Consider the following 115,289-nt stretch of genomic DNA (forward strand, 5'->3'; position numbering starts at 1 on the left):
ATTGTACTATCAACAAGCGTGAGCTCTTAAACTAGTAACAGTAGCGTTAGTAGCAGCACAGTGCACTACACTGATGGCAGGAGGCGGGGCTTCAGCCACCATAGCTCCAGCCGTCAGTAGGTCAGTGGAAACAACTGGTACCGTACTGAGTAGAGTGAAACCAAGTGGTGCGGAGCCACGCCGCCTAAAATGAGCCAGTGAAGAAGGGACATTAGCAACCCGCGTTCAAGGACCCTGTATAGCTTCTTCTTCATTGTCGTTTTTTAAAATGCATGGCGCTGCTGACATCACATTCACAAGCCCTATATCTACATAGTAAATGAGAAAATACTTTGCAGTCCAGGCAAAGCGCTCTCTGGGTCCGGATTTGAACCATAGTCCAGGATTTGGGGACCCCTGGTCTATGAGATATACAAAACATGTTAATTACATTTTTCGTGCAAAATCATTCTCAGATAATGAGATTGGAGAACATGCAAACTCCATGCAGAAAGAACCAGGAGTCAAACCAAGGACCTTCTTGCCGCAAGGCAACAGTGCTGCCAACTGCGCCACCTAAGGTGAATAAGAGGATGACTATAATGATAGGGGATGTGTATACAAAAACTATGCAAAACACAAGTTGAACCACCTCATACCAACTGTCAAACACGGAGGTTGGAGGGTTTGTAATTTTGAGCATGTTTTCCAATCACAGCTAAGCATCTTGTAGTCATTGAGGTAACCATGAACCCCAATGTATACCAAAGTTTTCTAGAGAAAAGTGAAGCCGTTTGTCTGATGGCTCGGGGTTGGCGCAAACTCTCATAAAATATCAAAAAGATCCCAAAAACAGCAAAAAGTATACATCGGATGCCTTAAAAATATGCAATGACCCAGTCAAATTTCACACCTCAACCCATTTGAAAAGCTGCGGTAGAACATTAAAGGAGCTGTGCACTTAAATTATCCCACGCCTGTGTGAGTCCGTACACAGAAGATCTTGGTCTATAAATGCACAGTAGGTAATCCCTAATACTTTTCATTAGAAAAAAGCAAACAATTATAGAATAGGATTTTTTATCATGGTGGCTACTATTCAATAACATGAAGGCAATCATCTCAGCAACACTGCTATTGAAATCTACTAAGCACACTGAGCACAATAATTATATATATATTAAAAAAAACAATCCCACAAACTTTGAATCTAAGTGTTAATGGAATAATTAAATTTCCCTAGCCTCCTTTAGAAGCTAGCGGAGCAGCCGATGGTAACCCTGAAATGTACACCAACCGGACTTATTGGAGATTCAGTTTTAATTTTTCTTCCTCTCTTTAATTATATTACAACTGACATTTTTATCAAGCTTATATGATATTATTTCCCACCATTTTCTTAGCATTCCTGTTGGGCTAAGCTGCTGTATGTCCTTCAGTTACAACAAAGGAGATGGGGATGGCTGCAGCCACGGCTTCCCCTAACGTCCTTCAGTGATCGATCTACTAGAAGCAAGAGTGCTTGTAAGGATCCATAATAAACTGACAAGGCATAGGTTTCATGCTACGGACCTGAGCACAGGTTTGTGTTGTGTTTGTGCAGTTTTCTCTCTCTCACCTCTTCCTGCAGGGTGTGTCAGGCAGGCGTAACCACACAGCTGATAGTCATCTGGGTTAATCAGTAAACAGCTTTTAAGCTGCAGGAACCCTGAAGGAGGCATCAGATTGTTATCTCACCAGAACGGTAATCGGACCAGCAGATGATGCTCTGTTTCTTTTGTGTCTTTTGTGTTCCTCTCTCCCAGATACTCAATGGATACTCAACACAAAACCTGATCTGGATTTTCTCAGCCCATGGTCCTGGTACAAAACCGCATTCGGCTTAGAGCACTGAACAGTGCTTGCCTGACCGACAGCCTCCTTCAACTTCCTGAAACCTACAATAAGGAAAGTACTCACCTCATCTTCTATGATCCAACTTGATATTCCCCTACCTGTTCACCCTCCAACTCCATACACCACCCACTGGAAAATAACAGAGAGAGGGAGCCTCAATCACTGCACCACAGCCTCCCAATGTGGACAATGTGAAACATGCATTGTTCTCTGATGAGTCCACCTTTACTGTTTTCCCCACATCCGGGAGAGATACGGTGTGGAGAAGCCCCAAAGAAGCGTACCCCCCAGACTGTTGCATGACCAGAGTGAAGCATGGGGGTGGATCAGTGATGGTTTGGGCTGCCACATCATGGCATTCCCTTGGTCCAATACTTGTGCTAGATGGGCGCGTCACTGCCAAGGACTACCGAACCATTCTTGAGGACCATGTGCATCCAATGGTTCAAACATTGTATCCTGAAGGCGGTGCCGTGTATCAGGATGACAATGCACCAATACACACAGCAAGACTGGTGAAAGATTGGTTTGATGAACATGAAAGTGAAGTTGAACATCTTCCATGGCCTGCACAGTCACCAGATCTAAATATTATTGAGCCCCTTTGGGGTGTTTTGGAGGAGCGAGTCAGAAAACGTTTTCCTCCACCAGTATCACGTAGTGACCTGGCCACTATCCTGCAAGAAGAATGGCTTAAAATCCCTCTGACCACTGTGCAGGACTTGTATATGTCATTCCCAAGACGAATTGACGCTTTATTGACCACAAAAGGAGGCCCTACACCATACTAATAAATTATTGTGGTTTAAAACCAGGTGTTTCAGTTTCATTGTCCAACCCCTGTATCTTGGCCGAAATCTCCCATCAGATCCAGGTTCTCAGTTCCAGACTTCCTCCTGCAAATACTAACCCCCTTGTTCTCTCTCCTGCCAGTGCCATGCCAGCAGCCACGCCAGCCGCCTCTCGTGGGTTTACCTCCCCCACTCCGGAGCCTTTTTTCGGGAGATCTGGAGAAATGTCAGGGATTTCTCTCATAGTGTGCGTTGGTTTTCCAGCGCTCTCCTCATGCCTTCCTGCCAGTCGGATATCGTATGTCATTGGATTATTGCTAGGACAAACATTAAGTTGGGTGGAGACTATTGTGGATGAAACCATAATTCCATTCTTTTCTTTTGACAAATTTATTGAACAATTCAAAAACATCTTTAAGATGTAGTGATGAGGAATTAGCCAGAAATTGTAGGACCTTAAACAAGACCACAGATCTGTAGTGGAAATGGCCATCGAATTTTGCATTTTGTCCACTTAATCAGGTTGGAACCCACTAGCCTGTAAAGGGGCCTTCCGAAATTCCCTTTCTGAAAGAATAAAAGACGAATTGGCCTGTCGCAATGAACCAGAAACTTTGGATGACTTAATTAATTTGTCTATTCATATTGATAGCCGTCTAAAAGAATGATCTAGTGAAAAAAAAACAGGACGTCTACTTCTCTGTCAAACAAATCCCATGCAACTAGGCAGAGCCAGTCTCACACTGGAGAAAAGACACCAAAGCCTGAAGTCCAGGCGTTGTTTTTTATGTGGTGAACTCGGTCATTCGCGTCTACATTGTCCTGTATGGCTAAAAGAAGTACCCCATCAGCAGTCCATGGGGTAATGGTGGGCATAGTTCACCACCCCGACTACCCCCGCTTCTAGCTCCATTCCACTATTTGCGTCAATCACAAACAACATGCGGTGTTAGCTCTGGTGGCCTCAGGATCAGAATAAAACCTTATCGATCCTGATCTCATACAGAAACTTCAGATACCCGTTCAGAACCTTCCCGCTCCTGTCCATGTTTCTGCCCTGGATGGCAGTGCATTACAAACTGTTCATCAGTGTTGTAATTATGAAAATGAATATATTATTTAATATTAATATTTTAATATTTTATGAAATAATATTTCAGTCCGTTAAGAGTTGTCCTGTGAATACCAGCCCAGTAAGGCGGTGGAATTAGGACAAAATTGAAAGGGTGAGCCAAGCTCTGACATTGTTGAACAGTAAAACTGCACAAACATGGAATGAATTCACACAATTTCTTAAAATACAAGAATTTATTAACAAAAATAAGTCAACTCAAGTCAAACATACTTCAATCAACAAACTCTCTACTATGCTAAAACAATCCAACTAAACTACCAAGCAGAATGAAAGAATAAGGAAGACTAATGGGCTATGTACAATATAAACAAGTTGATCAAAGATGGTTGAAAACCAAGACCAAAAGAGTGATGCAACATTACCAGGCAATGTTTATGTTTGAGAACCAAGGATTATCTTGAAGAATCTGGAAGTGAAGTTAAATTAGTCTTGGAACCAACTTAGGCAATAATTGGCATACCTTTAAACAACCATTCACAATGCAAGATTAGATAAATATTATTTTAATAAAATAATGTTTTAAAGAATGATTTGCTGAATAAAACCAACCTTCTGGATGACCAATTCTCAATGGTGTTTAATTAGCTGCCTTTATTTATTAAAATAATATTTAAAGTACAAGCAAGGGTTTGCCTGTTGCCCCCCAGCCGTCTCGTGTTGGGGTTTACCCCAGTGGATAAGAGGGTTGCATCCCTGCACCTTCGGGTTGGGGACAGGTCTCTGACTGTCGTTTCAGCCTACGGGCTGAGCGGTAGTGCGGAGTACCCGGCCTTCTTGGCGTCCCTGTCAGGGGTGCTGGATAGTGCCCCTCCCGGGTACTCCATTATTCTGCTCGGGGACTTCAACGCCCACGTGGGAAACGACAGTGACACCTGGAGAGGCGTGACCGGGAGGAATGGCCTCCCCGATCTGAATTCGAGTGGTGTTTTGTTACTGGACTTCCGTGCTAGTCACGGATTGTCCATAATGAACACCATGTTCAAACATAAGGGTGTCCATCAGTGCACTTGGCACCAGGATACCCTAGGCAGGAGATCATGATCGACTTTGTTGTCGTATCATCAGATCTTCGGCCGCATGATTTGGACACTCGGGTGAAGAGAGGGGCTGAGCTGTCCACTGATCACCATCTGGTGGTGAGTTGGATCTGCTGGAAGAGAAAAAGCCAGACAGACTTGGCAGGCCCAAGCGCATAGTGAGGGTCTGCTGGGAACGTCTGGTGGAGCCCTCGGCCAGGGATGTATTCAACTCTCACCTCCGGGAGAGCTTTGACCAGATTCCGGGGGAGGTTGGAGACATAGAGTCCGAGTGGACCATGTTCTCTGTATCTATTGTCGATGCTGCTGGCCGTAAAGTCTGTGGTGCCTGTCACGGTGGCAATCCCCGAACCCGGTGGTCGACACTGGCAGTAAGGGATGCTGTCAATCTGAAGAAGGAGTCCTATTGGCTGTTGTTAGCTTGTGGGACTCCTGAGGCGGCTGACGGGTACCGTGAGGCCAAGCGGCCAGAGGCAAAAACTGGGCTTGGAACGAGTTCGGTGAGGCCATGGAGAAGGACTACCGGTTGGCCTCGAAGTGATTCTGGCAAACCGTCCGGCGTCTCAGGAGGGGGAAGCAATGCTTTGCCAACACTGTTTACAGTGGGGGTGGAGAGCTGCTGACCTCAACTGGGGACATTATCGGGCGGTGGAAGGAGTACTTCAAGGATCTCCTCAATCCTGCCGTCATGCATGCCCTGGTGGAAGCAGAGGCTGGGGACTCGGGGTTGGACTCCTTAATCATCCAGGCTGAAGTCACCAAGGTGATTAAAAAACTCCACGTTGGCAGGGCTTCGGGGTTGGATGAGATCCGCCCTGAGTACCTCAAGTCTCTGGATGTTGTGGGGCTGTCATGGTTGACACGCCTCATCAACATTGCGTGGCGGTCAGGGACAGTGCTTCTGGACTGGCAGACAGGGGTGGTGGTCCCCCTTCATAAGAAGGGTGACCAGAGGGTGTGTTCCAACTATAGGGGCATCACACTCCTCAGCCTCCCTGGTAAGGCCTACGCCAGTGTATTGGAGAGGAGAGACCGGCCAATAGTCGAACCTTGGCTTCAGAAGGAGCAGTGTGGTTTTCATTCTGGCCGTGGAACACTGGACCAGCTCAATACCCTCTGCAGGGTACTCGAGGGTTCATGGAAGTTTGCCCGATCGGTCTACATGTGTTTTGTGGACCTGGGGAAAGCATTTGGCTGTGTCCCTCGTGGTGCCCTGTGGGGTTGCTCCAGGAGTATAGAGTCAGGGGCCCTTTATTAGGGGCCATCCGGTCTCTGTACAAGTAGAGAAGGAGATTGGTTGGCATTGACGGCACTAAGTGGGACCTGTTCCCGGTGCATGTTGGACTCCGGCAGGGCTGCCCTTTGTCACTGGTCCTGTTCATAACTTTTATGGACAGGATTTCTAGGCCCAGTCAAGGGCCGGAGGGGGTCTGGTTTGGGGACCAGAAGATTTCGTCTCTTCTTTTTGCAGATGATGTGGTCCTGCTGGCCCCCTCTAGCCACGACCTACAGCATGCGGTGGGGCGGTTCGCAGCTGAGTGTGAAGCGGCTGGGATGGGGATCAGCTCCTCCACGTCCGAGGCCATGGTTCTCGACAGGAAAAGGGTGGCTTGTCCTCTTCAGGTTGGAGGGGAGTTCCTGCCTCAAGTGGAGGAGTTTAAGTATCTCGGGGTCTTGTTCACGAGTGAGGGAAGAATGGAGCGGGAGATCGACAGACGGATCGGTGCGGCTGCCACAGTAATGGGGGCACTGTGCCAGTCCGTTGTGGTGAAGAGAGAGCTGAGCCAAAAAGCGAAGCTCTCGATTTACTGGTCGGTCTACGTTCCTACTCTCACCTATGGCCATGAACTTTGGGTCATGACCGAAAGAACGAGATCCCGGATACAAGCGACTAAAATGAGCTTCCTCCGTAGGGTGGCCGGGCACTCCCTTAGAGATAGGATGAGGAGCTCGGTCATCCAGGAGGGGCTCGGAGTAGAGCCGCTGCTCCTCCACATCAAGAGGAGCCAGTGGAGGTGGCTCGGGCATCTATACTGGATGCCTCCTGGACGCCTTCCTTGGGAGGTGTTCCAGGCACGTCCCACCGGAAGGAGGCACAGGGGATGGCCCAGGACACGCTGGAGGGACTATGTCTCTCGGCTGGCCTGGGAACGCCTTGGGCTCCCCCCGGAGGAGCTGGAGGAGGTGTCTGGGGAGAGGGACGTCTGGGCGTCTCTGCTGAGTCTGCTGCCCCCACGACCCGGTCCCGGATAAGTGGAAGACGACGAATACGAGTATTTAAAGTAATATTATTAAGGAAATAGTAAAATAATATTTAAGGAAATATTATTTTGAATAAGGACCAAATCTTTCTGGAGAAATGGGGCTTAATTGTGTTTACTTAGTTTTAAAGTTTAGTAAAATAATATTTAGGGAAATATTATTTTCTATATTGAAATAAAGTTTGTCTTAACTTTAAAAAAAAAACACAGAACACACAAACTGAGCACATGTGCTGAGCAGATAATCTGCTAGCACTAAGATGGCTGAGTTTTCAACATAAACAAAACCAAACATCATAAAACAAAAAACGTTTAGATTATTTCATTCTAAACTACTTACTCTCCGCCCAAAACACAACCTCTTACGTGAACCGTGCTGAGGAAAAGTTGTCCAGGTGACGAAGTCGGCCAGCCAAACTGCACGTTACAGCTGTAGCCACGGTGATGTCCAGTTGTCCTTCCTTCAGGCCGGGAAATCTGCTCCACTCGGCGTCATAGAGACAGGGTCTCAGGCTGGGAACTCTCTGGAAAACAGTTTGCTTCTGTAGACCTCATAAAGAAAAGTCAAATCACGCTTGTACCTTAAATACCCCCTTTCATGAATGAATACCGGATACACAAACAGCAATTAATTCCTACTTAATTTAGTGCATATGATCGTGGGATCGTATGACACTCTTGGATCCAGTTTGAAGAGTTATGTCTGTTTGCCTGCAAAGAGACATTTGCGCGCTGTGTCCCTCTGTCCAGTTCCGCTGGGGACGTGCGTGGAAGAGGTCAGTTTGTTGCAAAAGCGGTGATTTTATTTGGACAGTGACATCACGGGAAGTCCGCTGTTATCCCTTTTCTTGCCATGCTGGAAGTAGGTTAATGCAATTTATTTTGAAAGTTCCAGAAAAGTTCTTATCATGTTGTCCCCATGGCTGGGGTTCCAACATCAGCAAACCTGTCCTCTTCGTCTTATCACATCGGGCGATCACCAATTTCTTTTTTTGTGTTCCCCAGCATGGAGGCCCATGTTTTTCTGGGAGCTCCCTGGCTTAAGACTCACAACCACACATAAACTGGGCAGATTCCCGCATAGAAGCATGGAGCTTGAACTGCCATAGTGCCTGTCTCTGCTCAGCTGTCCCTTATAGATACAAGAATAACAGTAATCCCCTACCATCTCCTGACCTGTCTTCGGTCCTTCCAGAATATCATGATCTGCAGAAGGTATTTAGAAAAGATCTTGCCCTCTCACTCCATCCTCATCGACCCAATACGACTGCTGTATTGACCTTCTCCCTGGACCTCCGTTACCCTCAAGCCGTCTTACAATGTCTCTGACTTAGAACAAGAAACCATGGAACAATATATTCACAACTCCCTCAGAGCAGCTATTATCCGTCTCTCTCCCTCTCCTGTCGGTGCAGGGTTCTTCTTTGTTGAGATGAAAGATAAAACCTTAAGACCCTGCATAGGCTAGAAACGACTAAACCAGATCACCACAAAAAATAAATACTCTCTTCCCCTTTTGGCCTCTGCCTTCAAGTCTGTTCAAGATGCTACCTTGTTCACCAATTTATATTTTCGCAATGCCTCTCACCAGGTTCAAAGGTAAAGAATGGAAGATGGCATATCACTTATCGGCTACTACGAGTACCTGGTCATGCCTTTTGGCCTTACTAACCCCCTTTGTCGTCTTTCAGGCCCTAATTAATGACATCCTCGGCAACTTCATTAACGTCTTTGTTTTTGTTTAGCTGGATGACATCCTTAGCTTTTCTAAAGATCTGCAAAATGACCTGAAAACATGTCAGAATGGTCTTCCAACACCTCTTAGAGAATCAGCTTTATGTGAAAGCTGAAAAGTGTGAATTTCACGTGAGCTCACTTTTCTTCTTCAACTTTTCTTGGCTTTATTTTCGAGGGTGGACAGGTGAAGGCAGACCCCGGCAAGATTCAATCAATCCTCGATTGGCATACTCCTACCACCAGGAAGCAGTTCCAACGATTTCTGGGTTTCACTAACTTTTATCGCTGCTTCATCCGGGACTATAGCAAGACCGCTTCTCCACTCACAGTTCTCACATCCACTAAAAGGGCTTTCATCTGGACACCAGAAGCCGAATTAGCCTTTCTAGAACTTAAGAAGAAGTTCTCCTCAGCTCCCATTCTCATTCACCCTGAATCCAAGAATCAGTTTGTCCTCGCGGTGGATGCGTTAGACTAGACACTGGGTTTTGTGCTGTTGAACCTAAATCCTGCCCTAGAATCACCTGGTTACCAGTCATGAAAATAGAAACCACAAATAATCTACAATAAGTCATTTTCTACCGCTTCTTCCATAGTGGGTCGCGGGGAAGCTGGTGCCTATCTACAGCAATCTACGGGCAAGAGGCAGGGTACACCCTGGATAGGTCACCAGTCCATCACAGGGCAACACACAAACATCCAAGCACACACTCATTCACATACCTAAGGGCAATTCAGAGAGACCAAATAACCTAACAAGCATCTCTTTGGACTGTGGAAGGAAGCCCGTGCACGGGGAGAACATGCAAATTCCATGCAGAAAGACCCCTGGCCGGGAGTTGAACCCAGGACCTTCTTGCTGTAAGGCAACAGCGCTACCAATTGCGCTTCAGTGAGTAAAAGTAACTCTAAATTTTACCCATCTGTGTCTGTTTCATCAGCTGATTTAAATTATTATGGTAGAGAAAAGCTAATCACTCTCATGGAGCTGAAATGAGGAAATAACTCATATTCTGGCCTGAGGGCCTCACCATGAGTCATAGAAAACCAAGTAGATTTGTTGAAGAGTGAATGAGCTTCTGAATAAGGTCTGCCTAAATGGCATATTGAACAAATGTCTGCAGCTGGACAAATAAAGTATTATTTGCAGTTCATTAGAGGATACATTTGAGTTTGTGACAATAGACAATAGAAAATAATAAAAGACAAGACTTAAATATATCTACAATTTCTTTTAAATGCATTCACCAACAGCCATAACATTATGACCACCTGCCCTAAAGTGTATTCATTTTCCATAGAGGCATTAAGGCATTTACTCCACCAGACCCCAGCAGATTTGTTATCTGACAGAAAGATCTTAGCAGCAAAACATTTAAGTCCGGAAGTTGCAGAGTGGGGCCTTCATGCATCGGACTTGTTTGGTCGGCAGGTCCTACATTTGCGTCACTGGATTGAGATCTGGAGAATTAAGAGGCCAAGTCAACAACTCAAACTAGTTGTTCCTCTCTTAAAACCTTTTGACCCATGTTTGGTTGTGTGGCAGGACCCACAGCGCCTTGCCTTCTTCACAGAGTGCTGGCATGTGTTCTCCAGTATTTACCAGTTTGTTAAGGAAACTGCTCAAACTGCATTTGGTCATCTCTGGTTCTTCACTGACCACACTAAACAGAGGTTCTTTGAAACACAGTTTTAAATGTATATAATCCTTATTCAGTTTGTGAAAACACCAAACATCTGTGTTATTAAGAATTGACATTTCGACATTAGGAAAACCTTTGATTGAGACCAGCATGAAACCTAGATGGATCAGGGTGGCCTCTATTCTTGCCCTCTATTAATGCAAGAACTGCCACTGGGGTCCAGTTCTGGGGTCCAGTGGTTCTGACACTCACATACCATTGTTGGTGCTATCAGCTGTGAACTAGGGTCAGTATGGGCTCCCTGACATATCGGAGGCTGTTTATCCCAATACAAACAAACTGCAACACCTTTCTATGTGAAACATTAACCTCTTCAACAATCTGATAACGTGGACCAGGTTTAATAGAGACTGAAAACTGCAGACAAGAAACACCTAACAAGCTTTGTGCAGTGTGCAGTGGAAATGTTCTAACCCTTATCCATGCATGTTTTTCTTGTTTCAGCTCATCTTTGAGAACAAGATCTTCCCTAGCTGCATAATTTACCACAATTCACTTTCCGGTGCTATGATGAAAAGATAACACATCTGTTTCATTTCACTTCTCTTCAACTGATGATATAAAAAAGATATATCCTAATTCTGTTAATACATAAACAATTACAATACAAATAAAGAAAACTCTAAATGTTCATGTTTTTGAGGATAAATAAGTCATAGCTTGGCCTCCGCCACAGACGGGTCAGAAGTTGGAATGTGTTACCCAATAAAAGGGGCAGAAAAATACCCAAAACCAAAGTATTCAAGATTGTTTTTTTCTTTTTCGTTTTTTGCTAGTATCGACGACCTGTAACAAGAGAGACACATTTTGGCAGTAGTGGCACTCAAAAAGAAGTAAAAGGGAAAGATGTTTTATATAGCTCTTTTGTGTATTACTTTCTTGTTGTTAAACTACACTTTAAAGAGAAGTTTATAAAGCAGTCAAAGTATTACCAGATGTTGTTGAAAGGCTGAAACAGCTGTTACTCAGGGAATTGGCTTCTTGTTGGTAGTTTTTGTTTTTTGGAATTAAAAGCTCTAATCTGAGAAAAAAAGAAACATGTCGTTTTAGTTTTCCAACATAAACCTAGAGTAATCTTCTAAGGTTAAAGGGTTTTCATTACCCTACACTCACTTCACCTGGCAGACAACAGGCTGACATTTCCTCCTGTGTTATGTTTCTCCTTGACAGAAAAATGGTGTTAAAAGCTTCAAAACACACCTGATGTTTCCAGTGGTTCCCGGACTCTTGCTGGTTGTTAGAAATTTCCATAGCACTCATCAAAAATATCTGGTGTGATGTTTGCTGCCTTCAAATGTTACAATGTTTCTTCAGAATCTGTAGGTTGTCACATTCCCATGGAACAGCAACATGCAGCAGTGCTCAAAATAATAGCTGTTTAACCAGACATAAAACCTGGTGTCAAACAGGTGGCCCTTATTTAAAGAGAAAGGTAGCACATTTTACATTTATATTATGAAATATTCCCCTCTGAAAATCTGTCTTTCCAGAAACTGTTCAGAATGCCAGCGTAGTTTGATTAAACAGTTGGTTGGAGAAGGGAAAACATTTAAAGAAGTGCAGAAAACGATAGGCACATCAGCTAAAATTATCTATTATGTTTCAAAATGGAAATCAAAAGAAATACCAAAAAGAAGTAACAAAAAAACATTAAAATATATTTAAAATCGATCAAAGAATAGTCAAGGTGGAAAAGGCTCAGCAAATGAACAGTCCCAGGTCTATAGTTACTTTTGAGTACTGTATCAATTGCAGGATGCCTATGTGAAGCCAAGCTATTGAACAGTCCCATTAATGAAAATAATTACACACAAAGTAGTTTATATTTTAGCAAGTAGAAAACTAACTGGCCTAAAGAGAAGCTGAGCAACATTTTATGAATGAATGCAAGCAAGATTCTTATTTTTTGGGTCTGTTTTTTGGGCACAGTACACTATGAACCATTGTGGCTCAGGCATTATAATTCAGCTTCAGACCTCTTTATCACATACAAGGGATCATGATTGTGTTTGGATGCATCAAAATACTTGAAGAGGTCATCTTGCTTTATGCTGATGGGAAAATGTCCTTTAAATGGACAAGGCAACAACCCCAAACACACCAGTGACCGGTGTGTTTGGGCTTCCTGCATAAATCCAATAGAAAGTTGTGGGGTGACATCAAATATGTTGTTTTGAGGCAAAACCAAGCAATGCAGAGGAAAATGTGGAATGCAGTCAATTTGTCTGGGGCTGGAATAACTCTTCAGATACACCAGACATTTGTTGAATCCTTCAACACAGATATGAAGCAGTTCTCAGAAATAGTGGGTAATACAAATAAAAACTGGGTTAGGGTTTTACAAAATACCCCAGTCTTCATGCATTTGTTTTAGTTGAAACAGTAAATGTTTCATTTTGCAAAGAAAAATGCAGACTGTATACTAATATTTTCTGAACAGCCTAAAATTCCTTTTCTGTCACTTCCTGTAGACTGATAATAAATGTAATATATTTTGTAATATACTTTTTGTTTTTTGACAAAATATAGTGTTCAAATTATTTTGTGTGCATGAAAATAAAGGAAGCTCTGACTCCTTTAAAAGCACACTTATGTTGTTTTGAAGACAACCATACAAAGCAACATGTGGGTTCACTCACCATTTGTACAATATTTAGCGAAGCTTAAATGCCCGTTTTGCATCCAGATGAAACAAGATGTCAAATCCCACTTTAGTTGGAAGCACAAAAATACCTTCTTTTCAGCCAGGCATTTTAAATAAAATAGCTTCAGTTTGAACTGATGGATCTCACATCATCAAAATCTCAGAGAAGTTGACTTTAGTTTAAAAAGCAGAACTTAGGAGTGGGTCTGAGTGATGTCATTTAAGCACTGATTTCTGTTTAGCCTGTGACACTGCTGATTGCTTTAATGACGACCTTTAGCCTTCCTGCACTGTTGGTTCGGGTGTCTCATCTTCCTTTTGACAAACAGACTGAATTTATATAGCATTTTTTCTAGTCTTACAGACCAGTTCAATTGATATATATCATAGCCCCATTCAAACTATCACAGACGATGGAAACTTCACACTGGACCTGAAATAACTTGGATTCTGTGCCTCTTCACTCTTCCTCCAGACTCTGACACCTTGGTTTACTTAAATCTGAAATGAGAATTTTCGGCCACTAAGGAACACCAGGGTGAAGTTGGCTTTAAACTTTCATTAATAAGTTTAAAACAAAAGGACAAATAGAAAGTTTTGCTGCACAAATCAGCACATAGCACAATTAAATTTCACTGTGTGTTGGGGGGGGGGGGGGGGGGGGTTGTTGGTGTGACCTTTGTTGACCTCCAGAAACTTTTATCATCATCTTTAAAATAAATTGGCACAAAATGACCTTTTTGATGCACAAATCAGAACAAACGTTTGACACCAATTTTGTTTGAGGTCTAAACAATAGTCTAGTTATTTTTCTTCTTGGCTAAGGAAGGACAGTACTAATGTCATTTCTATTATGTCGTTTCAACTTGTGTGTGTGGAGGCCCTTGAAGCAAACTCCAGCTATAATCCACACCTTGTTAATCTCTTTAAAGTTGTGAAAGGGCTTTGCTTTACAATCCTCAAGGCTGCGGTTACTTGAGCACCTTCTTCTACCATTTTTTCCTTCCACTTAATTTTCCATTCAAATGCTTGGATACAGCACTCAATAAACCACCACGTTCTTTAACAATAGAAATTTTGTCTGTTGGACAACTATGAAACGAGCACTGTTATCCATGATTGTGTGGGTGATAAAGTAACATTTGGTTTTATGTAATATTAGAAATCTTCTAAACAGAATTTTGGGTATTCATGTGCAGTGAGTCATAATCATCACAAATAAATTAAAATATTTTACACAGAGGATAACGAATCATTAAATGGTTTCCCTTTTATATTGACTTAGTGAAATAAATCATCTTTTTAATGAGTAATGTGTTGAGATGCCACTCGCTGCTTCATTGTTGCCTTCAATGATCCTCACTTGACTTTAATCCCTTTCACTAGTTTCATCTTCATTCAATTGTCCAAAAACATTTTTCTCTTTGAAAAACATCCATGTGTAGATGGTTTATCTGAGTGCTCGTCTTATGTGTCTGGTCATTTGTCTCGACTGCTTTTTAATCCAATATAAGCTAAGAAAGGCTGTGAACCTTGCAGGCAAAGCACTCTGAAGCAGATTGAATGCATGCCAGATATTCTGAAAACTGAAAGCCAAACTCTCCTCGGTCAGAGACCTGGAAGATGCACATTAAATGATCGTTTTGTAGATTTGGGGCAGCTACAATTCCTAACAAAGACAGTAGGGACCCAGAATTGCTATAATTTCCCACAGCAAATCAATATTTCCCAATGCTCCATTCCATTTCTTTTGTTAGGCTAAATAATTTTCTGAAATAGTTGCTCTCTGTGTCTGCTGAAAATCCACAATTTGAAAAGTCAGGATGTGGAATTTTGCAATGCCTCCTACGGTGACATTTGGAGCAGGAAGACCAAGGTCTGGTGGGAGGTGTGGGCAGCATGCAGATAAACCCATGCCCATATGATGCCCTCAGTTATTTCTGCTCTTTCCCTCTAAGGTGAGCCTCTCCCCAACCTTAGCGCATCAACTACACAGTCATTCAATGGAGGAGCGTGAAGGGCTTCTAGTTAAGCCCTTTAACTAGCTGACTCCATGCAACACGTAAATCCAATGATGCACCAAATCCCTGGTGTAAAACCCAGACTCAGGGTGAACTTGTTTATATGGGAATACAATAAACAACTTAAAATAAAAAATAACTAAATGTAAAAAGGCAGACTACTAATTACATAAAATGCACCACAGGAAATATCATATGATAAATACATTATTTTGTGTTTGATAAATCCCTCATTTTGCTCTTTTACTCAACTGAAAACATAAAAAAATGCAGTTCAGAAAGCCAGACAAAAATAAACCTGTAGGTCTCCGTGAACAACATGTGGTGTATCATGTTTGGCTAAATAGTGCCCCCTTATGAGGAAATGTTTCCTTGTGCTATTAAGAGGTCCAGAAAATAAAAAATTGAAATTGTCATCTCTTTAATCTTCACTTACAGTAAGTAATAAAAACTTAATCCAACAAAGAAACCATGTTTCTAACTACAAATGCAATAGTAACACTTAAGGCACACCTTTACTGTGGAAATGTCCCCCAGTGAGAACTAGTCACATCCCTAATTCCTCAGAGGTTGTGTGATTCCTTTTGAAATTTGTTTTCACACATTACAATCTATACTACAAAGATATGTTTATTTACATCATTAACTACAGAAAAGTTACATCCTGAACACTCCAAAGTGGGTCCTCTTTGTTGGAGCATTGAGAGCTGCGCTGAGGCTCAGTCCCAGAACCAGGCGAGTATCTGCAGGATCAATAATCCCATCGTCCCACAATCTGTAAAAAATAAAGAATTTTACATTATAAGATATTATATAACCAATATCTTGATAAGTACTAAAGCCTATAACTTGAGAAGTTTCCAAAGTTTCTAATATTATGAAAATTATTGTTGTTATTATTACTATAGAAACATATTTGATTTAACTTATTAATATTATTAAAAAAGTGGACTTCCCCCACTGGGTTGGGGTCATTGTCTGCATCAAGCGAAGGACTTTTTCTTGGCGTCTTGTTCACTAGTGATGGTAGTGTGGAGTTGGAGATGGACAGACGGATTGGGGCTTCATCTGCAGCAATGTTGGCGCTGCTCCGGTTGGTTGGGGTGAAGAAAGAGCTGAACTAAAAAGCAAAGCTCTCCATTTACTGTTCTATCTATGTTCCAACCCTCACCTATGGGAGATATGGATCAGAATGAGATCCTGGATACAAGTGGCCGAAATGAGCTTAATCCAGAGGGTGGCTGGACTCAGCCTTAGAGATCAGGTCTGGCCCGGGAATGCCTTAGGATCCTTCAGAATGAGCTGGAGGATGTTGCTGGGGAGAGAGAGGTCTGGGTTTCCCACCTGGACATCCTGTCCCAGCAACTCGATCTCATGAAAGTGGAAATGAATGACAATATGGACGGATGGATAATACATTTGAAAACATCAATAATATAATAGAATATACTTTAAATTCTATCAATTCTACATTTCTAAATACATTTTTTAAATGGTCATGAGAGATAAAGAAATAATTTTTATGGAATATTTGTATTCAAAAATCACACAGTGAAATCTTAATGTTTTCACATTTCAGTGTTATAAATACAAATCATATTTTAAAAAGCAAAAAGAGTTGATCAGACTATGATCCAAAGCCATCTTTCAGTTCAAATTTCTTTAGGATGTAAGAATCTGTTGATTTCTTTAAAGAAATTAACTTGTAAAAGAATCAGATAATAAATAACTGACTTCTTAAAGAGAAAAGAACAATAATAATTTAGTAAAATGTGTACTTCATGTAACCCTTTTATAATACATGAACAGTTTTACCATTAAGAAACTAAAATCAACATATACCTAGGTGAGATTGACTTTATCTGTAGTTTTAGTCAAAAAAATGACTAATACAAGGTAAAAACATGGCTTTCTTAATTTGTACCAATACAACACAAAACTGACAACAGCTCATAGCAGGCAGCAGCTGCTCACATCTCTCTGGCTCTGACACAGCTGAGGAGAAGACAAGCATTTTCAGGAATAGAGAAAAAAGGATTGGCCTGGTTATCAAAAGTAAAATTGAGCTGATGCAGATGCTCACATTTGAGAGTCATCTGGACACTCAAATGAAGATCTATTTTTATTACATAAATATGTATGCATGAATGCATTTTCTTTCTTTTCTGTGTAATATTTTTCAAGCTGATTGATGGTGCTGTAGTCTCCATGTTTTTAAAATGTCTTCTGTCAATCCAGTAACATGAGTTTTACAGTCATGTGCCTAATCTCAAAAATTTAAATATCAAGGATTCTTTCAATAATTTGATTTAAAAAGTGAAACTCATGTACAGCTTAATAACACAAATAGTGGTTGATCTGACAAAGAGTGACCTAATGAAACATTTACTTTCACCTGAAGAGACATCTTTGGACCACTGAGCAACAGTCCTTTTTCACCTTAGCCCTGATAAAGCACTTCTGACTTTGTCTCTTGTTCAGGAGTGGCTTAAAACAAGGAATGACATTTGAAGCCCATGTCCTAATTATGTTTGTGTTTGGTGGCTCTTGTAGAACTGACCCGAGTCTTGTGAATCCATGAGTCCACGTTTGTGAATCTTCCCCAAAATGTTGAATGGGCTTTGGCACACAATCCTCCAGACTCTGGTTATACTTGTGGCTTATGTACAGTTTTCTGCAACATTTTTTCCTTCCATACAACTTTCTATTAAAATTGGATACAGCACCCAGTAAGCACTCAAGCCTCTTTAACTATGACCTATTGTGGATTACCCTCCCAATGGAGGATGTTAACGTCTTGGCAACTGCCACAGCAGCAGTCTTTCCCATGATTGTGTAAATTTTACCATAACATTTCTGTCTTTTGTAATATTCTAATTGTCTGAGAAACTGAATATGCCTTTTTTCATTTGCTAAAACAATATACTCATGGAAATAACAGAAACAAACACCTGAAATAGATCACTCTGTGTATAAAGAATGAATCTCACTTTCTGAATTAAATTACTAAAGTAAAATAACTTTAATCATAATTGTATTTATTGTGTTGCGCCTGTATGTGTGTGGAGCAGCAGAGGCATGCCATCTAGCAATTGTAGCTGAATTCATTACAGTGCTAAGTAGGCCACTAACGTGTCAACATCAAATGCATCTCGGGAGCTTGATTTATCAGAAATGAAGTCAGTCGGACAATGAAATGAAGATTTAATACTTAATAATCAGAACATCTCCACATGGACCTAAACCTCACCAGTAAATATCCAGATGACTGAACTCTGTTATCTGCTAAAACAATATGCATTGGGGATGCATTCACTGACGTCAAGACAATGTATAAAACCGTCTCTGAATCCCATTGAGGAGCTGATGGCCTTAACAGCCTACTGAATGTGGCCATTTGTTTATACGCAGGTAGCGTTGATCTGATTATTCAGAGAGAATTTTAGTAGCAGGTAAAGACGGTCATACTAAAGGCCCGTCTACTTGCATCTGAATCAGCCAGAACCCATCTTAATTCCAAGTCTGAAAAGGTCCTTAGATTCTCTGACTGAACTCCAAACTCATCTAATGCTAAATTCTTTCCAGTTTAATATTTAGGTCCTTAAAATCCCTCTGACCACTGTGCAGGACTTGTATATGTCATTCCCAAGATGAATTGACGCTGTATTGACCAAATTATTGTGGTCTAAAACCAGGTGTTTCAGTTTCATTGTCCAACCCCTGTATATATGTATATAAATATATATATATATACGTATATATATATGTATATATATATATGTATATATATATATATATATATATACATATACATATATATATATATATATATATATGTGTATATATATGTGTATATATATGTATATAAATATATATATATATACGTATATATATATGTATATATATATGTATATATATATATATATATACATATACATATATATATATATATATATATATATGTATATATATGTGTATATATATGTATATATATACATATATATACATATATATATATATATATATATGTATATATATATATATATATATACATATATATATATATATATATATATATATATATATATATATATATATGTATATATACATAGTCTGGAACTGAGAACCTGGATCTGATGGGAGATTTCGGCCAAGATACAGGGGTTGGACAATGAAACTGAAACACCTGGTTTTAAACCACAATAATTTATTAGTATGGTGTAGGGCCTCCTTTTGTGGTCAATAAAGCGTCAATTCGTCTTGGGAATGACATATACAAGTCCTGCACAGTGGTCAGAGGGATTTTAAGCCATTCTTCTTGCAGGATAGTGGCCAGGTCACTACGTGATACTGGTGGAGGAAAACGTTTCCTGACTCTCCTCCAAAACACCCCAAAGTGGCTCAATAATATTTAGATCTGGTGACTGTGCAGGCCATGGGAGATGTTCAACTTCACTTTCATGTTCATCAAACCAATCTTTCACCAGTCTTGCTGTGTGTATTGGTGGATTGTCATCCTGATACACGGCACCGCCTTCAGGATACAATGTTTGAACCATTGGATGCACATGGTCCTCAAGAATGGTTCAGTAGTCCTTGGCAGTGACGCGCCCATCTAGCACAAGTATTGGGCCAAGGGAATGCCATGATATGGCAGCCCAAACCATCACTGATCCACCCCCATGCTTCACTCTGGGCATGCAACAGTCTGGGTGGTACGCTTCTTTGGGGCTTCTCCACACCGTAACTCTCCCGGATGTGGGGAAAACAGTAAAGGTGGACTCATCAGAGAACAATACATGTTTCACATTGTCCACAGCCCAAGATTTGTGCTCCTTGCACCATTGAAACCGACATTTGGCATTGGCATGAGTGACCAAAGGTTTGGCTATAGCAGCCCGGCCGTGTATATTGACCCTGTGGAGCTCCTGACAGACAGTTCTGGTGGAAATAAGAGAGTTGAGGTGCACATTTAATTCTGCCGTGATTTGGGCAGCCGTGGTTTTATGTTTTTTGGATACAATCCGGGTTAGCACCCGAACATCCCTTTCAGACAGCTTCCTCTTGCGTCCACAGTTAATCCTGTTGGATGTGGTTCGTCCTTCTTGGTGGTATGCTGACATTACCCTGGATACCGTGGCTCTTGATACATCACAAAGACTTGCTGTCTTGGTCACAGATGCGCCAGCAAGACGTGCACCAACAATTTGTCCTCTTTTGAACTCTGGTATATCAACCATAATGTTGTGTGCATTTCAATATTTTGAACAAAACTGTGCTCTTACCCTGCTAATTGAACCTTCACACTCTGCTCTTACTGGTGCAATGTGCAAGCTCTGTCTAATATTGTCACAGCTAAAAAAACACTTGTCTCACCAACAATATTTGAAGGCTTTGATTTCCACACAGAAATAAATAAACTGAGCCAATGCAGAGCATATGGTCCGTTTCCAAAAGTGATGCGTCCTGACCAAATCTCACCTGGCACTGGAGTAATATGGACTGCCTTCCTCTTCAAACCGGCGGACAATTGGTTCCTTCATGGCAGCCTCTTGTTCAGCGGTGAACTGTGAATAAATTGTAAAAAACAGAACAGGGCGATGAGGGCCTTGGCCAGAGGCTTTTTAAAGGTTGTCTGAATTATTGAAGGTGAAGATGAAATGTAGAGCTGAAAAGGCACACAGCCTTTTCATTTGTCATGAGCGCCTGTTGCATCCGCTTGAAAATACTGGGCCAATTCTTTTGGAGAGAAAAAAATAAAATAATGAACAACCCCGAGCAAACGCAACAGCTTCCCACTGCTTTTAGTTTAGCTTCAAGGATGAAAGGGGCAAGTTGTGAATCAGAAACACTTCTCTAATGTAACACTCCCTTTAAAAAGTCAAACATTTTAAAGAAAATTCTGTGTTCTGCTGCACCGTGAGCTTTTACGGTTGCCGTAACCTCAAATAACTCTTGAGGTTTCAATCAAAGGTGAACTTCACAAGCTTCAATGTGTGCTGATAATTAGGAGTTAGCCTTAGCTCTGACAACCATCTACAATGGGGGCTGACAACATCAAACCAATATCAAAATCTTGTCACTTGCCACTAATAAATAATTACAAATATGAATACAGTATTTAGAAACCTGCAAAACCATCTAGAACAGGGCTCTCCAACTCCAGTCCTTAAGAGCCACAGTGGAAATTAATAATGAAGACTGAATATGTTCACTTCAAGACAGGGTTTGGCCTTACAGTACAGTCTCTTGCAACGTTAATCATAACGCTTGGATTTTTTCACACTTTACTGGGATTTTTATGTGAAGGACCAACACAAAGTAATGCTTTGTTGTTAAGTTGACACATGGTTTAACATTATTTTAAAATTGCTTATCTAATCCGAACCCTTTATGCTGGTGCCCCCAAATAAAGGCCAGTGCAACCAACAGCCTTCAGAAGTCATTTAATCAGTAAACAGGGTTCAGCTTTGTATAATTTAATCTCATTATAAATGTTTGTTCGAGGACCTTAAGGTATATTTTCACAACAGGAACCGGGTAGCTTTTGGGACAAGTATTACCCCCCCTGTGTGTTGCAGCATTTACTAGAGAAAAATAAATTAATAATTGAAAAAGGCTTTACCGTCACTGAAAGAAATGAGCCTTTTATAATGTTTACTCTTTTGGCAGCAAATCAACCACAGCCATTTTATGGCTTCGCAGAGAATGGCAGATTTTTGTCAAATTATTACCTCCTTTCCCTCGCGTGCCCTCTGATCTTTACTGATGGTGGCCAAGACTGTTGCTGCCTGCTCACCTCCCATTACAGAGATTCTCGAATTTGGCCACATGTAAAGGAATCGGGGGCTGTGAGGTGAAAAAAAAAAGTTTTCAATTTATTTGGGCTCTTGCAGTCAAAATAACGCCTTGAATCGTTACCTAAAGAAAAATGAAAATTGTTTATTTAGAAATACCATCATCAGAGCACATTAGATGTCCTCAATTACAAACCAAAAGTTATTTGTTAATATTGTATTAAAAATACAAATGAAGACAGGTGCTATTACTCCTTGTTTCACTTACATTTTGTAAACGCTGTAGAACAGTGGATATAATTAGTTGTTAATCTGCAAGAACAGTCTGATGATTTTTCTTGAACTGAACACTTGAGATGCTCAGCAGACTCTGGTTGTGATTAGGGCTGCACAATATTAGCAAAACATGCAGTATATGCTAAATTTGCTGTATGCTGGGACAAAGATATGACTTCTGATACATACTTAATTAAAACGTTTATATTTTTCTGCTGTGGATTAATTGCAAACACAGACCCCAGATAGAAATTGGTCTATCCAGGAAACACAATTAAATAATTATTTAAATCTCAGCTAATGGTTTTATTGACAAAGCTGCCTTTTTGGCAAAGAAAGTTTCTTGATGACCTTACCAGAACATCTCAATGACCTTTTTAAACATTTTGTATGTATTAAACAACAAAACATCCACAAACATAATACTGGGTTATAGAGCCAAAATAAATAGAACTAAATACCTGGCTACCAATTATTGTAATCCCAGAACTCATTGTGAATATTATGTACTGTGACATTGTGACAACCATCCTGACCTCAACCAGACAAAACACCTTTGGGATGATTTAGGGCAGAAACTGGGAGCCAAGCCTTTTCGCCCAACATCAGTCTATGACCTTACAGGACTATCGGCTAAGATCTGTAGTGGCAGGACAAAGTTTTACAAAAAGCAAAAACTGGAAATCGGCCAATGTGATTGGTGCATCATTATAAAAGCAAAAATGTTATATTAAGCCCACTGTATATGCAGAATGTGTGTGATATCTGCTAAACTTATGATTTGTAGAGAAATCCATTAGTAAGATATGAAATTAATCAGATCAATACATTAAGTCCAGCTACTTCTTTATTAGCTTTTGCCTACTGTAAGAATGACAGCGCCACAGTAAGGAGCTGGCTCTCTAAGCTCAAGTAAGAAACAGCTGGGCACAACATTACTGAAATGTTTTATAAAACAAAGTCCTTGTTAAACACAGAATATAATCAAGCAGACCACAGCTGTGGCAATCACTTGACAACTGACTGAAAATGTCTTCAACCTTTTAGTGATTCAGAGTCTTTTTCAATGGCAAGAAAACAAAAGAACATTTCCAATTATATGAAATGACACATTATGCATATGAATCACCAATACCACGCAGGGAAGATTTTTTACTTTGTTTTTGGTACTACAATTAATCTTCAAACCTAACATCAAGAGGCTTCTTTATACCTGTACGCTCTTCCACACATGCCGTAGTTGCCTGCACCGTAGGAACCGCCGATGATAACTGTAATCTTCGGTACATTAGCACAGGCAACAGCAGTGACCATCTTAGCTCCATCTTTGGCAATACCTCCTGCTTCATACTCTCTTCCCACCATGAACCCTTTGAAAAAGGAAAACACAGGATTTCAAAGAAATTAAGACTGTTCTGCCTTTGGAAGTCAGCGTATCAATATTCGAAAAGAGGAGGACAAATTTTCACCGACCTGTTATGTTTTGAAGGAAAATCAGAGGAATGTTTCTTTGACAGCATAATTCGATGAAATGTGTTCCCTGAATAGAAAATCAATTTTTTAGTGCGTATAGATATTACTTACACTAGAGAACTGCCAAGAGGTAAAATCTCAGCCGTGTATCTTCATTACATCAAGATAACAGCCTTGGTGTCTCAAGGGACAAACAAAAATATAGGTTTCAAATAAGATGCTGCACCAAGTATAAGTGCACAAACAACAAACAAAGTCAAAGTATGTATGTGTACACAAATAATTATTTTAAGGTACTATCTGAACAATAGCCTACTAAAACTGACCCGTCTTGATCACATCCTACTAAATTCAGGATTAATACACATCTTTCTCTTATAGTTCTCTGCCCACAAAAAGACGGATGGATGGATGGATGGATCGGCAAGTGGTTGAATGGACGAACAGCCAAACCATACAGGTCCTTCTCACAATATTAGCATATTGTGATAAAGTTCATTATTTTCCATAATGTCATGATGAAAATTTAACATTCATATATTTTAGATTCATTGCACACTAACTGAAATATTTCAGGTCTTTTATTGTCTTAATACGGATGATTTTGGCATACCCAAAATTCCTATCTCACAAAATTAGCATATTTCATCCGACCAATAAAAGAAAAGTGATTTTAATACAAAAAACGTCAACCTTCAAATAATCATGTACAGTTATGCACTCAATACTTGGTCGGGAATCCTTTTGCAGAAATGACTGCTTCAATGCGGCGTGGCATGGAGGCAATCAGCCTGTGGCACTGCTGAGGTCTTATGGAGGCCCAGGATGCTTCGATAGCGGCCTTTAGCTCATCCAGAGTGTTGGGTCTTGAGTCTCTCAACGTTCTCTTCACAATATCCCACAGATTCTCTATGGGGTTCAGGTCAGGAGAGTTGGCAGGCCAATTGAGCACAGTGATACCATGGTCAGTAAACCATTTACCAGTGGTTTTGGCACTGTGAGCAGGTGCCAGGTCGTGCTGAAAAATGAAATCTTCATCTCCATAAAGCTTTTCAGCAGATGGAAGCATGAAGTGCTCCAAAATCTCCTGATAGCTAGCTGCATTGACCCTGCCCTTGATAAAACACAGTGGACCAACACCAGCAGCTGACACGGCACCCCAGACCATCACTGACTGTGGGTACTTGACACTGGACTTCTGGCATTTTGGCATTTCCTTCTCCCCAGTCTTCCTCCAGACTCTGGCACCTTGATTTCCGAATGACATGCAGAATTTGCTTTCATCTGAAAAAAGTACTTTGGACCACTGAGCAACAGTCCAGTGCTGCTTCTCTGTAGCCCAGGTCAGGCGCTTCTGCCGCTGTTTCTGGTTCAAAAGTGGCTTGACCTGGGGAATGCGGCACCTGTAGCCCATTTCCTGCACACGCCTGTGCACGGTGGCTCTGGATGTTTCTACTCCAGACTCAGTCCACTGCTTCCGCAGGTCCCCCAAGGTCTGGAATCGGCCCTTCTCCACAATCTTCCTCAGGGTCCGGTCACCTCTTCTCGTTGTGCAGCGTTTTCTGCCACACTTTTTCCTTCCCACAGACTTCCCACTGAGGTGCCTTGATACAACACTCTGGGAACAGCCTATTCGTTCAGAAATTTCTTTCTGTGTCTTACCTTCTTGCTTGAGGGTGTCAATAGTGGCCTTCTGGACAGCAGTCAGGTCGGCAGTCTTACCCATGATTGGGGTTTTGAGTGATGAACCAGGCTGGGAGTTTTAAAGGCCTCAGGAATCTTTTGCAGGTGTTTAGAGTTAACTCGTTGATTCAGATGATTAGGTTCATAGCTCGTTTAGAGACCCTTTTAATGATATGCTAATTTTGTGAGATAGGAATTTTGGGTTTTCATGAGCTGTATGCCAAAATCATCCGTATTAAGACAATAAAAGACCTGAAATATTTCAGTTAGTGTGCAATGAATCTAAAATATATGAATGTTAAATTTTCATCATGACATTATGGAAAATAATGAACTTTATCACAATATGCTAATTTTTTGAGAAGGCCCTGTATATGGGTGGTAGGACGAACAAATTGATGGATGGGTGATTGTACGGACAGGAGGCAGGGAAGGAGGATGGCTGGATGGATGGTTTGATGTGTACAAAACGCTGTGCATGTTGCTTGGACAGAGCAGTTTGCTTGAATTCATTCAAAATAGCCCAAGTGGAAAACTCATCACTTCTAATTGTCTACTACTTATGACATAAAAACCGTCTAAAATGGAAGCATTTAGGTTTGGTGTTAACTAGTATTCAGTCAATTCAATCAAGAGGAAACAGCTACTGCACAACACAAAGGAGTCAGAAGCTCCTGAAGAGCTAAATCTAAAAGACTGTGTTCATATATATTTAAATGCTAATGCTGCTTTATTTTGGGTATTAATTTTGTGGGCTTCCATTTAGCCCGGAAGCTTTACTTGCATTAAAAAGTTTAAATACAATGGGGGGGGGACGACAAATCAGACAATTAGAAGCTGTTATTTGGTGTGGTCTTTCTGTCTGGTTAACTTTTCATTTTTTGCACAAATACTTGACAGATATGCTTTTAAGCCTCCCAACACCATGTATAATTGGAGCCCCGGCCTGTTTTAAAGCGATGACAGAATGTCTCATAAATGCATCTTGAAATCCAGGTACTGTATTGATTTTTGTTGAATATACCGTCCATGCATGTTTTCTCCACATGAAACACTTTCAGTCCTCTGACAGTAATTACACTGATGAGATAGCCTGTCATGAGGAGACCCGACAGAAAAAAAATAGAATCAAAGAAATCTTTTTCCCAAGTCAAGCCTGTAATCTAATTCAAAACGTGTTTGGAAAAACATATTGGTGTATTAAAACAGATTTGACTCATCATCTCTTTTTAATCCTGCCGTAAAGTGCAGCTCTGCTCAATGCAAATCGACTTTCAAGTTTAGTGAATCATGCAGAATGACAATTATGACTGTCTTGTAGTTTTAAAATCAAATGCTATTGTAATTACATCTTTTTAGACGACTTACTGGAAGAGTGGAATTTGAGAGGTTATTTTATGTGAGAAACTCTGCAGTGCAAAACACTTTTGAACACCAAAGCCTCCGAAAACAAATCATACTGGTATTGACTGTCGGCAGCAAATCTCTGAGGTTACCCCAAACCACTTCAGGATTGTGCTTCAAGACCTTTACCTTTCAGGGGTGCAGAAACATTATATTGCCATCTCTTCAAGAAGGTACCCGTATAAATCTTTAGTTCCAAAGGACAAATACCTTTTTTGCAGACTCTGAAAACAGAACTCCATTGTTGCCAATAATTCCAACAGGGTATCCGAATATTCTTGAGAAACCTGCAGACGCACCAATCAGAAATCAAAAGGTGAAGCAGGTAGAGTGGAGCAAAACAAATAAAAAAAAAATCCTGCAAAAAAATAAATAAATCTCTGTGCTGTAGACATGGAAAACAATATCAGACCATATACCTGTAACAAGCGTGTCTCCATAAAATGCCTTGAACTCATCAAATTTACTGCCATCCACAATCCTGGCAATAACCTGCAAATGAATGAATGTGTCAGCTCATAGAGATGTGTAATGAAATGTCAGAAAACAAGGTCCTGAGGCAGAAAACCAAGCTCAACTGGGCAATAATGTCACATATTTTACGTAACCTCCCTTATTAAAGTGATTTAGCTGCATGCTGTGTTGAGCTGTCTGTTCCAGATAAGAAACAAAACCTTCATAAAGAAAAGGTGCAGCTGGTTGTTCCCGATACCTGAACAGACTGTCAATGCCGCTCTACACCTCAAACGCTGTGGCATTCCTTGAGTTAAGAGTAATTTCTGCTCCTGAGTCTACATCAAGTATCAGAGGCTCAGGAGCAGCCAGAGAAGATAAATAGCTCGATTGATGCCAAGCAGCCTTAATCGACCGAAAGCCTGAACATGACATCTGAACACTGTTCTAAGTTAACTCTGAACCTTTAAAAGCCATATACGTGTGCCTTTATGAAAGTTAAGTTTAAAAATGACTAGATATGAGTGTGTTGGTTAATTTATTTAATTACTCTTCCTTTTGGACTTTTAAATCTATTCAGTATCTAGTAATATCAGATAAGCAGTCTGAGTGGAGCTCAGGAATGATTTCTACTTCATGTATTCCCATGTAGCTCAAAAAAAAAAAAAAAACACACTCAAACGTCTTTAAGAAAAATCATCAGATCAAACATCTTTTCAGGAGTGCAGTCTGAAACATTAAGCTCTCTCTCCTTGATCAGGTTTACAAGTAGACAGACAATTACCTCTCTGACATCAAAGTTGCGTTTCAAGTTATCTCCAACTATTCCATAAAGCTCATCTGTGGGGTAAAGGGGGGCTTCGGTGGGTTCTACAGTAACCTGAAATAATAAAGTAGACACAGAGGTAACAGAGAGTTCAGACACAATTAGATGAATGTAATTTGCAATTAGACTAATCACTGGTTTGACCTCAATATTCTTCCTGTAGTTGAGACTCCGCACTGTCTTCCGTGCTAAATGGAGCGCATGGTTATCATCTAAAGCGTAGTGGTCTGTCACACCAGATTTTCTGTGAAACAGGAAACGTAATCAATCCCAGTACAGATATTACAGCCCATAAACCAGTGGCTAAGAAATGATCACAGAGATGAGAGCATGTGAAATATACAGCTACTGCAGTCGATGTTCTCTGATTAAAATGATGTGATGTGAGTTTTGTTATTTGAAAGCAAGAATTTATCTGGATTGCATCGACTGCAGGCCATTGAACATTTCTGGGATACATGCGATGGCCTTATAGCACCAACACAGCTCATAAAAATGGTGCTATAGTAACTGTAAATGCTGCGTTCATACTTGCAGTGTAGATCAGCACCGCCAAGATCTTCTGCAGACACTTCTTCCCCGGTGGCAGCTTTCACCTGTTAGAGACACAAAGAGCTTTCATAAAGTTAACCTGTGTAGGTGTAAAGTGCTTGAATCCCCTCCTTCACCTACTGCCCAACAACACAGCCGCGTTGGGCTGGGATTAACAGGACACCTGACAAACCAGAAGTTTTTTGGCTAATGATTTCTGATCAGTGGGTGTCCTGATTTGTTGGTCTGACTGGAAAATCTTAAATCCTATGTTTATTAATAATTATAATTATCAGTCGTTCCTAATAGCCAAACAATCATTATTTCAACAGCTCCAATGGCATGGACTTCTTTGATGCAATATTTTGTAGAACATTACATTTCAAATGTCACGCAGTCACAATCACTATAATATTGATGCATTTGTTCAAGCCACACCTATACTGTTGGTGCCTGCATGCTAACGTTCATGAAGAATGGTGAAGTACAATGGGTAAAAATGAAAACGTCAAGAAAATATGGGTTAATTGTGATCAAAAAATGTCTTTGCAACAGTATCACAATAATATATATTATGATTTTTCACCTATCATTGTTTTTTTTATTGGTACAAAATGAAAGAATAAAAATACAACTTGTATGGTAGGTATGACATGTTGATCAAGAGATGATTTTAAGCATTATTTTGACTATTTTAAGCTAAAACATGAAATCTTTTACAACAGTGGCCGGCACATATCAAAAGACAGGATATCTTTTTTTTTCCAGGTGTCCTGCAGACGCGTTAAATTTGAATGGAACATTTCTGCCTTCCTCCTTTTTGTAACGCTGACTGTGCAGCCCCTTGTTTTTGCCCTGGTTCTTCTCTAGGTCTCACTTAACATCAGCTTTTTAGAAGATGGTAAATATTTCACAATAACTGAGTGCATAAAGCACCTCATGTCAATAAAAATTGTGTAATTTATGAATTTGTCATTGTGGGGATCTTTATTCTAAATATGTTTAAAACATCTCACTAGAGGTCCAACAGCAGACATTTCTTGCTTGGCAGCACAGTTTCCGGTACTAATCTATCTTTTCCCAGTGAGTTAAACCGATGAGCTGCTCGATCATGCTGACCAGCTCGACCGGGAATCAGAAATTCAAATGTAATACCACCACGAGAGGATGCAACAATTCACATGATTCATCCCATGGCTGGAAAATAGAAACAAAATGAAAAATGTGCAAACCAGAGGAGGTCCCCCGAGAAAGATGGTTCCTTGCTTTCGCACAATGATGCTCTCATCTGCCATGGCTGGTACGTATGCTCCTCCCGCAGTGCAAGAGCCCATCACAACTGCAATCTAAAAAGAAATACAAGCAGAATCTTCACACAAGCATTTTTAATATAGAATCAGCCCCCAGCTTGTTTAAAGAAAAAAAAAAATGTACCTGCGCTGAAACATAGTTTGAGTCTGGCATAATTTTTCTTCATAAATGTTTCACTGACTAGTTTAAAACGTGATAGATCACCAAAATGATTTACAAAACACACTACCGGCATTAAACTGTCATTGGAGAAGTAATGACTTCCGAATAAGTTCTGATTGCACAGCTTTGACTAAACTTTTTGGGGTCTTAGATCAAACTTTGTATTTTTTTTTTAGCAAAAAATGTATTTTTCAAAGCATAACAACAACAAACTATTAATGTGAAGCTGAGATTAAACATATTCTTTATTTACACTTTTTTTGGCAAACACACTCATAAACCAGTGGAAAAAACAAAATCATTGTTTATTATACAAATCTAAAATACAGAAAAATGGTCTTGAAAATATTATTAGAGACTGAAACTAAAGTCTTAAGAATTAGAGTAAAATTGGAAATAACTGTAGATGGTGTCGATGAGTGACCGTTCAGTATGTTAAAACAAACATTCACTGTTTCTCTTCAATGGATTTAGTGAAAAGAGCTGAATTGTGATTAGTTGAAAAACATACAGCATTGTTTCTTTTTCCCTTTGTAATATAAAAATATTTCTTCACTTCAGATTTGTACTGCAGGTAGAATTCGGTTTCTCTCAGGGCAATAAACAGATGTGTCCAAAACAGAACAATGTATCTATATGATCTGTGCACTAGAGACCACTACAAAGAGCTACAGCAGACTGTAAACCATTGCAAATGCCAACATAATAAGTAGGTTACCAACAAGCTATGCAAAGAAGATAAACAAGGAGAGAATATGAGTTGCGCATTTTACCCCTGCGCCACCGCAGCGCCTGGCTTCAGCGTGTTTAATGTTCAGCGTCTCAATTGCAATATTTAAAGCCTCACCTGTGCGATTCCTTCTGAAGACAGCCTGGCTTGATTATAGAAAATACGCCCAAAGTGATCTCGGTCTGGAAAGACATCGGCCTGTCTGGGAAGATTGGCTCCTCCGGAATCCACTGAAGATCAATTCAAAGAAAGAAATTTAGATCATTTATGATGATCTCAAGTCTGTAAAATTTTGTAAAACACCGCAAATATGTGCAGCTTTTCTCAAAGTATTGACAGAATATTCTCTTGTTAGCAGTGGTATTATTTTCAGAATACAGCATGTATTTTTAAGCAAATTGTGAAAATCAATGTGTCTTTTTGACCCTTTTGTATTTAAAGATTACTTGTTTAAACACATTTTCACAAATAAAGAAAAACGTACCCAAGTAAATGCACGGCAAGTGGTTCTGCTGGGCAATTTCTTGTGCACGGAGGTGTTTTTTCACTGTAATTGGGTAGTAAGTTCCCCCTTTAACAGTAGCATCATTTGCAACAACAACACATTCCACCCTTAGAAGAAAAGAACAGCTGGATAAATTAGGTGTATTTCATTTGGAAATTGCACAATGTCTTGGAATTTTATTACATTAATCTGTCAACAATTTAATATGTTCACCATTTTTATTAAAAAGAATATCTTGGTAAACGTCAGAAATATTCACAGCACTCACCCTGAAACCCGTCCTATCCCAGTAATCATCCCCCCAGCAGGGACCTCCTCATTTCCGTACAAGTCAGATCCTGCAAACTGAGAAAATTCCAAAAAAGGAGTCCTGCAAATACAGAAAACAGGAAAAGAAATCACTTAATACAGTTGATTTTAAAACATACACGAGACAATTAAGCCCTTCCCTATCCTGCTAGGCCACATAACAAAATGAAACTGTTGAAATGTGTGAGCCATAAGTTTTAAATTGAACTGATAAAGGTAGCTGATAATACCCTGGATCCAGTAGTCTGTCTATGCGCTCTCTTGGCAACAGCTTCCCTCGAGATATATGAAGTTTTCTTGCTTTTTCTCCTCCACCTTCAGTAAGAAAAATATCATATTAATAAACACTAGGGCTGAAACAATTGAGCGGATTAATCGTGATTAATGGATTTTTTTTAAATAATCGTCAACTACTTTAGTCGTTATTTGTTAACTGGAGTATACAGACTCTAAAACATGCCATTTGCTGAAATAAGAGCAGTATTTAAGCCAAAACTGTACAAAAAAAATATACATTTTGCATTGAAGATGAAAAATGTTCTATGTCTGTAAATATGCTCTATCCAAAACTCCTTAGCTTCACCTGGTTAAAATCCTGTAACCAATCTCCTATTAAGCACCTTTTCCTCTGTTTTGCAGTAAAAACAAGAGTGTAACTTGGCAGTTAAATACAATACAAGGGTTCTATTTTATCTTTATAACATTATGCTTTTTGATGTTAAAACAAAATCTCTCTAAAAATCTAGAATGCAATATGCAAGTGACACTTTATGTACAGTTTTTTACTAGAGAGGCAGCTAGCACTATATTGATCAACCAGAAAGGGCTGAGCTTTGCACATGTTCATGTTAGAACTTTTTATTTTAGCTGCAGATGCATCCTGTGCTACAAATGTTCAAGTGTACACTGAAGACATGCAGTGTTATTGCATTTAGGCAACACAACATTGATTTTTGTTTATAAAAAGAAATGTTATTTGTTTACTTGCATTTCCTCTTTCTTGTGTTTCTATTACTCATAAAATAAGCTTAAGTAGTTAAATGAAAACTGCAGTGGGCGCCAATTTTTTATCCGATTACTTGATTAATCATCGGAATAATCGATAGAAAACTCGATAACTAAAATAATCGTTAGCTGCAACCCTTATAAACACTTGGTGACTTTTGTTTTTAAACATTGTGGTCATCAACACATGTAAAATTGGCTTGATTAGACTGGTTTTTGCTTTAAGGGGTATAGCACAATTTAGGCCTGTGAATGTACATCCATGTGGCCAAATATAATAAGAAAGCAGAGTTTTAATGCATGACACCTAAATTATTATAGCCTACCAAATTTTGCGTCCAAACAGTCCTTTTTAATAGCAATATCGCACACATTAATATTGCAATAATATACAGTATATTGTGGACCTCTACTTTATTTATAAACTGACTTAGATGACTCAGTTTGGGAAAAGCCAGGTGACAAAAACAAGGTTTTGAAAGGTATCAATAGGTTCATTTACAACATTGGAGGTAAATGGAGCTACACCAGGCGATGTATCCTAAGAAAACACTTCAAACAGACTCTTTCCTTGCGGGACATCATTTTCATAAAGTCCACCAGTGCCTCCTCTGCAGCCCTCTGCAGTTCCAAGTCGGGACGGTGCTAGCCATCACGTACTAGCCCGCATCTACACAATCCGTCAATTATATCTCGCTAATTATTCAAAAATACATTTGCGCCCCTAAGAAAAAAAATGTAATCTATAGTAAATCATCAATTATAATATAATCCAAAGTAGTTTTGTTAGAAGACTAAGCACAGTGCTGCACCAAAGGTTTGGGATCAAATGAAAAATTTCTTGTTTCCTAGGAAACATGTATTAAATTAGTATGAATAGAAAATATAGCAAGGGAACAGGTCATGCAAACACTGGCCGTGTTAAAAGTTAAGATTTTAATGAAGATGATGAAGGTGTTCTTCAAGCTTTGATTTTATAAAAAAGGGACGGGAGACCTCAAGCAATCTGGCTGTCAGACTGAGATTTAACTAACTGCTTCCTGGAGCAAGAAAAAGGTGGAGATAAATTAAATACAGCTAAAGATTGAAAGTGAAATCTTTCAATCTTTAGCTGGTATTTTGATCAGTTATTGAATAAAGCTTTTCTTTTTTTATTTTGTTGTGTTTAAAGTTACATTCATTAATTTGTTCAACTATTTACTGGCCCAGTAATTCAATAACTAAGCTCCGTTTTATTTCTGAATTTATTCTTAATCATGGCAGGATTTGTCCTGCATACTAAACACCTTTTTTCAATATTCAGGCGACCAATGTCAGTGCTGTTTTGACCATCTTAGCCTTCTCTTTTTACTGGCCAATCTGACATTTTCCTTTTTCTTGTCATTCTGTCATGAAGTCCAGCATCCTAAAGTCTCCTCTTCACTGGTGAAGTATGTGCTGGTGTTTAACATGTAGTATTTAGTGCAGCTGCCAGCCGAGAATTCATGAGGCGTCTTCGTATTAAATACACTCTCTCTTTATCATTTTGCATAGTTGGGCAGACGCCTCCCACACCATTCCCTACCATTGTTAGAGCATTCGTGCTGGTCCATAAAGGTAGACGTTAAATGTAATGTAAGAGAATAAAATGTTCTTGTGATTTCTTTGTTTCTTTATAAGCAAAACAACAAACTGGTGGTTCCCCAAATAAAATTCTTTCTTTCTGGTCATTTTGAGCTTCTTAAGAAACAAACAACTACTAATGTTTCAAATATCAAACTGAGCTAAAGAATGCCTTTTGCTCCTTTATTAGTAAGACAGCTCAGAGCTGAACAACACAATCACAAAGCTGTTTTCTAATAATCAATAAGTCCTACTAAACTCTTAACTTGCATAAGCAGCCAAAGCAGAATGAGCCAGAGGACTGACAGTTGCTGATAATAGGACTTTATGTGAAAATGTGTTGCTCTCATTAAAGTCATCTGATTGAGTTTAATGGTTTACAGAGGAGACATACTTGTGAATTCCATGGGGGGTTTTTTATACTTTGGGAAACAAAAAAATGTGCAGGTACACTGCAGTTTGTCCTAAACAAAGATCACGCACACATATAATGTGTTTGATCGAAGTAAAACACAGTACAAGTGAAGGTTTAACGTTCACCATAATGTGTAATGTTCCTGGTACTGGCACTTACCCAACTTGACCTTATCTGTCCGGCTCCTCAGTTCATCAACCAAAACTTTCATTCGCTCATAATTTTCCTGAGAAACAATAAGAATTGAATGACACTTTTCTGTTAAGCACACAAACTTTGATAGATTAAATTTTATTTAAACAAAATGCTTGGCCGGATGAACCAGATGAATTTTGAGACAAAATAACTATGAATATTTTTTATATGGGGCTGCATGGTGGTGCGGTTGGTAGCACTGTTGCCTTGCAGCAAGAAGGTCCTGGGTTCAATTCCCAGCTGGAGGTCTTTCTGCATGGAGTTTGCATGTTCTCCCTGTGCATGCGTGGGTTCTCACCGGGTACTCCAGCTTCCTCCCACAGTCCAAAGACATGCCTGTTAGGTTAATTGGTAACTCTAAAAATTGCCCTTAGGTGTATGAATGAGTGTGTGCATGGTTGTTTGTGTGTTGCCCTGTGATGGACTGGCAACCTGTCCAGCGTGTACCCCGCCTCTCACCCATAGACTGCTGGAGATAGGCACCAGCTTCCCCGCGACCCACTATGGAATAAGCGGTAGAAAATGACTTTATGAAAACGCATGTTTCGAACAATACTTCAGGAAAACGTATCTGCTAGTGACATCTAGTGGCCGTTTTAGGGTTGTAGTTCGACACCGGGTTCAATGTTATAATTAGAAATTAAATACAATTATTGTAAAATAAAGATCATACGTGTACACATTCAAACATGTCAAAGGTTCTAAAGATAGATTAAACTGATGCATTTTAAATGATTAAACAAGCTTATTATGTTCAATAACTTTCAGCAGAATATTAAATATTCAGGATTTCTTTTACTGTGAATCCTAAAGACTCTTTTTCAATGTTGGGATTTATATACGCAACAATAAAGTTCTAAGGAGGGTGCTTAAAAACGTAGCTTTTTGGGGTTTCAGACCTCTAACATTCAGTTTCTGCTAAATATTACTAAGAATATAAAATACAGTACTGGTAGTTAAGACATATCAGTAAACATTATTGCGATCAACCCGCGGTGTCCTCTGTGAGTTTCCCCCTCACCTGGTTGAACTCCAGCATTACATTATTACTAGGTTAGGCTAGGCTAGCAGGCTTAGCAACATGCTAACCTACCTGATATTCAGGGGACTGTTTATCAGGTTGGGAGCCGAGTCGAGCGACTCTGTCAGCATAGTAAGTCCGTGTACAAGACAGCGGTACTACCCAGCACCGAAGCAGCCACGGCCTAACGGACTGCAGGAGCATTTTAAAAACTCACGAAGGGGCTATACGCTAACTTTGCAGCTGCTAGCTCTAGTGGAGACAATCTTCTTCTGTGGTTGTTGTTGTAGGACGAAACATTCTAACGTCGCCATCTGCTGGTCATAAAAACAAAAAATGTCACGTTCATGTTTTCATTCGGTCTCTAACAATGAAGAAAATAAATAAAAACAGCAATAAATAATGTTTATTGGCTAAGTCTGAAGTATGTATTATTTTTTTGTAGAAACAAAGATGGAAATGGAAAAAGGTTGATTTTGTGTCTGGTGAACATTTCTGGCTTGATTTGCACACACGTTTGCAATTATTACTCTGGCTAAAGACCCAGTAATGGCACAATTTGAATTTTCTGGCAGATGCCGCCAGATTGTTTTTTTTTTTTCAAAATGTAATGTTATCTGAAAGAGTCTATGAGACCCTGTAGACACACCAGAAGCAAAAACCTGACTTTTCTTTCCGGCCTTGTAATTGATTCTGCTGGAACCTACAAATGACCTAATGTGATTCAAGTATGTTCAAGCAGGGGAACTTCTAAAACATGCAGAACACCAACTCCTGCAGATTAGAATTGCACTGATCATTGCTTATCCCACCTTTCCTAATGTCAGCTTCAGTGTCAAGGCGGGTTTTGCAGATCAGCTATGTTTGATTCCACAATAATTCTTCTACCTTAGCTTAACTCAGGGGAAAGTTGCAGTGCTGTGGATAATATCCTGCTTTGCTCCAATACCAAAGAAACCTCATCCTTCTGTCCTTAATGACTACAGACTAGTGGCCCTAACATCACACATCATGAAAGTCCTAGAGAGACTCCTGTTGGCCTACAAGAACAAGTGAGCAGGCACCTTCAGGACCCCCTGCAGTTTGCTTTTTGGTGTGAAGGTGGAGTTGAAGACACCATCTAGACCTGCTTCATCAAACCTGTCACCTGGACAAAACAGGCAAAACTACGAGGATCATGTTCTTCTGTTTCTCCAGCGCTATCAATGCAATCCAGTCTGATTAACAATGTCAGGAACTTTAGAAGACACAGGTGGATGACTCCACAACCCCATGGATCAATGATTACCTGACTAACAGACTCCAATTAGTGTGAATGAAGGATTAAGTTTCTGACCAGGTGTCCAGCAGCCCGCGAATTGGTGATACATATCTGTCACCAGTGAATATACTTGTATGACTATGCAACTGTTGGGTGTATCTAAGATGGACAAGATGGAGCTCGTGGAAACAGTCAACTTATCGTGAACGGAAACAAAACAAAGGAGATTATTGTGAATTTGAGAAGAAGCAGAAACATATCAACAAGTACCTACATTTGCTTAAAAATCCCACCAAGCTGATAAAGAAATTGTCTATATCCTGGGTTAGGGTATACCCTAACCCTATACTGCTGTGGAACCTCAAGAGATGACAGTGAAATGAAAAACACAACCCTGAGCATCCTCTTTCTGAAACTGCAATACAGCAACAGAGTCAGAGGCTTCTTCAGATTTATAGCAAAACAGACTGCTACAGTAGATTCTTTCAATCCCCAGCCTTACTCATCTACAGTGACTTTTTGAGGAAACTTAGATAATAAAAGTTGCTACAACATCCAATTTCCCTTTGGGATTAATAAAGTGTTGCTGAACTAAGAACTTTATAGCTTCATTTATTGGACTGTTCACTGCAGCGGAGTCCAACTCGAATGATTTTGGATTGCTATGGAGAATTAACACTCAGAGAATAACAGACCAAGGGTGACATCATGTGGATTAAAATATGCACTACAACTCAGCTGATTTTAAATATCCATCAAATCAGAGTTGCTGATGGCTATCTCCAGCAATCATTGGGCAAGAGGTGGGGTACACCCTGGACTGATCTCCATTTTATTACATTGCAACACAGGACAAACAAACATGTACTAACATGCACAAAGTGCAATTTAGATAGACCAATCAATCTAACAGCCATTTTGGGACTTTTTGAACTATTGGAGGAAGAATGAGAACCTGGAGAGAGCCCACACATGCACGGGGAGAACATTTAAACTCCACACTGAATGACCTTAATGCTGGAAATCAAACCCAGGACCTTCTTGCTGCAAGACAGCAGTTCTAACAATGGCCCCATCATGCAGCCCTAATGTGCGATAATTTACAATGTGATAACATAAATTTATTTTAGTATTTTACATACTAAAATTATAATACGAGAATGTGTATTAGTGTTGGGTAAGGGGTGGATTAAATGGTTAGGAGATGAAGTGAAGATGTAGAGGTTTTTTATGTTGTGAGGTTATTTTCTGTATATTCATCTAGTTCTATTTATGGCAGCACAATAGCTACAATAGCTATTTTATCTTAACCTGTGATTTTAGCCAGAATTTAATGCTTTGATATTGGCATGAGGAAGAATCTGGTTCTAAACGCTGAATGCATATTAAATTTTTTTAGGTTTACATGAAAACATTTTTTCTATAATATTTTGTGTGGTATGATAGATGTTTTTTGGCAGGTTTACATCATGCTTCCTTCCTAGTTGTTTAAATCATTGATCTCCTTTTTAGTCTCACCACAATGTTGGCCAACTGAATTTTCAAACATTTCACAAGTCTTTTTCACATCATGCTTTAGCAGCTCTCAGTCCTCACACAAAGGGCCATTTTCTTGTTTGGGAAATGGGAACTAAAGTTGGATTTAAGTGGGAATCTGAGTTATCCTAAAAGCTCAGAAAAAAAACACTCATCTCCTCTGACCCGACTGCTTCATTTGAGCTGAAGTACATTCAGCAGAGTGCGAGCTGAAGAGCATTCAAACCAAGAGCTTTTAGTTCATTTGGCTTTGAGAGGTCTCACTCCTCCAACACTCCCACCTATTCCACTGGCATGCATAGAAATGTCCATGACCTCCACTCAAATGGCTGCTCCTGTTTTCTTAGGGAATATCCAATCCTCCACTCTGTGTGCGAACTTAAACCCTCTTATTCATCCAGCTCTCTGTACTTTTTTATGACCTCTGAACCCTTCGCAGCAGCGGCCGTGAAGTGACTGAATAGATGGAGCCGTATAAAAAGCCTCTTTATTTAGGAAGAAATGGATATATTAAATACTTTAATAACTCAAAGGTGCAAGAACGTAAATGGACAGCATAGAAAAGATTTATTTTTAATCAGAAAATGTACATAAACTGTTTGGTGACAAGTGTCACATCCCTCTGCAGGGGTGTTGGTATTTCTTTTGTATGTTTAATTATTTATTTTTTAAATGTGCAGTTATTTTGTCATGTCTTAAAAATACCTCACATAGTGTTAGCTACAGACAAAAAAGAATAACATTAAGGATGGTAAATTTTTATGTTGGTTCTGAGAGAAAAGTATCCCTCCAGCAATCTAGTCAATATCAGTTTTATTTAGAGAACTCTATGTTAACATACTGAAGGTTAAGAGCTGTAAAACAAAACTTTGCATTAACAAAAACTGAAAAAAAAAAAAGCAATATGTACAGCATAACAGACTAGAAAGTAGTAAAACCATGAAAACAATTGAGTTTCTTTGATGATTCAGAATTTCTGACTCTTACTGAGTAATTATAGATTATTTCAACATTTCACAGATTTCCAACATAGCTAAAACATTCAAGTTAGATTTGAGTAGCAAGTGGTTCAACTATAGGTGTTTGGGCCTTCAATCAAATGATTGCTGAAGATCTTTCATTATGGAATCTGATCATTTTGGTGTCTCTTAGTCCTCTTCAAGAACCGCCTCATTGTGCTTTATTATTGCCAAATGTCTGTGAAATTCATGAAATATTCTCAAATACAGCTAAAACACTTTGCAGCAGCTGGGCAGGATCTAAGAAAATGCTTTTAAATAGAGGAATTTTATTTGAAATATTGAATGATAATGCAAAAAAGAAGAGGTTGTCTCTGTTTTTTTTTTTTTTAAAGCTGAAAGCTCTTATCCATCTCTTTTCCCAAAAAGATAACGATGCTTGTTCCTAGGCTCATTAATGTATGACACAGCCCTGAATGTAAGTTATCTAAGAGCTGTACAGAGTGCGCCCCCCACCCACTATCGACCACAAATGCATTAAAAAGCCATAGCAATGAATTAATCATCAGTTATCCTTAGAACAGAAAAGTGCCAGCAGCATCAGCCTTTGTGCGAACTGTCCCTTTAAATTCCACAACATTAGAAAGCTTCTCACAAAGCCTCCCTCACATTACAAGAACATCCTCAAATCAGATAAGCTGAAGGGCATGATGTCTTCTGTATACAGTGATCCCTCTCTTTTAAAAGATGGAGAGTAAAAAAAATGTAGCATAAGAAACATAATTAGTGGTGAGGCACCGAAAGCATTTTTACACATGTTTTGCGGAAGAGCCTAATGTTGTTATTATTCACAGGTTTTGGTTATTATTTGTGTTTATGTTTTCACCATTTTCTAGTTATCTATTTATATTCTTCAGGTTTTTTTGTCATATTCAGTGTTTTTTTTATTGTTAGGTAGGTGTTGTCCTATTAGGTCTTTGATTTGTGTTTAGTTTTATAGTTTATTCTTGTGTTCTATTCTTTGTACATCTGGAATTATTTGTGTTAGATCTCTATTAGATGTGTCCTCTCGGTTTGATAGTTTCATTGAATCTCTGTTCAGCTCCACGCGTGTTACTAAGCTTCTCTCCCTCAGCTTCCCTCCTTAGACTCTGCTGGAGCTGCTTCATCAACCTCTGATTAACACATCGGCTTCCCATGTCATGTCCCACACTTCCCCCAGTATTTAAGTTTACTGTTGGGTTTTGTTCCACTCTGAATCCTTTTGTGAATCTGCCTCATTTCCCTGTGGAGTCACCACACCTTTTACTTCACAGTTGTACTGCTTGTTCTCTGTCCATGTCCCTTGTCTTGCTATCCTTGCATCAAGCTGTAAGTTTTGCCATTTTGTTAATAGTAAATTGTTCAACTGGCTATGTTGCTTCTGCGTTCCAGTCTACACTTTGGTCCTTCACCTAACCCACAAAATGACAAATATTGTGAAAGAGGGGGGAAATAAATGCATCCTTTAACTGTTGTTTTTTTAGCTGCCCGTGAGTGCTACTGTTTATTTTATTTATTTATTTATTTATTTATTTATTTATTTATGTGTTCATTTATTTATTTATATATATATATATATATATATATATATATATATATATATATATATATATATATATATATATATATATATTTATTTATTTATTTATTTATTTATATTATTTATTTATTTATTTATTTATTTATTTATTTATTTATTTATTATTATTATTATTATTATTATTATTATTTCAGATTTTGCCACCTTTCATCGCCGCAGAAATTTCCCATTCACACCACACATTGTTTGCCACATGTCCCAGCAATGTCATAACATGAGATGGTGTTAAACCAAAACACAGGCAGTGTCATTTCAAGACACATAATAGCAGGACAGTTTTTGATTTAGGCAAGTTCGTCAGTTGCCTGGGGTAGAAAGTGGAATGCATTAGTGCCACAAAGAGGGCCTGTTTATCTAAGCTGTGCCTTAATTGAGGGGAGTTGACCCCTACCCAAGCCCATGTTGCATTGGCAAACCATCTATGCTGTGCAAGAGGAACCAATGTTACTCTAAATTTAACAGGAGAAGAACTCATCATGGTTCTACTGTCTCCTATGTCCTCCTTAACAAGAAAAACATGCAACACTTTCATTTGATTTTTCTGTCTTGGAACCCAATATTTTTGATTTCCTAGTACTGTATGTGAATACATTTTGTTGTGTAGGTACTCATTTGTGTTTTTACTTGTCAGTCCTCTTTATCTAAAATAAATACAGTACAGACCAAAAGTTTGGACACACCTTCTCATTCAAAAAGTTTTCTTTATTTTCATGACTATGAATAATGTAGCTTCACACTGAAGGAATCAAAACTATGAATTAACACATGTGGAATTATATACTGAATAAAAAAGTGTGAAACAACTGAAAATATGTCTTATATTCTAGGTTCTTCAAAGTAGCCACCTTTTGCTTTGATTACTGCTCCGCACACTCTTGGTATTCTGTTGATGAGCTTCAAGAGGTAGTCACCTGAAATGGTTTTCACTTCACAGGTGCGCCCTGTCAGGTTTAATAAGTGGGATTTCAAGCCTCATAAATGGGGTTGGGACCATCAGTTGTGTTGTGCAGGAGGTGGATACAGTACACAGCTGATAGTCCTACTGAATAGACTGTTATAATTTATATTATGGCAAGAAAAAAGCAGCTAAGTAAAGAAAAACGAGTGGCCATCATTACTTTAAGAAATGAAGGTCAGTCAGTCCGAACAATTGGGAAAACTTTGAAAGTGTCCCCAAGCGCAGTCGCAAGAACCATCAAGCGCTACAAAGAAACTGGTTCACATGAGGACCGCCCCAAGAAAGGAAGACCAAGAGTCACCTCTGCTGCGGACGATAAGTTCATCCGAGTCACCAGCCTCAGAAATCGCAGGTTAACAGCAGCTCAGATTAGAGAACAGGTCAATGCCACACAGAGTTCTAGCAGCAGACACATCTCTAGAACAACTGTTAAGAGGAGACTGTGTGAATCAGGCCTTCATGGTAAAATAGCTGCTAGGAAACCACTGCTGAGGACAGGCAACAAGCAGAAGAGACTTGTTTGGGCTAAAGAACACAAGGAATGGACATTAGACCAGTGGAAATCTGTGCTTTGGTCTGATGAGTCCAAGTTTGAGATCTTTGGTTCCAACCACCGTGTCTTTGTGCGGCGCAGAAGAGGTGAACGGATGGACTCTACATGCCTGGTTCCCATCATGAAGCATGGAGGAGGAGGTGTGATGGTGTGGGGATGCTTTGCTGGTGACACTGTTGGGGATTTATTCAAAATTGAAGGCATACTGAACCAGCATGGCTACCACAACATCTTGCAGCGGCATACTATTCCATCCGGTTTGCGTTTAGTTGGACCATCATTTATTTTTCAACAGGACAATGACCCCAAACACACCTCCAGGCTGTGTAAGGGCTATTTGACCAAGAAGGAGATTGATGGGGTGCTGCACCAGATGACCTGGCCTCCACAGTCACCGGACCTGAACCCAATCGAGATGGTTTGGGGTGAGCTGGACCGCAGAGTGAAGGCAAAAGGGCCAACAAGTGCTAAGCATCTCTGGGAACTCCTTCAAGACTGTTGGAAAACCATTTCAGGTGACTACCTCTTGAAGCTCATCAACAGAATGCCAAGAGTGTGCGGAGCAGTAATCAAAGCAAAAGGTGGCTACTTTGAAGAACCTAGAATATAAGACATATTTTCAGTTGTTTCACATTATTGTTCATTATATAATTCCACATGTGTTAATTCATAGTTTTGATGCCTTCAGTGTGAAGCTACAATATTCATAGTCATGAAAATAAAGAAAACTCTTTGAATGAGAAGGTGTGTCCAAACTTTTGGTTTGTACTGTAGCTTAGCTTGCACATGATGCAAGTAAAAGCAAAATTGTATATGTAAGTAACGTGTTTGATTGTATTGGCAACTCATCTTCAGATTTAGTTTTTGGGGTTAATTTTTATACTCTGGTGGGTTAAACTACTATAAAAGTGTTAAGCAACTTCACATTGTTGCCAAGTAGTTTTTTTTGCATATGGACTGAATACCTACAATGCCAAGGTTTATCACAATGCTGCTGTAGGGCTGCAGTCAGTTTTTGTTTATCGTAATGTGGGTTCAGAAGAATAACTTACCGCAAAAGTTTTGAACTATTGTGAGTATTCACCTGGCTGCTTCCTTAGTAGCATTTCTGTGGGTCTTCAAAGTGTGCTGTGAGTGTTTGAAAACTGTGAATTAATTAATGAGCTGCTTTAATAGCCCTCTGAGGTTATGAGAGAATTGAAATGGGTAAAGTGTCACTTTGCAAACATTATTCCATCAGGCTGTAAGGTCATGACTGCAGTTATGGGGGCTGCAAAAAGGCGAGACGGTTGACACTTTAAACACTGAATTGTACTCCCTTGTTAGGGAGAAAAATATCAGTTATATATCAGCCAAAATCGATAAGCAAATATGCAGCAATACATTAAAGCTTATGGAACATTGTGATCGTGTGTCCTGTTTGTTTAATCCAATGCGTGTTTGACAGGTAAGTGAGCAATTTGTATGCTGCAAGTGCTCTTACTATTTATTGTTGAAGTAGGGTTGCTTGTACCCACATCCCATCCCATCCTTTCCTCCTTCTCATCCACTTTTGGCTCTTTGAAGTCCTCGCTGGAGAACTGCAGCAGGAGTATCATTCACTGTAATGGCAGAGCGTCCTCCTCCACAGCCCTCACTTAGTCCACTTTACTAGTCCAGCGTTTAGTGCTGCATGAACACAGCTTGTTCGCAATAGGGAGTTAGACTGAGACTAGCAAATGACCTGTCAACTCAAACTAACATCACTGGTTCTCACAGCCCACAAACTATAATATATAAGATGATGTTTTGCGACATTCATGTGGGAAAATCAAGATTATAAAAAGCTAATAGCATCTCATACAGAAAATATGACTAAATTATTTCTATGTTTATTGCATTATTAAAGACTTCAAATCAGTTTTGTGTGATCTAAAACAAGCTCTCGTCAGATTCCACACAGTCTTTATTCATTAAACAAAACTGTGCACCCTTGCTCCTTTCATAGCATTAAAGGAAAAGTAGTAGCCAGGTGCTGATAATCAAACAAGTGACCACCTCTATAAAAACAGAAGGTTTGCCAGTATGGATCATACAGTTGTGTGTATTAACAAAAGCCCAGAGTGGACCTGAAGACCTCAGTAATGACCTTAGAAACAACATTCTTTCAATCTGAGACTGTTTAAAAGGCCATTCCTAAACAATTTAAAGTCCTCCTAAATATTATTCTCAAGTAGAAAATATTTACGATAATTGCCAATCCTCGCACATGGAAGTCAGACTGCGCAGTGCTCAGAGAAATTTTGAAAAACCTGAAAGCTTCATCTCATACTCTACAGGCGTCAGCTGGCATGTTATATGTTAAAGTTAATGTGAGAATAAAGCAATCAAGACTAAACAGAGAGAACTGTCATATTGTCTAAAGAGAATATGACAACTCAACTACAGTTTATGAAGTTTCTGAAAGACTGGAGTTTGACACACAGCGTAAACAATATGCTTTTCAGTTATCTAAAGCTAAGCTGTTGCTAAGCTATGACACCACAATGACACTAAATCTCTGGATGTGAGAAAACACAAACATTTTCTTAAGGTAATCACAGTTATTTACTTTCAACAAAAATCAAATCAAATATCTTTACAATGTAAAGTTTTAGCTGAATTGTTTCCTTTGAAATGCAGTTCCATTTGTCTTGGAGGAAGAGCTCTTTCTTTGTGCTACTCTAGTAGATTTCTGCAAAACATCTAATCATAGGTCTCATAAATGTTTATATTTTAAAAATGCATAAAATCCATCTTTGATGCAAAATAGTTTTTTTTCACCAGGGACTAGTAGGTGGCTACAAGAAGTGTTTTACTGAAATGGTTTCCATTAACGTGGACTAGCTACTAGTGGGTAGAGTGCTCAAATTTTAACAGTTAGAATATGCATTTGTTTGTTGTCCATTCTCAAAATTTCACTTTCTTTCCCAGAAATAAATAATTAATGATTAGACATTGATATGTGAAGTTGTTTTTTTTTCAAATAACTACATATGTAATGGTGTCTTCTAATTTTTTCATATTACTGTACTTTTAAATAGGTTTTTAGTAAAAAATATTGTAAAAATGTGAACATAGCTACAAACTTGTGGTGCTTTAAAAAAAATCCAGCAGTTTGACTGATTCAAGTTTGCACTTCAATTTATTTTCAGAAAACGCCATAGGGATTGAAGAAATTAATTCCTGCAACATCCCAAAGAAAATGTCAAAGAGACTCAGACAAAATACTTCACACAATAATTTAATAAAATCAACCACAGACTAGAAAAAAGAGAGCAAAGTCATTTTACACTGAAATAAAATAAGCTCAACTGGTGACAGGAGGATTCTTTTAGCTGTCTCAGTTTAAATAATTACATGTTTACAGTCAAGTTGTAACACCTTTATGAGATCAGTCAAACCAGGTGTTCTGTACATCATTAATCTATAGCATATGAGTGTTTGAGGTTGTGTAACTCATGTAGCATTAAAATGAGAAAGATGACATTCAGGAACTTCACATTAAGCACAACAGAAACATGTTTCAGGTTTTCAGGATAAAAGTGGTAGAGAATCCAGTTCAACAGACAATCACTAGATTTGATGAACAGCAGCACATTCAGTGAAAATTTAGATTTTAATTAAAAGGTTTTGCTGCTGCAAGTACTGAAAATAAACCGTGTAAACCTAACACAGTCACAAATGATATATATTGGTCCATATAGAAGACTGTCGACAGAAACGCTGCAAAATATTTGGTAATACCACTAACTTGTGAATCTTTTCAAGATTGATGCACAGTTCCTGCAGTTTGCATACTGTCATCATATATATATATATATATATATATGTATGCCTGTATGTTTAATTTTCAGATTGTGTGCATCAGAAATGATCCACAAGGAATTCCAAATTCACAGAAATTCTAGTTTTATAAATTTTAAATTGATAGTTGCTTGAACACTAGAAGAACTAGGAAAGACCATTAAAATGCCTGAAGTTAACATGATATCTATGCGAATGACCAGTGTATGTAGATGTCTGACTGGAACTGTGAAATAATTGTCTATGGAAAGCTTACAGGTAGTTCAGGTAGGCCTGTTTAGGAGATTAAACAAGACAGATGAATCACATAAAAGTTTTGGGTCGTATTTTTCAGTTTTATGTTTTGCCTCAGTGACATGCACATTAGTTACACCCCACTAATATAATTTCCAACATTTTGATGACTTAATCTGCTATTAGTCTACATGTTTTTGCACTGAATAGACTGAAAACTGGAAATTAAAAGCAAACTTTGCATGTTGCTTAAATCTATGATGAACATTTGAAATTTCTTAAAAATACTCAAATTAGACAAGATTTATCACAATTGGCTAAACAATGATGTCAGACTGCAGCATACAACTTTTACATCTATGTACTTCCTGACACTGGAACAACCATATTTAGTTAAATTAAAAATTATAATAACAAAAGTCTTAAAACAAGGTTACATTTCAGAATACTATCAAACAACCAGCAGAGGGAAAAACATCCAAGAAGCGTAGTATCATAAAGGCACTGTGTTGTTGTTTCTTGCTGTTTTTTTTTTTTTTTTTTTACAAAAGCCAACAGAAGTATATCCAAAATGAGTTTTATCAGCTGCTTTTGTTCGTTTTTTTAGATAAAAAAAGAGCAAAAAAGTCCAGGAACAGGAAACCAAGTTCAGAAATAAAAAGGCCGACCTCCAAAACACCAATAAATAAGTTTTACAGAAAAACTATCAGAGCAGAGCAAGAGAGCATTCACAGGAGTCCGAACCAGGAGTCATAACCGAGTGCAAAGGTCAGTCAGGAGTGAGGACACCGAGGGCCTTCCCTGTAGTTTGCTCAAAAAGCGTCCACAAGATCGAAACATAGACACAAGACACGCACACGTGTATGAACTCCCAACCTGAAGCTGAATTACAGGAAATGGCAGGAAAAATAAAAATAAATACTGGTAGAAAATACAGAAAATACTGAATGCAGTAAGCATAAGCTGCATCCAAAACCATAGCAAACAGTAAATAATAGGCCTCATCTGGTCAAATACAAAAAGAAATCTTTCAGCACGTTTAAAATTTATTTTTTACATATGTTTGTTTAAAGAGTGCAGATAATACAGTTTAAATACAGAACACACCACTGTACAGTAGACATCTTGTTTTTGGATTAGGCAGACCAGTCTTTACACTATAAGTCTTTATGCTATGATGATTTTTTTTTTCTCTGCATTAATGTGTTTCTTTAGCGTGCTCTATCAAACTATTTCTTCAAGGTCAGCTCGCCTTTTGTTCAACATTTCACCTCTCTTTGTCAAGTCCTTGAAGGAGCTCAGAGATATTAGGAAATCTTTCCAAGACGGCTACCACAAAAAGCAACCCTCTGCATGCAACTGTAATGAAATTAGCTGTTGGTATTTTTTACGTATGGAAGGTTTTTCTGATAATTATTTAAGAAATTAGTTTTAAAAGTGAAAAGTGAAGGGAAACCAAACACATCAACATCATAACTATGAATATATTGCCTTTGAAGCTCATGTTTTGAAAAGCATTTTAGCCTCTTATATAGAGACATATTTATTTGCTGGCACCAATGATAAAATGGGAAAAATGCTTTAAAATAATTTCATGTTTTATTGCGGTAGCATAATTTTACACTGAAAAGAAAGAAAATCCAAGCTTTAATCTGAGTATTTGTCTCTAACAAACTCACAAATATTGGTATCCTTGCTGTCAATACTTTATACAACCTCCTCTTGCCAATATGACAGACCCTAGTTTTCTCCTATAGCATTTCACAATGCGGGAGTAACAGTGAGGGAGAAAGATTTGACTCTTTGCACAAACTCTCTAGATCAATAAGTCATGGGTCCTTTTATCTGCTCTTAGTAGGCACAGGGTGCTTTTCCACATATTCATCCTATGTTTAATGCCCAACCCACCTGAAGTGCTTGCTGCCAAAAAGATCAATCATAGTCTCATCTGACAAAATCAACTGGTTCCAGTTAAAGTCTCAGCAGAGTTTAGCAAACCCCAGACATTTACATTTGTGATGGTAGGGCACATAAGGCATTTTAATGGCATCACTCCCACACATCTATTTAGCAGGCAGATATTGTCTAATGGTTGTTATGGAGACTTGATGACTCCATAATGTCATGATTGGCTGCAGCTTTCTAAAAGTAGAAGTTGGAGACTTTGTTTTACCTCATTTATCTTACTGCTTACTGTGTGTGATGGTAAGTTCACTATGGATCCTCGTCTAGCCTAGTGTCCAGTGGCTAACAGAAACTGGCCTATGTGTCACATCACATTTATACCCAGGGAAACAAAGTTATGGATTACCAATTAGAAGTTCCAATAAACTGAGTAAGTAGAATTTTTTAATGCTTAATTTACATTTATTTTAAAACTATTATGAGAGGAACCAATACTTGTGCCACCAGTGATTTTGATAACAATTACTTTTAACATCTCTTTTCCCCAATGAATAAATGCACTCATATCAAAGGTTGGATTTTTCTATTTTCTTATGGGATTTAATCATTTAAAGTATTTTCACACATCTTTACTTGGAAAGCCAAAAAACCTGGTCTGTGTCTGCAGTAGCTCACAAAACATCAAGTGTGCATAATTGCTTCCCCTCACCCCTCACAAACCCTTTGAAAGTATCTGTCAGTTGTCTGTGGCGCAATCAGGCAGAATAACTAAGCAGTAAATACTTGTTGTAAACAAAGTGCCATTCAGACCACCTACAGGTTAAAGCTAGATATGTCTAAATGCTGTAAACAATCAAATATTGACGCTTATATTAAATGTTACATAAAGGAATGTTATTTAGCCACTCCACACGTAGTGCACATGGACATTAAATTTATACTTACACAAACATAACGGCACTTAAAAATAAAAGAATAAAAAAATCTCTGTGCTTTGTTCATTTTGATCCGCAACCAACCAGAATCAGGAGGTCAAAGTGTCAAAGTTCCAGAAAGTGTTTGTTTTCATCTAAATTTTATACTGATGATGGAGACTTTAGACCCAGATGAAAGGATGACCTTTAAGTCCAGCTTTTTTAATAGATGACCTCGTAGACTGTTGCTTTTTTGTCTCCTGAGCCTGTTACGATGTATTTATCATCTATGGAAATGTCACAGCTCAGCACTGAGGATGACTCCTTTGACTGGGAGGGGAAGAGAAAAATTAGGTTAAATATAAGAAATGACAAATTCTACAAATATGAGAAAATACTTTCAGAAAATCTAAAAATCAAAATAAGACATGTATTTCTTCAGCTACATTTCTTATGCTACAATGTATTTCTCAATAAAGAAGGTTCCTGTAGATCCACTTGTGCTGTGTTTGGCTTCACAGATGCCACTAATGATTTTTTATCTTATTTTTGCACGCTCTGCCCCACTCACCTGGAAAATGCTGGCTCCATATGGTGTTCTCCATGCATTGAGTAGATTGTCTTTTCCAGTGCTCACAAACCACTTCCCTGTGGAAAACACAGTAAATGTTTACAAATAAAATCAGCTCTCTATCTGGGTGCATTTACATTTGAGAATTGTTTTTCCTCTCTACGCACCTACAGGCTTCTTTTATTTTCACTTTGAATTTGGATTACTTCCCCAGCCAAACAATGGCTGAGTTCTGAGCATAGGACAGGAAAATCTTTGAAGCTGTCTAACAACATATGCAAACCAGACTTAGATAGTAAATGGTGTCTAAGGACGTTTGTGAGACTGACTGATTTGTATTTTTTTTATTCCATGCTTGTTCTGCAGTGCCTTAAAAAGCATCAATTCCCCTTAAACCTTTCCACACTTTTTTACTAGCAGTTATTACCTTGCAACCACAAGGTCGATAAATTTTATTAGGATTTTAGGGTATACAATATGTGTGGCCAACTTCAGTTCTCAAGAGCCGGCATTTACTGCATGTTTCCCTTGTTCAAAAGAATCAATGAATCAAATTAATGGTTCATTAACAGGCTCATGCAGAATCTGTTGACATGTCCTTTACATCATCTTTGTTGGAGCAAGGCTACATCTAAAATATGCTGGACATCAGCTCTTGAGAATTGGAGGACTGCAGTTGGAAACCCCTGAGATAGACCAACACAAAGCAGTGCAAAGCAGGGCAACACAGCAGATGAGTCAGGGATAAACTTGTGGAGAAGTTTAAAGCAGGGTTAAGTTATGAAACAATATCCCAATTAGTGAACATCTCACAGAGCACTCTTTAATCTGCTACCTGCAATTGGAAAGTGTGTGGCACACGAGGCTTTTGTTAAGAAGTCGTAAGAAGAAAGTCATTGTTGAAAGACAGAATTAAAAAGACAGGACAGATTAAGGTTTCAGGGTAATTAAGCTTTAAGGCATAAAGTCCAGGGTAATCTTTGCTTATATCTTACTATCACAGTTAACAAAAATGTTGGATGGATTGATTATGTTTTTTATATTTACAACTTTTGAGTCACATTAATTAAAAATAGTTTTACTTATGCTAACTCAGATAAACAGATTATGGGCTTCTTTTTTCAATTCCCAGGAAGGGACAGAGTTTCACATGGAGATTTATTTTTCGCAGGTATGCAAAACTCCTTAGGCAAACAAATAAATGTTCAAGCTTCACCAATTCCAAAAACTGTAAATCCTGGACAACAGTTCAGTGTTTGCTCATTTTTACCTGTCATATCTAAAAAGAACCCAGTGCACAACTCAATCAAAAAAAAGTATGTTTCACCATTAAACAGACAGGGGAATTTCATGTGATGACAGTGACATACAGGATATGTCCCCCTGACCATGTTTCACTCTTACCACAGTGAGCAAATCTTAGCGAGAGCACGCAGCTTTCATGCAGATGGAGTTGGTATTTGTCAGGTTTGGAGACGTGCAGAACCTCTACATTACTGTTCTCCATCCCCACAGCCAGCCACTCGCCTGTCGGACAGTAACCCAGAGAGAAAATCTGCAACAAAGACAAAGTCCTCTTTTCAAGATAGTTACATACTATACTTTTGATGATAGATTTAGTTATATATACTATTTGAAACAAAATAAGAAACCTTTTTCAGCTTACTGTTGAAAATGTGCTCATGAATAGACTGTATAAATGTGGAAAAACCTGTTAAACACAGTGATATTAATGTTTTAATGTAAGAGGTAGTGTGTGATAAATTCACTGAAGATGTAGAACCATATCCCACTTGTCTGTCCTCTCTCTCTAATCTCTTTAATGCACACTCACACCCTCATGTGCACACTGGGATTGTAAAATGGGTCCTTTCAAGAAAATTGCAATAATGGTCTATTATTGCTGCTTTTCTTGTCGGAAAAAAAGTAAATTCTAACTGCAAGTATTATTAGCGTTAAAAGTATTTCAGGGCATGACAAAAACAGTCTGGCCTTTAGTGGGGGTTAAACGCTCTGAACTGAGCTTGTCAATTACTGCAATAAATCAAAAGCAGAGACAGTAATCACATGCTGCAATTGGCAAGGACTTTTCTAGTGATGTACAATTTTTACTAGTGAGTGACATTTTTACTTTACCTATACCACAAACTACTGGTACAACATGTATACTCAAAATCAAGCTTTCTTGACCAAGTGCTGCAGTTTCAAACAATAAGCTGATGGGGAACTGAGCTTGACTAATACCAAGCTTCTATATAGAATGATATGGTAATATAGCATAAAAAGGTTCACAAAAATGTAAAACTTTGCATATGAGTATTGCTCAGAGCTGTGGGGTTATTCTGGAATTTCCTGTGTACCTGGGAAGTAAAGTCGTGTTGTTGCAGCTGCCGGCCCTCTCTCAGATCCCAGGACCGAACAGTGTTATCCAAACCTCCAGTCCAAAGTTTGGTTCCATCATTAGAGATGTCTATACAACTGGCTCCGTCTGTATGGCCCTGAAACTGCCTACAGAGAAACACACACAAATAAACCCATACTATTTAACATTAGTTAGTCAGTCAGTCAGTCATTTTCAATACCACTTCTTCCATAGTGGGTCGCAGGGAGATGGTGCCAATCTCCAGCAGTCTATGGGCAAGATGTGAGGTACACCCTGGACAGGTCGCCAGTCCATCGCAGGGCAACACACAAACAACCAAGCACACACTCATTCACACACCTAAGGGCAATTCAGAGAGACCAAGTAACCTAACAGGCATGTCTTTGGACTGTGGGAGGAAACCGGAGTATCCGGAGAGAATCCATGCATGCACGGGGAGAACATGTAAACTCCATGCAGAAAGACCCCAGGCCAGGAAGCGAACCCAGAACCTTCTTGCTGCAAAGCAAAAATAATGTATGAAAATACTTATTAAATAACAAAATTGATAAAGAGATTTCAAAATTTTCAGTATGTTGGCCGCAGGTCAAAATAGCTGATACAGAAGTCAGCATTAAGGAGCAACTGTTTTAAACCTTAAGCATTGGTGCAGGAAGTGTGGTTTCTGGACTGCCGCACCACCTGGTGGTGGTCAAAACAATAACTAAATGAAATAATATTTCTGCAGGAATTATATGCATACAGTTTTGCCTTAATCAACTATTAGTTCACAGATGAAAATGAATCCCAGTTTTGGCACTGGTAACGTGCAAGCTAGCATTAGTACTACAATACAGCTAGCTGTAAGTTAGAAAAGAAGCAGTTTGAAACTCTCATCACTGAATCATTCTTTCAAGTTAAAGCAAAGTCTCATAGGGAATTATAATAACTTTTTTTTCAGTATTGTAGTGAATCAGGTAGAAAAAGTAGCTTGCAATACAGGTAACGAGCAATACCCTGATTTAAGGGTAATTGATTAAAAAAGTGAAAATTAACAGTGTCTGATGATGCCTTATATAGTATTTAATGACATTTATTAAGTTCTTTAAATATTTGCAAAGTCGGTATGGTAGACTGAAATGATGCCAGATATTCCACATATAGAATGATTACCCACAGACCTTGCTGTACATCTTATCATATGACTACTGGCCTTACCATTTATTGACTGGTTTATCCAAAACCACCCTGCTGATTGAAAACAAGCAGGTAAATTTTCATCCTCCAGAATTCCATCTGGTGAACCACATCCTTATTGAAACAATTTTTAAATAAGCAATGCCTGTTAGGTTAATTGGTCACTCTAAATTGCCCTTAGATGTATGAATGAGTGTGTGCGTGGTTGTTTGTGTGTTGCCCTGTGATGGACTGGCGACCTGTCCAGGTCGTACCCTGCCTCTCGCCCATAGACTGCTGGAGATAAGCACCAGCTCCCCCGCGACCCACTATGGAATAAGCAGTAGAAAATGACTGGCTGACAGACAATGCTTTTTTGTAGTTGTTTTCTTATTTATAGCACAGTCTATCATGTATTAAAATATACAATCAGACTTGCCCATTATATTGTCATTCAAACAATAAACAAGCAATGATTTCTATTGTAAACATTTAGCAGAAGAGCCATGTGCTAAGCTAAACAGATACAGCTGCTGTTGATTTCATATGGTAATGCAAGTTATAGGAATAAACTGGGAATTTGCACTGCTGACATTTTATATATCATCAAATCAGTGGGACACAACAGAGTACTACTCAGCATCTATCTGTGAGCAAGGTTTGCTTGAAAGCATGACATCCAGAGAAATTCAGTGTTTGTAATGCTCAAGATGTCACAATATTTTCTATCTTGCCATGGATGTTGGCATATTAAAAAAGACCTTGTGGTACTTGGGTCTAAAATTGTGGAAATTATGTGCATGTAGCGGAACATTAAATCTTGGCTTGTCTTGAATGTAGTGCAAGAATTTAGTGACATGAAGGGTTTAAAATTCAGTGTTCTGCTTTGTCAGGACGGGGAAGCTATACTTTTGCTGTGACATCACCATAGCGATTATTTCTTTTTTCAAGTTTATTGATCTGAAGATGGAGGTTCTATGTTCATACACCATCTATGATTGGTAAATAGTGATAACATAAATAGCTGAATTATAAGAGAGTAGTGTTGGAACCCCAGCCATGGGTTACAACATGGTTGAACATGGACTCTGAACTGTACAGCAAAGGCCAGTATAAACCATTCTACACCTTTCAGTGTCACACTAGTATTCCTAACCCAGCCCAGGAAGAGGAGGAGTCATAGCTGACTCCCTGTGATGTCACAGTTTGGACAAAAACACCTTGTTCCAACATGGCGGTCTCTACCACACAGATTTCCAGCAGGAGAACTGGGCAGAGGGACAAAACGTGCGAAAGTCTCATTCCGGCTGTGGACAGTTGCTAATGGAGGGACCAGACCACACGTCAGCTGAAGGCCTTCAAACTTGCAAGCGAGTAAGGCTTCTACTTTGAAGAATCCTTGAATTCAAAAGTGACTACGATCACGGCAATCATATGCAACAAAGTTAAGTAATGATTTGCTGTTCAAGTACCCAGCATTCATTCATAAAAAAGGGGTAATTGAGACAAGCTTGATATTCTCATCTGAGGCCTACAGGGGCGACTTGTGCCACAGAGAACTCGCCACAGCAGCTCTAATTGAAGTTGTTTTCCCCCGCAACCTGAAAGAGAGGTATCGGGACCAGAGTTCGGCTGGCTGAATACAGCCGCCCATCTTTGTCAGTGCAAACAGGTGATGCTGGAGCATTCTTCATAAACTACTGAAATGAAAGGCAATAGTGAGATGTGAGTATAATGGTTATTGGTATGGTTACTTAGCACAACATTTAGAAAATTACACGGATTTTAAGACATGCAACTAAGGATGTGTAATATATACTTTACTAATGAAAGTATTAACTCACCTCTCCAAATTATTGAATTTAGGTGTTCCAATCCCTTGGCAACAGGTGTATAAATTGCAGTACCTAGGTATGCAGACTATGTCTACAAACATTTCTGAATGAATGGACTGCTCTCAGACTCTCAGTGCTAAGATGCAACATGTCTGGTCAAGAAATGCCCTAACTACTAAATATCAAATGTCAAAGTATAAGCATGTGGAAACTAAAGCAGCTAAACAAAGTGATAGGTCACCTAAACCACAGAGTGGGTTTATAGAATACTCAAGTACATTGTACGCAGAATTTACCAACTTTTTGCAGAGTCAGGAGCTACAGACCTTTAGATTAGCTCAAGGGCATTTGCCTGACCGTACTGTGTCAAGTGTACAGTTTGGTGTAGAGGGCATTTAGGAGTTGAGCACGACTCCTTAGTTTTGGAGAAAGGAACTCTTAATGCTTCACCATCCCAATCCATTTTGGACAATTTCATGCTTCCAGCTTTGTGACAACAGTTTGTGGATGGATCCTCCCATTTTCATCATTACTACACACGAGTGGAGAAAGCCATATCCATTAATACAGGGATGAGCAAGTTTGGTGTGAAGGATAGAACACCGTTGGGATGAACGAGACTCTTGGCTGTAAGCCAGGCCTTCTCATCCCACATCAGGGTCTGACCTCACAAATGCACTTCTGGAAAAAGGTCGAAAATTCTCATAATCAGACCCTTAAACCTTGTGGAAAGCCTTTTCAGGAGAGTTGAAGATGTAATAGCTGCAAATGGCAGACTGACATCATGTTAAACCCTATGGATTAAAAACAATGTAGACACGCAGCTACTTTTGGCAATATAGAGTATAAGAATTGGCCAGAACCAATCTGTAGCCACCTACCTAACCAAAGTCTGGTTGTGAAGATCCCAGACAGCTATGTTTCCGTCAGAGCAACAGGAAAAGCAGACTTTGGAGTCAGGGCTGATGGCCAAAGCATAACACGCTGGCGCAGATGAAGTCAGCTCTGCTTTGATCCGAGGAGTTGGTGTAGCTAAATCCCAAATTGACAAAGTGCTCGCCTCGCCCCCAACAATTAGTGTTCGTCCATCCGGAAGCAGCCGACATGAGCGGATGTAGTTATCCCTGTTCTAAAGTAATAGAAAAACCCTGTATTACATGTTTTTACTGACACTGTCTGGAATATAAGGATCAAGCCACAGGTCTTACAAGGCAGTCCAGCTGGGAAACAGGGGTCTTGTTACCCGGATGACTGATGTCCCAAACCTTCACACAGCCTTTGCCCCCGGTGTAGACATGACGAGTCGGGTTACTGATGGTGACAGCACACACCACCTCTCCGTGGCTAAGAGTATTGATCTGTCGTGCATGGCGTGGGATGCCAGGGCCAATCAGAGCATCTGGAGGAAAAGGCACAGGCTGCATTTGTCCATCAGCGCTCACATGAAAGGAATAAGCTCTGAAGGGGACAAAGAGTGGTGAGAAAAGAGAAAGAAAGTGAAATGAAAGCAAAAAGAACTGGATAAAGACAAAATCATGTGTCTTTCTTGGTGTGCTTGTGGCATTAAAAATTGAGGTAAGGAAACCTACGGTTTTCCACCAGAAATTCCCGACAGGTTGGGAGGAAGGCCTGGGACCCGGATGTGATGGTGAGGATCGAAACCCACCTAAACAAGTTGAGAGGATGATAGTTAAATTACACACCACTGTGAAATGCTGCTGTAATAGAAGTAGTCCCTAATTAAAGCTAAGTTGCTTGAAAAATATAATAATGAAGCTTAAGAAAGAACAAAAGCACAATGTTATCAGTTTAGAAACAGCAATCCATTAAAAAAACATCCAAGTTGACGACCATAGATATACCTAAAATACATTATATAAATGCCTTTTTCAATGTAAAGCAGCTTCCACTATTAGTCAAATGGTATTTTGTGTTAAATGACAGTTAACATGTGATCACCATGAGGTGATCTAAACTGACATTGTATAAATTACATGACACTTAAAAAATACTTTTTTGAACATGCAGAAAAACAAACGCTTATTCTGTTACATCTTTTCATAAAGGTTTCTTATGCAACATTAAGAGGACCTTATATCTTTCTGTGGCCATCTACAAATGTCTCGCACCTTACTTTCCACCACTCTTTCTCTTTGCTGTCTTTACATCTTTGTTTGGTTTTTTTTTTTTACAAACAGAAGGTTTCAGCTCTCTTTAAAGGTTAAAACAGTTAACTTTTTTCTGCTTGTGTTGTTAGATGTGTAAGACCAGCTGCTGTCTTGTTGCCAGTGACCTTCACCTTATGGGCATGGGCACTCTGCAAGATTTGATACTAAATTTCTACATTGCAGAAAATTGTTGGAGGTTTCAGACAAAATGTGGAAATCTGTTGGGGAATGTATGAGGTCAAATTGATAGGCAGCAATCTGGGTAAAGGCTTTAAAGTCATCGCTAGTTGTGGGATGCGGGAAAGGCCACGATAAGGGAAAAATTTATTTCGATAGATTGAAGAAAGAAAGACAAAAAAATCAACAGGATTCGGAAACAGAAATTAAACTTTTAGAAACTGACCAAAAACAATACGTCAGGCAAGAAACACTTGATAAACTAAAAGAGACCACATCAAAGTTGGACGAGTTATTAATATATAAGGCAGAGGGTGCCCTAAGGTTTACAAACAGAAAGCATTATGAAACTGGAAATAAAGCCAGCAGGTTGTTAGCTTTTGAATTGATAAAGGCACAGGCTAGTCGTGTAGTTCCTAAGATTAAACATATAAATGCAAACAAAATTGAAACAAGTCCCAAGGCAATATCAGACATTTTTGTGGAATATTATGGACAACTGGGGTTAGGTATCAAAAGTAGATAACATGCAAGATTTCTTTAAAACTCTCCAAATGGACAAATTAACTGATAGTGAAGCAGCAAGTTTAATAGAACATATAAAAGAAGGTGAAATTAGAAAAATCATAAGAAAATTAAAAAAATAATAGGTCACCAGGAATAGACTGGTTCGCTGAGGAATATTATAAAAGTTTTGCATCTATGTTATGTAAACTTTATAACTATGTATTACATTCCGTAAATCCTCCAGATAGCTGGTCCGAAGCTATTATTACAGTGTTACATAAGGATGGGAAAGATCCGCTACACTGTTCTAGCTATCGACCAATAAGCCTTTTATGTGTCGACTATAAGATATAAACGTCTATTTTAGCAACAAGGGTTCAAAAATATCTAAAAACATTTATAAAACCGGATCAGACAGGGTTTATCTCAGGCCGCCAAGGCATTAACAATGTGAGGAGAGCTTTGAATTTGCAGTCTATAATGGCAAAAGACAAACAAACCTCTATGCTCCTTAGTTTAGACGCAGAGAAAGCATTCGATATTGTTGATATTGTTGATTGGATGTTTTTGGAATATATTTAATAAAAATGGGCTTTGTTAAATGGTTTAACTTTCTATAGAAGAACCCTATGTCAAAGGTAAGAGTTTGTCTGATCCTACGTCATCAATACCATGTTTGAAGGAAATGATTTCTGTATACGGGTACTTTTCTGGCTATAAAATAAATGTTGGGAAGACAGAGGCAATGGATGTCAATAGCAATATTCCACTGGGGGTAAAACAGCAAAGCGGCTTCGGGTGGGCTAGAGAGGGGATCAAATACCTAGGTATCAATGTTCCCCTTTCATTAAATGATTTATTCCACACTAACTGCAGTAAAACACTGGATATAATTACGAAGGACCTAGAACGGTGGTCAGCGTTGCCGCTGTCCCTCTCAGGTCGCTTTGCAACCGTTCGTATGAACCTCCTACCTAGATTATTGTATTTGTTCCAGATGTTACCAGTTGGGATACCAAAATCCATGTTCATTCATTTGGATAAAATGATATCGGAGTTCATATGGCAGAACAAGTGCCCTCACATAAAATATAAAACACTACAGAGAGGCAAGGCAGTAGGAGGTCTTAACCTTCCTGTTTTAAAATACTATTTCTGGGCAGCACAGTTAAAGCCTATAATTTCATGGGTCTAAGAAGATTCTCACTCGAGATGGTTGAGCATTGAACAAGTGAAGTGTTCTGAACCATTAAAGGTATTGCCATTTTTAGATATTCCAATAAAGGAACTGCCATTGTGGACTAGAGCTACACTTAGCATTTTTTACAAAGTAAGAGCTGCTTTTAAGTTGCCAAGAGGTTTATCAATATTAACAAGTAATGGACATATCAAATCCTTCACCCCTAATTTCTTGGACAAAAGATTTTCAAAATGGGCTGAACAGGGGTTCACGTTTCTACATCAGTTAATCAACAGGAATAACCTCATGTCATTTGAAGAATTACGTGGGCATTTTTGTCTCCAAACAAATGATTTTTTCCGATATTTACAGTTGCGTTCTTTTTTGTCTACCCACAGGGACTGGGAAAGAGTCCTAAACCCCACACCAATAGAGAACCTATTAATTCGATTCCAAAAAGGTGAAGGGGATAAGAAGCTGATAACAAAATTATCTAAGCTGTTTCTGTCCATGAACCTTAGTGGACCCACTTGGACACAACAAAGATGGGAGACAGAGATGGCCAAAAGTATTTCTGATTAAATATGGGAAGGAATCTGGACTGAGGCACATCGAGTTACAAGCTCAAATACGTAGCCCCCACGACCCCAGACCTAGTAGCTAAGATAAAGTACCAAGTTTGTGTTGGAGAAACTGTGGTTCAGCAATCCCCAATCATACACACATGTTTTGGTCATTTCCCAAATTACAAAACTTTTGGGATGATGTGTACAAGGCTATAAACTAGATCTTTCAGGAGGTTATTCCAAAGATGTAACGGTCGCATTACTCGGTATTACTCCAGTTGGGTTACAAGGACAAGCCAACTCATATCTTTTAAATGTTCTTCTTACAGCAGCCCTGAAATGCATTACAATTAAGTGGATGCAATTAGAGCCACTTCCTACAACTCATGGGTCCAAATAGTAAGGGAATTGTACCAAATGGAAAAGATAACATACTTGTTAAGACTTCAAAAAGCCACTATCAGCCAACGCTGGGGTCCAGTGGAAGATCTATTCAGGTAAACAAGTCTTACAACTTAGGCTTTTGGATTATGGTACTTAGACCTGCTGCCCAAGGTGGATTCTTGTGTTAGGTTTGTATGGTGATGCTGAGACTACAATTATGATGCTGAAATTGTAAAATGTCACGCCGAGACGTTTAATTTATGGTAAGATTTCACACTGTTAAAACTGTTAATTATTGCTGTTGTATGGCTGTGTAATTGCTCTGTTTTAAAATCAATAAAAATTTAAGTTCTAAAAAAACGTAAGAGTTAACTGGAACTGTTCTGATTTTTTTAAGGTAGAGAGAGGGGTGAGACAGGGGGACTCTTTGTCCCCTGTCCTCTTTGCGCTGAGCCTTTGGCTGAGGCTATACGTCAAAATATACAGAGTCAGGGAATAACTGTTGGGGTAGTAATAATTCACAAAATTGCTCTCTTTGCTGATGATATTTTTGATTTTTATTAAACATCCAAAAACATCAATCCCAGCGCTTATGTTATGTTTAGATACATATGCTGAGGATACAAAATAAACCAAAATAAATCAGAGGTGTTGATGATATCAGGGAATTGGTCAGAGGAGTTAAATAAAACAGTGTCTTTTCGTTGGTCGGATAAAGGCTTTAGGTACTTGGGGATTATTTTGATTGTTTAATGCTAATTATACAAAGCTAGTAAAACAATTAAAGAATGACTTAACTCGTTGGGAGTTTCTCCTGCTCTCTTTATTGGGTAGAGTTGAGACTGTAAAGATGAACTCGATTCCTCGTCTTCTCTTTTTGTTTCAAACTTTGCCCATAAGAGTCCCAGTTTCTACATTTATTATGCTAAATAAATTAATATCCCAGTTTATTTGGCAACAGAAGAGGCCCAGAATAAAATTTAAGACAGTTTATTTGCCTAAAGATAAAGGAGGATTGGCTTTACCTAATTTAAAACACCCCAATTAGTGGCTATAGTCTCATGGATTGGGGGAGGCAAGGAGGCAATTTGGAACCAAATAGAACAGAGCAAAATTAGGGGTATACCTTTGTCAACACTGCCTTTTGTTGAGTCAAAAATTATTACTAAACTCAATATTGGGAATGAATGGATTAAACATACTTTGAAGGTCTGGATAGAAGTTAAAATTGTTGATGGATACAGGTTCAATATCCCAAGCTATGCCAATAATGGGTAATATAGAGTTTCTCCCCTCCACATTGGGTCATGGATTTCGAAGATGGGCTATTAAAGATCTTACCACCCTTAATCAGTTGTTTGAAGGAACAGGCCTTAAGTTTTTTTCACAGATAAGGGAACAATTTGATCTTCCGGCAAATTATATGTATAGGTATCTCCAAATCAGACATTATATTATGAGCCATAAAGAGAAAAAGAGAATTTATAAAGATCCAAACCCGATGGAAAAATATTTTATTAGCATTCTAGAAAAGAAATTGCTCACAAAAATGCATGTTTCCAATTTGTACAAGAGGCTCTCGCTTGATATTGCCCAGAATACTTGGTATATTAAAGAGAAATGGGAATTAGAGTTAAATGTTATAATAGAAGATGAATTTTGGGATAACTTATGTAAAAACAGCCATAGAGGGATTAATAGTCAATTATGGAAAGAATTTGACTGGAAATGAAAAGTTTGTTTCTTCCATACTCCTCTTGTAATTTCAAATTTGGTTAAAACGCCTTCGGCTGCATTGTACTGGAGAAATTGTGCGACAATAGGTGACCACACACATATATTCTGGGACTGTCCTATAATCCGGGTGTACTACAAAAGTGTTAAGGAGGAGCTCGAGAAGGTTTTGTGGATGGAAGTACCATCAAGTCCTCTGTTTTATCTACTAGGTGCCATATCAAGTAAACTGTTTAGTGCACATCAAAAATACATTACACGTATTTTGTTACTGACTGCAAAAAAACATAATCACCGTGAATTGGAAAGATATAAAACCTCTGACTATAATTGAGAGGAAACAAAGAGTTAAACAAATATATATAATGGAACGCATGACTTTTATTTTACAAATGAATGTTGATCTCTTTAATCAAAGATGGCGTTGTGTAGACGTGTGTCTAGCAATTTGATAGAGGGTCGTTGTAACCAATGCTGAATGGAAACTATATTTGATATGCCCTGTCCTTGATCTATAAAGTTATGTGTGTATGTTTTTGTGTGAACACAGATATGTCTGGCTCTATGTCTTTTCTTTTATTTCTGTCTCGGATAAATGTCAGGATTTGCTCTGTAAAAATTTCCAAAATAAAAAATTCAAAAAAAAAAAATAAAGTAATTGCTAGTGATGTTTGAGAACACGTCAAAGAACCGACAAAATATCTAGCCTGATGTTTAGGCTGATTGATGTAGAGGCTGATTATACGGTAGCAATAACACTGGCAGTGTTACATAAAACAGTTAAGAGTTTGCTTAGACTCAAGAAACAGCTATGCAATAATATAATAAAGTGGAAAAACAGAAGCATTAACAAGAGAAAGAAAATGAGAGTGCTTTTCATCATTATGACAGCTCTAATTGCTCGAGTTATACATCAGTGAGGCAAGTGTTGTAAAAAGCTAGAAGTAGATGAGACAGGTGCTGTTTGTTTGATATTACACTATAGGAAAGCTGCTTTATTTACTGTTAACTAACAAATGTATCAAAACCTACAACTGATGAATTTCTTAATGATCCAGAAAGAAAAGTCATCAAAAAATAGAAAAGACTGTGTTGTTTTGCTTTTCTCCCCTGTAATGCTTGATTCTGTCAGAGGTTTTGGACATCTTAACAAAGAACGTATTGTACAGTATGTACAGTATGTTTCTGTGATTGTTCAAGCACCACTTGCGTGCGTCCATATGCCGCCACAGCAGCGGCTGCCACTGCGCTCATCTGTGGGGAGATGCTGTGCAGGCCGGGGTAGGCGGCGCCTGCTCCACTCAGCTCTCCGTTCATGCCAGGGTGAGGAACCATTCCGAACGGCCCAGGGTACGAGCAGGGCACTGCGAGCGGCGTGCGAAGACCAGAAGCTGGAAAACAAAAAAACAAAAACAAAAAAACAAAGGCAGAAGTTAAAAACTATTTTTTAGTAAGACACAAATACATTTTTCAATCTGCATAAAAAAATAATAAAATTGTAATTACAGCTTAGTTTTTTTTATATTAATTAAAATATAAATCTAAAAATTAAGAGAACATGGTCAATTTCTTCAGATACAGAAATATGTTAAATTGTTTTTTCATTTCTAAAATTTAACATTTAGAAGTGACATAATTCCGTAACATTATTTTTACTTCTTACTTCTTCCAAAGCGTGTTTTTAATCTGAAAAAATAGATCACAAATATATTGGAAACATTAAATTGCCAAACTGTATGTTGTACTGTAAGTAGTCAACATAGCAAATAGATTCTGAGGAAGGCTTGTTACGGTTAAAAAGTGGATAATGTCCAGCGTTACTTATACTTCAGGTTCTTAGTGATTTAAGCTTCCTGTTGTTGTAAAGATTCTTTATGATTAGCTACGATCAGGACTCACCCAGCAGCTCGGCTCCTGTGGGTTTGCTCAGTGCAGGCCTGAGACCAGGGGTGGAGGTGCTGCTAGGTGTGGGGGCCTCAGAACGGGATGTTGGGGTGCTGGACTTAGACACAGGTGTTGTAGATTTCTCATTCTAAATTAAAAATAGCAAATAAACAAGAGCAAATTATTATAAAAATGTAAATTTACATCTAGTAGCAATTTCAAATAATTCACAACCAAAGTAGAAACAACAAAATTATGGAGAAAATTTGTTTTTTTGTTTGTTGACATTATTTTCTTAATTACAAAACCTAAGCACATATTGTCATAATCTGCCTGTGTTAGGTTTTTGATTTGAGTTCTGTTTACCTTCTTTACACTGCGAGGTTCTTTTCTTGCTTTATTTCTGTTCATTCAGTTTTATTAGATTTATTCTGTTGTTTAAATTTTGTTACTTCCCTAGATTCCTATGTTAGATGCGTTAGTTTATATTTCCAGATAGATCTGGTTCCCCACTGTTAATGTTATTTAGTTAGTCTCATTGTTTACTTGCTTCAGTTCATTTAGATGTTTCTGTTACCTCCCTGCATTCTCTGCTCACTAGGGTTCTATTTCATCCCTACTGACCGCCAGAGGCGGTGCTTCAAGCACTGAATGATCATTCTTGCACAAAAGGTTGAGAATTTTAATAACAACATGGTCACATGTGACCTACCGGTGGCTCATGTGAGTCTATATAGTCACATGACACCGGGAGCCCAGTCCCCTTTCTCCTTCTTGCGCGCAGGTTGATGAATGCAGGTGTTGGCTTGTATTCATTGTTCCTCGTTCCTCTTGTTGCTAGAAGCCTCGTGATCAATTGTGGTCGGAGCTGCAGATGGCTCTGCCCTCCAGAGGCTGCGCAAGCTGCTTTTTCCTCCAGGTTTTCTGGTAAGTTTGTTCGGCTCGCTGGTGGCGTTTTCTGATCGTGCTGAGTCCGTTCTTTTTTTGGCAGTAGTTGCTGTCCGCATTGCTTTGATTGCTTGACTTGCCAGTGGCGTTTTCTGCTCATGCTGAGTCCTACGGCTTGTTGCTGTTGTAGCCGTAACAGGGTCTTGACGGCGTTTTTTTCTGCCCGTTCAACCCCATCTGTTCCCACCTGTCCCTAGGTCATGGACAATCTTTGTTGTGCAACCTGTTCGGCTCCTCTGCAGCCTCCCATCTCAGGGAGGCGCTTTCGGATCATGCCTGCTCTAACGGCAGCGTTCTGCCCCAAGCGGTGCGGTTGGCCCGGCTGTCCTCGGTAGGGTAGCCTGCTGACTGGGCAGTCTCTGTCCAGCAGGATCCGTTGCTGCCTGGACTGGCTGCGGCTTCGATAAAGCAGTCCGCTGCGGACGTGCCTTTGGCGTCTGGGAGGAGAGCCAAGTGGCGCGGGCCCCCGGGACTGTCCACTAGAGTGGATCAGCTTTCGACGGAGCTGGCCCAGATAAAGGCCCTCCTTCAGTCTCTCCGGGTGGATGGTTGCCGCGGCGAGACTTCCCCTCCTCAGCCAGGGGGCCCGCCGGTGATGTTTTGGAGCCGGCGGTTGGGTTTTTTACCTCCGGCCAGCTCAGTTATTGGGCTGTTCATGACCCGGACTCGTTGGTGTTGTCTACTCTGTTCTGGGGATACCGTCTTCAGTTCCGCCGCCGGCCTCCCGTCCCCAGCCAAGCCAAGAGGACGGTCATCTGCGACCCTATGAAGGCTCAGGCCCTGGACCGATAGATCTGCACCTTGCTGGCCAAGGGTGCTATTGTTCCGGTGGACCCCCTGCGGGATCCAGGGGGCTTTTATTCAATTTATTTTCTGGTTCCCAAGAAGACCGGCAGTCGTCGTCCAATATTGGACCTCCGGAGTCTGAACGCTTTCCTCAAGGTTATGCCTTTTCACATGTTGACCACTGGGGAGGTCCTGCAGGCGACTGGTTCACATCTATCGAGCTGAAGGATAGTTATTTTCACGGGAGGCACTTCCAGTTCAGGGTTCTTCCCTTTGGTCTTTCCCTCTCTCCTCGGGTGTTCACCCGGTGGCCCTTTCCCCCCTGCAGGCACGGGGACTTATTTGGATGACTGGCTCATTTGTGCTGCGACCTGCGATCAGGCGATCCAAGACACTTCGACAACATACGTCAGCTGGGTTTGAGAGTGAATCTGGAGAAGAGGAGCCTGATCCCCTCCCAGATGACTGTTTTCTTAGGCATGGTTCTAGACTCTGTTTCCATGACCACCTGTCCTTCTTCTCGGCGGGTCGCCAATATTCTGGCTGTGCTTCCGAGCTTCCGTCTTGGCAAGTTTGTGGAGTACCTGCATCTTCTAGGCATGCTCACTGCAGCTTCCAGCGTGGTGCCTCTGGGGCTTCTTTCATTGCGGCCCCTGCAGATGTGGCTGAACGGGGTTGGCCTGGACCCCTCCCGGCATACTCACAGGCTCCAACAGCTTCGGGTTGTGCCTCGGTACCTACAGTCTCTGTCCCAGTGGCGAAACGGATCCTACATTGTGGCGGGTATTCCGCTCGGCCCCCTTCCATGTCGGAGGGAAGTCGTCCATGTGGATGCTTCCTCCAAGGGTTGGGGAGCGACCTGGCAAGACCGTGCGGTTCAGGGGGTGTGGTCCCCGCGGCAGAGCGAGGTCCATATCAATGTTCTAGAGCTGATGGCTGTGTTCCTGGCACTCCGTGCTCCGTGCCCGATCCGGGCCGCCTGCAGCTTTGGCTTTGGCCTCTAAAAATGCAGGCTCTGCCTTCTCCCATTATGGGAGCAGGGTGGGACAGACCATGACTGGCGCATGGGCACCGTCCACTCGGGCCACCTATGGTGCTAAGTCTTTGCTGACTGGTGCCGTGGTAAGGGACTGGACCCTGTTCGCTGTCCTGTTTCCCATTTGCTGTCCTTCCTTCAAGAGTTGCTGGATGTGGGGTGATCCCCTTCCCCCAGATCCCCTTTGAAGGTGTATGTGGCAGCCATTTCCCATTTGCATGCCGCGTTTGGTGGTTGCTCTGTTGGCCAGCATGGGGATGTCACGCTGTTCCTGAAGGGTGCCAGGCGCTTGTGTCCACCCAGGCGTCCTGTGGCCCCTGCGTGGAATTTGTCTCTGGTGCTTGTGGCCCTTCAGTCTCCCCCTTTTGAGCCCGTTACAAGGATGGATCTCAAGTGGCTCTCCCTGAAAACTGCCTTCCTGTTGGCCACGGCTTCTGCTAAACAGGTGGGGGAATTGCATGCTCTGTCTGTGTCTGAACCATGTTGTCGGGGGAACCCGGATGGCTCCGGTGTTACGCTGTGGACTACTGCTTCCTTTGTTCCAAAGGTGCCTGCGGTGGCTGGCAGTGTTCTGTTGCTCCGGCTTTCCCATTTTAATCCTGGTACCCCCTCTGAGCCTCTTTGCCCTGTCCGAGCGCTCGAGGCGTATGTCTGACTGACTGTCTCTTCGTCTGTTATGCTGGCTCTTGGAAGGGTCAGACCTTTTCTAGACAGCGGTTGGCACATTGGATTGTGGAGATGATCCCTGTGGCTTACTCCTTGCAGGATCGGCCCCTGCCTGGCGGCGTGCGATGTCACTTCACTAGGAGCCTGTCCACCTCATGGGCTGCCATGACCGGGGTGCCTCTAGAAGCCATTTGTGAACCAGCTTCCTGGACAGCACCGAGCACCTTTGCCAGATTTTACAGAGTTAACGTTGCCATGCCGCATCCCCTGCAAGGCATACTGGAGCAACCGCCTTCTGCGTCCCGCTGAGGTTGGTGGTGTTGCTGTGTTCCTTGGGGTTTCTGTGGGATCCCTTGGGACCCTGTTGGTATGCGTCATCCAGTGCTTGAAGCACAGCCTCTGGCGGTCAGTAGGGATGAAATAGAAAGAAAGTTATGACTGTAACCACGGTTCTATGAATCCCGGATGACCGCCAGAGCGCTCGGTCCCTCTGTCTCTGTGTGCTCACGAGAAGTTTGTCGGGACTGGGCTCCCGGTGTCATGTGACTATATAGACAAACGTGAGCCACCGGTAGGTCACGTGGCCGTGTTGATATTAAATTCTCGACCTGCGCATGCGCAACAATGATCATTCAGTGCTTGAATCACTGCCTCTGGCGGTCATCCAGGATTCATAGAACCGTAGTTACAGTTGTAACTTTCATTAGGTTACCAGCCTCCTTCAGTTGCCTGCATTCCCTCTTCCACCAGCTGCACCCGATTCTCTCCTTGATTAGCTCTCAATTCATTGGTTCACTCTCCACTTCTCTCAGTATTTATGCTCTCTGTTTTTCATTGTTTGCAACTGGTTCCTCCTGATGTCTACCTTGTTACTACCCTGCATGCTACCCAGCTGTTTCTTAGGGTTTTTCCTGCCTGAATTTATGTTACCTGCCTGTTGCTCATCACCGTGCTCTTTGTAAGTTCTGGCTTTGAAGATTCATCATTAAAACCATTTTCAACTCACCATGACGTTCCTTAGCTCTGCACGTGGATCCTATACAACCTCAGCACACCCTGACCCATTTATGGTAAAGAGAAACTACACATTCTTTCAGTTTTAGGGATTTAAATTTCAGGACATAATAAAGCCCATCTGGTCCAGCTACAAACGCACACAACTGGTATTATAGTCATGATTTATTAAGCAAAGGATAATCTCAAATAGAAACATTGTAGTATATTAAATAAAAAATAGTTTATGGAGCAAACTTGACCTTATCTGTCTGACATTGTTACACATTGTCTTCCCTCATAAAGCATTGCTTAAGTTCAATGATGTTTGCAGATTTTTTTTTTTCTCTACACAGCTCTGTTAAGTACCCACCACATCACTTGAATTGCATTGAAGATTGGACTTCATTCATTTGAATCTAGATTTCTAATAGTTTTTGGTACACTCAATGAATGCACTCAGCCTGCAAAACAGGCCCAAATTATTACCCCTCCTCCACCATGCTCAACAGTAGGTATGAGATCTTTGTGCTGATTTCATGATTTGTTATCCACTGCGACAAATATTGTCACGCATCCTTACTTTGAGCTCATCTGAAAAAAGGACATTATATATACTGTTATATCCCATTTTTTTCTAACTGTTCTGTTATGCCCTTTGTCATTTAACTTAGGCCTGTGTTTTCAAGATTGAGCTCTTGGGTATTTTGCAGTTTTACTGAGTTATCTGAGGTCTGACATTAGGTTTCATTTTCTGGGATGTTCACTCCTGGGAATCTGGGTAAACATTTTTCATTTGTAAATAATCTGTCTCAGTGTAGAAGGATTCACTTCAGATTGTAGTGGAAATCTTCTTATTAACCTTTCAAGATTGATGGGCAGCAACAAATGCTTCTCGAAGGTCATTGTTATTGTCTTTCCTCTTTGGCACATATCTGTATGGCCCAAACATGGAAATGGTCAAAACTCTAGCTTGCTGATGACCAGTTAATCAAGTGGCAACTGGGTAACCTAACCTGCAGGGTTTTTTCTTGCTCTAGTCCCATGAAAGCGGCAAACGTGTATTTTGTTTGTCACACACAGCTTTTTTTATGTATTTTTTAAATTTTGGCTTTGTAAATAATGACCACCTGGAATCTGTTGTTTGTTTTTGAACTCTTGAGGTTAGATTAAAAGCATTTTAGAATCTAGTAAGGTCCGCAACATATTTATTATATTCAGATGCATAAGATGTTTGCCATCAAAAGTTAATATTTTCTTATATCTTACTTACAATGATTCTTTGTGATGTTTATAATTAAACAAGTAGCTAAAAATGAAAGGAAATTAACCTGAGAAATACTTTTAACAGATCAAAAGGCGATAATTCCCCAAATGACTCACCAAATTAATCTCTTTGGACTTGGATGAAGGTGTGCTGCTGGAGGAGGCGATGGAGGAAGGACTCAGGGGGACATCTTTCTTTAACAGGCGACTTTTGTCCAATCCGTTCTCCCGAGGAGAGTGGGCGGGACTTCCTCGAGGAGAAGTAGGATCCTAAGGTGGGTGAGAACAGATGTTTTCAAAATAACAAGGTTCAACTTTTTACAAGAAAGTAACAAAAAAGATAGCATTGAAATAAAAAAAAAGCTGCTTAGTACCTCGTTGGAGACATCAACTACCAAGTTGTCATCACTCTTTTCTCCATCACTTTCCTGGGATTCACACACAAATGTAACTCACATTTGCAAATAATTGAATAAAACAAAAAACAAAAAAAAATCCTTATAGTTTTACTTTATACAGTAAAAGGGTTTACCAATGTATTCTAATCACTCTGCTCATGCGTTTCGTCTTTGCCAATGTAATAAACATAAAGGATAAACTGAAAGCTAGTGGCTTCACAGGTAAACCTGTTTTTGATCTCCTAAATGTTTCTCTATTTCCTTTTCCCAGCTCTTCAGTGATAGCAGAATCAAGATCTGTGAGAAAAATGATTTGGCTCTCTCTTTTCCAATTTTCTCTTTCAGTAATAAAATGTTTAATCATACATCTCCTCCCCTGCTCGGAGAAGGAGGATTATAACCTCGTCACTTACATAGCGGGTGGAGGTCAGCTCCTTGTCATCTGTCTTCTGCTTCTTGCTGTCGGATGAAAAATCGCTGGAACTCGGATGTTTCTCTCCGGCCCGGAAACTGGCAGACGGAGACACAGATGAACTCTGAAACAGAAAACGAACATGTAAACAAACGGCAATTAGCAAACATTTCCGTTATTAAAGCAATTGCTTATAAACCCAATGTGGTATGTATATGATAACAGGATTTATCCATTCTTATTCTGATGCATTTTAAACAAACTTTTATGAGCTGCACAGCAAATATATTAAATTATAATTTTAAATGAAAATATTTTTAATGAAAATATTTTAAGAAAAGAGCACTGATAGATGCAACTTAAAACTACTTTAAGGTTTAACCAATAATAATACAAAACAAAGAACAAATGTGTTTACAAATGTTCCCAAAGAATTTCAAAAATTGTATTCTGTACAAACACAAGGTATTCTGACAGGAAAAACGATAACATATAAAATTATTCTTGATTGGCTTCTTCTTCCATTCAGTTTTCTTGCATTATGACTGGTATTGTTTCAGTCTGCTGCAGCCAGAGACAGGAACAACTTACAACACACTGTAAAACTGGGCTGCTTTATCTCCAAGGAGACATTTAAAGCTTTTATTATGGGTGGTGTTGGCTATCTTTGCATTTCTTTGCAGATTCAGACACAACCAACATGGCTCCAGCCATGGCACACTACTATGGTCTCTTTCTGTAGTACCTCAGACAGTTTCTGAACTTGATAAAACTGTTGAATGCTTGTTCCGTAAAATTAAAAGTGACTCTCTCCCACGTTTTACATCCATCACACTACTCTGCATATTAAAGGACATGTGGGCGAGTTGGGACTTCTCTACTTCATGGTGTTATCAGCGCAAATTTTACCAAATCGTCTAAAGATCAACTCAACTGTCTGTCTAAACATCCAGTTTTACATAACATAACTTAACAGATGTGCATCCTTAACAGACTCATTGCGCCACCCTGCCATTGGGTGCAGCAGCTAGACTAATGCTGCATATTCCTTTACATCTTTTAAATATCGTCAGTGAACGATTAATGTTCTTTGAGAAGCAGAGATCAAACTAAGGCCAGTCAGACAGTGCCCCTCGTCCTCAGGATGTCTTTGCTGACACCCCCCCCCCCCCCCCCTAACACACACACATTGGTGGGAGGCGCTGCTCACCCAGAATAAAATGGACAGAAAGGAAAAAAATTAAATAAAACAAGACCTTTAGCTCGACCTTTCCACTAACTCACGCTTGTAACCTTTCCACTGCCCTTTGCCGTGCTGCAAGTGTTGATGACAACGATTCTGAGCGGGGGGAAGGGTGAGGCTGTGTGTGTGTGCGGGGATGTACGTGTGTAAGTATGTGTGTGAAGCACTTGTTCCTGTTTACATTTTAGTCCTCTGGATGTGCAAATAGTCTGCAGATATCAGTGTGTGTATGGGCGTGTGTCCCTTCGTGAGTGATAGAGGAGCAAGTTGAGCTATCGCTCTCTGTCGCCTTCTTTTCAGGCTGATTAGATTAATTAGCCTGCAAATTAGCTCTTTTCAAAAACATCAAAGCAAATTAATTTTGCTGAGGAGACAAATGAAGGCTCTGTCGGCTGAACGAGCAATGTGACTGTGACAAAGTCTTTGGTGTGGGTGACTGAAAGTATTAATTTTCACTGACATTATAATTACATTTACCTCCCATATCCAACTGATTCAGCAAGTCTTGATAATGATATCTATGGCCTCTTCTTTCCTTTTTTATTCACTTTAACAATACTCTGTCTTGTTGTTACATCAGTGTTGACCCTGATTTATCCATTCTAACTTTAAACTACAGCTGCCACAATTTATCATAATTATTATTATGATAATCATAATAATCTTTATTTGTCATTGCAAATTGTACATCCCCGTGAAAATTGTTCTCTGCTTTTAACCCATCCGCTTAGAGTGCAGTGGTGCTGTGCAGCTCCCGGTGAGCATTTTGGGGCTAAGGGTCTTGCTCAGGGACCCAGAGTGACAGCCTGTTGGATTCGAACCAGGATGCAAGCGCCCTGCTCTAACCACTAAGCCACAACTTCCACAATTCATGCCCATCATTGACATAATCGATGATGTTAACAATAATAATCTGCAGAAATCAAGTTTAATGAATTGATCTGTTTCCTCTTTCTAAATTTTTGACAAAAGGTACAACACATTTCCTTCAAATTGCCATGTTTAAGTATGCAGCAGTAGATGGGCTGAATTTATAGAGCTTTTCTAGTCATCATGACCACTCAAAGCACTTTACATTACAGCCACATTCATCCATTCACATTCACAAACATGCACATATTCATACAGCGATACACAGATTGATAAGCAACCATGCCCAGCAGCACACCACATGTGATAGGAGGAAACTGGAATGGAACAAAAACTTTCCAATTGCAAGACAACTACCCGCTTCCCTGCGAATAGAGCTGTGTTGTAAAGATTCAATGTATTTCAGGGCCAAAGTGGTCCAAAGAGTGGAAATAGGTCCAGTTACATAATGATATGTAGAGGTATTGGATACTCTGTAAGATTTCTTTATAAATCAGAGCAAAACAAGTGGCATACATGAGCAGCTAAAGAGACAAACCAGGTACTGCTGAAGAGAGAGAAATAAAATAAGTACTATGCATTTCTTAAAGCTGTTGAATGCTCTCTAAGGTCCGTCTTTGAAGTTTTCCAGTTTTTAAGGAATGGTTGATGGATCATCTCTGTGCTTCTGCCTGCTTGTGTTACTGCAAAGACTTGTGTAGTTCTTCAAATAAATTTTACGTTATCTGAGTATAATTGTGTACATAATGTAATATAAATGAAGAAAAATTAAACAGGACAGATTCCCAAATAATACAAACAGTTGTTTTAAGGTTACAGTCTTGATTATAACATTTTGAAAGGTGTAGTAGAAACTCCTTCCTTTTCCTTGTGAGTTGCACAAACTGAAGTGAGCCACATTATGGTTTGGATCATTTTATTTATATTTGTCATGCTGGAGGTGGCACTGAATGACTGAAGTCCAAAACCTGTTTGGATTTTATTTTGTGTTATACAAAAATAAATAAAAAGAGATGTTTTGTAGGAAAAATAATTACCTAGAATTATCAATTTGTCCAAAACATTTGGCAAAAGATTGATTAAAAAAAACAAATAAAACAAATAAATATTCATTAGAAGCAGCTAAAACTCCGACTTGTCAGAATAGGCCAAATGCCTTTCATCTATCAGCAGTCCTTCCAACAACCTTGTGTCCCCAAAAATTGTCATGATGCAGGAATGTTCAATACATTTTAGAGGTTTAGTAACATTTGACACAGGCGTTAACACCCCTTTCCTCGGAATAAGAATCCTGCTATGCTCTGAACAATGTAACAAAAATGCCCATCACTTTCTTGTTTACTGCAGCGATAAACTAGAACATTGGCATTGCCATAGCCATAGGTGTAATAGATGCACAAGTATATGCAGGCCGCTGAATGCGATTAAAAAAAAGGATCCATCCTGCCTTCTCTGAGCAGTTTAGGCTGGTGGTAGTGGTAAAATGGTGTGGAGGATACTTTCTTGACGCACTCAGTGCCCCTTAAAACCATCTGGGCATCACTTGAACACCATAGCTTACCTGTGTATTGCAGCTGACAATATCCTTTATAACCACAGAGTACCCATCTTCTGATGGCTAAATCGAGCCAGACATGGCACAAATGTTTCAAAATGGTTTATTGAACATGACTGTGAGTTTATGTTACTCTAATGGCCTCAAAAACACCATATCTCAATCAAATAAAGAACCTTTAGGATGAGGTGAAATGAGAGATTTTCATTGTGGATGTGCTAGCCTTTAAATCTGCAGCAAAAGCTTTATCCAGTCATACCACTATGGAGTTAAATCTCTTTAAGTTACAGACACCTTGTTGAATCTATGCTACGAATCACTAAGGCAGTTTTGAAGACAAGGTGTATCTAATAAAGTGGCCAGTCAGTGTATGTAAAAAGCAGTCCTTCTGTTCCTAAACCCAAAAGAAAAGTATTTATGCATGATGCTTTATGCATAACGTATCATTATTATTTTGGCAGTTTAGTAAAGTAATATTACACTCCTGACTACAATGCAACTAGTCCGGTATATCTGACAAACTGGTAACAAATTCAGCAAACAAACAGGTGAGTTACTTTGCATTAGCTGTAGGTAGACTGATTGTAGATACCAAGTGGAGCAGATATCTGTGACTTTATCAATGCCTAAACCAAATATGTTTTAAGCGTATTTTAATTTTTAAACTGTAAAAGTCACCACACTAATAAATAAGTTATTTTTATTCATGTTTTTACATTTTTTCCCACACTATTTGACAAGACCTTTCTGCTTTAGAAATTGAGTGGAGGTGCCTCTGGGTCTCCGCAGCACATATGTACCAATCAGACTCACCTAGAACCATCCCTTTAACCACTGCACCACATTTATCCCAAAAGATGAGCAGGGATTGTGCGCTGCCACAGGTCCTATTTATCACCCCAATAGGCAAGATTCTAATGTAGATTTATTGCACTGCATAATAAACGTTGATGGAAGAGTGCTGCCCAGTGTATAAAAACGTGACACAAAGGGTTGCTGCCCAAGCTGCAATGTTTAAGTTGTGACCAGTGGTCCAATTTATTTCTTTCCTGTTGATTAACAGCTCAGATGGTTACTCACCCAATTAGGCTGCAAAACATCTGTTTTATTCGTCACAAAGTAATGCACAAACCCAGAATGTTTTGAAGTCTTGGTGGGAGTTATTTGGTGTAATAAATCTCTCTTGGTCTGTTCATTTGTTTCTTTCTCTGCAGCCAGCCCAGCATGGAAGGTCAGGCAACACACTGTCGTCAGAGCTTTATAAAAGAGTATCCCAGCACTGACGAAAAGAAATGGACTGCAGCTGTAAAGCTTGTTTGCACGCAAAAATAAAAATAATACAGAAAACAACAAAAACTGAAAAGTAAGACGCATTTTTTCATTTCCACACAAACAAAAAGCTCTAATGTGTTCCAGCAGAGATGCACCAAGAAATCAGCTGGTGACACAAATCAGACGATTTTCAGCTTATAGGGGTATGATCTTTTTCCGATCAGTGAATGCACCTTATCTAATCACTACCACATTTCACTGACAACATCACTCTTTAATGTGGACACTGTCAGATGGAAAAAGACTCATAGCTAGCTATTTTCAGTATCAGTGGAGTGCTCAGTGAGGGATTGTGGTTCATTCACACTGGGAGAGAGCTAGAGAGAGCAAGGCTTTCAGAAGATAAGTGTAAGACTATCCTATAAAAAGACAAAGTATATAAAAGTTTTTCTGTTTTATCCTTTTAGCTTTTAAAATTAGCTGGGTTTGGAAATGTTGGCAACCTTTTCAAAATCTCAGTATAAAAATCTACATTCTGTAGATTATACACACTAGGGCTGCTGTTTTAGTTATGCTCACCCTGTTAACTGCCCTAGACAGTAACATAAGATTATTAACTGCAATCATTTTACATTTGTTTTAAAACTAAATAAAATAAAACCATGTCTTACAGCGACTAATCACTCATAGTATGGGTTTGTGATGAATACAAAGTGAAGAACTCCCGAAGCTCGAGGTTTGCAGGTAAGACGAGTCTTTAATGTTCACGAAAGGAACAAACAGGGTAGCAAGCGTGCACATAACGCACACACAAACACAAGCAAAACGGGCTTAAATACAAAACTGAACAGCAGGGGGAACCAATGACAAACGTGACCAGACAATCAGGGGAAAACACAGAACAGGCATGGGCTTTGGGTGCAGGGAGACAGAAAACAAAGGACTAGACCAGGTAAAATTACAAAAACAAAAACTCAAAACACAAGCCAGTTTGACACAGCCCTTCGCTCCCCTCAGGGACGGGAACAGGAAGTGTACACAGCTCGTCCACAAACTCCTCCGGGACGGGAACCAGGGATGGAGGCAGTTCGTTCTCAGATCCCTCCAGGACAGGACCAGGACAGGACCAGAAACAGGAGCAGGAAGTGGAGGCTGTCCATCCACGAGCCCCTCATGGACAGGAACAAATTGTGAGGGCGGCCCAGCTTGGGACCCCTCCAGAACAGAACCAGGAACAGGATCGGGGTGTGGAGGCAGTTTGTTCATGAACCCCTCCGGAACAAGACCAGGAGTAAGGTCCCAGTAAGGGGCAGTGGCGAAGGCTTCTCAGGAGCAAAGCCATGAGCCGGAAAGTCACCTCAAACTACGGTGGAGAAGCGAAAGGAGGAGGGAGCGGTAGGTCTCCTCATAGAAGCGGTGATTTCACCCAGGGCCCTTTGACGTTCAGCCTTGATGGTGAGGTGGATCCGAGGATCTTGGAAAAAAAAAGTCCTTCCATGACTCCAGCCAGTCTTGAAGGCTCCCAGCTATTTCCAACCTCCTCCATGGTGAGCTGGGAGAGGTCACAAGGTGAGAAAACAAATTTACCAAAATCTCACCCCGTTTGAATTCCCTCTCCATTCTTCCTGCTTGATCTTGTTGGCTGGTTCCTTCTGTCATAATATGGGTTTGTGATGGACCAATATGCAGTGAAGAACTCCTGAAGCTCGAGGTTTGCAGGTAAGACGACTCTTTAATGTTCACGAAAGGAACAGACAGGGTAGCAAGCGTGCACATAACGCCAAACACACGCAAACACGCACAAGGAACCAGCGGGGAACAACGGAAACAAACGGGCTTAAATACAAAACTGAACAGCAGGGAGAACCAATGACAAATGTGACCAGACAATCAGGGGAAAACAAAGAACAAGTGTGGGCTTGGGGTGCAGGGAGACAGAAAAGAAAGGACTAGACCAGATATTACAAAAACAAAAACTCAAAACACAAGCCAGTATGACATTGCCTGACATCGCTTCTACTCCTAGTACGGCGAAAGACTAGGAAAATGAATGCGGTATTTATATTGTCTTATAATATAGTTCTTAAAGAGAAATCAGAGATATTGGCAGGTCAAACTAGAGATAGGTTTTTATATTGATAATGATAGCTGATATGAGTGAACTGTGATGGACTGCTGGAGATAAGCACCAACACCACCGATGGATTTGGATTTGGATCTTTTTTGTCATTTTGAGATGGTGTTGGGATTTTAAATATTTGATTTCTATCCTTGCATCCTGTAAGTCTGCTGTTTCTTTGCATTTTGTTTTTAGGGTGACTGTGACTGCTTGAGGACAACAGATGAAAAATAGCCTTTTGGCTAACTCTGGCACATTCACTGGTTTATTGATATGCACTGTCACCGTTAAATAGCCTGATGAACCAATTTAACTTAAACAAAAACTAGACTTCATAAATTAGAAACAAAATTGTGATTAGTGCATCTGTAGTTTTAATCAATAGAGATTTCATGGTCTTTTTAATCATTGTAATCAGATCTGTTACGCATGAAAGAAATTCCTCACATGATTGAGACTGAAGGTGAACGTTACAAATAACCCACAATCAATTCAATGGTGTGAAAAACAGATCCCTAAACCAACTATTGCCCTCATGCTAATTTCTACCAACAGTAACAAAAGCTCTCAGAAAGTGCTGTCCTTGAACACACCATGACTGCTTAATTGACTGCCTGTCTGCATTACAACAGGTCTGCAGATGCATGCTGGCACTCGCTTTATACCCGCACACCTTTATCGGAGTGTGAGGACCTAATTCCAAGGACATCAAGACACAGATGTTTATGCAATTCACACAAACTGTACTCTGTGGACTGTAGCCAAGGCAACCGGCAGATCACTGACAAATGGCTTATTAGGTTTATGGAGGGACTGTTGGACGCCGTGTGCGAGTGTGTGTGTGTGTGTGTGAGTGAGTGTGTGTGTGAGGGAGGGAGATTTCCAACTGAGCACTAATGAAAGGAATTCATCATTCTGGCCGTTCCATCTTAACGCTGATTTCTGATGACCTCAGATTCACACACGCACACACCTACTAATTGCTGATGTCATGAAGCATGTGTGTGTATGTGTGGTTGAGGATCTGCTACATGGGGGGTAGGAGATGACATATTAAAACATTCCTCCAGTTTCCACAGACTTTAAATTATAAAAAACACACACGCAAACACACACCCAGCATCTCTAAAATGTGTTCAAGCATGTGAGCTCACCCTGCCCATTTAAAGACAAGCTAATCTGCTCATTGAGTGTTCAACAAACCAAATGTTTTCCATGGGGGAAGAAAACATGCTGCTAAAGAGACTAATTACTAGACTCAATGGAGGTAACAATGATCTGTTCCTGAACCGTCTGCTCTGCTTCTATCCTAATATCCCTTATGTTTTTCTGCCTTTTTTGATTATCATCATTTTAATATTTCTTTTTTTTTTTATATTAATTTTGAGAAAGTATACAATTCATACAAAATAGAAACTCAAATGTGTCTTTTTATTCAATTAGAGCAATATGTAACCAGTACTGGATGGATTTAACATGTATTAGAATTTTTTTTTAAATCATAAATTTATTGTATCAATATATTCAATAATATTTGCGATCATGTTGTGTTAGCATTAAATCAATCAAGGTACAGATGGGGAGTGCAAGGAGCTGAGCCACTAAGGGAAGGTATTAGGTAACTAACCAAACATAGAAATGAAGGGCAGAATGAACCCAAGAATTTAAATTCAGAAGTTTACATACATGTCCCTAGTTTTTGAAATAATTAAGTTTTAAACTTTATGACTTTGGTCAAATATTCTGCACAAGCTTCTCACAATAGATTGCTGCAAGTTTGACCCATTCCTCCTTACAGAACTGGTGTAACTGAGTGAAATTGGTAGACTGCCTTCCACACACAACACATAACTTTCCAGCTCTGGCCACACATTTTCTTCTGTGGCCACTCCAAAACATTGACTTTGTTGTCATTTAAACAATTTGTATGTAATTTGGTGATATGCTTAGGATCATTGTCCATTTGGAAGACACTTTTGTACCCAAGCCTTAACTTCCTGACTGGTGTCATTAGATGTTGCTTCCATATTTCCAAATAATGTTCTATCCTTATCATGCCTTCTCTATACGAAGTGCCTCCGTTTCTCCTGCAGAAATAACATCTAAACAATATGATATTCCCACCCCTATACTTCACAGTTGGACTGGTCCACAATTCTCTTTCTGATATCTCAGCTGGTTACTTTTGATTTTTTCATGATGTCACATGAGTAATTTATGTGTTTGAGATACTGCATCAGAATATATTCACAGGTCAGCCTACATTAGCCTCAAGTGTTGTGAATTAACTCATCAGCAGCTTAGAAAGATAGGGCATCATCGTGCAGGCTTTCCCAAATTGTTTAAAGGCAAATACATTTTTTAGAATATAAAAATGCCAGATTTAGAAGAAAGGAATAACCCAAAATCTACAAAACAATCTCCCCTATTATTCTGACATTTAGCAAATAGAAATAATTTTGGTAATACTGACTGACCTAAAGCAGGAAAGGTTTAGTCAGATTTAATGTCTGAAAATGAGGGGGAAAGGTTTGTGCACCTTTTTATACAGTGAAGTAAATATGGACTAGTCTTTCTTTAGACATCCTGATGTGTCATCTCAAATGAAAAATACTCTAAGTTTAGGAATTTTCTTGTTATGAGGGTTATAGAGACTGAAAGGACTTACCTTAACTGAGTCTCTGTCTGAGGAAGTGAAAGGCAAGAGGGAGAGAAAAATATACTTAATTAAAGGTTGAATTGAAAGGATAAATATCCATATACGACAACCACACGAGCAATAAATAAAAGACAATCAATAAGACAAAGCAGCTTTGACTAGATAGAGCACCCTGCACAGCTCTCCCTGGTGAAGATGTGTAAATAGCCTCAAATAAATTCCTATTTTATTGCAGTTGCATAATTTTACACTGAAACTTTGTAACTGATCTCTAACAGTGAAGTTTAAAGAGTTTTTTTTTATTTTTTATCTCCCTTACCATCTCTTTACTGTGTGATCTGACAAGATAAATTCCAGTCCTCCTACAGCCTTTTTTGTCACAGTCGCAGCTTTTTATACATTTGTAATTACCTCTAGATATTGGCAATTTAGGTTAGTGGCTATTTTCTGTATCTATTAGTTATTACCTGACTTACTTGACAGTTAATGGTAATCTATTTTCTAAGGAATTGTTAAGGTTACCAATAAGTGTAGCACTGCTGTATTTGTTGAAAACATTTATTTTTTAATCTAGGATTGTTTTCTACACTGGACGTCAAAGTAAAAGGTAGACTTTCCAAAATTTTACAGGGTGAAGTTATGCTACTGCAGTAAAATGCGAATTTATTTCAAGGCTGTATGTGTTTAGTGATTTATATGTGGATACATTGTAAGAGCACTACAGTAATCTGTTGAAAGAACTCAAATATCATTGTTGCATTGTGTGCAGCTAGATATGGCCCAGCAGGTAACATCTGATTTCACAAACTCATCATGACTTAAAGGGAAACAATGGGATGTAAGACAAATCTTTGCAGATGCTAATAATAGAAACAGACACATAAAGAATGACCATGGTTGTATCTAATCTGATCAGAAACAGCACAAAAATTGTATATATATATATATATATATATACATCTTGTGTGCATATATATATCATATGCACACAAGATGTCTAGTATGCAAAGTGCACAGGATAAAAATATAATTACTTATTTAAAAAAAAGGCTTATATGAATTAATTAGAAGTATCACAATAATCAACCATGAAACATGAACTATTATAAATATCTGCTACAATACGATGGATAACTTAAAGTCAACTCCACAAAGGAAAAACTGTTAAAAAATCAGTCTAAAAAAAAAAGCTTTGAAACAAATAAAAGTATATGTTGATAATTGTTATTTTATGTGCAATTTATCTTTACAGCAATTATCCGTATGAAATATTATTTACTAAATGTAAGCATTAATGCTCATGTGCTAACTTTAAGTTTCAGGTCAAATCATCTGAAAATACACTGATACATGACTAATGACAGAGTTTGGTGTTTCTCCGACTTTGTGTCACAAATGTTAGAAAACAGCCATTTCTTAAAGATGACAGAAGTTGGATATTATAGTCTTGTTTTAATGAAAATGTCTCTAAACTCAGCAATTATTCTACAACAAAAGCAACTCTGCCTTTCATTATAGATATAGACACTGAAGTGTCCAAAACATCAGCCATGTAAATGAATGAGGGCCTCATGTGATCATGATCATTTACCAAATATGCAGCAGAATGAATTCTGGTAAGCAAGCATTTAAGAACTTTAAAGAAAATAATGAAAATATTTCTTATCAACATACACCAATCAGTTTGGCATTTATATTGATTCCCCTCCTAATGCATGTGAGGGCTAGCTTCATTTGCTCATGTAAGCTGTACTGCAGATAACGGCCAGGATTTACTGCTTGACTGCAGAATAGAAAACTCTCACAGCCTTGTTGCAACTGTGCATGGCATCGTAAGTGGTGGCACGCACAGCTTCTATCATATACACAGTCACATCTACTCGATGAACAGTAATTAAATATTTGAGCTCAAAGTCGTATCAGAGAAGAGTTAAAGTCAGTCTGGGTGTAGAGGACAAAAGAGGCAACGTGGTGCTTTAGTACTTCCTATCAGGACAATTAAAATGGCTTGATGAAAAAACAGTTAATAAGATTCCATTTTTTGGAAGACATATTGTTAAAACGAAGTATGCATTGTCTAAAAAGACACTCTCCTCTGTCCAACATTAAAATAAGACTACATTTTTCCAGGTATGAGCCAGTTAGTTGGTATTAGGAACACAGATTTTTGCCATACATTGTTCTTGATGGGAATAGGAGGATTGCAAAAGAAAGCGATTTTAATCTGATCTGAACTCAAGAAACTAACAAAACAGGCTGGTGACAACAACAGAGGATTTGACATTGCTGGATGTGTTTTTAAACAGTTTTACCTGTCGTTTATTAGGGGAACTAAATATGAAGACATGGAAAGTAGCCTGCATATATTGATGTAATTATTAGAACACGTGGAACTATGGTAGGATCATTTTTAAAACCTACTTTCAAGTTTCAAATTCTAGCAGTTTTTTTATTTTATGAAGTGTTATTTGCTGTGGTACAACGATGTAACCAATAACAATTCATTCTGCTGCATGGCTTTGTCTTAGTTCAATATTGTAATTTATTAGTTTGGATTTTAAGCCAGTAAGCCAGTATGATGGCTGGATAGTTCAATGCTGTTTATGCTAAAACAGCTGGATGCAGCACCTTCAGGCATCTGAAAAATTATGCCAGGTGTGAACAAAACAACCAAAATTATCTTTCTGATATCTTGCTGGATTTCTTTTGATGTTTCCATGATGTCACATTTGTGAATGTGGTGTTGCCAGGTGTATCTATAGCTGAATTAACTAAATAACATCTGAAGCTTCAAAAGCCACAACCAAATCATCTAAGCTTTCCCAAGTTGTTTGAAGGCAAAGTATTCAAAGTATATGGAAACATATGAATTCAAAGGACATTAAAAAAATCACAAAAAATCACACTTTCATCTTTCCAGCATTTAGATCAATTTAAATAGTTTTGCTAATCTTAACTGATGTAAAAGTCTGTTTTAATGTGAGACTGTGTGAAAGAAATTATTAGACACCATATGTATATATATATATATATATATATATATATATATATATATATATATATATATATATATATATATATATATATATACATCATAAAAAGTAGTTATCTTAAAGCTAGTTAAAACAGATGGTCTCTCAGACCTACTCAGTCTTACTCAACATTAGACCCACACAGAGCCAGACTTACCTCTTGTGTGTTCACTGTTGTTCTCGTGGTGTTTTCTCTCATCTTTGAGAGGCAGCTGGTGACTCAGCGCTGATGACAGAGCCAGCAGGCTGGCAGTACTGGCACTGGGGGGCAGAGGGGGCTGCAGACCTGCTGGATGAGGGGTGAGTGGGACTGGAATGGCATGGCCATGGGAGAGGTGCTGAGCCTGGAGCTGCTGCTGCTGGACACACGGATTACAGTTTGTATGTGGAGATAAAAATGCTTAAAAGTGACAGCACATATAGAAGCAATTATAGACTTTAGCTTGACTTGTGTTGCATAAAAGAACTCTTTTATTCCCTCAAAACGTGGGATAAATTTTAAGTGAATGCTAAAAATAAATCCCTTCAAACGCCGTATAGAGTGGATACATTTGGCCATTGAGCATTGCGCCACAGAAATCCCGTTAAAAAGTTCCATTTTGTGTTGCAATTTTGAAAATTCTTATAACTGAATCCCACACTGTGTCCTATTATCATTATATCTCGCTAAATTGTTCCATTTGGATGTTCTTCAGCCCTTTTAGCTACTTTAGCTCTTCATGTTCCTCTTTACATTATAACCATTCTGACCTTCTAATCAGCATTGAAGCACTCCTTGTGTGTGTGTGTGTGTATGTGTGTGTGTGTGTGTGTGTGTGTGTGTGTGTGTGTGTGTGTGTTAAACTCACTCCAATGATGGCGTTGAGTTCAGCCATGGTGACCTGCTTGGCTCTTTCCACTGCCTGCACCACCTGCTGTTGATGCTGATGGACAGAAAAGAAATATTAGAGAGAGATGCAGAGAGAAATATTCGCTGACATAGAGAGAGAGACATTTGTTAAAAACAGATATTTGAATTTAAAGAAAGATTGGGGAAAAAAAACTCAGCAAAAAAACTTTCATTTACTCTAAATTATAATGTTAACCTACTGTCCCTGCTACTCTAAATGAGATCACACAAATGAGATTTACAAACTGAGCATCAAGCTGTTTCAAAACACTTAAACTAACAAATGAAACCAATGAATCCAGGAAATAGTTTAATGGGGTAATAAATGTTATGAGAAACAAGGGTCATTTGCTAATAGAGTTCTAAGCAGTCTGCCTTTAGGAGATCAATTTGGTCTACAGAGAGGATTATCAAGGCTGACATTCCCTCCATCCAAGACTTGTACAGATCTAGAGTCAGGAAAAGGGCAACAAAAATCTCTGCAGACCCACATATCCTGGACACAAACTGTTTAAACGTTTACCTTCAGGTCAGCTCTACAGAGTGCTACTTGCAAAAATCAGCCACCACAGAGACAGTTTATTTCCACAGACTGTCTCTCTGGTGCACATATAACAGTCATAAGTGCCAAGATCAATACAATGCATATTTGCACCAATTCAACCTTGACATTCTATTTTGTCAAAACACTATATATACAAATACATATTAACAAATTTTTTTTTTACTTACCCTTTGCTCATAGAAAGCAAAGTGGAACCAAAGTCAAATTCCTTGTTTGTGTGCATAAACTTGGCAAATGAAGCTGATTCTGATTTTTTATCTTACAATTACATGAAAAGCTATGAAACGAAATGATGAACACTTGAAAGAATCCACGTTTATGTTTCTTTGGCACTGGCCTTGCTATATCTGCCACTGCTATACAATGTTTAGGAATAAATAACCAGAAAACTGCATTTAAAATAATAATTTTCCAGGAAACCTAAGAGAAAGCTGCTTAGTAAAGGAATACCTTTGGATTTTTGAAATGGGGTTTTATTAAACTGTTATAGGCAGTTAATATATCGTCATTACACACAGAGTGAGTGTCTAAAATAAAATTATATTTGTCAGTCAGTCAGTCATTTTCTACCGCTTATTCCATAGTGGGTCGCGGGGGAGCTGGTGCCTTTCTCCAGCAGTCTACGGGCGAGAGGCGGGGTACACCCTGGACAAGTCGCCAGTCCATCACAGGGCAACACACAAACAACCATACACACAGAGTGACCAATTAACCTAACAGGCATGTCTTTGGACTGTGGGACTGTGGGTTATATTTGTTTAAAAATCAATAAAATAGCATTCACTTGAAGCTTAATAAGATTTTTTGCCTTTTTAACACTAAACTGCTTTTATTTCAGTCACTTTGGCAGGTCCTATTTTCAGTAGGTGTTTCACACAGGAAGATTATTGGTGATGCAATGCCTTTTACCTCCACTTCCTATGTGATTAAATATTGGCTACCTAAACATTTTTTTCAAAGTGTCCAATGCAAACATGACGGCAGTTTAAACATTTTTGTAAAAAGTTGTTTGAATAAACCTCTTTGACAATTTGAGCTTGACATTGTTTGAAATAGTAGAAGTCCACTTTGGAACGGATGCTGCCGCTAACCTATAGGTTCGGCTACTGCAATTACCTGATCCCATTTATACTAAAAAAAGACATACAAACAATACATTTGATTAAAAAAATAAAATACAAATAGCTTTTCTTGAAATGAAAACTTTGGTGGTTTGCATGTAGCTGATTCACTCTGAGGTTTTATGAAAACATCAAAGCCTACCTTCGTCATGCCGACTTTTGCTTTGCCCATAGTTGCCCTATTTTGCCATGCTGGCACTGATGGCAATAAAAGAGCAGACATCGCCCTCAGTGTTGAACTCAAAACATGTCAAATCCCAGCCTCAGATCTCAAACCTGTGTTAATGCCGTATATTTATAAGAAATGGGTAAGTTTATTAAATACATTTGTAGTCTGAATCTTTCAATGAGACATTTTTAAGTTCTTGTCCTGCTTTGATGAGCACAAAGCAATGGTTTCATTGAGAGGTTAGTCTGAAAAATATTGTTTATAAGGTACTACCATATAATGTTCTTGGTTGTTATGTTTTTGTTTTTTTTTATCCCAGATGAATTTATCCAAATAAAATGTTTTACATTTTAATTTAGATTTTTGTTGTGGCTTCTTCATTTAATATAAATTCAGAACTGTCACAGCTACAATTGTTCTAAAAATGTTATGGCTTCAAAAATATTCTTCCATACTGTTCATACAGTTTAAAATATTCTCATTGAGATGCCAGACAAAGTGCTGTAGTGACTGGAGCTTTTTTTAACAAAGCGAAACACACTCATCAACTGCTCCTGCTCACAGCCAGTCAGCTGGCTGAAGAAAGGATACTTCAATTTTTCTCACTTACAGTAATGACAAATTGGGTAAACAGGTACTTTTGGTGATGTTATCAATAACAAAAACCCATAGTGAGTTAATTGTATAAAATACATTTCTTTTTTTGAGGTACGACTGTGATCTATAGTTAATAGACTATCAGTGTCATGTCTGTAAAGTAGCCAATTAGAGGCTCCTTTCAAGCAGACAGCTCAACTAATTAGCCAGTTAATATCATTTTGTTGTACTTATTTCTCCTTAAAGAGCGGAACGACAAAATGGTATAATATCGCGAGCAAAAAGCAGTTTGAGAAATGCTGTTAAATTTAGCAGTAGCGGTTTCTTAAGTCTATATATGAGAATTGAAATAAAACTACAGGTTACAGATAACATGACAAACTGTTCGGTAAAGATAAGTATTTCTTAATTGAATCATGAAGACAGTTTAACCAGATCTTTTGTGTCTCTTTGGGTTTAGGTTGTTGGTTTATGTTTTTGTTGCTAGTACACCTAAAACGTTTCAAAACAAAATAGCTTCCACATCTTCATCACACAGTAACAGACAATTTTGTGGAGAGAAAGAGACAAGCAGAGTGAGGGAGACAGCAAACAGTACAAAGTCATAGAAAGGGTACAGAGAGCACAAGACAGATACAGACAGTGAGAAAGAGCAGGAAGATTCATCCAGGAGTGCAGAACATCAAAGTAAGGCAGAGATGAAAGAGCTTATCAGGTGTGGAAATGAACCTGACCATAGAGTTCAGCTACACGTTGACTCACTGAGTCTAACCTACCAGAATGTGACACGCACAGAAGAGGAGATCCAAAACTCTGATAAATACTTTCAAATAGCTTTTTTGACGTTCTTATCTCTCTTTCTAATAACTACAAACTTGAAATGAACGTTATACTAAAATCTTAGAAAAAATAATAATAATCTTAGTGATCTCAGCCCATGCAAATCTTGGATATTGATAGAAAACTTTTTGATCTTAGGCAAACAGAACTCTTCATACAGCGTTCAGTATTCAAGTATTCACACCACTTTTTCTGCACATTTTGACATGTTGTAAGAATATCTCAAATGTCCTGTGTGAACCCTGATTTGAAGAAATAAATCGAGCTGCTAAGTTTGTTAGTTGATGAATTTACTTTATTAATTTTGTGTTAGGGCTGCACGGTGGCGCAGTTGGTAGCACTGTTGCCTTGCAGCAAGAAGGTCCTGGGTTTGATTCCTGACTGGGGGTCTTTCTGCTTCAAGTTTGCATGTTCTCCCCGTGCATGTGTGGGTTCTCACCGGGTACTCCGGCTTCCTCCCACAGTCCAAAGACATGCCTGTTAGGTTAATTGGTCTCTCTAAATTGCCCTTAGGTGTATGAATGAATGAGTGTGTGCGTAGTTGTTTGTGTGTTGCCCTGCGATGGACTGGCAACCTGTCCAGGGTGTACCCCGCCTCTTGCCCATAGAGTGCTGGAGATAGGCACCAGCTCCCCTGCGACCCACTGTGGAATAAGTGGTAGAAAATGACTGACTGACTGAATTGTGTTACTCAGATAATCCTAGAATTTCATTTGGGGGTTGTACTGACCCATGTTTAGGAAGAATGCCATTTGTAACAACACAGCTGAAAATCTTTAAGGATCCTGGGGAACAATATCCAAAAAGTGACAGCTACGAAAATAAAAACAGAGACTCAACATGGCTGATCTTATTTGCCTCATAATAACAATTATATGCAGCGGTATTGTGGTGCAATTCTTATGCACATAGTCAACAAGGCTGTGCACCAACAAAAAGCAGCTTCCTCCCCCTGCCTCCCCTCTCCGTGGGCCTCAGGGCTGTGTAGCAGCACCACCGTCTAATGCCATTATTCCTAATCCATCCTAAACCCTCCTAATCCATGGCTAATCTGGAGGAGAGCTCTCGGAGTCTAAACTCACTCATTCCTGCTGTTCCCACCCCTCAACACACACACACACACCCACACACACACACACACATACACACAGCTTGCTACTTCCTTAGAGGGAGGATTTATCACCGAAACACACACACGCACACATTAAGATTGGATAATCAACACACTGTATAAAGCACACATTTTACACAAATGAAATGTATTTTAACAAAAAAGTATTTCCCTTCACGCATACTTCACTGCTGGCTCCTGCATATGTTAGTGGGAGACATTTGATAAGTTCAGAGTATATCTGCCTATCCTGAGCAGGGAGGATTAGCCAAGGATAATCTGCGTGTTTGTTTGTTCATTTATGTGAGTGTATGTATATTTTTCTCTTTTTGCGTCAGAATCCTCCTCACAATTTTCCCCCGTCGTCTTTTCTCCCTCACATTCTTTCTCTCACCCACCAATCCTTAACTCCAAGTGACAGGCATTTTCAACTCTTACCTCTTGAGAGAGAAAAGGAATGACTTGAGCGCAGATTGCATTCAGCCTTTTGACAATCTCCGCCTGTAAAACAGAGGTGTGGGTGCAAAGAAGACAAACATCATCAAATTCACCAGCAGACAAGAAGGCATCCTCTTCATTTAAAGTTCAACTGATGAGATCCCTAAGGTTTATGATTAGGAACCCACATTATTGTCTTGTATACATCTGAATAGTCACATTGGAAGCCCCAGTCTAACACTACTAACTGTGAATAGTATTTAGAGAATGGGTTAATCTCTAAAGACATTAAGAACAAGATGAAACACTAATTTTACCATATTATGCATCATTGTATTGATTTGATTTTGCATAATTCACATGAGAAAAGGTGGAAAGATTGGGCCAATATTAAGCTGCAAGAAGCACCAAAGTCTCAGATGTCATTGGTTAGGGTCTGTCGTTTATATAGGCCTTTTCACTTTGCAAGATCGCACCCTAACAAAAAAAGATCAACTTGAAAATGGATGGTCTTCACAAGGTTGCATGAGAGGCTGCATCAGGAATGTAATACATTTCCCAAATTTCCATGGTGAGATATTGGTGTTTTATCATCATAGTGACTGCATATCTGGGTCCTGGGTATAGTATGGAAGAGCCTGGTAGAACCAGTGGTAGCTTTCCCGTGACATTTGGTCTGGGTACACCTGCGTGGATTGTGCCATTGGAGAATTTGAAGCAGGACTGGCCCCACTGGCCTCATTCTAGGACTGCAATCTTATCACAGCTACATCAGGCTAGAAGTAAATAATTTACTGTAAGTGTGTTACACCTGCTGGGAGAAGTGCACGCACTTCAATGTTGTACTTATAGGCTGGTTGCTGGGAGACCAGGAAAAAACAGTTTTCAGACCGCAGTTGAAAAGCAAAAGGTACATGTCATGCTGTCTTTGACAAGCTCTGACATTCAGTTTAGCAAAAAGGAGGCAGGAAGACATGGGCATCCTACAGTGATCCGTGACAAACATACACTCACTGGCCTCTTTATTAGGTACACCTTGCTAGTACTGGGTTGGACCCCCATTTGTTTTCAGAACTGCCTTAATCCTTTGTGGCATAGATTCAACAAGGTACTGGAAACATTCCTCAGAGAGTTTGGTCCATATTGACATGATAGCATCACACAGATGCTGCAGATTTGTCGGCTGTACATCCATGATGCGGATCTCCCGTTCCACCACATTCCAAACATGCTCTATTGGATTGAGATCTGGTGACTGTGGAGGCCATTTGAGTACAGTGAACTCATTGTCATGTTCAAGAAACCTGTCTGAGATGATTTGTGCTTTATGACATGTCACGTTATCCTGCTGGAAGTAACCATCAGAAGATGGGTACACTGTGGTCATAAAGGGATGGACATGGTCAGCAACAATACTCAGGGAGGCTGTGGCATTGACACGATGCTCAATTGGTACTAAGGGCCCAAAGTGTGCCAAGAAAATATCCCCTACACCATTACACCACCACCACCAGCAGCCTGAACCATTGATACATGGCAGGATGGATCCATGCTTTCATGTTGTTGAGGCCACATTCTGACCCTACCATCCGAATGTCGCAGCAGAAATCGAGACTCATCACACCAGGCAACGTTTTTCCAATCTTCTATTGTCCAATTTTGGTGAGCCTGTGTGAATTGTTGCCTCAGTTTCCTGTTCTTAGCTGACAGGAGTGGCATCCGGTGTGGTTTTCTGCTGCTGTAGCCCATCCACCTCAAGGTGCTTTTCTGCATGCCTTGGTTGTAACGAGGGGTTATTTGAGTTACTGTTGCCTTTCTATCAGCTTGAACCAGTCTGGCCATTCTCCTCTGACCTCTGGCATCAACAAGGCATTTGCGCCCACAGAACTCGGACCATTTTCAGTAAACCCTAGAGATGGCAGTTCGTGAAAATCCCAGTAGATCAGCAGTTTCTGAAATACTCAGACCAGCCCATCTGGCACCAACAACCATGCCACGTTCAAAGTCACTTAAATCACCTTTCTTCCCCATTCTGATGCTCGGTTTGAACTGCAGCAGATTGTCTTGACCATGTCTACATGCCTAAATGCACTGAGTTGCTACCATGTGATTGGCTGATTAGAAATTTGCGTTAACGAGTAGTTGGACAGGTGTAATAAAGTGGCTGGTAAGTGTATTTTTGTGGATACGATTTAATATTTTGGATGGATGGATTATAAGGATATTTAAATCAGGTAGATAACCCTCTATGCCAAATTAGATGTTTTAAGGAGGATTTAACAAAGTAGGTAGCAAGATGGTGTTATGCTCAAGGTCTCAAGTGAATTAGATATGCTGTTTTTCAAAGTTAATAGTAGTTTTATCAGAATTTCAGTACTGAATAAAATAATCATAATTAGAATGTTTACCAAATCAAGCAGCTGTTGGTTAATTATCATGGAGCATAGCATTTGTTTTATTTAGTATAACCCCCCCACACACCACCTTACAATTCTGCATCCTCTTCGGCTACTAATAAAATAAAAACACCAATAGCATATTTTCCTCTATAACAACACTGAAACTGATTCTGGAGGTGCAGAAACCTCCCATATTTATAGGTCAGTACTCTAATGGCCTGATATTCAAAAGATTTGCGTGTACAAAACCGCACGCAAACCTGTTTGCGTCAGCAAAGCTGATCTACAAATGAGGTGGTAATCGGATTGCCTTTGCAGGAAAACATAAGGTAAGGTAAGGTAAGGTAAGGTAAGGACACCCAAAGCGCTGTACATACAATTACAATACAATCACGAAGAAAATAAACACAGAAACAGACACAGAAAAACAAATCAAATGATACTACAATCCTTCAAAGAAATCTAAAAATCTATGAATCCTTCTGAGAAATCTAATAGTCTCATCATTCCACTGAATTCTAACTAGGGAAGCTGAGTCACTGGTACAAAACTAATGACCCAAACGCACAAATTCATGGAAGAAAGATATTCAAATGTCATCCCTTACCATCCACTATGCAATTTCAATGCCTGAAACGATTTGCGGGTTCTATTTTTGCGTGTGGATTTAGCATGTTTGAAATGCAGGTGCTAACTGGGACCCAAAAATGTCTGCTGTCACTTTGGCCAGAAGGAGGCATATATAGAATGACAGATGACAGGGAGAGGAATCTCCTGTACATGTGCCAACAGATTTAAATTGTCAAAAATAAAAATATTAAAAATAGACGATAATAGTGGATTCTATGTAGGATTAGCTAAGTTATGATTTGGAGCCAATCACAAAGAAAAGCCATGAGATTTCTCCCTTGGTAAAACTCCTTGCAACACTTCATTCAACATCATTCCAGCGTAACATCGCTGTCAGTGATCATCTGCTGAACGCGAACAAACCTGATCATGGCAAAAAGCGCACATAACTGATCAAGCGTGCACAACCTGTAATCGCACATCATGCAAAAGACCCACTGTGCTTTGATGTTGATAATATAATTAATAGGAAAGAACTAAATACATTATAAAGCAGATTAAATCCTTAATTTGCAAAATGCTAAAATCACTTCTTAGCAGGTGAAAAATCACCATTTTAAGGCAGCTTTTCCATGTTGGGACAAAGACTGTATGCTTTAACCTTGTCACTAAACAAAACACATTGCTTTATTGACAGTAACGTTATGTCATCGCTGAGCAATCGAAGCTGGATCAGTTTGATTACGTTGTTTAAATGTGAACATAAGCCAGGGGAGGGTTTAGTTTATGCACTGAAAAATTATTTTGTTGCCACAAAACAATTTAAACAATCAAACATGTTGTATATCTTTAAAATATTGGCAAAACAAAGAAAACGAATTTAGTAAAATCATTGGAAAATAATTTATTTTTACATACATAAATGTTCAATTTAACTTTTTTGCAGAACAGTTATGTGACGCTATGTTTTAATATTAGCAAAGCTATAACATACAGATTGCCAACTCCTACAACAATCTATTTTTATGTTGCTAATATTACATTCAGGCTTATTGTGGCTGTTTAGAATAAACTCCAAACTCTTCAAAAGTTTACTCTCATTTAAACAACAGAACCCACTGAGTGTCTGAAAAGAATTAAAAGATCAAGGGAGACAAATTATTTAACAGACATATTTGTCTTTCCTATTGTTAATATTGATTGGCAAATTTGTTGCGAGTTACGTCAAGCAAAATAAGAGAATTAATCTTGTCAGGGCAGATGACAAACCTGCTGTGAGTAGCACAACAAAAGTTAACTAACTGTAACAGTCCAGAAAAGCAAAGGCCGAACGGAACAGAAGGAAAAAATCAGCAACTGGATCATTTATAATGATGCAGTTTAACAATCCCTGCATATTTCTAGGAACACAGCAGAGGATCTATTTGCTTTTCCTCTTGTTCCAGTCAGTAGCACACGCAATTTCCCCATTTATATAGGGCGGTCTGCACCTGTTTTGCAACTGCTATCCATTGCATGTGCAATCTTTGAAAATCGCACGCAACACGCCCACTTATTGCAAGTGCAATTTATTTATAGTACACGTAAATTAGCACCCGCTATTTGGGATCTTTGAAGATCAGGCCCAAAGTGTGTAGGGTAATGATTGGCTCACGAAATGGTTTATCACAATCCTGGGATTTCCGACTGGTTGTGGAGGTCCAGGAAACCATAAAACAGTTTATCGTAAGTAAGAAGAGAAAAATATCTCCTCTAGGTTTAGAAGTTGAGATTGAGATCAGAAAGTAGAAAAAAAGCAAACACAGGAATCTGTGATTATAAAGGACCAGAAGTTAGATTCAAGGCCACCCATAGGATAAATATGACGTTTCCTGTGAAAACCCATCTGAATAAAATCATCCCTGCTAATAAAATGCCTTTACGTCAGCAAAAACATCTACATCAAGTTTCTTGGAAATACTATTTCAAACAAATCCAAAAAGGTTAAAAAACAAAACAACTGGACTTCAGTTCTTGTAGTTGAAGATGTTTCGCACTTTATTTGAAAGGATTTTTCAATTCCAAAGTTAGTGAAGGAGCTAGCTTTGAGAACTTCTCCTTCACTGATGATGTCTTACAAAATAAGGAGCCTTTTACAAAGGAAATAAAAAAAAATTAAAATAAAACTATCTTAGATGCTTCCAAAATCACTGCTATAATATTTACTATAAGAGGTCTTATTAAAAGAGGTGCTGAACTGGCCGCTCAAGAGGGCCATTCCTCTGTTACGGGAGCATCTGTTCAAAAGACATTGACACACTAGAAGTCATTTTCAGGCTTTGTGGAAATAAGCTCATCTTTTATGTATCATACAGTTGTGTGCTTTAAATTTCAACTTAATGGCTGTTGTCATGTGAAGGGCAAAACTAACAATTTATCTTGAGAAGACAAAAGAAATTAAATAAAATAGAAATGTAGCACCCACACAGTTTGGGTTAAAAATGCACCCTGGCAGAAGTCAATGACAGTTTCGAAAAAAAGATTTTCATGAATGTGATTAAAACAGAAATGCAAACTGAGACATTTCCATTGTATAAACCAAAACGTTTCACTTAAGATGCAGATTTGGTTTTGGTATCAAGATCACCCAAGCATGAATGGGAGTGTAAATGTTTACATCCCAAGCAAGTGTGTGCATTTAACTATGCAGAAAGAACTATGATTTGCCACAACCAAAATACACAACCACTCTGCAATTATCATCACATTCATAACACGCACAAATTATTGCAGTTGGCAGTACTACAAATACCATCATTAAGTTGTCTTTGAAACCGTAAAAAGCCTCAAGAGGAGAATCTGTGTGCACCAGAAATACTGTAGTGCACCCACATAAACAGACATCATGAATGATGAGGGATGAAGCTTTCATCGGCTCCATTTTTATGAAACACTGTTAACACTCCCTACATTTTCACCCTTTCAAAGTCAAGTGCATTTCGTCAGAGTACGTGAGTATCATTCTTGAGTTGGAGCAATCCATCGTTGGCCTTTAAATCCAGCTGTCAGCTTTTTGCAATCAAGGTATTCTGTGTTACCTTAGCAGGTTTGATTGCATTAAATATCAACACTTACTGAGTGCACACTGGTTATGACACCATTTAGACTGACAAAATATGTCAATCTGGGTCATTAACTGCACAAAAGTGGTAGATTAAAAGTAGCTGTACACAACATAACAGTGTCACCTACCTGTCAGGCATTTAAATGGTTGCAGCAGACACAGGCTGGTTTCATGTGAAAGAATTATAGCACCCTACAAAAGCCCGTGTGTAAGAAAAATGTGAAACTATCTGCAAACCTGTAATTTTCAAATGATCGTTTGAGCAGTGCTCAGTCAGATGTTTAAAGCTTGGGATATTGTTTTATGACCTAACACTGCTTGCACACAGGGGGACTCTGTTGTACTTGATTTAATTTAGGGGTGAAAGTAATAGTTTACAAGCTTACAAGGATATACAGAAAACTGGTAATTGCTGAGATTTCTTTTAAAACTGTTACATTGTATATAAAATGTGACCCCGAGCTCAGACACGGGTAACAGAATCTTTCGAACTACACACGGATCCGATATAAAAGTTGCCTCATTCTTGACACACTAGATAACAAACAACTAAACAACATCTGAGATCTATACTGTGTCAAAATTCAAAGGCACCTTGGGGCCCCTTGGAGGCCCACAGCAGAGGCTTTGTTTGCAAATGCTTTGGGCCGGCTTTGTCAGCCAACATGATCATAAAATAAAGTGAAAGTTTGCCAACCTATCTTTTAGTACTTTTTAATGAATTCATTGAAGAGTTGTCCTAGCTGTTAACAGGAGTTATTAGTTAACATGAAATCTAAAAGTCGACTTCCTTCTTAAAATGCTATAATTTTCAGGGGATTTTTTGAGCAGGTCTCTGAAAAAACTATTTTTATTTTGACCCATTAATCAGGTAACTAAAGTGCAAAATAACTAATGTAAATACATGTTTTTGAGTCTTGCAAAAGAGGCAACAGAAGCTACATATCTAACCTTGTTTCTTGTACATAACCTTTGAAGAGGTTACCTTTGGTATCAGTGGTACCAGACTTCCCCTGAGGCAACGACAGCAAACCCCCAACGCACACTTAAATAAATCCCTCAGCCAGAAGCACAAGCAAAGCTACAGAAGGCACATAAACACAACTTTACGAACACACAGACAGACATCTAGAGGCAAAGGCTACCCCAAACCTCCCCCACCCCAACCCCGTAGCCTTCTTTGTATTCATCAGATGTTTTTACTGAACCTGAGGCTTGGCTTTTAAAGATTATACAGCACTTACTTCCTCTGATCAGGTGGGATATTTTTTCAACAGGAAACTGCCTGATCCACCGTCCCAAAGGGAGTGCTACCAGTGCAACTCAAATCCAAACATAAACACAGACAAAAGACAAGACTCGAAAAGAAACACATACTAATGGGCACCTGAGGATGAACATCACATTATTTATTTGTAACACAAACAACGTAGGGCTCCATCTGGACTGTATTTCCTCCTATGATTAACTGGGATGAAGAATATTGTGTCAATACCTGCAGGAGGTGAAGTAATGTGGGAACTGCAGACAGAAATCAATCTGCAAACTGATATTGTAAGACAAAAAAAAAAGTCTGATATTATGGTAGAACAGCTAAATCTGTGAAGGTTAAAAATCTATCTTAATAATAAAACAGTTTTAATAAAAAAGTAATTGATTATTCAAGAATAAAACAGTGTTTTGGTTCCCTTTATGGTGACCAATGTGAACTGCATTCATACTTTTTATACAGTGCTTTTTTTTAATTAAATATTCAATTAATAAAACTTTACTGGGGAAATGTAATAATAAATATTTAAAACATTTTCTATTTATAGCTCAGTTCTCTTTTTTATTACTTTTTTTAAGGCTGTAATCTAGTGGAAAGACTTTATATGTGTCAGTTAGTCATTATGGCTAGTATCTCTTCCTCCATTCCTGATCTGTGGGGTCAAATAATGATTATAAGCATCTTTTAAGGAAAGGATATATTGAGTATTAATACATTAATTGGTGAAGGTTTGTTGAAACCAAATTTTTGTTTTCCCACAAATTTTGATCTTTGGCCAAACTGTGCACCAGCTGGAATATATCAGTTTTGCTGACCTATGTATCTAACCCATGGTCAACCAGTGTGATGATCTGGGGCTGCTTTAGGACTACTGCATAAAGCCTTAATGTCATGTAGTGTAGTGAAGTAATCTTTTTATAAAATATATTATTTTTAAAGCAATGATTGTGTTTGTGAGATTGTATGTTGCTAGTGCTATATCAAATTTAATAGCGATTGTTTTATCACATATGTTAATACCACAGTCCCACAAAATGTAATGGTAAAATCAAAAAAATGATCATGTCTGTCATTATTAGAGCAAGACAAAATGTGTAAACAAACAGGACCAGTAGTTCTGGTGGAAAAACACACGTATGATTAATTTTGATTACGAATTTTGAAAATGACAGGATGTTCTATCACAAAGTCTTATGGTGTCTGTTGGAGGGGGGCTAAGAGAAAAATTTATTTCTTACATGCCAACATAGAACTGCACCGGCACACTCTCTTTCAGAGAAAACCTAAAACACTGACATTTTCATTTTATATTTAATCTTTATACAGGCAAGATGTGCTGAGCACACATGCCCTTTTTCCGTTTGATTCCTCTTCACATTTCTTCACACCGGGGAACTCACAAGTACATATTAGCCCATGTCATTCTCCAGTGAAGTTGTTAGCTGGGGTTTAAGTGCCTTGCTCAAGAGAACATTGATGTTAAGTGTTGGCCATGTTCAATATTTATACAGCTGAAAAAAGGAGGAAGTGATGGTGCTTATGCTGAATGCAAAGCCTAATGGATGTTCAAGGAGGCGCTGAACCAATAGTTGACGGCTACTTGAAAGAAGGCAAATTTTTGCCTCCACAGCTATTGTTACTAACTTCCTAATAAGCGCTATTTAAAGATCTTAGATGTATTGACAAATGACATGATGCAAATGGCAACAAAACACCCGCTCACTAGAAACAATATAGGGTTTTTTGCCCATCCGGACACTAAGTAGTAATCTATGGAGTAATAAAATGTATTTTGCAATGCTAAAACAATGAAAGTAAAAGATTTATTATATTCACTGAGAGAGTCTTATAAGTCATTCCTAAGACATATTTCCCCAATGTAACATCTCCAGATATATGCATAGGTCACTAATGATATTAATTAAACTTATTCTGATGTATTCCATAGTAATATACAATTCAACTAAAAGTAAGGTTGTAAAGATATGGATCTCTACCAACTGTCGAGCATCTGAGTGATTCCTTTGGAAGAGCTGATCTTTAAATGTTGCTGTGAAAGTGGAAACAAACTGAATAAAAGGCAAACGATGATGCTTTTCCACTGTGCAACACAACCCATTTCAGCTGACATTTTACACCAGGTGCAAAGCATTGTGACAGTAGGCCAGAGTGCTGGGATGTCAGACAGTTTGGCCACATGCTTCTTTGCACTCCAAGGATACAAAAAAAGAAAAGGAAAAGAAAACCTAGGCTTATTTTTTCCTCTTTTTTTTTAACAATTAGGACTTCAATTTGACCTGGATTTTTCACTGGCTCAACAGAGAATGTATCATCAGAAATGACTGAACAGAGACTCCTAAAGGTTAGGACACAAAGCAGATCGATTTGTGGTCACATCAGGCTGCAACAACCTCTAAGGTTAGATCATGGGCACTGAATTTATCTTTAACCCTTTTGGGAGGCACTGGAGAATTCTTCCACACGTTGAAAAATTGTAGGATAATATTAAACATCAGGTGCAAGGATTTGTGGGTTAAATGTGAGCTGCTAAAACAAATGAAAAAAATCTTATATTAAAACTGCATTTTATTTACCTTCAACGAGTAATTTTATTTGTGTTATATTTTCCTGGATCACATAGTTTTCTTTATTTATAACAGGCTGGGAAGCCATCAATAAACACTTGTCAATAAAAATACAGTCAACAGGAATGATAATGTCAATAAATGAAGAGAACGTTCTGAAATAGTCCCACTTTACCCAGTGAAATTAGATCAGGCAGGAACCCAGGGGTCAGACCGGGTCATATACAAGATCAAATGTCTATCTCCCCTGTGGAGCTTTGTAAGCACCACATCAGCACCACTTTTCACCACCAGCTAATACACCTAATGGACCTCACCATATAAAGTCTACATTCCCTTGTGACTTTGTGTGTGTGTGTGTGTGTGTGTGTGTGTGTGTGTGTGTGTGTGTGCATGTGTGTGTGCGTGTGTGTGTGTGTGTGTGCATGTGTGTGTGCGTGTGTGTGTGTGTGTGTGTGAGTGAGTGTGTGAAAGTGGCAAGACCAGAGGGAATGGACAAAAAGGAAATATAACAGGCATTACTGTCTCTGAACAATTCTTGCTAAAACAACATACACTGCTTTGCAATAGTTTATCCACCCCTTGAACATTTTTACTTTTTGCAACATTACAACCACAAATTGCATTGTATTTTGAAAGTATTTTGTGTAATTGTCCGACACAAACTAGCGCGTAACCATGGAGGAGTGAAAATCAGAATTCCATAAGGAAGTCTACAAGTCCCATCTACAATTTGCCACGAGCCAAGAAGGTGCAAAGTAAACACGTAGAAGAAGGTGCTCAAGTCAATTCAAACCTAAATTTAATTTTTTTTGCCCATATGGAAATTGCTTCGTATAAACGACAAACTAAGACTACATATCACCCTAAACACACCAGTATAATGTTGTGGGGATGCTTCTCCTCAGCAGGGACTGCTAGGCTGGACAGTAGTGCAAGGTGGGTGGAGCTAAATAAAGGGCAGTCCTAAAAGAAAACCACATATTGGATCCACAAGACTTGAAAGTGGGGTGGATGTTCACCTTCCAGCACGACAACAACACCAAACTTACAGTTAGAGCTAAAATGGAACAGTTTAGATCAAAGCATATTCCCATGTTGGAATGGCACAGCCAAAGTCCAGACATATATATGCAATTGAGAATCTGTGGCAAGACTTTAAAACTGATCATCACAGATGTTCTCCATCTAATCTGGCTGAGCTTAAGGTATTTGCCAAAGAAGAATGGAAAAAGGTTCTTTATATGTGCAAAGCTGGTAGAGACATGTCCTGAAAGACTTACACCTCCAACTGCAAAACAAAGGTGATAAATAAATAAAATACATAGATTTTTGATTTCCTAACATGACAACATGTGAATAGGTTCAAGGGATTTAACACATTTTAAAGACACTGCATATGAACCAATATGAGCCAGTTGTATATTTGTCACCTAGTCCATTCCCTGTGTGACTGAACCTCAACTTCTGCAACTCAAAGAGAGTTGTATGACCTTGTGAGTCTTGTATGACCTTTGTATTCCTCGACTTTTTAATTAATACTCCTGATGATCTGCAGCAGTCACCAAAGTGTCACCAGGTCAACCCATTGTCAACCAGGAATTAGTGACGATTGATAAATGTTTTTTTTTTTTTTTGCTTTTAGGATCACCTTAGATTAAGACAAGTATGAAGTAATTATTAATATACAGACTGGTCAAATACGGACTGAATTATTCTACACTAAAAATATTCTTTGAAATTCTTGTAAAACTTTTAATCTCTTTGTAGCAAATTTTATTTTTCTCCAAAAATGTTGCTGAAATCTTAAAACTATAACTACTTAGTTTGTCTATATGTGCAGTGCTGAGAAGAAATATTGAAGACCCCTATATTTTTGTCTGATTTAGCTTTTTTTGTTATAATTAATGTTTCAGACAATTAAACAAACTCTAATTTTCTGGCTAGCCAGAGAAAATACAAAAAGCAGTTTTCCTTCAGGAAAAAAAGCAATCCAAGCTAACCTTGCCCTATGAAATTTCTCTAGCAATACCTAGACCTGAATACTGCCAGACCCATAAAATTAAAAAAGCACCTAAATAGAACCTGTCTGAATACATGAAAGAGGCTAAAAGATCTCAAAAGGCAACAAATCATCACTCGGGCTAGAAAAATTAAAGCAGATGAGAAACAAAGTCACAAAACAACCCACGACATCTCAGTTAAGGTCAGAGTTCATGATTCAACAATAAGAGACTGAACATACATGGCATCAATGGGAGAGTTCCAAGAAAGAAAACAGGCTCACAAAAAAGAACACAAATGTCAAAATGACCAAAAAACATCTTGATGACCCCTTAGGCTTTTGGGAAAGATCTTTGCAAACTGACGAGACAAAATAGGAACTTTTTAGAAGGTCTGTATCCTGTTAAAAGATACACACAGTCAAACATGGTGGTGGTACTGTGATGATCTAAGGCTGCTATGCTGCCTTAGGATCTGGACGACTTGCCATAAATGATGGAACCATGACTTAAATCCAACCGAGATACTGTGGAATGACCTTAAACCGACTGTTTGCTTGAAAACTCCAATGTGGCTGAATTAGAACAATTTTGCAAGAATAAGAGGACCAGAGTCCACCATAGTGATGAAGAAGACTTTTTGCCAGTTATCACAAATGCTTGATGGCAGTTGTTCCCAACAAGAGTAGCAGTAGTAGCATCAGCAATAGGCAATTTATTTCACATAGTGCCTGGTTGGGTTTAAAAAGTAAAAAAAAAAAAATGCATTTTGTATCTACTCTGCTGCTTGAGTAAATATTTTTTTAAACTCCAAATTAGTAATTAAAAATTCAAACACTGCAATCAACTTTAAATATTTTTTCAAAACGTACCAAACCACAATGTGACCATAGTCCTCACAATTAAACAAATGTTTGGCTATCTGCTGCAGTAAAATACCCTGTCACACTTAATTGAAATCTCTTGTGGTCTTCAGTATCTAAAGTCTTATTACTTCCTTCTTTCACCACTTTGTCCTTGCTCCGCCTTACATCCTGCGCTTTGCTTTATTTCTCTTTCAGCCTGGCTAATTTGCAATTGATTAGCTGTCCTCTCTCAGTCCTGTGCGCACCGCTCCCCCCTCCTCGTCTCTCCTCCCCACCTACCCGTCCTGTCCTCTCCGCCATCTACTAGTCAATTTCTCTTTAACGAGCCTCGGTACATTTCTCTCCCTTGGGCACTAGAGCCCTTCTGTGTAAATAAAACAAGGAGCAGAGCCAAAAAAATCAATGGCCTTATTACCCTTAGAAAATGCTAAACAAGCAATATTAGCGACTCTCTTGGAAGTGGTGGCTGATTGCCATACCTGCCCGCCAAAGAAACACCACCATCTCTTCTTTCCATTCATCTACACAATGATCCACATGCTTTCTAACACACACTCACACAGTAACACTCAGGCATGCTGAAGCAAGAGTCAAAATAATTTGCTTCAAAGACTCACACACACACACACACAACCGCATGATGCATGGACCCACAGACTGCTGGCAGAAATTAGGGATTCACTCTCCTGACAGAAATCATTCGGCACCACACAGAGCTGCGGGCCACATTTTACCGCTTCTCATTTTGTCTGTCTTGTCCATGCAAACACAACACACAGCAGCACATGCAGCGTGCACAAACAGCAGCAGGCGGCCGGGATTTATAGCAGACACCACATATTTCATCCGACAACTATGATTAGTGTGCCAGTAAAAAGGCTGCATGTGTGTGCGTGCGTGTGTGTGTGTGTGGGTGTGTGTGTGTGCCTGCACAATGAAGCGGGTGTAAACACAAAAAGCAAAATGCATTTGCACCCACCATGTGCACAGATTAACAAATAGTGAATGCAAAACTGAATAAACATCTAAAGTGTGCCTACAGACAAACACGAAAACATCCACACTGTGTAAACGTGCGCTAAGTATGGGCTGTTAAACACTCACACACAGACAAGCTAACACACACACACACACACAACAAAGTAAACAGGCTGTTTAGTTACAGAAGGACACACATACACAGTAAGACAAAGGCCAAGCATTTATCACGTCTTCTCAAACCGACACACACACACCCCCACACACACACACAAACACACACACACAGATGAATGTGTGGCTGGTTAGCTGTGGCCCATTTATCGTGGCAGCTGATGTGTGGTTAACACAGACATTTATGCTAATGACCCTCTGTGTAAAAGTAGAAAAAAAGCTGCAGTAATGCAAAGGCTTGTTAAAGGCCAAATGCTTATTGGCTTCAGTCATTTTTCAGCCCATTATCTTGTTCAATTAAACTGATGAAATTCTTATTCGCATGTGAAATGGCTATCAGCCTCACCAAGTGACAAAAGAAGACAACATGAAATAGACCAGGTGTTGCATTCAATTCTCTACAGAATATTTTTGCTTTATTTTGTTATATTTATTTTTTTTTTGGTCCTGCAAATAAGACAGATTTCATTCCTCTATAAAATGCCCTTATTAGAGGGGTTGCTTTTTCGTTTTTGCATTCAAAGATGGAATACAAAACAATGCTGGCTTAAACCCACTTTTGTTTAATGCATAGTTTTAGCTTGCTTTTTCTTCTTTTTATGAGCCACAGAAAAATGACCAATCGTTAGTTTTGCACTCTTTGGGAAAAGTGCAAAACATCAGTAGCTCAGAATACAAGACATAGGAACATCTGTTCTTTAGCTCTACCAAATGCAGCTTCAAACAAGGCTTTATACATTATCCTATGATAATGGGGAGTCAAAGACTTTTATTCTTTTGTAATATTTATTTGCTCTTAACCTTCTCATCCTCAACAGTCTAGATCAATTAACTCTAGAAACAGAAAAGCTGATGATGTTATACCAGCAGATTTTCCCATTCACCAGTTCACAAATTAAAACTTGGCCCTCCTTTCATTTTCTACCTACTGTATAAACTACGCAATTCATCGCCATGTAGGTAAGCCATGGTGGAGTAGTTTAATTTCCTTTGCAGTTAAGTATATTCATGGTTTATACAGAAAATAGCCATAAAGCCCTCAAATCTTGTAAACATCTTATTTTCAGAGGACTTTTTATCACACAGTTTTTATTTTGCGATATTATAAAAAAATGTAATATTTGCCACAAACATGATTTTGTACACCAGAGTCAAGAGTCAGAGTCAAGTGCCCAACATCTATATTGCATCAGTTTTATAGGAGCATCCTATAAAAAGCTTTAAATAACTCTCCAGGGTGACCTCACACATACAGTCTTGGTGAAAATGTTTTTCTTCATTCGTATTGTAGGTTATCTCTAATGTGGGACTAAAATAAACATTTGCATATACTCGGGTTCTGGTCCCCATTTGGGCCAATTGATTCTTATGAAATATAAGAGATTACATCCCCTGATCCAACCAAAATAACTCGTAGTGACTTCCTGTGTCATCTAATGATTTTGTAATATCCTGTAGGTCCCCAATGATGTGTCCTTTAAAAAAAAACAGCAAATTCATCCAGATCAGACTCCATAAGCAAACAAAAGGGCTCTACCTTAAAGATGAAGTTAGTGCAAGTGTGTTATTTTTTTTATTTCCCTACTAGCAAATCAGTTATTTCTTTGCTTTCATTTCTATCAACTGGAGTAGTTTCAGGGTTCCCATATATTTTTTATTTTACAATTCCATACCTTTTTAGAATTTTTAAAAATCAGGATTTTTGGCAAATTCTTGCCCAATTTTGTGGTCGTAAATTTAAAAACCAAAATGAGAATAAAGCAATAATAGGTAAGGGGGTAAAATAAAAAAATTAGGCTGTAATTTAAACTGACGTTAAACTCACAATTACAGATTGCAAAGAAGATAAATTGCTTTTGCAATTCTCCCAAAAAGCGAGTGCAGTCTGTCTCTACTGTTTGTGTCATTCCAAGTATGCTGATCTATTGTTGGTATCTACACATTTACAACAAAACCTTGCATGGATCTCATTGTTGTGCATGTTCCTATGACACAAACTAAAAGGCTGTTTGATTCAACAGCGCTGCTTTTTCCCTGCATTTTAATTAAAAATAAAAAACATCTCACCTGCTTGTGCATCTCAATGTTCAGCCCGTATGACATTTCATAGTACTGAAAACAACACAGATGAAAGCAAGGTTACTCCCTTTCTTTTGACATATGCTCTAGTCATAACACAAACAGCAGTCAGACTCACCATTACATAGTGTCGCTGCATCTCAGTTTTCTCACTGGCCAGTTTCTCACATTCCAGTTTCAGACTAGCAGAAAAGATTAAAAAAAGGTTACATTAGTGAAAGCTCACCATTGACCTTAAATATCATGTACATGACCCACTGCCTTAAAGGAAAGCCCGGCTTGAAGTGTTTAATAACTCTGACTTGACATGAGGTTCTGCCTGCAAAGAAAACAATCCAAATCCGAATCTAAGATCAACCTTAAAAGAGGGCAAACAAAAACCCAACAAAAAGAGTTGTCTCACCACAGCTTCCTGCTGCAGATGCAGGTCCTTACTCAGCAGGTGCAGAGGAGTAATTACTGAATCAATGGACGCACACATAGACCTCATCATATATTCTTACAGTGTGAGAGGAAGCCAAAACTGCATCATCAACAAAAAAGCAACCATATAATGAGGATCCATTTTACACAACAGTTAACTCTTTTAAATGTTTCGGCTTATGGGAAATCATCTATTTACAACCACGAAAAGCTTTTTAGTGTCAGCTAATGAGATAATCATCAGGTGAGTGATAATGTTGAGACACTTTGGCAGGTAAACATCAGCTTCTCTGAATAAAACTTTTAGGGGTTAAACTTTAACTATTAAACCAAAATTATAAAGTTACCCGACAGGGTTCATATACACTTTTCATCTGAAAACATCATATGTTTCAGCACTTTCTGAGGATGGATGGATGGATGGATGGATGGATGGATGGATGGATGGATGGATGGATGGATGGATGGAACTCTGATTCAAACAGGAATAAAACATCCATCAGAATAAAGATTTGAAGTGTTCTGACCTCCAATTTGATCCACCCTTAGCCTCTTTCTTTTTCCACCAAACCAACACAACCCCCTATGTTAAAACCGTTTGATGTGGGCGGCTGCAGCATTAAGCATGCAGCTCATTATTCTCGGTTTAGCCCGTTGAAACGCCAGGATAGACCAAAAAACTGGACCCCTGGTTCATCTCCCCAAGAGACTGGGTAACAATTACAAGGTGGCCAGAAGTGGGCGATTATTATGCATTGGTGTCGTGCTTTATGGTCCTGCCCTGAGGCGACGTATTTCACACTTCATCATGTCGGGTAAAGCTGTATTTCACACCCCTTGCACTTGCAGGGAGAGACGTGCAAGCGAAAGTCAATGGGGTTTACCTTTAGTTAGTCACTGGCAATAGACAGGGCTGAGACAAACAGCAAATCATACAGTACAACGTCAGTGTATGAATGAGCTCTGTATAGACTGCTGGAGGAAAGCACTTACATATCATCTTAAGAAGTTAAAAACAGCCAAACTGAGGTTGTTTCAATTATCAATCATAACCTGAACCAAACCCCACTTTCTGACTGGTATTTCATGTCATTGCATCATCTGTTTCTCAGACATTTTGGTCATATTGCATGAGTCATGCATGACTGCATGGCACAAGGCATTGTCAAACTTTTTCAACCCTGTGACGTATCTAATTTACAGAAGTCCGGCATGATATTATGACCAATGATGTGAATAAAATAGACTCGATAGATAGTTGATAGAATCTCTTCACTATGGCTCCTGATACGAGGTGGGATATATTAGGGAGCAAGTAAATGTTTTGTCCTCAAATTGATTTAATTTGATTTTTGAATATCAGAAAAACCTGCAATCGCTGTAATATGGTTTATATTGCGATGCTAATATTGTTTATAATTAAACCTAAATTTTCTTAACTCTTCGTTATCTTCACTCTTGTGAGCTTCAGCATCTCTTTTTCACAATCTACATCAGGTTTAAGTGTGAGGGATAGTGAGACTACATCAAACTGGCCAAATACAGCACTGACCTATGGAGCGTGAATCTATTGGACCTAATACACCTGTATTATATCCTGGCAATATCACATGCATTCAAATAGTCTATTATGAGTGTTATATGTGTGCACACACTGACATTACAAATACAATAGTATTTAGAAGCAGAAAAATATAGGCAAACAAGGATTTGAGCAAATTTAAAAAGAGGTGAGGTTGTGATAGCTAGATGTCTTGGTCAGAGAAAGGGTTGGCTCCAGAAAAGTTTTAAAAGGGATGGCCAGATGGGGTCAAGTGATAATGTTGGGGTGGCGCACCAAAACACCAAGTAAAATAGTATTTCAGTGTTATTATTTGAATTATATATGGATTGAGAGACTGGTATTCAAATGGCTTGCGGCAAATGAAAAAATAACATATGCAGAAGTAAATACTTTTTGGAAATCATTGACACTATTCTTTTCTGTCCAAAATATAATCATTTTAGACTGTCTGTCCAGAAGGCGACCTAATTTATAGGGTTGGCCATTCCTGTCCTTAGCCCCCATTTAGTGACACCACAGGTCAGAGTCTCTCCAAAATGGCATCTTCTAAAGGGTGTTCACACTTTGCATTGGTCAGTGTCTGTAAAAGGGCTCCACAAAACAATGGTGAAACTGGCAACATAGTAAGGGGTCAGTGTGGTCCAAATTAACAGATTAACTACTGTTGCTCCAAGTGCTGCAGTTAATGCTGATAGAAGGGTCTCATAATACACTGTGGATCACGTTGAAAAGTGCGATTAACAGGTTTCGGTAGCTCATTTCAGCAACAATGTGTAATTTTAGTTCAATATTGCCCTTAAAAGCAAACTTTTCTAATGCTAAAATAATTTAAAAAATCATTTTCTATACATTTTAATTGATTATTTTCTTTATTTTTGTCTATCAACTCAGTGCAGTTCTAAAAAGAGCAGAACGCATCATGCTGGGAGACTTTTTTGCGTTACTTCCATCCTGATTCTCACCTGTGATATTGGGCTTGCAGGAACTGAAACTCCTCTTTGATCCGGTCACAGGACTCGGTGACGGTAAACTTGAATGGCTGCCCCGGCTGGTGTGGCACCTCAACCCGAAATCAAGGAGCGTGCGAGGAAGAGGAGGGGGGAGAGAGCAAGAACTGAGCCACCAAAGTTCAGTGTCATGACACAACGTGCAGGACTGGAGCTTTCATACAATGGACCTCTGTGATGGCACTCAGTCTCCTAGCACTTTAACCCCTGGACACACACTCACACACAGACACAAACAGCTGCAGCATCCTGGACAATGAGCTCAATTGTTCGTGCGGCCGCACAGTGGCACGGAAACTGGATCTAAACTGATTACGCATCAGGCGCGCTGCAGTCAATCTGCGCTGTTTTGACAGATTGTGCCTTTTTGTGTTCTCCACTTACCGGATGCCGTGCCGGCGGATACATCTTGCTCAGATCTCGAATCATTAAAAATGCGTCGTAAAGTTCCTCCAGAAGAAGAAAAAAATAAAGGAAAAGAAAGAAATGCTTGAGGCGCCTTTTTTCCCTGTGCGTAAAAGGTCAGTCAGCAGGCGTTGAGCGGGCTGAGCTCAGGTCCTGTAAAAAGTAGAAACATCCTTTGACAACAGAAACAAGGCAGAAGATTAATTTTCCTTCTTCTCTGTCCACAAAACTCAACGGAATCCCTTTAAACTAACACAAATCTTCCATTTTCCTCATTTTCCCTACGAAGCATCAACTTTTGGCGCATCGTGGCACAGCTCATCCACCGCTGAGCATCTCAGGTTCCTCCCCGTTGTCGTGCATTAATCAGTATATCTCCCCCAGCCTCCTTTTACGCTTCACATCCGAGAGAGAGAGCACCTCACCAACCAGCTGTACCAGCCTGCCCCTGTCTGTGACGCCAAATTTAGCAGCAACCAGTCGTGCGGGCGCAATTACGTATTCATAACATTTACAGGAGCCCCCACACCATGACGTCGGGACGTGTAGTTTAATTCACATTAGTCGATAATAAGCTCTACAGATGTGCATGTGCCGTGAAGAACTACAACTTCCCGGCTCCTCCGCAAAGCCCCCCCCTCCCTCTCTCCTCCCCCCACCTCCCATAAAGCCAATGGTGTGTGGTCTGAAGGAGGAGCGGTGATTAAACACAGCCAATGGCGAGAAAAACGGAGCACTTCGCCGCATACTGCTGTCTGTCATCCGCAAACTGTCCAATCAGATCTCGACATGATGCGAGCGTTGCAGACCCCCACGTGGGGGGCTTTTTCTGAAGAAGAGAGCTGTGACAGGGATTGATCTGAAAACTATCTGTTGGCTTATCTGTTTTTATAGACAATTTAAACCAGAAGTGACCATATGGCCTGGAGACACCTGCTGGTGCTTTTCCCCCTGTTGTTTAGCTGAATTGCCTGTTTAATTGCCCGCTATTCTGTCCACAGATTGCACCTGTAACCTGGCAATTAAATTCTCATTCAGCTCCCTCATCTCAGTCTGCTTGATTGGTATAAATCATAGCAAGAAAAAAAGGCTGTATTTACTCACATTTGAAAAATTATTGCTGCTGAAAAAGTGGCTTTAGGATGCACGGTGATTAATTTACACTGCTGGAAATACAGATATGAAATCCATGTGGTTTACACTGCAAAATGTATTCGAATAAAATTATACAGTGCTTGCTTTTAAAGATTATAGAAGATGTAGTAGATATACATACTAAACAGTGAATAGTTTACTCTGAAATCAATCCGTTTTCAGCAATGATAGCAAAATCTACACAAAATATTAAACTGGCATGCAAAAATATTAATTCCTCTTAATTTTTGGCACATTTTGTTACATTACACCAACAAACTTCAGTGTATTTTATGAGGATTTAATGGCACAAAATAAAACTAAAACAAAGTAGCCCATACTTGTGACGTGGGAAGATTCAAGTTTTACAATTTTTCTCCCAAAAAATCTTGAAAAGTGTGGCATGCATTTATTTTAAGCCTATTAAGTCAATATTTTTTTTGGACGACCTTTCATTGTAATTACAATTCTCAACCTTCTGGGGTATCTCCCATCCAGACTTGTACTTGTAGAGACTGAATGTGTTTCCCGTTCCTCATTGAAAAAATTGTTTAAACTCAGTCAAACTGGATACACCCGTGATCGGCATTAGTTTAAATCCTGCTATAGATTTGCAATTAGATGAAGGTCTGGGCTTTAACTAGGTCATTCAAATGTTTTGATCCAAACTATTCCATTGTAGCCCTATTTGTTTAGGAATGTTATCCTGCTGGATGATGAACCTCGGTCTAGGTCTGTTTAGGGTAAATGTTCAGCTGGTAAACCCTACTCCTCAGTCCCAAATCTTTTGCAGCCTTTAACAGTTTTTTTCCAAGATTTTCCTGTAGTTAGTTTCCTCCATCTTTTCATCAACTCTGCCCAGCTTTGCTGTTCCTATTAAATAAAAAGATCTCTACCCCATAATGTAGCCACCACTACGGCACACATAGTGTTGAGCAAGAAGACCAAAAAGTTCCAGTTTCATCTTATGTGATCGGACACGTTCATCCACTTGTTTGCTGTGTCTCCCACATGGCTTGTGGCAAACATTTATATAAAACTTCTTATGGCTTTCTTTCAACAGTGGTTGTCTTCTTGCCCTTCTCCCTCAACTGGAAGAAAGCCCCAGCAGAAAAATAATTGGTATGATTGGGTGTTTGAGAGGAGCATGTAAACAACAACCCCATTTCATACTAAAGAAGGCACTCATTTCAGTTAATGGTAATCCTGGTCGTGAAACAAAATGCTCCAGGGGTGAGTTTTCATGTTATCAAAATTGTTCAGCCTGTAGGTAAATAATTCATACTTTGGACTGATTTTGAACTTATGAGGCTGGTTGCTTCATGATGGTCCTCAATCATGCTGCAATTTTGTCACTTATCAATCTGAAAAAGGCTAAAGAAATGACAAGCAGAGATTACCTATCTTCTTGACTCAACATAGCCTAAGGGCAACAAACAGGGAGCTCAGACATATGTCAACAAACACAACTCCATTATTCTTTATAAAATAACTATTTATAAATCTGCTCTATTCAGGAGTGTTGACCCTCTTGAACTGAACATAAACATTTGCCACTACTTTCCAGCTTGGCTGGCTGCTCTTCTTCTGTTCTGCTTTGCTATGACTCAATCTATTGTTGTATTAAAACAGTGGTTACAAAGAAGTTAGAACACAATAAAAGACATACCCATGGCTAAAATCCACACAAATAGCAATTTAGCACTTCGGCGGCACCTACCCATTATGTGTTAAAGGCATTGTTTAATGTGCGTCAAAAGACATATCCAAGTCAGATCCGCAACTGTCTTCGGCTTTTAAGGATCTTCCTTTATTTATATATTAGAAGGCAATAATGTGGGCACCAGGTGCCATGGTGGTAGAGCAGGTGCACCATATCAGGATAGCAATCACCCTGTGGGCTTGCATATGTTAGGTTAACTACAAGACTGCTGAAAAAACAGATTGGTGAACCTAACAACACAATAAACAGAAATAATTTTTTTTGCCATTGTGGTTATGTGGTATTGAACATGTTATTGTCCCAACTAGGGGTTGTGACCTTGATAAACTACTCAAAAGAACAAGAGGATTATAATATTTATGCCCTTTGCCTCCAAACCAACTAAATAATGAATTCTTTCTAAATATGTTTCTTTTATGTTCAGATAAAATTTAGCATTTATTAATTTTGAAATTGGGGTTTATATTTAAAAATCACTTGTTTATTGTCCGTATATGTACAGTGGATAAAATAGTAAACAATGCTTTTCACAGTAAATATATTTTTAATACTTTTAATAGACGTGAAAAGCACACCAGATGTTGGTAACATTCCAGGTAACACTCACTCACAAGGAAATCAAAGCAAATTACTCTACAAATGAAGCAATGGGTAAAAGGAAATCTCCTGCAAAGAGAAACTATTCACATGCATTGCTCAGTTATGGTTTTGTCACATCATTCCATGCAAACCATTTTCAGATCCTCAAGGTTCTGGGGAATCCTTTCTTTGCACTCAGATCTTCAACTGTTTCCATTGACTTTTAACTGGATACAGCTCAGATGACTGAGTTGGACATTCTATCAGTCTTACTTTCTTTTTCTGAAACCAGTTAAGAGTTTGCCTGGCTATGTGTTAGGGACTAGTGTCTTTTTTGGAAAACTACAATTGTTTTATTTCCAGGTTCTTATCAGGAAAGTTCTGGTGCATTTCTCCATTCATCCTTCTTTCAATCATATGAAGTCTGCTAGTACCATAGCTGTGAGAAAATCCACACCATGATGTTCCTAGCTGCGAACTTTAATTTTGGCACAGTGTTTTACGAGGGATGTCTAGAGCCATTCAATCAATCGAACTGCACCCATAAGACCATTCAGAAGTTTCAAAATGTAGCTATAAGTAATTCATAGATTAATTTGTTTTAAATTTGGACTAGTTTCTTTATATGTGTGAATTATTTGGATTTTTACTGACATCTGGTGTCAAATTCATCTCTAAGGAAATATCAGAAATATATTTACAGAGAAAAACATAGACATGTTCAATACTTTACCTACTGTATATGTAATGAAATCAGTACTTCGTCATTTTGATTTTACCGTTTTTACCTATGGTATAGTGTTAAATAAAAGGTTTTTTAAAAAGTTGGTCTATACATACATTTGTGTTTTGAAATTTGGATGCGACCTGTTGGACACATAGAACCACCACCTATTTAAGAGAGTTTTTAACCATGGCAATGTGTTTGCCTGATGAAGCAAAGTAAATAAAACATTGCATTATGAATTTGTGGGTATGCATTGAGTGGGCTTAACAGCAAGAATGGAAAATTATTCCTACTTTGGGTTGATTTTGAGATTATGAGTGTGATGGTTTAAAGAAACTTAAAAGATCGTTAAATGTACTTTAATGTTGCCGCAATTATATTGCATAAACAGCTGACAATGCTATATTAGGAGCTTATTTAAACATGACCATCCTAGTTTATCTGCAAAGCTGTTCATTTTGAGTCATGTGTGTATGTGCATTATGATTTTTTGTCAAAACTCTGTGAACAACCACGTGTGTAAAATACAAGTTGGTGAAACAGGAATCGAAATGCACTTTACTGCACATTTTGCAGTGTTTTGCTCTTCGAGTGCTACAATCCAATTAGGGTTGCTGAGTAAGGTGAAATATTACAACCAGGACACTTACAGCTTCCTCGTTCACTCACAGGAAGTGAGTGTATCTAGTAAGTCCGCTTGCATTTGTGGTTTTCAGCATATGCTCAGTGTGTGGAGATGAAAGACAGTGTTGCTGGGTCAGCAGGTCTTATAAATGCTGCCGTCAGTCATTCAGAAGAACTTAATAAGTGCAGAAAATATAATCTAAATCTTTTTTTTCTGCATTAAACTTTATTTCTTTTACTGAATGAATTTCTAATAAAACAAGACCTCTAAAACTACTGCATGCTATGTTCCTAATTTTCTTTTCTTGCATCCACACAAGCGTACAAATGGTAATCCACAATATGACTCCACATCAATCCTGCCTCTATCTCGCTGTCCTCTTTGTTTTTTCTGCCTCTCCCTCATACATACACAGCGTTGTACACACATACACACAGCACTGCAGCCATTCAAATACACATCTCTATCTACCACTCATACAAACTAATATCTCAGGTAAGCACAGGGCCTAAAGTGACCTGCTGTCATGGTGCATGAATCCACTAAGGCTGCGAAAAGGTAATATTGCGCCCTCACTCATTCCCCTTTAAGGGCTGGGGCTTGATGTGGACGAGTAGAGGAGGTGCAGAGGTGAGGGAGGGGGCAGGTGAGGAGGAATAAACAGATTTATTTGCCTGCGCCCCACTCTGATTATTTTGCCCCTGCCTTTTGTTCCAGACCTTATGAAACCCAAATGTCAAGTGAGGCGAGGGCCTCATATCAAGTCCTGTCAATCACGGCCCTCTGTGCACCTGAAGCTCTGATGCTGGATTATTGGCTTCAACACAAGGGCTGCCGGTGTTGCCAGGGACGCAGACGATTCGACAGCCGAGTGTTTTTTTTTTTTCTAAAGAGGAACTTCATTTGGCAGCTGATGCGCAGGTGATTGCAGGGGAGCGGATCCTGAGGATAGATGGGAAGCGAGCAGGATGTGTTTGTAAGAGAAGCACGCAGTGCTTCATCGCAAGACAGGGGGATTAAGAGGGAGGAAGCATGCTTGACATGGGTTATAGCGGAGAGTCGGCGGTGAGGACTCAGAACCTGGAGGTGCTTTTTAGTGTCAGTACCTGTACATTTATCTTAATCTTCACCCAGGTAACCTTCACAAAGGTCATTGTCAACAGAGTCTTCTGATCTATAATGCTTCAGATATTTATCATAATTATTTCTTTTGTTTTATAGTCATGTAACTGTGAAAGTGTTGAATTATCCAGCCAAGTATCTAGTCTTTCTTTGGATTTTTTAATGTTCTTTATAGTTATCTAGACTTTCTGAAGGTCATTAATAGTATTCTTTGGTTGTTTGGACAGTTTTATAGCTTGTTACGCTCTATACCTCTGACCTACAGTGCTGTGAAATAGTATTGCTTGTTTATTCTGTTTCTGCTTTTGACATCACATTTAAAACTGTTTTCAATAGACAAACTTACTTGAGTAAATACAAAAAGCAGTTTTCAAATCATATTTTCATTTGCTAAGTTAAAATACAATCCAGACCAATTTGGCCCTGTGTAAAAAAGAGAGAGTATCTCCTAAACCTGATAATCCAAGTCTGATGGCAGGTGGAGCTGCCTAGGATGACAACAACTGCCATCAAGCATTCCTGACAACTAGTGATGCGTTTTTAACATCACTGTGGAAAAATTTTGTCCCACTCTTCTTTGCAGAATTGTTTTAACTAAGTCAGCTGGAGGGTTTTCTTGGATGAACAGATTTTATGGGTCATGACGCAGCATTTCAGCTGGATATGATGGCTGATCGAGACTTTGACTAGGCCAATTCAGAACTTTCATTTGACTTTTTTGGGCAATTCAGAGCC

The 115,289-nt window shown here is 39.1% G+C and overlaps 2 protein-coding genes and 1 long non-coding RNA gene across 7 annotated transcripts; 1 reads left to right on the forward strand and 2 right to left on the reverse strand.

Annotated features, from left to right (window-relative positions):
• Positions 1–15,608: 15,608 nt before the first annotated feature.
• mccc2 (methylcrotonyl-CoA carboxylase subunit 2) lies at positions 15,609–36,181 on the reverse strand. Its single transcript, XM_047380234.1, has 17 exons — positions 35,975–36,181; positions 34,846–34,912; positions 31,895–31,979; positions 31,624–31,725; positions 31,335–31,462; positions 30,968–31,080; positions 29,880–29,993; positions 28,648–28,712; positions 28,261–28,360; positions 28,075–28,170; positions 27,257–27,329; positions 27,048–27,124; positions 23,751–23,817; positions 23,491–23,647; positions 21,939–22,053; positions 20,686–20,771; positions 15,609–15,979 (listed from the first exon to the last, which is right to left on the reverse strand). Exons 1-17 carry the CDS (start codon positions 36,104–36,106, stop codon positions 15,862–15,864), a joined length of 1,695 nt encoding a protein of 564 aa, XP_047236190.1. The 5' UTR covers positions 36,107–36,181; the 3' UTR covers positions 15,609–15,861.
• A 9,873-nt stretch (positions 36,182–46,054) lies between these two features.
• On the reverse strand, positions 46,055–109,103 carry LOC124878375 (transducin-like enhancer protein 4). 4 transcript variants are annotated; one of them, XM_047382291.1, is made up of 20 exons: positions 108,624–109,103; positions 108,195–108,292; positions 105,364–105,427; positions 105,234–105,278; positions 89,219–89,281; positions 84,337–84,411; positions 83,646–83,844; positions 80,466–80,482; positions 70,740–70,862; positions 70,303–70,356; positions 70,046–70,198; positions 64,249–64,381; positions 63,553–63,740; positions 57,223–57,299; positions 56,842–57,091; positions 56,515–56,762; positions 52,621–52,768; positions 51,665–51,815; positions 50,261–50,337; positions 46,055–50,019 (listed from the first exon to the last, which is right to left on the reverse strand). In XM_047382291.1, the coding sequence occupies exons 1-20, from the start codon at positions 108,666–108,668 to the stop codon at positions 49,912–49,914; spliced, it is 2,316 nt and encodes a 771-aa protein (XP_047238247.1). In that variant the 5' UTR covers positions 108,669–109,103; the 3' UTR covers positions 46,055–49,911. The 4 variants fall into 4 exon arrangements, with proteins under 4 accessions (XP_047238247.1, XP_047238246.1, XP_047238248.1 ...); XM_047382290.1 differs by having other exon boundaries at positions 83,646–83,847; XM_047382292.1 differs by having other exon boundaries at positions 83,646–83,847; positions 108,195–108,280; positions 108,624–109,099.
• Positions 65,000–75,762, forward strand: LOC124878376. 2 transcript variants are annotated; one of them, XR_007040738.1, is made up of 3 exons: positions 65,000–65,160; positions 70,014–70,203; positions 75,621–75,762. It is a non-coding gene; the product is annotated as an uncharacterized LOC124878376 (long non-coding RNA). The 2 variants fall into 2 exon arrangements; XR_007040737.1 differs by having other exon boundaries at positions 70,075–70,203.
• Positions 109,104–115,289: the final 6,186 nt, after the last annotated feature.

Source organism: Girardinichthys multiradiatus, chromosome 12 (assembly GCF_021462225.1).
Source record: "Girardinichthys multiradiatus isolate DD_20200921_A chromosome 12, DD_fGirMul_XY1, whole genome shotgun sequence".
Taxonomy (NCBI): domain Eukaryota; kingdom Metazoa; phylum Chordata; class Actinopteri; order Cyprinodontiformes; family Goodeidae; genus Girardinichthys; species Girardinichthys multiradiatus.

What these genes read in the sequence shown, in the direction of transcription:
- LOC124878375 (XM_047382290.1), bottom strand. Translation starts at nt 108,668, where the DNA reads ATGATTCGAGATCTGAGCAAGATGTATCCGCCGGCACGGCATCCG. An exon ending in TAGTTGATGTCTCCAACGAG is followed by an intron (nt 70,199 to 70,302) that starts GTACTAAGCAGC and finishes CACCCACCTTAG; the next exon opens with GATCCTACTTCTCCTCGAGG. An exon ending in CATATGGACGCACGCAAGTG is followed by an intron (nt 57,300 to 63,552) that starts GTGCTTGAACAA and finishes CAACTTGTTTAG; the next exon opens with GTGGGTTTCGATCCTCACCA.
- mccc2 (XM_047380234.1), bottom strand. Translation starts at nt 36,106, where the DNA reads ATGCTCCTGCAGTCCGTTAGGCCGTGGCTGCTTCGGTGCTGGGTAGTA. An exon ending in GACAGATAAGGTCAAGTTGG is followed by an intron (nt 31,980 to 34,845) that starts GTAAGTGCCAGT and finishes TTCTTACTGAAG; the next exon opens with GTGGAGGAGAAAAAGCAAGA. An exon ending in GGGCACGCGAGGGAAAGGAG is followed by an intron (nt 20,772 to 21,938) that starts GTAATAATTTGA and finishes ATTTATTCACAG; the next exon opens with TTCACCGCTGAACAAGAGGC.